The 140,590-nt window shown below is 53.8% G+C and overlaps 3 protein-coding genes across 3 annotated transcripts; 2 read left to right on the forward strand and 1 right to left on the reverse strand.

Moving 5' to 3' along the window:
• The first annotated feature begins 235 nt into the window (after nt 1-235).
• Nucleotides 236-23,183, forward strand: GLTP (glycolipid transfer protein). Its single transcript, XM_068563542.1, has 5 exons — nt 236-434; nt 16,130-16,188; nt 17,168-17,301; nt 20,085-20,235; nt 22,056-23,183. The coding sequence occupies exons 1-5, from the start codon at nt 332-334 to the stop codon at nt 22,236-22,238; spliced, it is 630 nt and encodes a 209-aa protein (XP_068419643.1). The 5' UTR covers nt 236-331; the 3' UTR covers nt 22,239-23,183.
• A 9,790-nt stretch (nt 23,184-32,973) lies between these two features.
• Nucleotides 32,974-70,073, forward strand: TRPV4 (transient receptor potential cation channel subfamily V member 4). Its single transcript, XM_068562728.1, has 16 exons — nt 32,974-33,061; nt 47,215-47,631; nt 50,724-50,896; nt 55,299-55,451; nt 56,171-56,311; nt 56,968-57,266; nt 58,747-58,926; nt 60,209-60,367; nt 60,739-60,831; nt 60,974-61,047; nt 61,757-61,922; nt 62,162-62,228; nt 65,382-65,698; nt 67,092-67,219; nt 68,822-68,943; nt 69,416-70,073. Exons 2-16 carry the CDS (start codon nt 47,246-47,248, stop codon nt 69,571-69,573), a joined length of 2,616 nt encoding a protein of 871 aa, XP_068418829.1. The 5' UTR covers nt 32,974-33,061; nt 47,215-47,245; the 3' UTR covers nt 69,574-70,073.
• A 10,692-nt stretch (nt 70,074-80,765) lies between these two features.
• Nucleotides 80,766-136,222, reverse strand: FAM222A (family with sequence similarity 222 member A). Its single transcript, XM_068563592.1, has 3 exons — nt 136,092-136,222; nt 107,546-107,677; nt 80,766-82,048 (listed from the first exon to the last, which is right to left on the reverse strand). The coding sequence occupies exons 2-3, from the start codon at nt 107,625-107,627 to the stop codon at nt 80,766-80,768; spliced, it is 1,365 nt and encodes a 454-aa protein (XP_068419693.1). The 5' UTR covers nt 107,628-107,677; nt 136,092-136,222.
• Nucleotides 136,223-140,590: the final 4,368 nt, after the last annotated feature.

Consider the following 140,590-nt stretch of genomic DNA (forward strand, 5'->3'; position numbering starts at 1 on the left):
ATCCACGAGTCGGAGCGCTTTCGCGCCCGGCGGGCTAGCCCCGCCCCTCGGCCAATGGTGACGCTGAGGTCCGCGGCCGTGGGCGAGGATTGGGCGCGGGCGGACAGGCGGACGGGCGGGGCGGGGCGTCCGGCAGCTTAGGCGCTCTGCCTGCGGGCGGCGCTGAGTGCTCGTCTACGCGGGCGCGGCGCGGGCGGAAGTGGCGACGCTGGCGTCCCTTGAGCCTGCGGCGGGCGGCAGTGACGGCCCCGGCGCTGACGGCGGCGGCCCGGGGGGCGGCGTGGACGCCCGCGGCGCCGGCTGGGGCATCACCAAGGGCCTCGACCCCGAAATGGCGCTGCTGGCGGAGCACCTGCTGAAGCCGCTGCCCGCGGACAAGCAGATCGAGACGGGGCCCTTCCTGGAGGCGGTGTCCCACCTGCCGCCCTTCTTCGGTGAGCCGGGGTGAAGAGGGGAGCTGGCCCGCAGCCCTGACCCAGAGCGCACCCGCATCCTTCTCCCGAGCACCCCTCAACTAGACACCGCAAATCCTAATTCCCCACGCACCCGAGATCCCCTTTTTCTCCAAGCACCCCAAATCTTCCCTATCCCGGCCCGCTCCCAAATCCTCTTTCCCCCGAACATGTCACATCCTTCATCTCTTCCCAGACATCCCCAAATCCTCCATCTCCCTCAGACTCTCCCAACCCTCTGTCTCCCCAGACACCTCACATGCCAACGTGTCCTTCAGGTGCTCGCGGTTCTCCACCCCCTTGTGCACCCCAGTCGTCCATCTCCCCACAAACACCCCCACTCTTCCAAATCCCCAATCCTCCATCTCCCCGAAAACATCTCTCACCCTATCATCCCCCTCTTCCCTTTCAGAGTGGCTCTCAACTCCCTCCCTTAAAATGAATCCCCCCCCCCATTTCATAAACCCCCTCTGTTCTGTAAATTCTCCCAGCCTCTCCCTCATGGGACCTTGTGAACACTTCTTTCCTTAGAATTCCCTCATTCCAGATCAGAGACACCACCCACCATCCCCACTCCAAGGGCAGGAAGCCTGGCAGGGTGAGGAGGGTCCTTTTGGAGACGGAGTCGCAAAACTCTGAGGCCCCTTCCTAGGGAGAACCACCTAAAGCTTTCCGCCATTTAGAACAGGGGTCAGGACAGGGGGGCTGCTATGTGGGGTGACATCAGACATGGAGTGCTTGGGATGGGGTCCAAAAGAAAAAGACCTCTCCTTCATATGTCATGCCCTGGGAGGTCATAGGAGCACTGAGCCGGTTGCAGACCTTCCTTTCTCCCATCCCTCAGCCCAGCCCACACCCTGGATGGAAAATGGGAAACAGAAGACAGTACCATCGGCCCCTGCCCCGTTGCTTTGCTGGTCCTGAGTAAAGGGTGAAACCTGAGCTGTGCTTTTTCCTCTTCTATGTGGGCTTGCCCAGCGCCCCGCCCTGCTGTTTCATTTGGTGGCCTTGCAGGAAGAGACCAGTCCGGAGGGCAGAGTCTAGCCGAAACCTGCAAACTGACAGAACCTTGACACTGACCTGGACTGAAGGGAAGTGGCACCCGGGGCAGTCACTCCCTTTCCCCCCGAGTGGGTGACCAGGGCTCACGGTGGGCAGTAGTCCCTGAAGTGCCGTGGGCTCTGAGGTGGTTGTGACTACGTGGAGTCGTGTGCATGCTCTCCTCCTCCACCTCTTGAGCCTCAGTATCCCCATCTGTGAAATGGGCATGCTGATCTCCTAGGCTAGCGGCAAAGAGTAAATGAGGTGGTGTGTGTAAAGTTCTGAGGCCTTAAGTGCCAAATAGATCTTAGCTGTTGGCAGGGGGAGGTGTGTGGTTGTTATACAAGTTCCTGGATTCAGTTTTGGTTCCTTCATAGAGTGGATGATTGATTAATGAGTAGTATTTGAGTGAGTGCCATTGGCTGGTTTGTACGATTCTCAGACCTGGCTGTTTTACATCCACTGTTACATCCCTGGTACCCAGAACAGTGCCTGGCACACAGTAGGTGCTCAGTCAGAACTTGTTAAATGTATAAAACATTCTTATTTTCTGTATCTCAGTGTTGAGATAACACTGACTCTCCAGGCAGGAGCTTGGGAGCTATCTGGTTTGAGCATTGAGGAGTTGTTGATTTTTGTGACAGGTTTTTCCCCCCTCCTTGGTTCTATGAGCATTTGCCCTGAACAAGGATTCAGAATCTGTTTAAGCTAGTCGTTCTCAACTGAGGGTGGTTTCGCCTCCTCAGGGGACATCTGGCAATATCTAGAGACATTTTTGGTTGTCACAACCTGGGGGGGGCGGGGTGGTGAGGGGCACGGGGAGGTGCTACTGGCACCTAGTGGGTAGAAGCCAGGGGTGCTGCAAAACATCCTCCAGTGCACAGCACAGCCCTCACCACAAAGAAATGATCCAGCCCCAGATGTTAGCTGGATCTCAAGGTGGAGAAACCCCGAGTTAAGCTCTGTGGCCCTTTCCTCCCTCATCTTCAGCAAGGTTGCCCATCAGTTCTGCATTTGGGGGCTCCTTCATTTGATGCGATTATCGGGCCGGTTTTAGAGGAAGGGGGTGGTGGCGGCTGGAGCTGGCGGTGATCTGGTGCCCCGGCTGGAGAGCACCGCCTCCTCCTTTCCCTGATCTCAAAAGACCCTTGTCTTTGCTGCGAGCCTGGTGCTGTGGGCCGTCACATCTGTTGACAGAAGCACCATTTATACAGAGGCCTCAGTGGGTTGGCCCACAGAGGATAATTCTTAGCACTATTAAAAAAAAGTGATAATCCATTTATTTATTTATTTATTTATTTATGGCTGTGTTGGGTCTTCGTTTCTGCGCGAGGGCTTTCTCCAGTTGCGGCAAGCGGGGGCCCCTCTTCATCGCGGTGCGCGGGCCTCTCACTATCGCGGCCTCTCTTGTTGCGGAGCACAGGCTCCAGACGCGCAGGCTCAGTAGTTGTGGCTTACGGGCCTAATTGCTCCGCGGCATGTGGGATCTTCCCAGACCAGGGCTCGAACCCGTGTCCCCTGCACTGGCGGGCAGACTCTCAACCACTGCGCCACCGGGGAAGCCCCCGTGATGATCCATTTTGAAGCATTAGGCTCTTCTTGGGGGAGACTTCCTCCTGAGGGTTTAAGCTTTAGGAGGACGCTCCCACCAGTGGCTTTTCTCTGGCACTCAGGGGTCGATGGAGATCCGCCGTCAGCTCTGACACACGGGCTTTGTCTAGGTCTTGGGAACGTCTGGTCCCCTGGATGATCTGGGTGGCGTGTTTCTGGAATGGAGCAGGCCTGGGATTATGGACACAAGAAGTCTGAAAGGCATTCGGTGCCAGTTTCCTCCAAATCAGGGTTTCTCCACCGTGACACTGCTGACATTTGGGGCTGGGCCATTCTTTGGGGTGGGGGTCTGTCCTGTGCTTTGTAAGACGTTTAGTGGCATCTCTGACCTCTCTCTACCAGATGCCAGTAGCACCCCATCTCCCCAAGTTGTAACAACCAAAAATATCTGCAGGGAGACCGAGTTACCCTTGGTTGAGAGCTACCGCTCTTGATATAAACAGGGCAGAGGGCTGAAAGCTGTGTTTTTAAAAAGTATTTTAATTCTGCAAGGAAGATCTGTTTCTCAAAGGAAAATTGAGCAAGAAGAAATGATAAATTAAAAATCTCCCTGCCATTTATTGAGCATTTACTGTGTGCTAAGCATTCTATGTAGATTAATTCACTTAATTCTCTCACAACCTTTTGAGTCAGAGTTTGTTGTTGTTGTTATTGTTATTTAAGAGAGAATCAATGCTGACATTTCAGAGTATTTTCATTCCAGACCCATTTATATCTTTATCTATGTTTAAGGGGAAATGTATAAGCTGCTTTTTTACACCCAACAATATAGCATAACCACCTTTACCCATCAGTCAGCATTTTTCATAGCTGCCTAGAACTTCATTGTTTGAATGTGGCCATAATTTATTTAACCAATCCCCTGCTGTTGGACATTTACATTGCTTCCTTTTTTTTTTTTTTTTTTTTTTGCTCTCGTAAATTGTGCTACAGTGAACATTCTTGTATATATTTCTTTGCATACTTCTTTGGTTATTTCTAATTTTTAGAAGGGAAATTGCTGGGTCGAAGGATGTGAAGGCTTTTAACCTGTTAGCACAACCCCATTTCTTAAACCATCGTCGGTGGTGGTTTGGGACAGAATTGGTTGGGCTTGATGAATGCTGATTCTTTGGGCTGCAGGTCAGATGTAGCTCAGAACGTCTGCATCCTGGGCTAACACTTCCATATCTCCAGCCTGAGTCTCCCGAGCTGTATAGGTTTTGCTATGTCCACTTAGAGGTCAGCCCTTTGTCCATCTTCTTTCTCTACCTTGACCCAGTAATTGGATCTCACCTCTGACTGATCAGTTTGCAGCTGACTTCTGTGAGGCCCTGCCCTCTCATCTTTTATGGTCAATTATTGCAGCTGTTCTAGAGCATTTGCAATTGGAGGATGGGGGGGTGGAGGGAGGGGGAGGGAGAGGCTTAATCATTTAGTCTGGCCATTCCCTGCCTAGAAGCCTCAGTGGCTCCCTGTTACCCCGCCTTGATATCTGTGCTGTAGCCTTTCTGAATGGCTTGCAGCCCCACAGAGGGTACCATGCCATCATCTGCCTCTGGCACTTTACCCGTGTCAGTTTCTCTGCCTGGGGTACCACTCCTCTCTGGCCCACCACCTTCCTTTCACCTGGCTGGGTTCCACTTATCCTTAAGGAATCAGCTTAGGGGTCACCTCATCCGGAAAATCTTGCCTGACTCCCATGGAATCTACCCCATTCTGACACTTTGAGTTATTTCAGTGCCGAGCACTTGGCGAGCTAGTGATGTTTGTCGAGTGAATGCTTTTGGCTCCATTCCCACTTTTCTGGGTTCTTCTAAAAGTGTTTTGCTTTCTTCTCTCTTTCTAAGTTAAAATATGGGATCAAATTAAGATACATAACTCATATCCTGTACCCACGGCAGACGTTAATAATCAATCATGATGCTGTTTTTTGTCCCTTTAAGTCTAAACACAGCCTCGGCCACTCCGAGGTCCATTAGAATTGATGCATGAGGTGACACCTGTTTGCTCTCACTGTTTAGGGAGCAACCAAAGATGCAGGAGCTGAAAGTAATGATTTCTACCTCTTGGTTCTTGAGATCCAGATTCCAGGGGTGATTTTACTTCCTTCAGGCTTCTTAGCTTAATTAAATGGATGTCCATAGAATTGAGCCTTACAGATATCTGACACTCACGAAACAGTCCTAGAGTAGCCCCAGAAAGAGTGGTTTTGCATCACTTTTGTTCAATGCTAGCTCTATTTGGCGGGGGGTTGGGGGGGGGGAATGGCAGCCCAGAGCCACAGAATTATCTTGTTTTACAGCCAAAGAAACCAAGGCCAGAAAGGTTAGGTGACTTGCCCAAGGTCACACAGCCAGCAATTGACCACAGAGCCAGACTAGAACTCAGGCCTCTGGACTCCTTATGCAGTGCTTTTGCTGTTGTGCCTGCCTGCTTTCCTGGCTTCCTGTCTGGTCAGTGGAGCCAGCCTGTTTGGCCACCGAAGTCCTGGAGCTCTGCTGGCTCCACTGTGGCTTATCCAAGACACTGGGAACCCCAGACCAGCTATGCAGGTTTCCTTGGAGCTGCGTGCCTCATAATCATCTTGCCAAGCTGGGACCATATCTCTTGCCTATTTGAACGCAGATTTGATGGCCGGGGCATGGAAGTCATCCAGTGGGGAGGCCCCAGACAGCTCAGTTTTTCCTTTAATTGGGACACTGAGTTAACTGCCTGGGGACCAGCCTCACCCACACCCCTTGGCCTCTAAGAAGTTGTTCTTACCATTGCAACAAGCACCTTTCAGGACTTGGGACCACAAGTTTTTTGGTATTTGTTTTTTAAGTTGATACAAATATATGTTTATTTTTGGTTTTGTATAGAATATCCCAAGAAAGAGAAACAAGAAACTGTATTAACCCTCGTCCAGTAGCAGGTTAGTTATCATTTTGGTTGAGTGTCTGTTGAGAGCTGGATGCTGTAGGAACCGGAAGTAGACCGCTTCTAGGAGGAAGAAACAATGTACTTTGCGGAGGGCGGTGGATAAGTCACTTTCAGCAATGGGTTTTGCAATTTTGAACCGGCCTGCAGACTCCTCTCATCCATTGGAAGTGTGTTTGCAAGTAGTGAGTGAGGATTCATTAGCCTTGAGGAGCACCTACTGCGTGCTGGTGAGACATACTCATGAGCTCACCTGGCCCAAGTTAGAGCCAAGTAACACCTGTATAGAGGGCTGCCGCTGGCCCTGTTGTCTTATCCCGTCCGTCTGTATAACAGCCCATGAGCTGGCTGCTTTGGAGGCTTAGAGGGAAGAAGTTGCTTTGAACCTGGGTCTATTGTCCACTGAAGTCCATGAATCGAAGTCTCTAGATAGATGGATATTGGCATCAAGCAGCCAGCCTGAGCTTGAGTGCTGGTTCCATGGTGCCCCAGCTGTGTGCCCATGCCCTAGTGCTTCCCCTCTCTGAGCCTGCAGACCCAACTGTACAAGGGGGAAGCTGGGCCTCCCAGGAGGGCCGATGGAGGCGGCCTCCCCCAAATGATGTTGGCACCCAATGCCCAGAATCACTCCATCTTTTTGCACAGGTGGGACAGACATCCTCAGACCTTTAGAATCTGCACTTCTTGCCACACAGCCCTTGGGAAACAAGGTTCTTGCAAAAAGAAGCTGCCTCTGGCTCTTGGTGACCAGCTGCCAGGGCTTGGGGCCAGCTGAGCTGCCTGACTACTGAAGCAATTCTCACTTATAACATCCAAAGGCCAGTGCAGAGCATGGACAAATGGTGCCCACCTGCTCTGTTCCCCCAGTGATAAGGATGAAATCCTCTTGATCCTCTGGGTTCAGAAAAGTCTAGCCCTGAGGTCAGGGACGGAGGTCTGGCCTCTGCTCCTGGAGGGAAGAAGATGGAGAAGAAAGAGGGAAAAGACCCGAACGTCCACTCTGTCACCTGCTAGCTCATCCAGCCCCCGTTTCATTCCTCATCTGTGGGGTGTCTGTCGCATAGGGCTTCTTGGAGGAACAGTGCCCCATTGTGAATCGCCTCCCAGGCCCCAGCAATGTGCCTGGCAGAGCGTAGGTGCCCAGCCAACATGGGACTTGAAAGGGAATGGAAAGAATGTGTGACAAAGGGCTTTGTAAAATATAATGCATGACCCCATCATAGCTAGCGTAAGCCCTGTTTTGAGAGACTCCCACGTGCCAAGCATCGAACTAGCCGATATCTCATTTCCAGTCCTTATCATGACCTTATGAATTAGGAGGAATTCGTGCCATTTTACAGAAGAGGAGGCCAAGGTTCAGAGTGGTGAAGGGATTTGACCAGGTCACACAGCTAGTAAGGGCTTTGTAGGGGGCCAGCCCTGCCACAAGTCTTCCAGAGCAGAAAGGTCCTTTTTGAGCTGTTTGTCAGGGAGGGGAAATGATAGGAAGTAAGTTCCCATCTGGCAGTGTGCTTATTTCAATGAGCTTATTAGAATGGAAATGTAGGTTGCATTGTTTCAGTTTTAAAATGGCCTGGATGGATGTTAACTCCTTGTGTTACATTCTTACAGAGTTACTTGTAACAGGGTTTTTTGTTTTTTTTAAAATTGTTACAGTGTTAACTGTATCTGAGCTTTTAAAAGTCATTACAACGGATCAGCCCTCTCCACGGTCCTATAAAACCTCTGCTTTCTGTCCCTGCAGTTGCGCAGCCAGCTCACACTTCCCCTGGCTCAGAAATGATTTACTTTCTGCACTGCTGTTCCCCCGAGTTCCTTTCTCCACTCCCTTCTGAGATCTCAGACATTAATGGTCAGGAATACATGGTCCTTATTTTATAACTGAAGGGCTCCTGTTAATTTTACCCATATCAATCAACTGATAACACCTTCTTTCTCTACCTCTCTCTCCTCCCTCCCTTCCTCTCTTTCTCTTTTGTTTTCTTAATCATTGGAATCACTCTTTTCTGGACTTCTTCTCTAAAGAATGATGATATAATGTATAATAATAGTTATTATAATCATAAAGAATGCTTTTTTAAAAATTTAGCCAGAAACTATGAGGTGAGGCCTGTTATTAGCCTCATTTTACAAATGCGGAAACTGCGGCTCAGAGAGTTTAACTAAATTCTCCCAGGCCACACAGCAAGTAAGAGAAATCATTTTCCCATCTGCATTCCCAATTGAAGGCTGGTTTTTGCCAAAGGGGTCAATTTTGGATAAAGAGAGTTGGCATGTTATGGGGGTGATTTTTAAAAGCATCATTTTGTAAACATTCTTTTCTCTTAGATATTAGGATAGTAGAATTTAGAATGGGAACTAGTTTTAGAAAGGTGGGCATTCTCAGGGCTCTTATGCTTCAAAATAGGCCTTATTGCAGACTGAGCCATCTCACACACACACACACACACACACCACATACCCGTGGATTAATAAATGATTCATCTCCATCAGCAGTAATTTGAGTGCCTCCCATTATGATCCTTGTAACCCAGGGTCTGTAAAGTTAATCTGCCCCATGTGTTTAACAACAAAACCTTACTATCCAGCTATTGAAAAAAAAAAAAAATTGAATTTGAAATAGAACCTCCCCAAACCAGGCTCCTAGAGTCATGACACAGGTACCCTCTTCTTCCTTTTTCAAATAAGTATTTATGGGTTGGGTCTGGTATTCCCACACTGAATCACACAGGCTGAAAGTGAAGCTGTGCGTCTTAAAAATGGAATGCTTTTTGTTCTTGAAGGAAAACTATTACTGAGATGAAATGAGAGGGCGGGCCAGGGCGGGGGCGATTCTGTCACTTTCTTGCCTAATGTTGGGAACATCACCTGTGGGAAGATATGGTTGTCTGAAGAGGCAGACGTTGAGGGGCAGCTTGGATGGAAATTTCCATATATGTGCTGGGGGCTTGCTCAGAGCATGATGGCAGGTGCTTTCCAACTACACTGAGGCCAGAAAAAGAGGAAGTGAATGTGATTCTGTGTGGCATATGGTGACTGCTGGCTTACGGGGAATTCTGCTGTCTGGGCAATCTCAACCATCTGAACTATGACAGAGACCCGGGCAGAACTGTCACAGAGGTCATGCACAGAATGCTTGCTTGGTGCCTGTTTCCTCTTATTTTGCAGGCAATGGTGACAAAGTTGGCTATTTGTTTTCCAAGTATCTAGCAGAATCAAAGCACTGCAGAGAAAACAAGAGGAGTTTTTAAAAAACTACACAAAGCTGTCCTAAATCCCTGAAAACATACCATGTAGAGCCATTTAGAGAAGAGTTGAGGGGGCCTGTGATGTCACTGGGTCACACCTTTATCATAATTCCTGGTTTTGATGATGGCCCGGTTTAGAAAACTGCAAATGGCTTGCTGTACAAAAGCAGGGACATTTGAGTTACATTTTGAGAAGTTCCATCCAGAATGGCTGAATGTGAAAGTTGGTACATTCATGAAATTTTGTAGATGGAAAATATTTCACTGCTTTATTTTCTTTTTATTATTGAGATTAAATGTCTTTTCCTTTCTTCTTTTAATTGTCCATTTTTCTATAAGGTCGTTGTTGTTTTTTCTTATCGATTTGTTCGAGCTCTTTACATATTAGGGATGATAGTCTTTGGTCTATGGTATTTGTTACACAGGTCATCCCCTCCCCCAATCAGTTTGCTCTTTGGCTTAGATTGGTGATGGGATTTCCCCCCACCCTGACCCCATCCCATATAGAAGGTTTCTGGGTTTTGTAATCAGACTTACTGGTCTTTTCCTTATGCCTTTTGGGTTGAGTAGCATGCTTAGAAAAGTCTTCTAAACAGAAGGGGCCATTTGCCAACGTGTTCCAGGTAACCAAGGCTTGACTGTGTTTGGAATCCGTGCCCATTAGAGTTGGTTCCATGAAGTGAGATGGTGAAATTGTACCTGATTTTTCTTTTGTTTTTGAGACAACTTCCTTTCACCCTGGAGGTAAGACGATGAATGAGAAAAGCGACCGAGTGCCGCCCCCCCACCCCCCCCCCCCCCCGCCCTTCCCTTCTGGCAGGTTCTGGGTGTCATTCTAAAGAGCCTGTTGGCTGACAACAATGAAAAACAAGTTTGGGTTAACTGCAAAACAGGTATAACAAGAAAGGTAATAATTTTGAGGCAGGGCTGCATTCTGTAGGAAAGGTAAAGCTGGATAACCCTCCAGAAGCATGTCGCGTCGTATCCAGAGCAGTGGCCAGTTTGAGTTTCAAGGCTTAGGCCACGGTGTGCTTGGGGGTTAAAATCATTTCAGGGTTTTCCCGTCAGAGTCCTTTCGCTTTTGTTGAGTTCACACACACAGATAGAAACGTTCTAGAAAGAAAGGCTAGAGGGAGTGGTGGCACCAGCCTTGGCTAATTGTGTCTGCGTGCCTGACTCTCGCCGTGTGACCCTGGGCCAGTCACTTGGCTCTTCTGGGCCTGGCGGCCTCGGGCTGCGCCAAAGCAAACATAAACCCAGAGCCTTCCATGAGGCGTGTTGAAGCTGGCTTCAGCTTACCTGGAGCGCCTCCTGTTTGTCCAGCACTTCAGGGCTCTGGAAAGGGAGGGGCCTGAGCCCAGCGTGGTTCAGGCACTTGTCCAGACACCAGAGCTGAGAGCCGAACCCAGGACCGGGGCTCTGGAGCGCAACCGTGCTCCTCCCCTGATCACAGGCGGCCCACCCCCAGATGCTGCCAGCCCGACTCCTGTGTGCCCATCTGCGTGTACACAGTGATGCCTTTCCTGCCGGCAATCGCCCCCTCGCCCCGGCCCCATGCAGCGGGGAAGTGGATTCTGGGGTCGGTCGGCCTCACCACCTCCCTCTGCTGGGGTCCATCTCCCAGCCCTCGACTCTCCCCTCTCTTGCTTCTGCTCTACAACTGGCTCCAGAAGTCCATCCAGACCCCACATCCTACCCTACAGTAGAGCAGAAGCTGTGTCCCTGCATGGTAGCCACGACGCACAAGAACAGCTGCCTTGGGGCCCGGCTCCTGCCAACCACGGCAGCCTCATGACCCGAGTGACACGCTGTTGGGAAAAGGCGAAACAAAAAGCCTTTCTCCCCGCCATCGCGGGGTGGGGCGGGCACTCAGAACCATAAAAGAGCCCTTTCTAGAGCCAGGGAAGCTGAATAACATTCTGTGCATGTCTAAAATGCATGCCCAGTGACCTGAGTCGCTGGGAAAAGCTAGGAAGCCACCCACGCGTGGTTGATGATGATCTGTCGCCAAGCCCTGGTTCCACATCTCCAACGTGGGATGGCTTTACTCGAACATCAGCCGGCAGTGGGAATCAAATCACGGCCAGGCTCAGGGCCCTCACTTGGCACATATGGCGCCTGCCCCATCACAGCAACTCCACAGGGGTGGTCCCTTTCCAGGCGGGGAAACTGAGGCCAAAGCCCCTTTCCATAGCCTCTGCCTTGTTAGTCGCGTGCGTCCTTAGACCCGGTGCATTGGGTCAATCTTCACTACAAGAAAGTGGCTAGAAGAAGAACCTGGCAGGAAATGTGCCTCTAGATTCACGTTTCCTATTATCTGCCCCCTCGTTCATGCTGGGGTCCAGCTCCATGCCAGGTGCGGGGGGGCACAGAGGGGGACTGAGACCCCCTGGTCTCTGCCCTCTCTGACCTCAAGTCCATGGCAGGGATGGGTGGAAAACAGAGTTACACGTGGAACCACAATCACGGTAGCAGTGCAGTGGACTTGGAGAAAAAGTGGAAGGAAGAAGTATGACTTTTATGAGCAGAAAAAAGTGTCTGACATTCTTGTTCTTTTTTTTTTTTTTTTTTTGGCTGTGCCGCACGGCATGTGGGATCTTAGTTCCCCCACCAGGGATTGAACCCGTGCCCCTGCAGTGGAAGCACAGAATCTTAACTGCTGGACCACCAGGGAAGTCCCAAGTCTGACATTCTTTTCCAACTTTATATATGAAAAATTTAAAACATACAGCAGCCCTGTTTGGGAAAAGCATCTTAGGAACTTGTGTAGAAATCAGCGATTTTTAGAAGACGGCTGCTGTCATCTGCCGATGCTGGCTTTCAGCTGCGACATTTCTAGCCTCCAGCCAACCCTGCTCACTTCAGACCGGCCCCCACAATCTGAATTGGCTCTGGCCAGTCCATCCTGTTACTGAAGGCAGTGGTTTGTGTATACTGACAGACTCCCTCGGTTTGTCTCAAGTCTGAAGTCAAGGGGAGATTCTGTCAGCAACCAAAGACCTCTGTTCAGTCCTGAATGGTGGGGCAGGTTTGTCTTCCAATTCCAGGGCTTGTTCCTGTACTTGGTGATCCTAAGGGTATAGTCATACCCCTTCGATTGTCTAGTTGGTGAATATATGGTGCAGTGTTAAATACATCGCAGCCTTAAAGCTGTTTGCCCATTTTGTCTTTAAAAATCTGAACAAATGGCTAGCAAACTCTTGGTGAAATTTAAATGTTAATAAAATAGTAGTATACCCATAAAAAAAATAAATAAATAAAAAATAAAACGTACAGCAAAATTGAAAGAATTTTACGGTGAATATTCATGAATCTGATACCTGTCTATCCACCTCTCCATCCATCCATCCATCCACCTCATGTCTTTGGACAACATACATTTTGAAAGATGTGGAGGTGAAGCCATTGGCCATTCCTTCGGAAGGGTTTTTTTTTTTTTTTTGGGCTGCGCTAGGTCTTCGTTGCTGCGTGCTGGCTTTCTCTAGTTGCGGCGAGTGGGGGCTACTCTTCGTTGCGGTGCACGGGCTTCTCATTGTGGTGGCTTCTCTTGTTGCACAGCACGGGCTCTCGGCGCGCTGGCTTCAGTAGTTGCGGCGCGTGGGCTCAGTAGTTGTGGCTCGAGGGCTCTAGAGCGCAGCCTCAGTAGTTGTGGTGCGCGGACTTAGCTGCTCTACGGCATCTGGGATCTTCCCAGGCCAGGGATCAAACCCGTGTCCCCTGTCTTGGCAGGCGGATTCTTAACCACTGCGCCACCAGGGAAGCCCCCCTTTGGAAGGGTTTCGCCAGTCCCTATGCTCCCCATCCCTGGCACCTGCCCGGCTCCTGCGAGGCTCGAAATTGGTGACCCTTGGTTGCACAGTCAAGAGGGGAAGAGTCTCCAGTGGTGGAGAGTCCTGGCTGTCTTGCATTATTATTTTTTTTTTAAAGGAGGTTTCTTTTTATTTATTTATTTTTTGGCCACGCCGCTCGGCATGCGGGATCTTTGTTCCCCGACCAGGGATTGAGCCCTTACCCTGAGCAGGGAAAGCGCTGAGTCCTAACCACTGGACCGCCAGGAATTTCCTGCATTCTTATTTTAAGTCTGGAATGCGTTGTCCTTTGGGGGAGTCAGTGGTAAATGTCCCAGGAGAGAACATGTTGCAGGGCTAGCAAATTGCACAGCCTCCCAGGTTGGCCTTGCAGGATGAGGTCAGCGATACATCAGGGAAGATGAAAGGGTGGGTGGAATCATTACCTCATTAATGCCCTTGGCAGGTCCACCTGGGAGTCCAGAGCGCCCGGGATCAGGTGGGACAGGCAGCCTGCATCCCCCCACCCAGCACCTCGGCACAGCTCCTGTGGCCACCCCGGGGGAGGTCCAGCGTAGCCCCGTGGAGGGAGATGTGCCCCCACAGGCGTGAGAGAGGCCGGTAGCTGAGAGCGGTGGGCTCACCTCTCGGCCCGAGGGTTCTGTGCCCGGGAGCCTGCAGCAGGGCAAGGCAGCCGCCCCGGGCCCCATGAGGGCCTCAGTCGGGAAGCAGGAGAGTAGAGGTGGCAGGGGACACAGGCCCAGTGTTCCCACTCAGCGGAGGTCCTGAAGGACCTGGTGCCTTCCGAGCCTGGGTGACATTTGCTGGACCGTGGAGCCTGGCGCTGGTCACGCTACAAAGTCATAAAGATGGTCACAGTTCATGCACTGAGGGTTCCTGTGCTGGCCACTCTGCTAAATGCGTTCAGCGCGTGCATTTTAATCCCCACGTCAACCCTATGAAATAAGTACCACTGCTGCCCCGTTTGACATGTGAGGAAACTGAGGCACGGGAGACTTGCTCAACTGGATTCAAACCCAGGGTGTCTGGATTTCTACCCGACCTTCTTCTTTCCGTTGGGTTTTGGGGTATTTCATTTATAACGTCCAATGCTGTTTCCCCAATGCACCTTTTTTGTAACGGCTGCGATTAGAATGTTCCAGATGGCCGGCCAGGTGTGCTGGGTCACCTTGGGTGGAATTCAGCCCACAGGTGTCCCTCCCCCAGTCCTCCGCCCCTATGCGATCAGTTGGCACGAGCACCGAGGCCCCAGCCTGGCCAGCGGACAAGGGGGAGCTGGCGCTGGTGTTTCCCCGCCGTGGGTTTGGTACCCACTTGTGGCCTGCTTGGGCATCTTTGCCCCCTGGGCTCTGTATCGAGGACGGTGAGAGGTGTTGGGGAAGCACAGCTGTCTTCAGGCTCTGAGGTGAAGTCCTTGTTGAGTCTGCTCAGGAGAGAACCGGCCCTTCCCCATGTGTTTCCTCCTTGCCCAGCCCTTAGCAGGGAGCTCTGACCCGTGGGCTGTCTCTGGTCCCCTTGACAGCCTGCTGGGGGATCACAGAGGAGGGAAAGGAGGAGAGACAGTCCACAGTCAGCTCACATTTCCCATGGAGTCCTGAGTTCCAGGCACTGCCAGTTTCTAGGTCCACATTTCATCAACTCAAAGGTGCCACCTATTTTAAAATGCTCTGTTGTTTTATGAACCACCAAGACAGGAAAAACGCCTCCAATTAAGAACATTCCGATTCCAGAGGTGAACAAAATATGTGTCTTGGAAGTGGGTTGTTTCACATCATCCTCACAGCTGCTCTGATCGGTTCTGTTGGCCCATTTGCTAGATGGGAAAGCTGAGGCTCAGAGAGCAGAAGGGACATGACCAAGCCCACACTGCCAGTGTGTGCAGAGCGGGTATGGAGCCCCAGTTCATCGAGCTCTGTTAAGTGACCAGAGTCCCACTCCTGGTGGGTTCTCCTGGGCTCTTATAAAGAGTCTCAGAACGGTGGGGCCTCTGGGTCGCCAGCTCACTTTTTCCTTAGAAGCTGGTGAATGAGGCGGGTAGGATGAATTGGGAGATTGGAATTGACATATATACACTATGGGTACTATGTATAAAATAGATAACTAATGAGAACCTACTGTATAGCACAGGGAACTCTACTCAGTGCTCTGTGGTGACCTAAATGGGAAGGAAATCCGAAAAAGAGGGGATATGTGTATACGTATAGCTGATTCACGTTGCTGTACAGTAGAAACTAACACAACATTGTAAAGCAGCTATACTCCAATAAAAATTTAAAAAAAAAAGAAAAAAGAAGCTGGTGAACGAGCTCTTCTTCCAGCTCATAAGATTCCTCGAGCTGCCTCCTGGCCAGCTGGTTCATTAGTGGCCTCCGCCTTGTCAGCCAAGATGGTTTCTTAGAGTATTAGTTTTGCAAGATACTCTACACTGTGCTGTCCAGTTTGGTAGCCACTGGCCACATGTGGCTATTTAAATTTAAATGAATGAAAGTTAAATCAAATTACAAATTCAGTTCCTCGATCACACTCACCACATTTCAAGTGCTCAATAGCCACATGTGGCCCATGTTAGACGGTGCAAATATAGAACATTTTGTCTTAGGAAGAGAGGGTGCTGTGGACAAAACGGTTTGCCCCCTAGATAGTCCAGTTGTATTTTTTTTTTAGTATTTATTTATTTATTTGGCTGCGCCAGGTCTTAGTTGCGGCATGCGGCCTCTTTTAGTTGCGGCACGTGGGTTCTTAGTTGCAGCGTGTGGGATCTAGTTCCCCGACCAGGCATCAAACCCAGGCCCCCTGCATTGGGAGTGCGGAGTCTTAACCACTGGACCACCAGGGAAGTCCTAGTCCAGGTATATTTTAAAGGCTCTGACAAGTCCTGCAGTAAGAAACTGGTCTCACTCAGAGCCCAGCACTCCAAATTGCCCATGAACCATTTTAACACTTAGCAAACAGCTCTGCCTTTCCTTAAACACACCAAGTGACCGCCCCTCCTGTCCCCATGGCCCATGGAGGTCCTGAATATCACCCTCGTTGGGAATCTAAATCTCTCTTCTTATTTTGTCCCCAGATTGCCTCGGCTCCCCAGTGTTTACTCCCATCAAGCTGGACATAAGTGGCAACATCACAGTACGTACTTGGCCCTGCAGCCCCGGTACCCAGATCAGGACTCTGTAATCCAGCCCCGTCACCAGTGCCCTGCTCCCTGCCGCAAGTTCCCCGGGCCGAGGAACAGGAAGGAGATGTGGAAATGGGCCTGGCCCCCAGCTTCTCTGACTTGGGGCTCCAGGTTCTTGGTCCTCTTTGTGGTCATGCCATCTGGTCATAGCCAAACTAGGACCACAGTCTGGAGGGTTGACCTGAGAAGGAACCTACTGGTTCTTGTATTCACTCTACCAAACAAAAAATAAACTCCAGGGTCCACCGGTGCACTGACCCTGCCCTTCCCTTCCCCAATCCTGAGAGCTCCAGACGGCATCCCCCAGCCACTGACCCTCCCCCCATGAGGATCCACTCTGAGGCTGGGTCTGTGTCATTATCCCCATTTTATAGACGAGGAAGCTGAGGCTCAGAGCTGCTGAGGGGCTCATAGCACGGAAGTGGCAGAGGTGGAATTCACATCCAAACTGCCTGGCTCCAACTCAGGAGCCTTCTTCCTGGACATCTCAGAATCCTAAGAACCTATTTCCATTTGTCCACAAAAGCGAAACTTCAGATGCTTGGGGTTTGAGGCGCTGTCAGTAGTGGTTGGAGAACGTGGACTCTGGGGCCTGGCCAGTGCTGGAACCCGCTCGCACCTGCACCAGCTATGTGACCTTGAGCACGTCATTTCCCCTCTCTGAGCCTCAGTTTCCTCATCTGCAAATTGGAATTATGACAGCAGCATCAGGGTTGCCGTGAGGATCAAATGAGGCTGTGCCCATAAAGTACTTCGCAAGTCCTGTAAATGCGAACAGTCATGGTTATTGTCATGACAAGCCCCGCTGCAGGTCCTGGCGCTGGGGGGCAGGAGAGCGAGGCTCTGGCGGGGCGCTCCTCCACCCAGCACGCGGCAGCCGTCTATGGGGGCAGCCTTCCTAAGGGGGAAACCCTGTGTGCTCCGTTTCAGAAAATCAAAGCTGTGTATGACAACAACCCGGCCAAGTTCCGGACCCTGCAGAACATCCTGGAGGTGGAGAAGGAAATGTATGGAGCCGAGTGGCCCAAAGTGGGGGCCACGCTGGCGCTGATGTGGCTGAAGAGGTGATGGGCTTGGGTGGCTGGGTGTGTGTGGCTGGTGGGCCCGGAGGCCTGCTCTGCAGAGGAGGGACGGCCAACCCCGCCACTGCCCCACGGTGTCTGCTCTGATGGGGCAGGACGGGCACTTCCTGTCTTTCACATAGGCGCTCTTCTTGTGTAAAGCTAGTTAGTGACAGAGAAAAAGCACCCTGGGGGCCAAGGCCAGCCTGATGGTGACGCTTCCTTGCTTGTTCCAGCCCCACCAGAGGCATAGCAAGCCGGCAGGTACTCTGGCCGTTGTGCTAAGCTGTTTAGACACCCAATCGCATTTCATGTGCTGTGAGTTAGGTGTGGTTATCCCCATCTCCCAGAGGAGGCCACTGGGGCTTCTGGTGGCCAAATCACATGCCCAGGGCACAGGGGCAGTGCTGGGACTGAGTGGCTGAGCACAGTTGTGCAGGTTGTACACTGCACAAAGATGTTCCGTCTAGGGCCGGTCACATCACACACGTGGTAGATTTGTATATTATGACAGCTTCTTGACAGAAATACAGCATCTGGAGGACAAAGAACTCTAATTTGCACAAAATTCATCCTGTGGCCTGGGGGCAGGGTACCCCGATATGGGATATGAACTCAGACAGTCTTACCCCAGAGTTGACAGTGCTTGTAACCGTGATACATATTGTCCTCATAGCACATATTTGGAGCCGCATACAATTGTTCCATCTGACAGATGAAGCCATTGAGGCTCAGAGAGGCCAGGCAGCTTGCTTGCTGAGATCACGCTGCTCTCTACCAGCTCCAGAATTCTCCTTTAGCTGTGCAAACTGCACAGTCCCTGGCAACAGCTGTGAAGCCAGGGACCCATTCTCTGCCCCACGGATGTTCCCAATGTTGCCCTTTCTCTGGGGCCTGGAGTCAGGAGCCAGGAAAGGCGCTCTTCCCCTGTCTCTCTCTCCATTCCCTGAAGCTACCCCACCCCCACCCCCATGCACTTCTTTGGTGAAACAGAACAGGAAGAATCTGCTCCCTGGAGGGTGTGGCCTGCGTGGGCATCAAGGGGTAAATGGGCTATAATTAACAACCTTATGGCCTATTTTATGACTCGCCCCCACTGAGCTACCTACTCTTGTCTGTCAACAAGAGAATCACTGACCTGGAATAAGGAAAGCCCCTGGGTCTATCCATTGGCAGGTTCCGTAGCTTTCTCAGGAAGAGCAAGCCAGAGAGTGACGTTCAGATCAGTTAGATTGTTTGTGTCCAGATCAGACATGGGCAGAGCCAGGTGACTGGGAGAGCACATGCCGGTGGATGTCAACAAATCGAGCACATAATAAGCACCTGCTGTGTGCTGTGCATGGTGCCGGGTGCATGGGATGATGCTTGGAGAGGCATGGTCCCTCTTAGGGTATCACAGCCTGGGCAAGGGGTCAGGCTGGTGGGCAGATCCTGACAGCTGGATGTCAGACCCTGGAGCAGAGAGAAATCAGGGAGTGCTTCCCGGAGGAGGATCGCCAAGCAGGGTCTCCAAGACTGAACAGGAGGGCTCCAAGAGGAAGAGGCCTTGCAGAGGCCTTGGGAGGGCAGGAGAGGCACAGCATATCTGCCCCTCCAGGAAGATCTGGTCTAGCCAGGGCCCGGGATGCAAGGCAGGAGCAGGGAAAGATGAGATGGGATTGGACAAGGATGAGTTCCAGCCTCCTCAGGGGTGCTAGGGAGCCACTGAGGGGCATGAAGCCCATTGGCAACAGGGTAAGATGGGGCTTGAGAAGGAATTGTCCCAGCTGCTGGTTAGAGGGGGATCATTTGGGCTGGGAGAGGCAGGGGCTCAGGAGAGGTGGTCAGCCAGGGCAGGGCTGGGACTGGACCCTGAGCTCGTTTCCACACCCCAGGCTGATCCCCAATGGTTGAGGGTTGTGATCCAAGCATGGAGGATATCCCTTCACCTCATAGGTGATAAAGCTTAACTTTTATTCCTTTAGTCCTCGGGCCCAGAACTCTTGCCCCTAAGAACCCCCCAACCTGAATCCTACCGCCCTGCAGGGAGGGAGCAGAGGACCCCAGCTGGGGAGTGAGACAGGCTGGGTTCACATCCCGTCCTTTGATTGAGCTTTTGGGGTACCTCTGTGTTCCCTTCTGTGAAGTGGGCAGATCATGCTGAACTTAATCTCCCAGGGCTGAGGGGAGCAGATGAAATGATGTGGATTAAAGGGCTAGTACTGATCTGATTTTCAACTTGGTCACCCTGCCGTGACCCACACCCTTCTTCTGGCTCTTGAAGCATCATTCTACCCCAGAGGAAGGGCTCAAGTGGCCATTGGAGGATGCAGACGGTGGCTCAGGCAGTGATGGAGGCGGGGAACCCACAGGGTCAAACTCGCCTGTGTTCTCAGCGTGTCCCTGGTGTATGGTCCCTGAGCCCTTTGAGGACCAGAGCTGTAGCTTCAACCCTGCACTGACTGGCTTCATTCCTCAAGCACTGATGGCCATGTGGCCATGGAAATAGGCAAGACAGGCCTAGACCCTCCCCTCATAGACCTTACAGCCCAACAGGGACTGGCCCCAGGCCTGGTATAGACGAGGTACTTGGGACACGTGACGTGAGCCGGGGAGTCACGTTACACGGAAGCTGTTGTAGACACATGACAGTAGAGGAATCATCACCCCCTTTGGGGTGTCCATCCCCCCCGGCTCACTGTAGGAGGTTAATACAGAGCACATCCGGGTCTCCGCGTGCGGCGCTGGTGGGTGGTGCCGACGGGGGCGTGCAGGGCGCTGAAGCGCCGGCTCCCTTCCGGCTGCAGAGGCCTGCGCTTCATCCAGGTGTTCCTCCAGAGCATCTGCGACGGCGAGCGGGATGAGAACCACCCCAACCTCGTCCGCGTCAACGCCACCAAGGCCTACGAGATGGCCCTCAAGAAGTACCACGGCTGGATCGTGCAGAAGATCTTCCAGGTGAGCCGCCCCGCAGGCCCGGAAGGACCACCGGCTCGCGGGGCCCGCCCTCTGCCCCGCGCCCTGGAGCTGCGGTCCCCGCCCCTCTCCCACCCCGGCTCAGGAAGGGCTCCCCTGTCCATCTGGGGTGAGGCTGGTGCTCCGAAGGACCCCTGCCGCGTGGCGGGCATTTTCCTAGATGCTCCGTGGTGGTTCTGATGAGGGGCCTGATCGGGAGGCCATGGGAGGAACCAGGGCAGAGACTGAGGCCGTCAGGTTGATGGTGGGCTGGCCTCACTGGCCCCTTGGATTCAGCTGGGACCCTCGCTCTGGGGTGGGGAGGGGAGGAAGGGCCTCTGTGCCCACGGGGGCGTCTGCTGAAAGAACATTGGCCCACGAGGCCCTTGGTGACTTGTGTTGGGGTGATGATGGCCACAGGCCTTCAGCACCAGCCCGGCTTTGGGAGAGGTCCACTGGGGAGGTGTGGAGAGCCCTCGGGGTGCCCTGTACGCTGTCGTGGCTGCCCTTCCTCCTGAAGCTCCCACCACCCGCTGTTCCTCACTCCCGTGAGAACCGGCATCTGAGGGCTGGTCTCTGTCCCACGTGGCACAGGTCGAGGGTAGGCTGGGTCGGGAATCTGCTGGATCCAGGCAGGAAATAGGGCCACATCTGGGCTATCTGCCCTGGCAGGGCTGGGGACAGTGCTCATCCTGGGTGGGTGCCGCAAGAGTCCTGTCCCCCACCACCCCCGGCAGAGCATTGCCCCCCCTCCCCCGTGAAGGCCTCACGACCACCACCTCAGTAATAACCATGTGTCCTGGATGCCTGGCCTGGCGGGCTGCCCGTGGAGGGTGACCCTCACAAATGCACCGAGAGGTGCTGTCCTTGCCTCCGTTTCACAGATGAGGAAACTGACGCCCAGAGACGTTTAGGATCTTGCTAGAGGTCACACAGTAAGAGAAATGGGCAGCTGGGATTCTACCTCCTGAGCCTCGGTATCCTCATCTTGCAGATGGGTATAAAATAGGGCCTGCCTCACAGTCTCATTGTGAAGAGTCAGCGTGTTACTCTGTATAAAATGCTTGGCATGTGGTTTACACTCAGCAAATTGAAGCTATTTCTGTTTTGATTCCTAATGATAACGTTATTATTTGTAATTTCCTCACCTTCTCAAAAGGCTTGTAGCCTAAGCTTTTTATCCGGTTGCATCCTTTTCCTTCTGGCTCTGAAATTCTGTGTATGTCTGGTTCTCTGGACTTTTCAAGTTGTCAGGGAAGCCCTGAAATTTAGGGAAGTATCACCCCCTGAAGGACAAAAGAGGAACAGCACAGATCAGCCGTCCTTTCCCCGGCTCAGAAAGGTGGGGTCTCAGGAGGAAGCTGTTTACTTTCTCCAGGGCAGGGAGCGCCGGGGTAAGAGGCTCATCCACACCGAGCACCTGCTGTGTGCCTGGTGCTGTGCTGAGCACTTTGCATGACCTCCTTAATCCTCACAAAGGCAGCCCGATTGGGTGGGTGTCATTATTATCCCCATTTACAGGTAAGGAAACTGAGGCTCAGAGAGGCTAAGTAACTTGCTCAAGGCTCACCGCTAGTCAGCGGCACAAGCTGGAATTTGAACCCAGGTCTGTCTGTCCCCAGAGCTTCCTGCTGTCTCTCACCGGGGTAGAAGGGGACACACATCCCCCTTGGCCTTTCCCGTCCAGCACCACGAATAGCACAGACCCCTGCCCAGCACGGGCCTCTGGGGAGTCCCCTCCCAGAACCCCGACGGGCCTGGCCCGGTGGCTCAGGGTCTCCACCTCCGCTAACACTGCGCACCCCCCTCTCACCCGTCTCAAGGCAGCACTGTACGCGGCCCCCTATAAGTCCGACCTCCTCAAAGCACTCTCCAAGGGCCAGAACGTGACGGAAGAGGAATGCCTGGAGAAGACCCGCCTCTTCCTGGTCAACTACACGGCCACCATCGACGTCATCTACGAGATGTACACCAAGATGAATGCCGAGCTCAACTACAAGGTGTAGGCCAGACCCTCAGCGGGCACCCCGGGCCGCATGCCCCTGACCACAGCCCCCCGCAGGAACAGGCAAACCCGAATCACTGTGAATCCAGCCGGCCGGCCACCCCCAGCCTGAGGCGCCCCCCAGAGCAGCCCAGAGACGGACCAGGGTCTGCAGGGGACCGGCCCTGCTCTTTTAAAAGTCACTTTTGGGGTCTATCCTCCTGGAGCAATAAATAACGATCTCACTTCCGAATTTCGTGACAGCACAGACTGACTTTATGCCTTCATTTCAGTGTGATAAAAATTGATTAATGTTTCTAATAAATCAAGTCCTCGGGTTTTTTTGGTTTCCCACCACCACCCCGTGCGGAGCGTGACTCTGGGGGAACCGGTGTCAGACTCCTCACTTTAAAAATAGGCGCGTGTCCTGAGGATCTGGCTGAGTGATGTTTGGGGTATTTTAAGGACCATGAGGGGGTTTGATCTGAAATTACACAGGGCCCCTATTGTGGGATTTTTTTTAAACAAACTGGCGTGTGTTCTCCGTGGTTTGCACAGCCCAACCTCACAGCACTGTCATTAGAGCCTGCTCTTTCTTACTGTCTTTTGCTAGACAGTGTTTTTATAGCTGAAACCAACCAGCAAGCCTTTGATGACCAAGGGGAGGGTTATTTTAAAGCTATCAGGCACAAATAATTGACCATAGATGACTGTATTTGCATTCTTCTCCATAATTATCTTCTTCAGGGACAGCTTTTCCAACCTAAGAAACTACCTACCATGTGTATTCTTTCAAGGGGAAGAGGATGAACCCAAGAACACGCCTTGCTGCCTTAACTGTCCTTCCTGGCGCTAAAAAGAGCTGTATTTTTGAAAGTGTTGGGGCAAACAGAGCAACCCCCAAAGAACTGATATGTGTTAAAAACCCAGTGAGGAACGATTGGTGATTTTTATGTGGAAACTAAATAATCCTTAATAAATAAATATCTATTTTGGAATCACATTGGTGTGCTGTTTTGGTTCTTGATTCTTTTTTTTTTTCCCCGTTCTTTCTGGATCAGAGGTTACAACTGGGGATAAGCCAAGGACCTGTTTTCTGGCCTCCAGGTCCTATTTCTGGTTTAAAAAAATAGAACTGGTTGCCACATTGAGAAACTGGGGACATGTCACAGAAAAAGCTTGATTTCTGGCTTCTTTTGAAAAATCAGACTGCCTGTCAGGAGCTGAGAGATGACTGCCCCCTTGGCTGGATGGGAGGAGTGGGTGGATATATTTTCCACTTTGCCTCAGTCCCCACCAATCCCTGTTGCCTCCGCAACCCTGTGACCATTGGTTATTTGAGCTTTATTGTGGGCTGATGCTTTTTCTGTTACTAGGGTTAAATGTAGAAGGAAATATTTTACTTCATTCCTGCTCCTACAGAACTGATAGTCTAGTGGGCAAGATGGACCAGTAAATCACCAGTGATGATATAGAGTGGTCAGTGCCCAGAGGGAGCCTGGGGCTACAGGTTGGGGGGGCCACATCCTGGGATGACACTGAACCTCGATGGAAGCGTTGGGGTTGGGAGGATCCCAGTAGAGGAGGAGAAGGAGGGGACACTGCAAATCATAGGCAATGTCCTGATGGCTTGACCCAGAGCAGGCTGTGTGTGTATGAGACATCATGCCACTGAGGGATTTGAATTTGACCCTGAAAATTATGGAACGCCTTCAAGGGTCTCGCGCACAGTCAGTTGGATATCCAGTTCGGAAGGCTCCCTCTGATGTGGCCAAGTGTTGGACGCCTGAACTAAGTTTTTTGCTGTCTCTGATTTTATTATATTTTCTAAGGTTGCTGATAGTAGGAATGCCACTGATCTTTCTAAACTCTAACTGCTTTTTAGGATTTTTCCCTTTGGATATAAAATTCTGCCAACAAAATTGTAAAATTCTGTGTATTCCTTTTTAAAAAGAGCTTTTCTTCATGTTTTCAACGTAATACAGTGAGACCGGGAAGGCAGTTTCTTTGTGGAAGGTCAGAATATTCCCAGGAGAGCCTCTTTCAGTCCTGGTACCTGCCTGGCCCCAGGAGCCCTTTGGGTTTTTGACCCCAGAAACAAAGCCAGCAGTGCATCTATGCCTTCTCATTTCATCCTTGTCAAAGTGGGACTGAGTTCTGCCCGGGGCAGGGAGGAAGGAACACATTGAGCACCAGCTGTATACCAGGCCCTGCACAAGTGCTTCATATGCGTCATTTCACAAGCGCCCTGACATGTGGGCATCAGGAGCACCATTTATCAGATGAAGAAACTGAACCCCCCAGGGGTTCAAGAGGACTCGGCTAGGGTGATCCTGCCAGGACTGGGGGCACTGGGAGCTCACATCTGACTCCATATCTCCCCCCAGTCATGCCCACTCCGGTGCCAGCGGACAGAGTGAGCCCGCCTTCCAGCACACATCCTGCCAGGACACTCCCACTGTGGGAAGCCCCGGATGTAACCCAGGTTAACCTGATGGTCCACAGAAACCTGAGCGAGCCCAAAAGTTTGACAACGGCTGACTCTTCACTCGTTGCTGCATTCAGTTAAACCTCATAAGCAATAGTTCAAATCCGTCTTAATACATCTCTATTACAGACAAGGAACTGAAGCTCACTTCTCCATAAAAAAGCCTCTGTTTCCTTTTCTGTACCACGGGGGTCTTGCTAATACCCATCTCACAGGTTGTGAGGCTTAAATTAAATGTTACTATTTGTAGGGAATTTCCTGGTGGTCCAGTATTTAGGACTCTAAGCTCTCACTGCCGAGGACCCAGGTTCAATCCTGGTCCGGGAACTAAGATGCTACAAGCTGTGTGGCATGGCCAAAAAAAAAGAAAGAAAGAAAAAAAAAAGGAAAAAAGTTACTATTTGTAAAGCAATTAGAAGTGTCTGCAACGTAGTAAGCTGTCTTCGTAAGTGTTAAATAAAACTGCATGGCTATTTTTGGTATGTGATGAAGGGCGTATGGCAATGTATCGAGTGTTGGAGTCCTGGCTCTGTTATTTATCAGCTGAGTGACCTTGGACAAATCGCTTCACCTCTCTGAGTCTCAGTTTCCTCATCCGTACAATGGGGATACTAACAGTTCCTAGCTCACTGAGAGTCAATGAAACTGCCCAGGCAGGCGCTTGGCTGCTAATCGTTCAGTGTTGATCCAATGATCATCATTTACAGAAGCTTAATAGGAGGACGGAGGAGGATTCCATTCCCTGGGTTTAGTTGGCTCGTTGATGGCTTCCTTTGGTTCATGCCGTTGCATCTTCGGGCAGCGCGCCCCACCGCCCTTGCGCCTGCGCGCTGACCTCCTGCAGGTCCCACGGGTTCCGGTAGGTGGCGCTGTTAGCACCGCGCCGCTGCGACAGAGCTGGGAGTCCCCGCCTGTCCGCACCTCCCGAACAGCAGCCAGAGCCCAAGGTGTGTGCCTTGCCTCGCTAACGTGTTCGGGGTGGTTTCCAAGGGCTACGTGAGGAGCCCTATTTGAACACTGTTGGAAAAGTTTGAAGCCTCTTAAGTGGGTGCTTTGGGATTCTGACTTCACGTCAGCCGCTGGTCAAAGGCATGTCCTATTACTTCTGCTACTACTACTAGTACTACTACTACTGCTGCTGCTGCTGCTACTACAGTTGCTACTACTACCACTAGCACCATCACCATCATCATCACCTCACAATTTTTGGGTTCAAGCCCAGGTTCTATAACTTTGTAGCTGTGTGATCCAGGGAAGTCAATTCACCCCTCTGAGCCTCAGTTTCCGCATCGCTAAAATGGGACAGGAACTCCTCTACCTTGCAGGATTACATAAGATAATGTGTGTAAAATGCCTGCCACAGAAAATGTTCAATAATTGGCATTTATTAATATTTTTATTATGATGCTATGGCCTGCCAGGGGCTCCTGAGGGGCAACCCGACCCCTAATGCAGTTAAACTGTAGCATGTTCACTTCTTGTTTTGAAAGATACGGCAGGGTGCACGGCAACACATCCACAGGAACACCCCAGAAAAGGTCGTGCAATATGGCCGGGATTCCTCGCTCTGCCCTAATCTGCTGTGTGACTCTGAGCAAGTGCCTTCTCCCCTCTGGGCCTCAGTTTCCCCATCTATAAAGTCAGGAGATTGGACAGTTCAAAGCTCCTTTCTAGCTCTGTCAATCTACAGTGGCCTGTCGCTGGATCCAGTCCCTGGTTTGTATTCGTAATTCCAGGGAAATCAACACTCCACCCACAAGTGGGCACTCCGGTTTCTCCCTGTGACATCTAATGGGACCACATGTGCAAAGCACTTAGCACAGGGCCTGGCACCTAGAGGGTGCGTGATAAAGGGCAGCTATGATGATGATGATAGCAATCAGCTCTCCACCTAGCCCAGAGAGGAGTGTCTGGAAGGCAAGTCATTCAACTCCTGTTTGCTGAACACCTACTATATGGGAGCCCCGAGTCAGATAAGGCTGCACCCTTCAAGGGGCTCACGGTCCACGGGAAGAGATTTAGATGGGGGAGGGCAGGGAGAGCCCCTCTGAGGAGGTGACATTTGAGCTGAGATCTGAAGAGGGAGAAAGAGCAGACCAAGAAAAGAAGCCGGCTACAGCTGATGCAAAGGCCTTGAGGCAGGAGAGAAAACACCATGTTCTAAGGACAGAGAGAGGCCAAAGTGTCTGGAGCCTGGTGATCGAGGGGGGAGGACAGTGAGGGAGGAAACCTAGCGATGCTGAGGCCAGTGTGAGTTTGGTTTTTATTTTAGAGCAAGGGAAGTCATAAGCCTCTGTGAGTAGAGGGTGACAAAGCCAATTCTCAGTTTAAAAAGCTGTTAGCTAGGATCTTAACGGGTCCCGGCTGCTCCCTCCCCTGCCCCAACCTCTGCCTCTTCCTGGCTGGGAGAATTGAGCCTTCATCACCTATGTGCTGGTGGGCAGGGGTGGAGGAGTGGCGGGGGAGGGAGTCCCAGACCTCTGTGAAAGTCATGGACCTCTCAGGAACGTGCTCATTCACCACCCCCCTCACAATTTCGGTCACCATCCCAGGGGCCTCCACGCGTCCCCAGTAGCCCACCCAGGGGCCCCAGCTGGGAAACCTGGAATTACTCAAACCCCACTGGCGCCAAGGCTCCCCGCCCTCTCTAGGCCATAGCTCCAGATGAAGGCTAATTCCAAAATGCCCGTGGCCAGCTGTGGCTTGGCCACACCCACAGGCCACCAGGCCTGCTGCCCAGCAGCGGACTGGAATCACGGCCAGTGGCTGAGGGCTGCGGGTGGCTGTTCCCATGGCAACGGATGTCTGAGGGGAAGGGCTTCCTCCCCACCTGGCCTCAGGTTTCTGCCCCAGGGAGAATTCCAGAAGAACCTAATGGTCTCTGGGACAAAGCCAGCTCTTTGTAGGACCGAGGTGAACAAACCAGCTGAGTGTCCCCAGCCTCTTGGTATCCTGTCTCTGTGGCTTCTAGGTAAATGTGGGGGGATGTGATCTCATGGGGGGCCTGCTGTCCATTGGGGCAGCCCCCCAGAGGAAGACCATCAGACCCCACACCCTCCTGGCTCTGTGACCTTGGGCAGGTTCCTTCACCTCTCTGAGTGTGTTCCTCTCCTGTAGCTGGGAGGGATTGGTGAGGATCAAGCCCTATGCAGTGCCTGGCACACAGCAGGTGCTGCATACATGCACATAGGCCAGCCCTGGTACTCCCCCACCCTCGTCCCCAATTGTTTCTTCTCCACATCACGACTTGAGCCCTTCCCTGGCACTCAGAGAAAAAGCCAGAAGACCAACCAGAATTCTCAACCCCTACAACCCCGTGTTCCCCGATCTCACCCAGGTGGATGTGAGCAGGGCTTCCCATGTCAGAGGTGAGGGGACTAAGGCACAGGGGGCAGTGCCAAGTGGCTGCTAGAGGGGCTGGAGAGTGTCGTTTGAATTCAGACGGTCCTGGGTTCAGATCCTGACTGCATCACCAGCAGGTACCTCAGGCAAAGGGCTTTCACTGTATGGAGGCTCAGTTTGTCTATCTGTGAAAAGGGCTGGAGAAACCCACCCCTCTGAGGTGTATTGGGAGGAGGGACTGAGATGGCCAGGGTCTGCAGGAATCCAGCCCCACGTGGTGGTTTTGGCTGCATCCCTAACTCTGAGGAGCACTTCAGGCCCCCAGGAACCTAGACACCAACTCTTGGCCTAAGCCAAGCCCTGGAGCTACAAGGACACCAGCAGGGCTAAGGGGGTGCCCAGGGGAGAGAAGGAGGGGAGAGGGCAGAGGCAGAACAGCATGGGGTGTGGGAACAGAGAGGAAGGAAGTTTCTGCCTGGGAGTGTAGGGGAGAGCCATGCCAGTGATGCCTGCTGCCTGCTGGACTCAGTAGTTCTCATCTGTAAAATGGAGACACTAATGCCAACCTCACAAGATGCGGGAAGGAAGAAGTGTAAGGGAGAGTGTAGGGTAAACATAAGAGCGCTCAGAAGGGGATGTTGGTCTTGGTGGGGGAAGCACGGTGCCCACACAGGACTAGTTACTGAGCGTTACTATGTCCTGGCATTGCCCGGCCCTCATGAGCATGATCGTGTTTACTCTTCCCAGGTAGGGGAAGGGGTAGGGACAGTTGCTATCCCCATGTTATAGACAAAGAAGTAAAGCTCAGAGAAGCAAGGTCACCTGCCTGAGGTCACACAGCTTAGAAATACAGTACAGCCACTCCCAGGTACTTTGGACTCCAGAGACCACATTCTTCTTCTTCTTTTTTTTTTTAATCTTTTGTAACAGCTCTATTGAAATACAATTCACATACCATGCAATGCACTCACTTGAAGTGAACTATTCAATGGTTTTTAGTATATTCACAGATAGATGCAATTCTTACCACAGTCAATTTTAGAACATTTTCGTCATCCTAAAAAGAAACCCCATACCCTTTAGCCATCACTGCTCCAAGCCTCTGCAGCCCCTTGCAAACACTAGTCTACTTTCTTTCTTTTTTCTGTTTCTTTGGGATGCGTTGGGTCTTCGTTGAGGTGTGCGGGCTTCAGTAGTTGCGGTACTTGGGCTCTAGAGCGCAGGCTCAGTAGTTGCGGCACGTGGGCTTGGTTGCTCCGCGGCATGTGGGATCTTCCTGGACCAGGGATCGAACCCGTGTCCCCTACATTGGCAGGCAGATTCTTAACCACTGCGCCACCAGGGAAGTCCCTAGTCTACTCTCTGTCTCTATGGATTTGCCTCTCCTGGACATTTCATATAAATGGAATCATACAATATATGGTCTTTGATGTCTGGCTTTTTTCACTCAGTATAATGTCTTCAAGGTCCATCCACTTTGTATCAGGCGTGAACACTTCATTCTTTTTTTTTTTTTTTTTTTTTTGGCGGCACCACGTGGCTTGCGGGGTCTTAGTTCCCTGACCAGGGGTCGAACCTGGGCCCTCAGCAGTGGAAGAGTCCTAACCACTGCACCACCAGGGAATTACTTCTTTCTTTTTATTGTCAAATAATATTCCACAGTATAGATATACCACATTTCATTTATCCGTTCATCATTTGAGTTGTTTCTATTTTGACTAGTATGAATAGTGCTGCTGTGAACACCTGTATACAAGTATTTTTGGTATTCATATGTTTTCATTTCTCTTGGCTGTATCCCTAGGAGTGGACTTGCTGGGTCATATGGTAACTCTGTATTTAACTTTTTGAGGAACTGCCAAACTTTTCCACAGTGGCTGCACCATTTTACATTCCTACCAGCAGTGTATGAGGGTCCCAGCTTCTCCACATCTTTGCTAACACATATTATGATCTGTCTTTTTGAGACCGTATTCTCATTGACTTTGCTATACTAGAATCTGCCCAGCTTGGGTTCAAATGCTGCCAGCTGTAGGATCTCAGACACGTGGGCTCTCTGTGTCCTTTTGTAGGAAATGGCATAGGAACCCCTCCCTTCCGGGCTGTCAGGAGGTGAAGTGGCAGCATGAGGGCTATGCTAACTGTAAAGTCAGGTGCATATGTCTTGTTTTTATAACCGGGGGTTGGGGCAGATGTACCAGGTATAAAGTCCCTGAGATGTGGACCCATCTGGCTCCCGATCTCTCCCCAGTGCCTGGCACTGATTCTGGCATACAGTAGGCGCTTACTAAGTGTAGACCCTCGATGCTGCCGAGGAACCTCCCTTAGTGGAAGTGGCCGTGCCCCTGCTAGGGACTCTGGGACCCATGTGGGACAAGGTGCTGGGCCTGCCTATAGCCTCTATGGGACTCTCTGCCCGTTTTAAGGGCTTTGAAAATTTTTCCTTCCCTAAGAGGAAAAGTTCCTTCTGTTGAGAGTCTCTCGTTCTTCCAAGGCAGAGGCTGGAGAGTTTCACCAGAGACAAAAAACAGTGAAATAATGGCAGTCACATTCTAGCAGTGGCCCTTGTTCATATTTAGTCAAACCACCGAGTGTTTGCTGGGTGCCCCGAGCACCTCACTTTCTCTTCCCACTCCCCCCTTTCCTGCAAGGCAGGCCTGCACGCTTTCAATCAGCCAGTATTTTTTCCCCAGTTTTTCTTTTATTGCGGTAAAATACACATAACAAAATTTGCCATCTTAAGCCATTTGTAAGTGTACAGTTCAGTGGCTCAAAGAACACTCACATTGTTGTGCAACCATCACCACCATCCATCTCCAGAACTCTTGTCATCTTGCAAAACTGAAAGTTTGTACCCATTAAACTGTAACTCTATTCCCCCCTTCCTCCAGCTCAATCAACCAGTATTTTTTTTTAAATAATTTTTAAAAATAATTTATTTGGCTGCGCCAGGTCTTAGTTGTGGCGCGCAAGATCTTCGTTGCGGCGTGACAGATATTTAGTTGCGGCATGCAGGATCTTTTAGTTGCAGCATGCGGTATCTTTAGTTGCAGCATGCATGTGGGATCTAGTTCCCTGACCAGGGATCGAACCCGGGCCCCCTGCATTGGGAGCACGGAGTCTTAACCACTGGACCACCAGGGAAGTCTCAATCAAACAGTATTTTAAAAGCATCTACTAAGTGCCAAGGGGCTGGTCCTGCAGCTGCAAATGAGACAGACGTGGTCCTTGCCTTGTGGGAACTGATACCCATTTTTCATATGAGAAGACTGAGGCACTGAGAGGGAGAGGCTCTTGCTCACAGCTCCCACCTCATCAGTGGCAAAACAGAGTTTGAACCCACGGCTGGCATAGGGGCCAAGATCCAGCTTCTTGGCCCAAGATGAGTCACTTTTTTGCCTGGGGCCTCAGTTGCCCCGTCCATGAAATTGGGTTCAGGAGGGAGTTGGGTTAACCATACGGATGCTGAGGGCTCACGCCTCTTCCCCCTAACTTTGGAGAAGAGCAGACACCCTCCCCGACCCTGTCTTCTCTCGTCCCCTCCATCACCTTCCTACTAACCTGAATTATCCCTGTCATTTTCTTTCCATTTGAGAAGGGTCTTTCTGCAGAAATGGGCTCCAGACTAGTTATGCCCATGACTCCTCTGCTTCCCAACCTGGCCCAGCCCCAGCCCCAGCCCAGAAGGCCCCCAACAGATGGGCTTTCCATCAGGGAAGTATGAGGGGCCCCCTGTTTACATTCCTCACTGCCAGATAGCTGCCTGTCTGCTCTGTTTAAGATCCTGGAAACCCAGAGTAAAAAGTTTCTCTTCCCCATCCCCTCATGGAGGGAGCTTTGGAGAGGCCACACTACCTTCCAAGCCTCAGTTTCCCATCTGTAAAATGGGCACAGCAATCCCTACCTCATAGCCTGGTGGGAGGAAGGTTTACATGACACCCCCCCACCCCACCCCTTGCTCAGCGAGTTCATTATTAAGGTTTCTTTTTGGTAAATGTTTCACACTGGTGGTTTGAATTTTATTTTAATTTTTGGTCTGTTCGTTTTGGCCACAAGGCATGCAGGATTTTAGTTCCCTGACCAGGGACCGAACCCATGCCCTCTGCAGAGGAAGCACGGGGTCTTAACCGCTGGACCACCAGGGAAGTCCTCAAACTGGTGGTTTGAACACATCACTTCCATTAAGGTTCTCTGTCTCCAGTGATTCTCAAATTCCACTTTCTAGCTGCCGAACCGACACCCCATGGTGTAGTAGAATAGTAGAACTATTTCTACTTGCAAGCTCAGGAGGGAGGACGTACCCCACTGTCTTCCCAGTGGGAGAGTTAGCGCAGTTTAGTAAAAACAATAACGATAAAAAGGGCTAAGAATGCTCCTTGAGCTCTGCACAGACCTGGTGCTCCCCGCATCTTCACTGTGTTGTGAGGTGGGGACATATCTGCACCGCGCTCTACAGAGGGGACACTGAAGCACAGAGAAGGGACCAGCTGTTCAGTTAGTGAGTCACAGAGCTAGGGCTTGGGCTCAGGGAGTCTGGCTCGAGGCTTCCAATCAGTCCCAGCAGAAGTGAGCTGCCCGTCCCATGGAGGTATTCAAGTGTCTAGGGTAGAAGGTGTGTCTGGGTGGTGGGGCTTACCTTCGCCACCTGTTAAAAAAAAAGCACTCGTTGATCTCCTACTCAGTGCCAGGCTCCGTGCTAGGCGCTGGGTAGAGGTGAAGTTAAGAGGAGCTCACATTGATTTAGTCCTGGACCTGCACTGTCTGTAACACAGGTGTCTCCCATCCTGGACGTGGAGATACCTGGGGCCCGGGACCTGCCGCAGACCTGTCTCTGAATTGTCTGCTGAATGAATGAACGAGCGAAAGCGGGGAGGAATCAGCGAGATGCCCATTAACAGATGAGGAAGGAGTCCCAGGCTGGCGAGGTCAGCAGCCCATGATCTCAGGATTCCAGCCAGAGCCCCCTCCACGGAGCGCCTGCCCCTCTACCAGGGATCATGACGCCCACTTTCCAGGTGAGAAAACTGAGGGCCCGCCTCTACGCCCCGCAGGGGAGCCGATCCCGGGTGCGGGGTAGGCTCGGTGCCACCGCTGCAGGGCGGGCGGGGTGGGCGGGGTGCACTCCGCGGGCGGCGCGCGAGGTGGAACCTGAGCCCGGGGAGGAGGGACGCGGCGGCGGCGGCGGCCGGCCGGCGGGCGGGCGGGAGCTGGGCCGGCTGCCGGGATTCAGGAAGCGCCGCGCTCCCGGCCGCCGGCGCCGAGCCCTCCCGGAGGTGAGTGGGGCCTGGAACTTCGGGGCGGGGACCCTGGCAGGGACGGCCCAGCCGAGGACCTCGCGCGCCCCCGGGCACATCTTGGAAGCTGCGGAGTGGTGGCCTGGAGCGCGGGAGGCGCGGGACCCGCGGGGGGCCCTTGGGCTGGGCACCACCTCTCTGGGCTTCGGTTTTGTTACCTGCGAAGAGGGCGCCAACGTGGGCTCCGGGGATGCAGGCCCAGGTCCCCCAATATCCAAGCCCAGGAAGCAAACACAGAAGGCCCTGCAGCCCACCCCGGAGTCACCTCCTTTTTGGAGGGCTTGGAAGAGGGAGTTGGGGTGCTGAGGTTTGCCCCCCACCTCTGGGAGGGAATTGGGAGCCTGGAACTTCCAAAGGCCACTTCTTAGTTACTGAGTCCCAGAGGGATGGCTCTTTCCCCGCAAGAGGCAGGAAAATCTTTAACCTCCCCTCCAGGTCTGCCCTGGAGACTCCTAGGAGGTCTCTGAGGACAGGGAGAGACTCCCCACCCTCCCCGCATGGGTGGCCGTTCCAACCACAGGCACCCCTGCCTGGCCCAGCCACAGCGGGTTTCTCCATCTGTCTTCCCCATTTTGCAGATGAGGAAACTGAGGCTCAGGTCGGGGATGTAGCCAAGTGGAATTTAAACCCAGGGCTGTCCGGCTCCAACGTCCTCCCTGCCTGGTGCCCAAGGGGTGTCTTGGAAGTTACCCAGGAGGGGGTGGGCTTATGGCTGCTGAGTGTCTACAACAAGGGCTTCTGCTGGGAGGGGGGGTAGGGGCGTGGTGTCGTGTGTGAGCTTTGATCTGGGACGCTAAGACCCACTGGAGGGTTTAAGCTTTGCCACTTTATCTCTGGGGCGGGGACAGCGGGGTGAAGAGGTGGCCTCTTCTGAGAGGTCAGGTACGAGGGTTGGCCAAGGTCATCTGTGAGGTTAAAAGTGGGGCTTGTGTGGGCCCGAACCCTCACTCTGCCACCCCACTACTGTGTGACCCTGGGCTGCTCCCTCAGCTGCCTGAGGGACAGAGAGCTCATCTGGAAAATGGGGGTTGGCTGAGGGTGACCCCCGGGGCTGGGGTGAGGACAGTGGACGTGTGAGGGGGTCCCACGCCGTGCCTGGAGCCCCAGCTGTTACTATGCTCGTGCTGTTGTTGCCCCAACGTCTTCTTAATGGAAGGGGGTGAGAAAGGTGATTGGCCATTTCCGCATTTCTCTACATCATACTGTTTGAAAAATAGTGGGAACCAGAAAGGCTAGGGGCCCCTATTCCCACCTTCATTGATCAATCAGAGCGGGGAGGGGGGTCCCAAGACAAATGGCAAATGGCGGTCATGGGCCAGTCAGGTTCACGTTTGTGAAAGCAGGGTGGGGTCATTCCGAAGTGGAGTTTTCCGAGGTTTAGGGAACGGGCACCTGAGGAAAAAGCGTGCAAGAGAGCCCCAGTGAAGATGCCTGGGATTCCCCAAGCTAAATCCAGACCAGATGCCTTATATCCGGGCCGGGCCTGTGGACACCCCTCCCACCTCATCAGGTGTGAGCTGGGCTTCAGCCATTTCCTTTGTCCATCGAACCCTCCGGGAAAGCCATCCTATGCCAGCCCTGGGCTGGGCACTGAGGCACCTCAGACCCAGCCTAGCCCCAGCCCGAGGGGCGTGAACTGAGCGGTCCAAGAGAGCCGGTGAGATGGGAGGAAGGGCTGCCCCTCTCCCATGGCTGCCTCCCTGACCCTGGGGTTGCCCCTCATGCCAGCTGTGGCTTCCAGCAGGAGCACCCACACCAGACCTGAGGGCGCCCAGCAAGGGAGCACTGTGCTGGATGCCGGGAAGGGTGTCCTGCCCGTGAATGGGGGCCAGGAGAGCGCGCTGGGGGTGGCACTGTGATGATCCAGTACCCGGGACGGCTTGATCAAGGTGGCACTTGAGCCTCACCTGGAGGAATAAATGCAGATGTTGGGCAAAAAGGTTTTTGGGTAAAGACCTGACTTCTACCAGTCAGCAGGTGGTAAAACTAGGGTTTGGAGAGCTGAGACATTGTCCCCTTTGTCTGGAGTGTGTGACATGAACAGGAAGGACAGGGGATCAGACAGGCAGGGGCTGGGTCAGACCTAGAAACCCTACAAGTCCAGGCTGGGAGGGACATGCCGGATGTGTGGTCTGGAAAGGTCCGCAGAGTGGGGACCAGGCGGGGAGGCCGGTCCCCAGGCAGGGGAAGTCCTCCAGGCCAGAGGTGTGAGGCCCCAGGTAGGGACTGACAGGGGCGGCTGGAAGGTGTAGGAGGGAGAGAACCACGCAAGCCTTGGCCTCGCTGCACCTGGCACGTGGTGCTCAATAAATCACTGTTGCACGGTTGAGTGACCGAAAACATCGTTTTGAGAGGGCCGGAGTCCTTTGAGGTCCTTCGTGTGTTCCCAGGAGGGAGGGGGCCACGTGGAGCAGGCGGCTGTACCCCTCCCAGGCCCCCGGCCTGCTGTCTGCCTCAGTTTCTCCCATTTGACTCCGGGAAAGACACTCCAGGCCCCTCCCCAATTCATGGGGACCCAGGGACTAGCTCCTCTTCTTGTCACACACACGATCTGGGGAGCCAAGGGAACATTTCATGCCAGCAAGCCCTCTGGAATGCTCTGCGTCACCAAGTTGGGGCGGAATTCACCTGTTAAAGATTAATTCAGATCTCTTGAGATGCTTGTGGTCCTGGGCCCCGCAGCTGCCGCTCTGAACTCTGGGTGCAAGATTCTTTCTGGCTTTAGCCAAGCGTGGGCTGCATTAGTGGTCATTACGATGGTTGCGAACATTTATTGAGCACTTACTCTGTGCGAGGCACTGAGCCCAACACTCAGTACATTTGGATGCAAAGCTAGGATTGTACCCATTTTTGAGGGGGAGGAACTGAGGTCACGGTGGTGAAGTTGCTTGCCCAGCTGGGAAGGGCCGGAGCTGGGATCTGAACTCCATTTATCTGATTCTGAAATCCATGCCCTTAACTTCCAAAGTGGCCTGTCTCCATTTGTCTGGATCTGGGGTCATGGGAAGATAGTCTGCAGTTTAGAGATAAGAACCTGAATTGTTCAGACAGGCCTGGGTTTAAATCCGAGGCCTGCTGCCTTCTCACCAGGGGAGCTCGGGCAAGTCACCTCATCTTTCTGAGCCTCAGTTTCCTCATCTGTCAAATGAGGCTGTCAACCCCCTCTTTGCAAGGACAGTCCAAGGCACACAGATGGGGCTCTGAGCATTATCTTCTTCCTCATCCTGTCCCCTGGCCTGTGCCAGGGTGCATTTTCCTCCAGCTCATCTCTCTGAGAACCCCTCTGTGCCAGGAAAGCAGGTGGAAGGTAGCAGGGGCAGAGCTAGACTTGCATTTGGACAAGGGGTGCTGCCTTTTCAGCTACAAAGTATTTACGGGCATTGACTGAGCTCCAGGACCGTCAGAGTTTCCTGATTTCCTAACGTAATGCTTAAAAACAGGGCCAGAGCCTGGCCAGCTGGTTCAGATCCCAGCTCTCAGTAAGTTCCCTTACTCCTTGGGCCTCAGTTTCCTCATCTGTAAAATAGGATAATGTTAGTGCTTGCTTCGTGGGGTGGTTGTGGACAGTCTCCAGAGCAACACGGACTGTTCAATGTGTAACCAGTGTCTATTGCCTGACAGTCACCTTGATGGTGTCACGGCATCACCCCCACTGGCGGTGGGCAGGGCAGGAATACTGAGTCCCATTTTACAGCTGAGGAAACTGAGGCTCAGAGAGAGAAGTAATTTGCCTAGGGATTCCCCGCTGGCTTATGGAAGAGCTGGACCTGAAAGCCAGATCCCAGTGACTCTGGACGACTTGGGTCCCTGAAAACTCAGTGGGTGGCTCAGCTTCCTTCCTGGAAGGCCACTGGACTCTCCCCTCTTGGAGTCTGACCCACCTCTGTTCACATCCCAGCTCGGCCACTTGCTGCGGTGTTCCTGGGGCTGCCACCCGGGGTTTGCTGGAGGTCAGAGCTCTGCCAGTTGGGGAGATTTGGGTTATTCTGGCTGCCACTCCTGCCCCGGCCTGGACTCCCCCTGCCTTGGGTGCCCTTGGGTCCCGCTGAGCTGTCACCCTGGCCGAGCAGGAATGAGGAAGGGAGGCCAGGCCCTCACTTTCACTGTGACTCTGACTTCCTTCCCACCTCTGAGCCCCTTCCTGGTCATCGGCTTCCCCTTTCTGCTCCGAGCCCTGCGCACTGCAGGCTGTGTGACCTCAAGCAGGTCACCCCGCGTCTCTGAGCATGTTTCCTCAATTGTGAGGGATGGTCACAGACAGCACACCAGGGGCATAGGAGGCCCTCACAGGTCTGCTCCAGGTGAGGTCAGAGGGTGGGAAAGCCTACGGAAGGAGGTGGTGGCGTGGCGGGGCAGACAGGAGGGCCATTGACCAAACGGGAATACGCTTATTTTTCTTGGGTGGTGAGTAACAGCCGCCCCTCCTGCCCCCGCCCTTGCCTGCCGCCACACAAAGGGCTCCTCAGTCTCACTGGACGCCTGTTTTTCCCTGAGGGTGGAGTGGCCTGGCTTCCACCGGCTGACCTGGAGGGCTGACCACCTTCTGGGACAGCTCGTCAAGGGTATATATGGGGGGGCTACTTCCAACGTGTGTCCCCGATGGGCTCCACAGGCTCAGGGGGGACCCCGGTGGGCAAGGGGCCAACTGACCTCAGACAGGGACCGGTTTTGCCCGGTTCACTCCTGTCCCTGTGTCCCTTGGCAGAGAGGAGGGGGCTGAGGAATACCTGTGGACAGAGTGAATGGTAAAGGAAGGAAGGAATGCGTGATTGAACAGATGAATCAGCAAGGCGGGGGCATCAGGAGAACCCTGCCTGCTCAGATTCAGACTCGGGTTTGAGCGAGTGTCCTGGCCTCTCTGAGCCTCAGTTTCCTCATCTGCAAAATGGACTCATGATAGCTGCCGCCCTCATGGGGGGACATTGAACCTCATAGGTCAGAGAACCCAGCATGCAGTAGGTGCTCAATAAATTATGTTAAAGGATGGGAGGGAGAAAGTTAGCTAGCTGGGTAGAGGTTCAGCTGTGGAGATCTGTCTGCCCTGTGGAGAATGACTTAGCTGTTTTGTCATTCCTTTCACTTATATCCATGCGTTCATTCATTCGTTTGTTCATTCATTCAGCAAGTATATCTTGGATAGATACTATGTGCCAGGCCCTGTCCTAGGCAGTGGGGACTCAGTGGTGACTGGAACAGAAGAGGTCCCTGCCCTCCTGGACCTTGTGTCTGCGTTCCCATCATTGGGGGGCTGCACTTTATGAGGCTCTGACACCCACAATGACCATGCAACCCAGCAGTGGGTGCTGTGATTAGTTCGCTTTTAGAAATGAGGAAACTGAGGCTCAGAGAGCTCAAATAATCTGCCTGGGGTCACACAGCTACTAAGTGGCAAAGCCACAATGGAAACTCCAAGTCTTTTTGTGTCGGCTTGCCCCGTGACTTCCAAGGGGCGTGGCATTTAGAAGGATGACCCCAGGGAGAGGGCTTCATAGACCCTGAAGGGATGAATTCAAATGGGCTTAAAAGCAGATGGTTGGAATCCTAGCCACATTCCCTTCCTGGTGAGTTGTGACCTCAGCTGGGTCTCTTGGCCTCGCCGAGCCTCAGTTTGCTCATCTGTGAAATGGGGATGAGAAGTAAACGCGAGAGTGCTCAACACATGATGGGTGTTGGATAAATGTCAGCCCCTCCCCTCCATTCTCCCCAGACGTGGTTTATTCATCTGACAATGGAGACGATGATATCTAACTTCTAGAGTTATTTTTTGGATTAAAAGAGATAGAAGATGCTGTGTGACATGTACCAATGGGAGGGCAGGCACTGCTAATGTGGGATTTCAGGCCTTACTCTCAGCCATAATTCCAAGCAGTTAGCCAGAGACACAGCCTACTGTTGGCATAGGCTGGTGGTGAGGCCGGCTGGGGCAGAGAGAGGATCTCAAACTGGTTTTCTGCTGCCTGGGGCTCCCTTCCCGGCTCCTGCCCGACCCATTCACTCCACGGGTGTCTGCTCTCTTCTCTGACTTGGTCACCTCGGGACTTTTGCACGTGGGTATGAGGTGGAGGGGTGTGTGTAGGTATGGGTGGGTGGGTATCCTGTCTCCTCTGGACCTCAGTCTCCCAGCTAGGAAGTGGGGCCGTGATGGAAGAGAGATGGAAACGAGGAGGGGAGAAAACCCTTTCAGAAGGCCAGGTCTTCGCGTAGAGTCACAAGTCCTGGGTCGCGTCTCCCCAGCTGTAAATTGAGGGAATATTAACAATGAAAAGGCAGCTGCCTTTTGTTAACATTTACTATGTACCAGGCGCTGTCTTAAACTCTTGAATTATCAACTCAATCAGTTATCTTCCATTATCATTCAATCCTCACAACAGCCTTTTGGTGTAAGAGCTACCATTTTATTTTTTAATTCAAAGCATGAATGTAGAGTCCAACCAATAACTATAAAGCAAATATGGGTTCACCCCTCCCAGGTGGCAGTAATTGTTTACCCCATTGTACAGATGAGGAAACTGAGGCCCAGAGAGAGATGACTTGCTCCCGGTCGCCCTGCCAGGAAGTGGCAGGTGGGGAAGAGGATATAGGTTGGGTAGTTTCTGAGGCCACAGAATCCTCTCTGGGGGGGGGCTCTCTGTGGCTGTGACTGTCCTCCAGGAGAGGGGCTGGGCTAGGGAGAAGGGGCCTCCGTCTTCCTAGCTGGATCTGGGTAGCATCATGCTCTGAGCAGGGCTGAGTTAGAGGGTGGAATCCAGGGCTGTGCTCTGATGGAAGGGGGCGAGGCAAGGGAAGAAGGAGCCGGAGCCTCCTGGGACAGGGACTTCATGTCCTTGAGCCCCTGCTGTGCGCCAGCCCCTGTGCTGGACCCTTTATGAGCGTCTAACCTCACGACGTTCCCTTGTTGCACCGAGGAAACTGAAGCTTCGGGAGGGGAAGTGACTTGTCTGAGGTCACCAAGCTGGGAAGTGTTATTGAGATGTAATTCACATGCAACTCACCCTTTCAACCTGTACAATTTAGTGGCTTTGTAGAGCGTTCAGAGTTATGCAGACATCACCACTGTCTAGTTTCAGTGCCTTTTCATCACCCCCAAAATGAACCCCCTACCCATTAGCCGTCACTGTCCCCCCCACTCCCCCCAGCCCCTGGCAACCACTCATCTGCTTTCTGTTTCTATGGATGTGCCTATTCTGGACATTTCATGTAAATGGGATCCTATCACATGTGGCCTTCTGTGTTGTTCAGCGTGTGCTCTTAAACCATTCAGCCACACTGCCTCCTGGTGGCTCCCACCCTGGGGCCGGGGACCTTGGAAGCAAATGCGTGCCCGTGAGAGCTCAGAGGGGTATTTGTGTGCACTGTTGGAATCCCTCCGGCCAAGGACTTGCAGAATGACCAAGTAACTGCCGTGGTCACATTGACCTTGCCCTCTGTGGGGCCCAGTGAGTCACCCCAGCCCTGCCCCGCCTGGGCACCCTCCTGGGTGGGGGGACCCGACAGGACACTGGGGCTCTGTCAGCCCTGGTCAGGCAGCCACTGTGCAGCAAACAGGAAGCGGGCTGGACCGAGACCTGCTAGGTAAATACAGGCTGTCTGGGGAAGGTGCCCGGCATGGCGTGATGCCCCCTGTTGCTGCCGCCCGCCAGGGCCCAGGGAGCCTCGGGCAGCCTGGCAGGCAGTGGGTTTTGCCTGGCCAAGGGGCTGAGCTCCCAGTGGCAGCTGCTCTGAGGTGGCTGCCAGAGTCCCAGGCTCTGGGCCCAGCCACTCCGCCCTCCCTGGCTATCATACCTTCCTTGGTCCTCGGTCTGTCTGTTCATCCATCTTCTAATAATGATGATGCAATGATACTGATGATGCTGACAGCAGCCATCGTTTACTGGGTGTGTGCTCTCTGCTGGGTGCTATCTCATTTAACCCTCTCAACAATCCGGAGATAGGTGCTATGATCATCACCATTTACAGGTGAGGAAACAGAGGCACAGAAAAGCCAGTGACTTGCCCAGGGTCACACAACTGGTGAGTGGGCAGTTTGCCTCTGGGGCCCCTGGTCCCCACCACTCACCCTGAACCATTCTTCTTCCACCCCCATCTTCCACCCTTTTCTTCTCGAGTCTCCTGGTCCTTGTAAAGTATGCACTGAAGGCATAGGTCCTGGGGCCACGTGGATCCTAGACCCGCTTCTGCCTCTAAGGAGCTGGGCAACCCTGTAAGAGTGACTCCACCTCTCTGAGCCTCAGTTTCCTCACCTGGAAGGTGGGGGGTTGGACAGAGCGGGTGTTTTCTCTTGGCACCAGCAAACCTTGGCACCCATCCCCATCCTCCTCCCCACCTCCCCATCCGCCCACCCACTCACCCATCTTTTCTTCCTTCCTACCTTTCTTCTCTGACGCCTCAGGCTGCACCGTTCCTCAGTGCCCCCTGCTCTTTCCCAGCTTCATACCCTTGACCTTGCTGTCTCCTCTGCTCTTGTATCCCATTCCATTTGTCAAGCCCTCCTCCTTGCAGCCTCTCCCTGTGCCTGTCAAGTTTAGTGCTGCTTCCTCCCGCCTTCCTCCTTCCAGAACTTCAGGGGACCTTGCCTTGCAGTGTAAGACTTTACTGATGCCTCGGCACGATGCTGAATGCTGGGGAGACAGCAGACACAAAATAGTCCCTCCTTCATGGAACTCAAAATTCTAGAGGAGAAGGGAGAAGATGAATAAAAGAATGATATAAGTAAAGGTCAAAGTCTAATCATGAGAAGCGCTATAAAGAGGGGCACAATTTGCTCTAAGAGTGAACACAAGGGAGCCAGTTTAGACTGGGGGCTGCCAGGAGGGCTTTTCAGAGGAAGTGCTGGTTGAGATGACACTCAAAGAAAGGGTTAGTGGAGGAAGTGCATGCCAGGCAGAGGGGACAGCCCAGGCAGAGGGGACAGCCCAGGCAAAGGCCTGGAGGGGGAAAGCCATCTGCCTTCCCGCCTAGACTGTGAATTCCCTGAGCTTCCACTCCTGTTTGCCCTGCAAGCAGGTGGCACTCAGCAGATGGAGTGCACTGATCCCAGCTCCCTGGAATTCCTCCCCCTGGGATGGAGCAGCCCCTGCACGCCTAAACTTGCCCCCAGATTTAAGCAGCTTTCCTTGGTCACGGAATCAGGAGGATGGGATTTGACATTACGTGCCAGGGTTTCCATGAGATCAGGCAAAGCCACGGGGTAACGGTGAGGATGGGTCCCTTCTTCTACCCTCTGCGTGGGGACAGGGGGATGGAGCAAGAGACTTCCACCCCACCCCTGCCGAATCCGGGATTCTCAGAAGGCACCTGCCATTCACGTAGTCTTGCGGTTTACTGTTTACTGAGGGCTTACTCTGTGCCAGGTGCTTGACTCAATTCATATAATCCTCACGATGACCCAGTTAAGTTCCTCAAGGAAAGGTGAGGCAAGCGAGCCTCGGAGAGGCTAAGTAACTCTCTCAAGCTCATCCAGCTGATGAGCGGTGAGTCTGGGAGCCAACCCCCTGATCTGTCTGACATCAAAATGCAAGTTCTTTCCATGCCCCCTTAGCTCCTACCAGGTGCCCCCTCCTTAGGGGGGAGGGATTGTGGGTTTGGCTGCTCTGACTGAGTCCGCAGGGCCATCAGAGCAGAATGCATGACCTTCAGCCATGTTTCTGGAGAGCCTGGAGTCTGACCCAGGCAGAGAGGACGGCTTGGGGACCCTGGCTCAGCACTGTATCTCCTCACCCCACCCGGGACCCCTGCACCCCTGAACTCGGCCACTCCCGAGCCCTTCTGGTCTAACCAGCTCTTAACCACCAGACATGCCTCAGCTTCTTGCTTTGTCTAGCTGTTTCTTCTGTTTTCCCACCAGGTCAGCTCCAGCAGGGCAGGAGTTCTTTGTCTTGCTCACATCTGTGTCCCCAAGACCTGGCACACAATAGGCGCTCAATACACATTTGTTGAGTAAATACATAGGTGAATGGTTTCCAGTCCTGCTCCTTGACGCTGAAAACAAAAACATTTGAAATCTGCTGCGTTAAATGAACACAGCGGTCACACAGTGTGTGGGGATGTCCACGCTCTGCGTAAATGTCCTTCGCTGAGCCCCAGACATGCTCCTGGTGCCAGCTGGGTGCTACCCGCTGCAGAGGCATTCCCAGGGGCTCACAGCAGGCACGCCCGCGTGTGCCTGATCACATGGGGAGAGACAGGAAGAAACCGACACGATATTTACACACAGAGGAGATGAAGGAGGACTCAGCCTCTCTCCTGCCCTGTACCCCTCCTTCCCTCTAAATCTGGCATGGGTTTGGAATGTGTAATAACAGCCTACAGGGCAAATTAGAACCGGGAGTGAACTCTATCCTCAACCACAGAGAACAGGGCAGTGTTTGGGGTGGGGATGGCCACAGAGCAGGCTGTGTGTGTGTGTGTGTGTGTGTGTGTGTGTGTGTGTGCATGTGCACGCACGTGCGTGTACACGGGTATATGTGTGTGGACGTGCACGGTGGTGTCTGTACACACTTGGGTTGTGTGGTGTGGAAGGAGTCCAAGGTTCGGAGTCCAGAGGCCTTCTTCAAGGCCATTCACTCTCTGTGTGGCAACTCAGAGTCAGTTTCCTCAGCTGTAAAATGGGAGCAGTAGCCCAGCTTTGCTCACCAGGCTCTGGCCGATTAACCAAGGGAGAGGCTGGGAGGGCTTAGTGAATGTTAGCCTGGGCCGTGAATGCCAGGCTGTAGTACTACCACCTGTGTGTGCCCGGCAGGTGCGGTGGCGAGGAGGACAGGTAAACTGGGACCGTATCATAATGACGATGATGATTAAAGTATTTGTCAAGTGCTTATTAGGTGCCCAAGAGACACCTGACTTGCCCATTACGGCAGCTCTACGGGATAGAAGCCGTTTTGCAACCCTCATTTTATAGGTAGGGAAACCAAGGCTCAGAGAGATTAGCATGAGCTGATAGTAATAACCCTTACCTCCCAGGGCTGTTGTGCACCTTGAACAAGATATTCTAAGGGTCTGGTGTGGCGCCTGGCTCCCAGGCCATGCCTTCAGCTGAGGGGTTAGGGTAGCCCAGGCTCCGCAGCCAACTGCCAGGATTTGAATCCTGGTTCTGTTGCTAACCTGCTGGGTGGCCTCAGGCAAGTCACTTAACCTCTCTGAGCCTCAGTTTCCTTATCTGTGAAAGGGGAATTATAGCAGTACCTACCTCCAGGGCAGGATTTCTCAACCTCAGCACTATTGACTTTTTGGGCTGGGTCGTTCCTTGTGGTGGGGACTGTCCTTTGCATTGTAGGATGTCTGGCACTATCCCTGGCCTTGACGCACTAGATGCCAGTAGCTCTCTCTCCTCTGCGCAGTGTGACAACCAAACATGTCTTCAGACGTTGCCGAGTGTCCCTGGGGAGCAGAAGGGCCCCCGGCTGAGAACTGCTGGTCTAAGGTTGCAGTGAGGACCGGATGAGAGTGCGTGTATGAAGCACTTGGGCCCTTCAGAGCCACATAATCACGATGATGATGGGAGTTTAGTTCAAAATTACTACTTCACCGTAATTAATATGCTCATATTGATCTCTGTGTGTCTTGTCAAGGCTACAAGCAGTGCGTGAGTGACTGAGGGGGGATTTGAACCTGGGGCTGGCTGACTGCAGACCCCCTGTTGTGGAGTCCCCAGAAACCCTGGATGCCATCTGAGTTGAGATTTCTTAGGGCAGGGGGTGCAGGCGTGGCGGGGGTTTGAGCAGCTGCCTCCTCTGGCCCCCCCTAAGGCGGGGGCTGTCCTGCCCCCATGGGGCCCTGGGACGGGGTGCAGTAATAAGGAGGGTGTTGACAGCAGAAGCACGTGCCCAATGCCTCCTCTTCCCCTGACCCTGGGTCCCCACTGAGGTGAACAGGACTGTGCCAGGGGAAGTCTAATCTTCCCCCTCAATGCCTGCACCCCAGTGGACACCCTCCCTGCCTCCACGTACCCCCATTCCTGCATCACTAAGCCCAGACTCGTGTGGCAGCCACTAGGGGTCTCCCTTTCCCACCTGGCAGGTGAATAGGAACTAATGTCTCCTGAAGTCGTACTAAGTGCTGGCATCAAGTGGGTGCTTCAAACTCCTGAGGGCACTGGTGTTTCCCAAGAGCTTTAGGAGGAGGTGTGGTTACCCTGGTTTTACAGGTGGGGAAGCTGAGGCCCAGAGAGAGGAAGTGATTTGTCCAGGATCACACAGCTGCTAATTAACCAGGGCCAAGATAGGAACCGGGTATATCTGATTTCAACAACTGTGCTCCTAACCCTTACCTACTCCTTTGATTATAATCATTGACAGGCCCCAGTTTAATCCCAGGGTTGACACTGGACGTGCCTGATCTCATTTACTTCTTCCTGCAAACGTATGAAAAAAGCTACTACTATTGTACCCATTTTACAAATGAGGAAACTGAGGCTCAGGTAGCTAAAGTCACTTTCTCAAGGTCATGCTGCACATAAATAGCAGAGCTGGGGTTAGAACCCAGGCCTGGAAGCCTCTAAAATCTAGGCTCTCCCTACCCTCTGGTGCCTAGAAGGGGGTCTGTCCCCGGCAGGAGCTCTGACCCTCCGTGTGCCCTGCTGCGCCTGCCTAGAGAGGCCTCTTGCAGTGCCCTAGCCTTCCCTCCTGGCAGCCACAAAACAAACAAGGTGGGAACCAATCTTTATTTGTTTTTCTGCTAATGTGTGGGGAGGGAGAGCTATAGAAAAGAGGGCTTTCCAGACATTTTCCTGCAGCCCAGGTGGGATGGTAGGAGTTCCAGGAAACTCGCCCTTGGTGTCCAGCCCTCCCAGTGGCGTGCTGCAGAGGGCAGGGGGCTGACAGCCAGCAGGGCCTTGCCCCTCCCTTGCCCTTCTCCTGGCTAAAAGTTGGGCCTGGGAGCCAGAGAGAGCTGGGTTCAAGTCCAACTCTTCTCCTTACAAGCTGTGTGACTTCCCCTCTTAAAGCTCCATTTTCCTCATCTGACAAATGGGAACAAATAATACCTTTGTCATCAGGTCGTGTGTCCATGTGGCACCCTTCTAGGTGTCAGGGACACAGCAGTGAACGAGACAGATGCATTCCCTATCTTCTGGTGCTCACAGCTCAGGAATTAACTAATCTCATGAACAAATGGTCGGGGAGGGCTTCCCAGAGGAATGGACATGAGCTGGGATCGCAGGTGGGCAGGAGTTAACCAGGCAAAGAGGGGAGGGAAGGGGTCGGCACTTGGCACTGGGGAGCAGCGTTTGAGCACTGTGGGAAGTTAACTAAATTCTCGGAACCTTGGTTTCCTGTTCTGTGAAATGGGGTCATAATGATGGTACTGGGAAATTGAGGGCTACTGACTCCCACAGTGGGTTCATGAGTATTTCTGAGCACCTAGTGTCCCTGAAGCATAGATTTGATGGTTATGTTTTAGTAGGTGCTTACAGTGTGGCAGGCACGGCACTGGCCACTGGAACACGTGCTCTCTGCTTCAGCATCCGCATTTCACAGGTGAGGAAACCGAGGCTGTGAACCATCCACTTTCGCATCACATGGTTGCTAAATGTGGAGCTTGGAACTTGAACCCTGCTCTGGGGGCCCCGAAGCTGGCTTGGTTGGCCAGGAGTAAGCCCCAGGCTCCAGATCTGGGGACCCAGTGTGACTCTGACGCCCTTTCTCCTCCAGCTAACGTCCAGGGTAGCTGGACCCGAGGCAGACTCATGTTTCCAGGTCCCTGAAAGAGGCTCTGTTGCAGCTCCTGCCGGGGGCTGGCGGCCAACCACATCTGGGAGTGGCCACCCTGAACCCCTGTCATTACAACGGTGGCTTTGAAGAAGCTGGCAGCAGTGCTGTTTGCCCACGTGGGAGGGGGCTTCCTGGAGCCGGCCTGACTCCCCTCCTGTTCCCTTGCAGGCCGAGCAGTGCAGACGGGTCCAGGGGCAGCATGGCGGATCCCAGTGAAGGCCCCCGCGTGGGGCCTGGGGAGGTAGCCGAGCCCCCCGGGGATGAGAGTGGCATCCCCGGCGGGGAGGCCTTCCCCCTCTCTTCGCTGGCCAACCTGTTCGAGGGGGAGGACGGCTCCCCGTCACCCTCTCCGGCCGATAGTGGTCGCCCCGCCGGCCCAGGCGATGGGCGACCAAACCTGCGCATGAAGTTCCAGGGCGCCTTCCGCAAGGGGGTGCCCAACCCCATCGACCTGCTGGAGTCCACCTTGTATGAGTCCTCGGTGGTGCCTGGGCCCAAGAAGGCGCCCATGGACTCGCTCTTTGACTATGGCACCTATCGTCAGCACCCCAGTGACAACAAGCGGTGGAGGAGGAAGGTCATAGAGTGAGTATTGCTGGCTGCCTGGCCGAGGGTCTCCTCTGTATTGAATCCATCCATCCATCCATCCATCCATCCATCCATCCATCCATCCATCCATCCATCCATCCATCCATTCACCCATCCATCCATCCTTCTATCCATTCATTCATTTGTCTACCTATTCACTCATCCATCCATCCACCTATCTGTCCACCTTTCTGTATACTTGTCTATCCATTCATCTGTCTGTCCACTTATCCATCCATCTGTGTATCCATCCATTATCTACTCATTCATTCATCCAGCTACCTATCTTTCCACCTAGCCATCCACTTGTCCAGTCCGTCCATCCATCCATCATCTACTCATTCAAATATCTATCTACCCATCTATCCATCTGTCATCTATCTGGCCAGTCATCCACTCATACAACAAACCTTCCATTTATCCACCATATACTTACCCAAAATCCATCCATTCTCCCATCTACTCACTGTTTCTGTTCATCCAGCCAGTCAGCTATCAAACTATTCATAATTCATTCATTCATTTCATTTCCATGTCTTTCTTTTGTTCTCTCTTTCTCTTTCCCTCTCTTTCTCTGTCGTCAGCTACCCATCTTCCCATCTGCCCATCCACTTGTCCCGTTCATCTGTCCATCATCACTCATTCAAATGTCTATCGACCCATCTATTCATCTGCTATCTCTCTGCCCAGCGATCCACCCATGAAAACCTCTCTCAGGCCTCTGTGTGTGTCTGGAGGACAGTCTTGAAGTCTGCAGATGTCCTGTTGTCACCTGGTCCTCCTCTGTTCCCCCTTGCTGATCACAGACTCATTTATGCCCTTGGATGAAGCCCACTCACCTCCTCAGCCCTTGCTTTGTTTCCTTTATTTATTCACTGAGCCACCGATTTGTTCAGTGACTGTTTCTGGAGCATCCACCACATGCCAGGTAGGGCGGTTGGCCCTGGGGCTCCAGGGGTGAGTCAGACCAGATGTTACCCCTACTCAGCTCAGACACTGAGTAGCTGTCACTGGTACCTTCAGTTTGGAGGGCAAGACAGGTAATAAGCAAGTGATTAGACAATTCACTTTGGGGGAGGTGCTGAGGTGGGAGAGGGGAGCTGATACAGGAAAGGTAGTCCAGGAGGGCTTCCTGGAGTAGCCGACATTTAAGCCCAACGCTAAGGGGTGAAAAAGGGCAGCCACACAGCGGGGGGGGGGGGGGTGGTGGTGGGAGGAAGGTATTCCAGGTAGAGGGAAGTGCATGTACAGGGGCCCAAGGCTACAGAGGCTCAATGTATCCAAGAAATGGGGCCTCGCAGTCCACATGCTGTACTGGACAAATTGCATCACCTCCACTCAGAGGTGGAAACAGGCCCAGGGCAGCAAAGTGCCCTGGTGTCCCATCCCTCCAAGGTCCCATTGGAAGCTGGTGGGCTCCCTGTCTCCCTTTCCCCTCCCTCAGATCCCCTCCTTCAAGCCCTCATCCCCACCATTACCCCAGACAGCCAGGGCTAACGGCTTTGGGGGTGCTGCAGAGGAGTTGGGAGGGGGCTAAGCGGCTGAGGTCTTCAGAGACCCCGAAGGCTGCCTCGGTGAGGACTGGGGGCGAGGGTGTTATTTCATTTCATTTTTTGGCTCAAAGGTCACAGTTCAGGAGCAGATAAAATGGGGGCTGCCCTAGCCTGTGTGCCCCCGTCGTCAGGAAGCACCTCTTCCCCCTTCCCTGGCCCCCCATCACTGGAGGCGCTGCCCTGGGGTGTAAAATCTGGGGCCCGGGCAGAGGAAGGAGGGAGAGCGGCTGTCCACTCCCCCTGGTGAGCCGCTGGCTTTCTCTGCCCTGAAGCCCCTGCCTCAGTGTCCCTTCCCCCTCTGGCCCCGCCACCTCTGTCGTGGTTCACTCTCTGCTCCCCTACAGCCCCTCTTCTCCCTCCCCATCTCCGCCTCTTTCTCTTCTCCATCCTGTCTTCATTTCACAGATTGTTCTTCGCCCTCGTACGTCCCGGGAACTGGGTGTGTGAGGACACGACGCAGGGCATCCCTGCCCTCATGGTGCCACTGGGCCACTGCTGCTCCAGCTCTTTGTCTCTCAAAACCTAGCACACAGTAGGTGCCCAATGAATGTTTATTGAATGACTGAATGAACGTGTGTTTTTTCCCTTGTTTCTTTCTCCATCGCTTCCTCTCCCCCAGCCCTCTCCATCTTGTTCTATCTCCACCTGCCTCTGTAGCTCGGCATTTCTCCCACACATACAGACTCTGGACACACAGTAGGCACTAAATAATAACAGGAATATCAGCTAACATTTATTGGGTGTTTACTTTGGTGGGGCCTGGACTAAGCACCTATGTGCATGGCCTCATTTGTCTCAAATGTTTGTTGAATGAATAAATCAAGGAGTGAATGATTGAATAAAAGATAGAGTTGCTTTATCTTTTAGTCTGGTGTTCCTCCTTTATTTTCTTACTATCTTTGTCTCTTCCAGTCTCTGGATTCTTAAGTACTTAGTAAATGACAAATGGATGGATGGAGGGTGGGTGGATGGGTGGGTGTGTGGATGGGTGGATGGATGGATGGAAGACTGGATGGGTGGGTGGGTGGGTGTGTGCGTGGATGGATGGATGGATGGATAGGTGGATGGATGGGTGGATTGATGGGTGAATGGATGGGTGGATGGATGGATGGATGGATGGATGGATGGATGGATGGATAGGTAGATGGATGGATAGATGAATGGATGGGTGGGTGGGTGGGTGGATGGATGGATGGATGGATGGATGGATGGATGGATGGATGGATGGATGGATGAATGGATGGGTGGGTGGATGGATGGATGGATGGATGGATGGATGGGTGGGTGGATGGGTGGGTGGGTGGGTGGGTGGGCTGTGTGTTTCTTTCTGTCTCCAACCAACACACAGTAGGTACCAGGTAGAGTCTATTGGGATAAAACATTCCTTTGTGTCTCCAGATGTCTTTCTCCTCTCAGTCTGGTCCCTCCCTAGGGCTCCAGCTGCCCCCACCCCCCAATCCCTGGGCCCCTAAGGCTAGAGACTGTGGGGTGGGCAGAGGATGAGCCCTCCTATCACCCGGCTTCCTCCCCCTTCAGGAAGCAGCCACAGAGCCCCAAAGCTCCCACACCCCAGCCGCCTCCCATACTCAAAGTCTTCAACCGGCCTATCCTCTTTGACATCGTGTCTCGGGGCTCCACCGCTGACCTGGACGGGCTGCTCCCCTTCTTGCTGACCCACGAGAAGCGGCTGACTGACGAGGAGTTCCGGGGTAAGCCACCCAGGAATAGCAGGTGGGCCAGCTGGGGGTTGGGGGAGGCCTGGCATTGGGGGCCCCCTTTCCCCTCAGCATTTTCCCTTGGGTTAGTGGGCTGCACTAGCCAGGAAGAGCACTGGACAGGGAGCCTGGTCCTGTGTGTCCTTTACCATATTACTTAACCTCTCTGCGCCTTTGCTGCCTTTCTTTGTTCATTCATTCAGCCTTCATTTATGAAAAGATTAGTGTCATAGGTGAGCAGAGTCTACCCACCTGGATTCAGATCCCACCATTACCACTTAAGGGACGTGTGGCCTCTCTGGGTCTCAGTTTCCTCATCTGTACCCTGGGGAATAATAATAGCATAGTCCTGGCCTCTGAGGACAGAGAATTCCATAGTGCCAAGCACAAGGCAGCTGGGGCCCCAGGAGCTCCTGCCCCCTCTGAGGGGAGCTCTGGAGTGGGGAGCAGGGCATTCCTGCTTCTGCTTTGAGGCTCTGCCCCCCTCCCCGCCCAGCTTTCCGGCTCCCCGCTATAGGCTGGAGCCCAGTCACCATTTCCCTGGGACTTACTCAGCCCAGACAGCTCACTCTCCAGCCTCGTCCAGGCTCAGAACACCCACCTCGGGGCACTAGCTCCCTCCGCTACCCCAGGGCTTCCCTGCAAATCGGGGAAGGTGGCCTGTGAGCCTCTCCATCCAAGTCAGCCACCTGCTATGTGCCGGGTGCCAGGTGAGCTGTAATTAACTGGCCTAGTGACCCCACAAATCCATATAAAATGTCGAGAATTGTGGCACCTGCTAGGAAGGAGGGCCTGTCTCGGGTGGGCCGGCCATGGTAACAGCTCGGGACCGATGAAGCTTCAGGGAGATCAGGGGCCATTTTTGGAGACTTTAGGTACTTCAAGTAAATTAAGTGCGAAAGTAGGCTGACCGGGTCTGCAGTATATTTTTCACATATACCTTTATCAGCCAGATTCTTTGAACACCAAAACGATACGATGCTGTATCATTGTGTCCATCAGAAGAGAATTACCGGACTTATAAAAAATATTCATTCATGGTGCCCAGCCAGGTGGTGTGGCCTCGTTTGGGGCACGAGCTTAGAGTTGCGGAGAGGGTCTCTGTGATGGTGTGAATCTCATTTGGAGATAACCCACATTTAAGCCCCGGCCAAATGGCCCCACCTGGCCCCCCAAGTTCACCTGGCAAAAGTGGGGAGCTTTGGGGCGGAGTGAACCCCTGTGAGATGGGGATCATGGTGCCTGTGCTTCGGTGGACAGAGCAGCGCCAGGCTGGGCTTGCCAAGGCTTCTGGCTTCTCCTGAGTTCAGGACTGAGCTGAAAGGGGGCTCTAAGCCTAGGCTGGGAACCCCCAGGCCAGTGTGTCTGCATGAGGGTGGGTGGGGGACCCTAAGATAGGCTGGGAGAGGGCCCTGAAATTGTACAGAATAATGCATCTGTAGAAGGGGCTTTACCGTGAGGCCCATTAATTAGACTTCAGGCCCCCTGCTTGCTCTGGCCCCTTGTAGCCCTGGACCTAATCTGGATCTTGTAATTGTGTGTTCGCTTTCATTAACAGGATCCCCAAATTGTGTAAGTCTCAGGCTCCACAAAACCTGGATTTGCCCCTGTGGGTTTTTCTAGTCAGAGGCTCGTGAGCTCATTGATTCTTAGGGGAGTCAGTGACCGGCCCTCCCCTCCGCCCACACATAACCTCGAACTTGGCAGTTAACTTAGGGCCCTTGGCTCCAGCCTCCCCTCATCCCCACCGTGGGCAGAGCCACTTCGCCACCTGCTGGTGGAGTCCATAACTGCAACCCCTCCCCATTTCTGGGTAGCCGCCGTTCTTGGTGTTTTATACCAGGACCCAGGCTGTCAGCCCCGGACCCTGCTACAGCCTGGGCCTGGGGGTGTGGAAGTCCAAATCCAGGGTCTAGTTCCACATCCCACACAAACCACTTGAGTTCCTGTGGTTTGGAATTCCCTGCAGTGCCCAGCTTGCCCCTTCACTGAATGTGTATTAATTCAACAAGTGGTTATTGGGCACCTACCAAGTGTCAGGCTCTGTGCTGGTGTGGGGCAAAAGTGGTGAGTGAAGCAGATATGACCTTGTCCTCAAGTTGCTCTCAGTCTTGAGGGTGAGACCAACTTGATCAAGCAATCACAGAAATAAATACACAATTACAAACTGTAATGTGTGTCCACAAGAGGCTGTATTGGACAATTTGACCTAATCAGGAAAATCTGGGAGAACTTCCGGGAGGAGGTGACACGAGCTGAGTCTGAATGAACTGCAGTTAGCCAGGTAAAAAGAGGTGGAGGAGAGATTAGAGAGGAGGTGAAAGAACAGCATGTGCAAAGGCCCTGTGGCTAACCATGACCAGAGTTGGACTCAGTCGCTATGTGGAAAGTGGATTAAAGGATGTCCAGAGAGGCTGGTGGAAACCAGGAATGTGAGAGAAATGGTGGCTGGGCCAGGTTGGCGGCAGTGGAGATGGAGCGTGGTGGAGGGGTTGGAGAAATAGGTAAAATTTGTGGGACTTGCTGGGGGGAGGTGGATGTGGGGAGAAGGGAGGACAAAGATAAGAGTGACACAAAAGTTTTGGCTGGCTGGGGACACCATCATCTACGAAGGGGACACATGTAGACTGGCTTGGGGTTTGGGGAAGGAAAGATGACGAGGTCAGCATGGAGAATCATGAGTTGCCTGACAATTAGAAAACGGACTGATTGAGTGTGGGTGTGTCTGGACAGAATCCCCAGGGGCCTCGGCCAGCATTTGGGGTCCCCTCCCCCTTATGCAGATGGGGAACTGGAGTCCGTTATCATTCAGTACATAGTTACCTGGTGTCGACTCTGGACTGGGCCCCAGGGGTGTAGCGAAAAGTAGCCAGAACGAGGCTTGTCCGAGCAACCTCACTCCTAGGAGCGGTGGGACAGAAATTCAGGTCTCTGCATTTTCCCCACTTCCCAGCACCTAAGGAGAGGCTCTAAAGCATTTCTCGTGGAGTAATAACTGCAGCAGTATTACTTATTGAAGACTCCTATCTGCCTGGCTCTGGGCTCATCAACAAATACCTATTAGCTCACGATTTCCCTTTTATATATATATAAATTTATTTATTTATGGCTGCGTTGGGTCTTTGTTGCTGTGCGCGGGCTTTCTCTAGTTGCGGCGAGCAGGGGCTATTCTTCGTTGCGGTGCGCGGGCTTCTCATTGCGGTGGCTTCGCTTGTTGCGGAGTGTGGGCTCTAGGCGCGTGGGCTTCAGTAGTTGTGGCTCGCGGGCTCAACAGTTGTGGCTCGCCTGCTCTAGAGTGCAGGCTCAGTAGTTGTGGCGCACGGGCTTAGTTGCTCCGTGGCATGTGGGATCTTCCCGGGCCAAGGATCGAACCCATGTCTCCTGCATTGGCAAGCAGATTCTTAACCTCTGCGCCACCAGGGAAGTCCCACAATTTCCCTTTGTAACCTCAATTTAGCTAGACAAAAACTGAAGCAGAAAAGGTCACACAGAAATCAGGAGCAAAGCCCAATTCGAGCCCCCAAAGACCTGGCTCCAGAGTGGGCCCCTCAGCCCACACCTGCCTCTCCCATTCCTCATCCCTTTCCTGATCCCCTTCCTGCATCTGGCCGTTTTGCCCCCTGCCTGATTCACAGGGGAGTTCTCTTTTCATTGACTTGCTCTTTTAAAGATATAAATCAACTGATGTCACCATAAAAATTAATACAAAGGAAAGAAAATTGCAAAGGGACAGTAAGCGTTAGTGGGAGGTGTCAAGGACCCATTAGGACAAAACGAAGACTGACTGCACAGGAGAGATTTGACAAGCGGATGAAACCTTGCACACTTGGGTTTTTACTGTTATTATTGCTGCATCTGCAGAAGCCCCAAAATCCTCTAAGGTAATTTCACGTTCTCTATGGCTCACGACCTCCACTTTGGGGAACGCCACACTCCCTCTGCTCCCCTCTATGGGCACTAGTGTAATCGCTTCATGGGAAAAGGATCTATGTGCAAATAGGCAGGCAAAGACTGCCTCCTGGGTCTGCTTTTAGAGGTTCACAGTCCTCATTAACAGATTAAAGGTTCTGAGAAGTCCTGTAGTGAAGAAATACGGTTGGCTTTGTTTAACCCAGCATTCCCCCTTTTTATTAGATTTTTTAAAAATTCTCTCCAAATATGCTTTGGTAAACACCAACCTCTCTACAGGCTGCAGCTTCCCACGTTTTAAAAAACTTCTGCTCCTCTGAGTTTATTTGACCTTCTCAGTACCGTGGGGAGCAGATAGGGAACAGGCTCGGAGAGGAGGACCGACACGGCCAGGACCTCTGGCTCCCTGCCCAGTGCCCTGTCCCCAGCTGCCCAGCAGTTTGGGCCACGGGCCGAGCGCCCCTCTCCTGCACGTCTCTCCTCACAGAGCCATCCACGGGGAAGACCTGCCTGCCCAAAGCCCTGCTGAATCTGAGCAACGGCCGCAACGACACAATCCCTGTGCTTCTGGACATCGCTGAGCGCACGGGCAACATGCGCGAGTTCATCAACTCGCCCTTCCGGGACATCTACTACCGAGGTGAGGCCCTGGGCCGGGTGGGGGTGGGGGGCACCGTCTTCACTTGTCCAACCATGCCCCCAACTGAGAGCTTCAGTCTGGGCCCCAAGTGCCAGCACGTCCCCAGGAACCAACTGTTAAATGAATGAATGAACGGACGAAAGAACAATAACTACCCCTTCCAACTTTGATATTTTGAGTTTCAGAATCAGAGGTTCCAAGGTTCTCAGATGCAATGAGCCAAAGGGGCCATGAACTTGGAAATCTGGACCCAAGATGCTCAGGTTCTGGGTACTCTGAGGCTTTGTTGTAATAGTTCTATGAGCCAACAGCTCAGAAAGGCACAGGTGTCACCAGTGCCAGCTCCCTGGGTCTAAATTCTGAGATCTATGAATCCAGCTTGACCTTTCAGATTACTGGATATGCAGATTCAAAGGCTGTGAATTTTATATCCCACATTCTGTGAGACCATGATGCCGTTGTTTCCTCTAGGATGAAAGCCTCTTATGAGTCTGAAAAGTTCCCACATTAGGGACCCTCCAAGTTGGATATCCCTTGAGCCTAAGATTCTGCTTGCATGATGCAGCAGATCTGGGACCTCGGGCATCAGAGACTCCACATCCGGGAATGTCTGAAGGTCTATTTGCTGCCCTCGGGTGGATTTCTCCCTTTTGCACCCCAGTGCCTCCCACGACTGGTCGGGTCTCTGCCCCCGGTGACTGTCCCCCACCCCATCCCAGGCCAGACCGCCCTGCACATCGCCATCGAGCGCCGCTGCAAACACTATGTGGAGCTCCTGGTGGCCCAAGGTGCCGATGTTCACGCCCAGGCCCGGGGACGCTTCTTCCAGCCCAAGGATGAGGGAGGCTACTTCTACTTTGGTGAGGAGGGGCCCGGTGGGGCCTGGGGCCCACGGGGGAGAGGCTGGGGGCGGGGGGTCTATGGTGGTGCTGGCAGCCCTGACCCCTCTCCAAACAGCCAGGGCTGCGCTGGCCAGGGGCCCAGACAGCACCCAGTACACAGGCCGCCTTGCTGGTCTTGGTCACTGAGGTCTTGTCTTTGAGGAGTAGAGCATCACCACACTGCCCCGAGCCTCAGCTTCCCCATCTCTACAGTGGGGATCGTGATGGGATCCGAGGGCTGTGATGGGCTGTCCCCGCCCCTTAGCACTCGCACCCTCCAGTCTGACTTAAGCTGGGACTGATGGTCGCATTGCAGGGCCCAAATTCCATCACCGCCATGGGTCCCTGTTGGACCCATGAAAGATTTTAAATTCCACCCCTGCTCAAAGGCACATGTTATTTGGGGTTCAGGCACAAAGTCCCTTAAAGAATCCCTCACAGCCTCCAAGTCACACGACCCCCCCCCGCCCCCCCCCAAATAGCTGCCTCCGTCTACCCGGGGGCATCGCCTCCAGACACGTGCAGTCGGCCGGGGCTCGTCCACGTTGACCGTGGGCACTGCGTCCATTGTCACGGCGTCTGCCCCTGAGTGTCCGCCCCCGGGGCCCCGTCACTGACCGCCCCCCCACCCACAGGCGAGCTGCCCCTGTCGCTGGCGGCCTGCACCAACCAGCCCCACATCGTCAACTACCTGACAGAGAACCCGCACAAGAAGGCGGACATGCGGCGCCAAGACTCCCGTGGCAACACAGTGCTTCACGCGCTGGTGGCCATCGCGGACAACACTCGCGAGAACACCAAGTTCGTCACCAAGATGTACGACCTGCTGCTGCTCAAGTGTGCCCGCCTCTTCCCCGACAGCAACCTGGAGGCCGTGCTCAACAACGACGGCCTCTCGCCCCTCATGATGGCCGCCAAGACGGGCAAGATCGGGGTGAGTGCAGGGCCGGGGGCACACACCCATTCTTGCCCCTCCATTCACAAACACACACACACACACACAGGGGAGGGACTGCTGCTGGCATGCATTATTATTAATATGCCACCCACCTCCCATCCTGCCAACCCCAGTGTGCAGATGTCCCAGCTCAAGAACCTGCTATGGCTCCCTATTGTCCAGCCAAGCTATTCAACCTCATCCCAGAGCCTCTCTGCTCCTCCCACCCCACTGGATGCTCACTGCCCCATTCCCACCAGCCAGGGCAAGCCACTGACAGAGAACTGAGTCCCAGAGCTGCAGCCCTGCAGTACTCCCCTCTACTCCATGGCAGGGGTCCTGGCTCAGCCTCTAACCTGCTGAGTGGCTGTGTGCCAGTTGCTTCCCTCTCTGGCCTCACAGCACAGGGCCTAGAGCAGGATTTCTCAGCTTGGGCACTACTGACATTTAGGTTTGGATGTTCTGGAGTGTGGGGCTGCTCTGTGTCATTGTGGGATGTTTAGCTGCATCCCTGGCCTCGACCCACTAGATGCCAGTAGTACCCCCCACCGATTGTGACAACCCCAAATGTCTCCAGACATTGCCAAATTGTCCCCTGGTGGGGGGCACCCATCGCCCTGATTGAGAACCAAATCTGGGGTTCTCTAGAGTCAGGAGCACCTGGGTCCAAGGCCAGGCTCTACCTCTTCCCAGCATGTCACCTCAGGCATCTCACCTCTCTGTGCCTCAGTTTCCTCATCTGTAAAATGGGGCTAACAATAGTACCCCGTGGCATAGTGTTCTGACAACTCAATGAGGTGATCCACTTAACGCTGTTAATAAAGATCCTGGGATGGGTAATAAGTGCTCAATAATCGGTAAGGGTTATTATTCCTCTATTAAAAATATAGCAAAAAATTACTAAAATCACAATTATACCAGAGTCCTGAGGCGGTAGAAAAGGCCTAGGTTTAAAACCTGTCTTTGCCTATGGGGCTCTGTGGCCTGGGGGGACTCCCACCTGGATCTGTTCCCCAGTTCCCCTGTGTGTAAGCCAGAGATAGTAGGAGTAGCAATAAGAAGGACCGAATGGGATAATTATTACTAGATTTAACTGATCAATAAGATTGATTAATTGCTGTTTTAATTATGTAAAGAAGATACTCATGACAACTCAGGTTTTTAAGGCTGACCTGGGTTCAGTCTGGCTTCAGTGGGCTGTGTGGCCTCAGGGGACATCCTTCTTTTCTCTGAGCCTCTGTTTGCTCATCTGTCAACCAGGATGGTAAGGGTAGGAATTAAACAAGATGATGTGAGGAAAGGGTCCAGCATACAGCAGGTGCTCAGTAAATATTTTACCCTTCCCTCCATCCTGCTCTCTGGGGAGGTGCTATTTGATGGGCTGGCCCAGCTCCCAGGGTCCCTCCAATGTGTGTGGCCCAGCAGCAGTGCTCCCCGCCCCCCAGAGGACCCCCTGACCCTCCCTCCTCCCATGCAGATCTTTCAGCACATCATCCGTCGGGAGGTGACAGACGAGGACACCAGGCATCTGTCCCGCAAGTTCAAGGACTGGGCCTACGGGCCAGTGTATTCCTCACTCTATGACCTCTCCTCCCTGGACACGTGTGGGGAAGAGGCCTCTGTGCTGGAGATCCTGGTGTACAACAGCAAGATCGAGGTAGGCATCAGGGCAGGAGATGGGACCCAGTGAAGGAGGGGCCCAAAGTGGTGGGTCTGTGAACTGGATGCAGAAGAAGAGGCCACTAAGTGCCAGAACAGCATCTGGCACTGGGGGGCAATGGGAGGTTGTAAGGGTCGGGCTTCAGGGGCAAGCAGGACTGGTTCAGGATCCTGGCTCTGTAACTTATGTGCTGTATGACTCGGGACAAACGACCCAACCTCTCTGAGTTGCAGCTTCCTCTTTTGTACCGTGTGGATAAAGATAGAGCATTTCCCACTGGGTTGCTGGGAGGACCAAATGAACAGCCTGGCGCAGGGTAAACATTAGGTGTCAGCTATTATCATTAGCATTTGTTATATGAAGTTTTTAAAAGCTCTTTTTTTTGACTTAGGAATATTTTATGAACATCGTTCTGCACCATTAAATATTCTTCTGCAATATCATTGCTGCATGGAAATGTACCACATTCTAATGAACCATTCCTCTATTCATGGTCATTTGGGTTTGTTTCTGCACTTAACTATCAGGAATAACACTGCAGTGACATCTTTGTGACTACATAATTGCACAAATCCTTGATGATAAAGAGACTCAAGTCATTAAAGGGACAGGATGCTGTACAAATGGGGCAGAAAGTGCTGGGTCCTGGATGCAGGTCTCCCTTCTAGCCCCGGCTCTGTGAGCCTGGACAGATGCCTTTCCCCTACCAGAGCTCACTTCCCTCATCTTTGAAATTAGTGATCAACTTGATTTAGATTGGGGATGGTGGGAAGTTTAGCATCTCTGCTGCAAACTCTGATTGATTGGTAGTGTCTGCCCAGGGAACTGTATAGAGAACTATTGTGTGGGACTTGATGTCTGTCCTGGGTTCAGAATTGGAAAATTGTGGTGAGTCAAGTATTTATTATCCTTGGGCTAAATTTCCAAGTCCCACTTCCTGAATCAGAATTTCTGAGGTTGAAACCCAGGGATTTATATTTTTAACAAGCTCCATAGGTGATTTTGCTGCCAGCGGCTTGGCACCATCCACAGGTTGGAGTTTGGGGACCACAAGAATAGATATTCTTTAGGGATCTTTCTAGCTCTGGGTTCTATGAGTCTAGAACAGGCTGGAAAGGTAAGTTGGGGCAGAATTGGGCAGAGCCTCGAATGCTGAGCCCAGAAGTTTGGGTGTCGTTGAAGAATGAATTAGGAGGAAAAAGTGCTCCCAGGGCAGAGGGTGGGGGAAGGCGTACTGGAGTCAGCCTGTCTAGCCCCCTGACCACCCCGCCTTCCACAGAACCGCCACGAGATGCTGGCCGTGGAACCCATCAATGAACTACTTCGGGACAAGTGGCGAAAGTTTGGGGCCGTTTCCTTCTACATCAACGTGGCCTCCTATCTGTGCGCCATGGTCATCTTTACCCTCACCACCTACTACCAGCCGCTGGAGGGCACTGTGAGTGACCGCGAGCCAGGCAGAAGCTGGGGCACAGCGGGGTCCCCCGTGGGAGGGACTGGAGAAGGCTTAGGGATGGATAGGGGGAATTCCCTGGCGGTCCAGTGGTTAAGACTCCATGCTCTCACTGCTGAGGGCCTGGGTTCAGTAAATCCCTGGTTGGGGGAACTAAGATCCCACTAGCTGTGTGGTGCAGCCGAAAAAAAAAAAAAAAGAAACGGATGGGGAGGTGCCTACCCCTCACCCAGGGGGAAGAGGGTGAGGGAGGAGGCGCCACAGGACATAGGTGTTCGGGGCATTGGGGAACATATGGATCTGGGACCAGATGTTGGTGGGGCTGGGGGAGGACTTGCATGCTCCCTGCCCCCCAGCCGCCATACCCTTACCTCACCACGGTGGACTACCTGAGGCTGGCCGGCGAGATCATCACGCTCTTCACCGGGGTCCTGTTCTTTTTCACCAACGTGAGTGCTTGGCCTCCCCCCTCATCCCCCCGCCCACCCTGCCCGTCCCCCTCCTCTCCCTCCACCTCTTTTAGCTCCATTCTCCTCCCCTCCGCACTTCTGTTGGCTCCACCTCTCTCACATGTCCCCTCCCTTCCTCCAGATCAAAGACTTGTTCATGAAGAAATGCCCTGGAGTGAATTCTCTCTTCGTCGATGGCTCCTTCCAACTACTCTAGTGAGTAGAGGTCCCTGGGGTGGCAGCTTCTGGGTGAGGAAGGTGGGGTTGGGAGGGACATCATCCAGGTTTGGTGGTGGGATGGGGGCTGACTCTGTTAGGAGTGAATTCACCCAGCCTGATCAGGACAAGGCCAGTGTCAAGCAAAAGGGTCTTCTGGTTAAAGCAAGATTCTGGTTGCTAAAGAGTTATCACCATATACGCCATGGATAGAAATAATTTAACCTCTTATGCTTGTGATTAATCGCTAATGTCTGCCAGGAGTGCCCATGTTAAGAATCTTGAGGCTGTGTCTGTGTTTAGTGGGAAAGAGTGCGGGGATTGATTAATGATGTCTGCCTAGGGCACAGGATGTGTTGTTACGTGTGTGTTACTTCTTTTCCCTTTTCCTTAGAGTTAGAGAACAATGAAAATTCACTTAGCCACAAAATCGCCACTGAACACCACTGAATCTTTCTCTACCAATTCCAAAGGACATCACTTTGGGTTCTGGTAGGGCCTCAGGGCCATTACACACGTATCAGTTGCCAATTAATTGAGCGTTCTGGTTAACAGGATGCTGGGGAACCCAGTGAATCCACATGGTTTCTCTTCCGGGTGTCATTGGACTGTCCTACTACCTAGAGGGCTTGAGGGCATGCCTCCCCCTCCAGGGCCTCATTCTCCCCTCTCCCCTTTGGCCCCTCTTGTGATCTCTGCTGCCCTGTAGCTTCATCTACTCTGTGCTGGTGATAGTCTCGGCAGCCCTCTACCTGGCGGGGATTGAGGCCTACCTGGCCGTCATGGTCTTTGCCTTGGTCCTGGGCTGGATGAACGCCCTTTACTTCACCCGTGGGCTGAAGCTGACGGGGACCTATAGCATCATGATCCAGAAGGTATGGGGTGGGGGGGTTCCCTCTGGACTTGCATGTCCTCGGAGGAAGCCACACACACCACATATGTACAGACAGTGCTGGCGGCCTTGAGGCTGTGGGGCGCTGTGGGGGCAGTGGGCAGGGCCGGGACATCGGAGAGGGACAGAGTGGAGCTGGAGAGAAGATTTGGGATGAGGTGTTGGGAAAGCGAGAAACCACGTGTCTCATCTTTGCCTCCATATTCCCGCCGGGGTCTTTAGATCCTCTTCAAAGATCTTTTCCGCTTCCTGCTGGTCTACTTGCTCTTCATGATTGGCTACGCTTCAGGTGAGCTCCGGGTGCCCAGGTGGGCCTGGCGGGGGTGGTACCGGGACTGGAGCGGCCACCACAATGTGTGGAGGAAAATGACCAGCGTTTGTAGAGTTCTCATTGTGTGCCTGGCACTGGGCTAAGTCCTTTCCCATTCCTGCCTCATTTAATCCTCCCAACAAGTCTGTAAGAGAAATGCCTTTCTTATCACCTTTTACAGATAAGGAAACCGAGGCTTAGAAAGGTTAAATAATGTGCCCAAGTTCAAAAGCTAGGGAATGGTAAAACTGGTGTCTTAGCTATTGTTGCAAAAGAAGCCACCCAAAACTTAGTGGCTTAAAACAACCACCACTGATGATTACGTTCAAGTCTGTGGCCCAGCTGGGTGGTTGTGCCGACCTGGGCCAGGTTTGGCTAATCTTGATGGGCTCCTGTGTCTGTGCTCAGCTGGCGGGTTGGCTGCTGGCTGACTGGTGTAGCTAGGGGGTGGCCTCTGTTGGGGGTGACTTCGCTGTCTTCCCCAGGGTCACTCATCTCCAGCCGGCTAGCTTGGACTTGGTCCCATGGTGGTCTGAGGGTTCCCAGAATGTGAGCAGAAGTGTTCAAGGTCACTGCCTGGCACAGCATCAATTCTGCTTCACCCTATTGGCCAGAGCAAGTCTTAAAGCCAGCCTTGATTCAAGGAGTGGGGAAATAGACTCTACCCTCTTGGTGGGAGGAGCTACAAAGCCACATTGAAGGGGTGTGGTTACAGGGGAGGGTGCCTTTTAATCATTCATCTACCAGCCCAGGTCTTTCTTTTTTTTTTTTTTTTTTAATTAATTAATTTTATTTATTTATTTTTGGCTGCGTAGGGTCTTCGTTGCTGTGCGCGGGCTTTCTCTAGTTGTGGTGAGCGGGGGCTACTCTTTTGTTGCGGTGCGCGGGCTTCTCACTGCGGTGGCTTCTCTTGTTGCGGAGCACGGGCTCTAGGCGCCACGGGCTTCAGTAGTTGTGGCACGTGGGCTCAGTAGTTGTGGCTCTCAGGCTCTAGAGCGCAGGCTCAGTAGTTGTGACGCACGGGCTTAGTTGCTCCGTGGCACGTGGGATCTTCCCGGACCAGGGCTCGAACCTGTGTCCCCTGCATTGGCAGGCAGATTCTTAACCACTGCGCCACCAGGGAAGCCCTTTTTTTTAAAAAATAAATTTATTTATTTTATTTTTGGCTGCGTTGGGTCTTCGTTGCTGCGCGCGGGCTTTCTCTAGTTGTTGCGAGCGGGGGCCGCTCTTCGCTGCGGTGCGCGGGCTTCTCACTGCGGTGGCCTCTCTTGTTGCGGAGCATGGGGTCTAGGTGTGCAGGCTTCAGTAGTTGTGGCTCGCAGGCTCAGTAGTTGTGGCGCATGGGCTTAGTTGCTCCGCAGCATGTGGGATCCTCCCGGACCAGGGCTCGAACCCGTGTCCCTGCATTGGCAGGTGGATTCTTAACCACTGCGCCACCAGGGAAGCCCCAGCCCAGGTCTTTCTTAAGGCTCAGCACTGGCTCCCTCTAATAGGCTTTCTCCTTGATGACCTGATGCTGTGGGACCTCAGTGGCACAGACCATGGGGGAAGGACCAGGGATGGGGAAACTAATCAAGCTGTTGGGCTGGTTGCCAAGGGGTGGGTGATCTGCCATCCAATGCCCAGTATCCAAAAGGGAGTGGCCAACTCAGGCTTCACCAGGCCACATTCACATCTGAGGAGGTTGGTCTAGGAACCAGCACTGGCAGCAGGAATCTGATGATGGTGATATTTTAACCCAGATGGTGCCAAGGCTCTGTGTGGATTATTTTGGAGAAGGAGAACTGTGGCCTTAGCTTAGCTGGGGAGAGAAGGACAGGGTCCAACTGCCCCTACCAGGAGTAGGACTGGAAAGAACTAGACAGATTGTCAAGGGTTCTCCAGTGGTTTGAAAGTCATATCAAGAGTCCAGCCGTACCACAGTCCTAAATATAGAAACTGAGGCAGAAACCTAGGGGTTAAAGTAGCAACTTAGTGGTCAGCTTGGTCCCAGGGCTTCTCCTGCTAGGGAACACTAGATCTGCATTCTGAGGCTGACATATCCCAAACATGGTACATGTGCTGCTGTTTCCCACTATTGTGCCCATGACAGACATTGCTAATGGATCACAGAATCCTTCTCAACACATATTTCAGCAGTCGCTACAGAATTGAATAGCATTAGTATATGAGTTGGAACCTGCTTACTGTAATCCCAGGTTGAAGGCATGGTGACCGTCTATGCCCCACTGACTGAAGGGGCTCAGCCCCCTCATGCTCCCTGCTGTGAATGGTGTAGGAGCAGATGCAGATGTTGGTGCTAAACTGTGTTGAGAAGGACTCTGAAGCTTCGTCTGGGTTTAGTGGGAAGGGATGAACACCACGATCAGTTTGAGATGTCTGGAGCGGGTGAGGGCCTTAGTGAGAACGGCTTCTTCCACCCTTCCTCTCTGAGATGCCGTGAGCTGGGAAACAGGAGCATGCGAGAGAGTCTGCCCCCAGAATGCTGGCATTCCAGGCTCCCAAGACCTCTAAGAACAATAGGCTCGATGAGGTTTTTCTTAGCCTTGGCACTGCTGACATTTGGGATCAGATAATTCCCTGTGGTGGGAACTGTCCGGTGCACGGTGGGATGCTGAGCAGCATTGCTGGTCTTCTTTTTTTTTTTTTTTTAATTTTTTTGGCCATGCCGCATGGCACGCGGTATCTTAGTTCCCTGACCAGGGATCGAACCCACGCCCCCTGCGGTGGACGTGCGGAGTCTTAACCACTGGACCACCAGAGAAGTCCCAGCATCCCTAATCTTTACCCACTAGGTGCCACTAGTGCTCCCCCCTCCAGCTGTGACAACCAAAAATGTCTCTAGACCTACCAAAGGTGCCCTGGGGGAAAAATGACTCCTGGTTGAGAACCACTGGACTAGGTCCTGGGAGCCTCTTCCTTGTTAACAAGAGTTTGTGGACAGAGCAAAGGCTTTGCATGCAGGAGGGCCCAGATGTGACTGCTGGCTTGGCTTCCACGCTCAGTAACCTTGGGCCAGCGCTATCCCCTAACCAGGCCTCAGCGTTCCCCTCCATCAAATGGGAAGGGTCCTCCCCACTTCTCAGCCAGCGTCCTCACCCTCGGTGAACATCACCGCCGTCCCTCCCACAGCCCTGGTCTCCCTCCTGAACCCGTGTGCCAACATGAAGATGTGCAGCGAGGACCACACCAACTGCACAGTGCCCACGTACCCCTCGTGCCGTGACAGCGAGACCTTCAGCACCTTCCTCCTGGACCTCTTCAAGCTGACCATCGGCATGGGCGACCTGGAGATGCTGAGCAGCACCAAGTACCCCGTGGTCTTCATCATCCTGCTCGTCACCTACATCATCCTCACGTTCGTGCTGCTCCTCAACATGCTCATCGCCCTCATGGGGGAGACGGTGGGCCAGGTGTCCAAGGAGAGCAAGCACATCTGGAAGCTGCAGGTGAGGCCCCAGGGCTCCCATCCCCACCCTGCCCGCCACTCTTCTCCTTCTGAGATGGGCCCACCTGACCCGCCTCACCTCCTCGGCCTTGTGCTCTGGGCGAGCCGCACCATCTCATTCTGCCTCCACTGCCCCGTCTGTAAAATGGGCACCGAAGACTGCCATCTGTTCCCCAGAGCCGCCTAACGCATTTCCAGGTGGCTTCTTGCCTGACCACTAGCAGTGGGCTCAGATTCCCTCGTGGTCCGGTTTGTGGTATACAGTCAGCTTCACGCGGCTCCGCTGAGTGAGCTCTGTCGGCACAGGAAATGCTCAAAGAGCATCACATTTCACATTTCAGTGAGGGTTCTGCAGTGAGCACGGGGGGCAGCTTCCGTGCCCCACCCTGGCCCAAGAGACAAGGCTGTCATGCGTACAGGCCACCCCAGAGCCGGGAAGCGTCAGCAGTCCCGTCAGAGGGGCTTTTACCAGCCCAGGGGGAGCTTCCAGGTTCCCCACCTGCCCCCCGCCAAGCAGATGTGGTTGGATGTAGATGCGGGCCTCATGGGTGCTGGGGAGCTGCTGCCTTTGCTTCCCACAGGTTGCCGTGCAGTCCTAGACAGCAGAGGCCCTGGAGGTGGGGGTCACAGCCCACCTGGGTGCATGCAGTTCAAGAACTGGGGTTCCCAATAAATTCAGTGTCTCTGCAAGGCCCGGGAACGCAGCGTCCACATTTACCATCACGTGGTACATTTCCAGGAAAAGGCGCAGTGAGAAAAAACTCCAAGGTCCTCCTCCCAGGTCTGGGTCTCAGGGAACCATCTGGACCTGCTCTTAACCTTTATCCATACCGCTTACTTCCCTGGGCCTCAGTTTCCCCACTGAGTATAACTCATAAGATGCCACTGGCAGCCTATGGACTGGATTTGACCAGCCCAGATTTATTTTTTTCCTGCATCACCATATTTTTTTTTTTATTAGTGCAAAACTTTTAAATTAAGAGATGTCATAGAAGAATCCAGATTTCTGGCCTTTCTTGAAAGGTTGGAAGCCTGGCAAGGTGAGCTCACATTCCTGCCTGGCAGCGCTCAGATAGATGAGAGGTGGCTGCTTCCTTTACACGGGGTGGGGGACCTGCACCCCCTGGTCTGCCCCAGTCCCCACCCCTCCCTGGGGATGCCCAGCACCGAGGGGACACATGGTGTCCTGGGTCACAGGATGTTGATCCTTCTTCATTCATTTTCTTCTGCCAGGCCCCTGTGGGTATTTGAGTTTTTAATCCAGAGGCAGTGGGAGCTGGGAAGCCTAGTTCTTTGCCCAGACTGGCCCATTGAATCATTCCTGCCTTGAGAGCAGTTAGGCGAGGCTGGGGGCGGCTCACCCATGCCTGCCCGCCCTCCCTCCCTCCCCGCAGTGGGCCACCACCATCCTGGACATCGAGCGCTCCTTCCCTGTGTTCCTGAGGAAGGCCTTCCGCTCCGGCGAGATGGTGACCGTGGGCAAGAGCTCGGACGGCACTCCAGACCGCAGGTGGTGCTTCAGGTGAGGCCGGGTGAGTGGGCAGGGCAGGACCACTGGGCCTCCTTACGTTTTCTACCCATTGCCACTTCCCGAGCCACTGAGGCCCCCATGGGCCCAACCAGAACTCAGTTCCACCGGCTGATCTTGAGCCAGTTGATTTAGTTCTCAGCCTTGGTTTCTTCATCTGTGAAATGGGGACAATGATAGCATCACTCCCTCAGCCATCTGTGTGGATTAGACGGGTTGGCATGTGAGATGTGCGCGGCCAGCACCTGACGCACGTTGGGACAGACTCCCCCCCCCCCGCCCCCCCATTGCAACCAGTGTTACTGCTCTGTCCTTTGCTGGAGGAAGCGGACTCAGAGGCGGGTTCTCATCACAGGGCACCACCCTCTGTCGGCGAACCAATGGGGTGGGTTTCAGCTCTCCGGCTGAAAGGGGGAATCTGAGCTATCAGCAGCTTCCAGGGCTTGGGATGTTACCCAGATGCACAGGGAACGCCAGCTTCTTAGGGGAACCCCTGGGTGAATCTTTTCTTTTAAGGGGACTCTGTAATGTGGTTGCCAGCACAGAGCGTAAGCATCATGTTTGGAGTCAGGCAAAGTCAGTTTCCGCTATGATAGCCCCCACCTCACAGGCCAGCTAGTCAGTCCTGTTCAATTTGAATTTGAAGTTCAAGCCCCGACTGTGATTTATCAGCTTTGTAACCTTGGATGAATAGTTCAAGCCTCAGTTTCCTCATCTGTAAAATGGGAACAGAGAATGTATCTTCCTTGCTGGGTCCTGACCCATAGGAAAAAATGCTCAAAAAATGGAAACTGAATGAAAATAACTTAAAAATAATTTTAGAAAGGAAAAATTATCTTGAGCCCATTTGGGCCCAAAAGGGTATAACCTGACTTTAGGAGGGTGTCTCAATAATAAGAGTGAGAATATCAAGAAGGAGGGTGTCCATCTTCAGATGAATGGATATATACCCGTACACATAAGGTCTTTCCACACAATGGAATATTATTCAGCCATAAAAAGGAATGCAGTACTGATCCAGGCTACATTGTGGATAAAACTTGAAAACATGATGCTAAGTGAAAGCAGCCAGACACAAAGGCCACATGCTGAATGATTCTACTTACATGAAATGTCCAGAATAGTTAAATTCATAGAGAAAGAAAGTAGAACAGAGGTTACCAGGGGCTGGTGGGAAGGGGAATGGGGAGTTATTGCTTAATGGGTACAGAATTTCTGTTTGGGGTGATGAAAATGTTTTGGAAATAAATAGGGGTGATGGTTGCACAATCTTAGGAATGTATTTAATGCCATTGAATTGTACACTCAAAAGTGGTTGAGGGGGACTTCCCCGGCGGTCCAGTGGTGAAGACTCCGTGCTTTTACTGCCAGGACAGACACCTGGCAGGGAAACTAAGATCTTGCAAGCTGCGTGGAGCAGCCAAAAAAAAAAAAAAAGTGGTTGAAATGGCAAATTTTATGTTATATATATTTTATCAGAAAAAAAAAAAGGAGGGTATGCTGGGAGGCTGGAACAGGGATGCCGCCTGGGGGTGGGGAAGGGGTGCTGTCTCTGGGGGGCTCCCCTTCACCCTCCCTCTGCTGTGGCCCCACCAGGGTGGACGAGGTAAACTGGTCTCACTGGAACCAGAACTTGGGCATCATTAACGAGGACCCCGGCAAGAACGAGAACTACCAGTATTACGGCTTCTCGCACACCGTGGGCCGCCTCCGGAGGGGTGAGTAGAGGGTGGAGTGGAGGGGTGGGGGACATTCAGGGGTGCAGAGGGGGAGCCCTGGTCCTCCTCATCACTGGTTTGTTTTGAGCAGTCCTGTTCCTTTTCTGGGACTCAGTGTTCACATCTGTAGAATGGAAGGGTCCGATGGGCTGGCCACTGGGCTTCCTCCGCTGCTTGTGAAGGCCTGGGGCCCCTCCGTTCCACTCAGCTGAGTGCATGAGATGCAGTGGAGAGGTCATGGGCACTCAGGCCTCCTGACCCAGGCTTGAATTCTTATTCTTTCATTTACTCCTGTGTGTTCCTGGGCGGACTCTGTGACCTCTCTGAGCCCCACTTTCCACCTCTATAAAACAGGGATAATATACCTCCCCCTTTAGATCACTGTGGAGTGCCCGGTACACAGAAGGTGCTCAATATATGCATGTGCACTCTCCGCCAACCCTCACCCTTCCCTCCGCCGCGCTCACTACAGATCGTTGGTCCTCGGTGGTGCCCCGCGTGGTGGAGCTGAACAAGAACTCGAACCCGGACGAGGTGGTGGTGCCTCTGGACAACGTGGGGAACCCCAGCTGTGATGGCCACCAGAAGAGTTATCCCCCCAGGTGGAGGACTGACGACGCCCCCCTCTAGGGGCTGCCGGCAGGAGTAGGGTCCCCTGCACCGCCCATTTCTAGTCCACCCGCATTTCGGCGGCGCCTCCTGGGGTGTCCCCCGCACCCTCCTTCGACCCCCAGAGGTGAGGGGCAGGTGGAGATGCCAGGGGGGCCCCAGGACCCTCTGGTCCCCAGGCTCCTGCCTCCAGCCCCACCTCCCCACCCGGGCACGGGGCCCCTGGCCGCCTGTCTCACTCCCATGGAGTCACATAAGCAACACCAGTCTCTCTGCCCACCGGGGCTCAGACCCTGGCCTCTCCATTTATTTATTTGCTCCGTTCTCAGGAAAGTGGCACGACCTCCGCCCCCAACTGGAGCCTGGCAGAGGCCTCAGGCCCCCGTCCCAGGTGCACTGCCGCCGGCTAAGCCCCCGGCCCCGCCCCACGCCCTGGCGGCACAGGCCACCCTGGGCTGAAGCGGGGTGGCTTTGCTGAAGGGCCGGGCCCTCGGGGTGGGGCTGCGCCTTCTGTATGTTCTCTAGGGGATTGTTGGTGCTCAATAAATGTTCACTGATTGTGGAGGCGGTGGGGAAGACGGTAACAGGCACGGGGATGACAGCACAGAGATGGACGAGCTAAGAGATGCTCGCGTCGGGGGGATGGGGCGGTGGGGATGAGAACAGAACGAGGGTTAGTAGTAACGACCAAGGTGATGTTTAGGGTGATGGTTGGTGGGGGCTGGACGGGGGTGGTGGCCTGAGAGATGGAGGTGAGAGTGGAGTGTGATGGGAAGGTAGAGACAAAGGGAGTGAGGAGAGGAGGAGTGCTGGCGGAGGGATAGTGATGCTGGGGGAGATAGTAAATCTATCGAAATGCTGGGAGGGGGTAATGACACTGGTGGGGGAGACTAATGCTAGTGGGGAGATTGTGAAGCTCATCATGGGGTAGTGATGCTGGTGGGGGGACACTGATGTGCTGGTGGGTAGGAAAGCTGCTGGGAGAGGGCAGAGCAGAGGCGGACATGACAGGCACAGAGATGGGTGAGCCATCCAGTGTCAGCAGCGGGGTGATGGTGAGGATGAGAGCGGCCTTAGTAAGGACAGTGGTGGTGACTGGAGCCGTGAGAGTGCTTGTGGATGGGACCGCGTGCTGTCGGGGCTGTGAATGTGAGCTGGAGTTGAAGGCCGACCTGCTTCCCTTCTGAGGGCAGCCATTCTTCCCAGGGTCACACCCCGCTGCTGATCAAGCCCCCAGGGCAGCTCCAAGCCTCTGGGCATGAGGAGGGGCCCCCAAAATACCCCATCCTGCTGCTCCACGCTGAAGTGGAGGAATCTGCAGCCAGCTGAAGTTTCCCTCTGACCTCCCAGGTTCCTGGTCCCGGCTTGGACTAGGTCTTACTTCCTCTCTGAAGCTTCAGTTGAGAAGAGCTTGGGTCTCTGAGGACCTGGCCAAGGGCAGCTGCAGTGGGAGACGCACAGGGCGTGGGGTCTATAGACCCGAGTTCACACCCTCAGCCCAAACTGTGGCAATGGGTCACTTTACTTTGGGCCTCCATGTCCCCGTCTGTCAGAAGGATGTCATATAGTCTGTTCAGCTATATGAGAATGAAGGGGAGACTCATTGTATTACCGCTGAGGGTGGCTGAGGGGCGCCAACCTTCCCACAGACGCATTCTTTCCATCTCCCTCTACGTTGCTGATGGGCAGGGGCTGATGGGCTCTCCTCGTGATCCAGGGATGACCCAGCTTCTCCCAGGGTTACTTGCTTCCTCATTCCACCATTCTCAATGGAGGTCCCAAGAGCCACTCTGATTGGACGGACTTGGGTCACATGTCATGCCTGAGCCAATCCTGTGCTGGGGGATGGGATGCCCTCCGGCTGAGCCAAGCCTTCTGGGTAACCGTGGGTAGGACCTAAACGCTGATCCTCAGTGTCCTCATCTGTAAAATGGGGCACAGCTTTTGTGAAGGTCAGGTGATTCCCTGGGCTTTTCAAAGAAGAGAGGATTGTGGTTGTGGTGTTTGGGGCAGCAAGTCAGAAAACTTACACTGGCTTGAAGAAAAGAATATTTATTGTCTCGGCAGGAAGTCCCAAGTTAGGGAGGGCAGTAAGGCTGGTTAATTCAGTCTCTGTGATTCATTAAGGGTTCTGCCAGCTCATTTATCCCTTCAAACATTTATCAGGCACTGTGCTAGGCACTACCCACCAGATGTGCTGCCTTTTTCCTCACACAGGCCTCCATCAAAGAAACAAGATGGCGCCACTGTTTCAGGAATCACATCCAGATTCGGCAGCATCCAGAGGAAGAAGGAGAAATGGTTCTTCCTGTGTCTCTTTTTATGAGGGAGGAAACCTTTCCCTGAAGTCCCCCAGCCAACCTCCCCTCTTGTATTATTGGCCAGAATTGTGTCATGTGTCCCATGCTTCAGCCAATCAGCAGGCTGGAAGCAGCAGTTGTCCTAAAGCAGCAGAAGGCAATATGGAGAAAGGTAGTTTCCCCAGCCAGGTCTCGGTTCTGTGGGAAAGGAGGATGGGGAAACCAGTATTGCCTAGGCAGCCAGTAACATCTGCGACAATCCTTCTCGCAGATGCCCACCCTCTACCCCATCTGGGCAACATTGTCATGGAAAACGGCTCTGACTTATTCTGGGGCTATAAAGAGGTCATTTCTCTAGGGGGTTTTGTGATGGGCTGGCCCACAAAATCAAAACACCCTCTCAACTCAAAGAGACTCCATAAATTATTGAGGTGAATGTTTAATTCATTCATTTTTAAAAAAATAACGAAATAATTGTAGGCTATGAATTTTCCTCTGAGAACATTTTCAGCTAAATACATAGTAACTTTTTCAACTGTGATTTTCTAAATATTTGGTGGTTTGGGTGTTGATATTCTATAACTCAAAAGCTGTTTAGGGGGAACTTAAAATATTTTCAGGCCATTGAGATTTTGTTTGTTCCTGTAAGATCTGAAAGATGACCTTTCCCAATGTCCTTCAAAATATAGGGCGTGTACTGGTGGTATGTCAAAATATTTTCAGGGGACACATTGGACATAGAATCACTTAGAGGAAAGCGTCCCTCCTGATTAGGACATGGTCTCAGTTTGATGTTTCTGGGATTTTGATACCTTCCTAACACTCACTAATCTCTCTTTAATGGAGAAAAACCTGAGGCTCAGAATCTCTGAAAGGCAGAGCTAGAACCAGGGATGATGTTAGCTTCTCCCGGACTACAGGGACTGAGGATGGGGAGGGGGAGTTCCCGAGGAAAGTTGGAGTGTTGATACCTGTGCTAGACTGCTTCAGTGGCCCTGACTCTTCCCTTTAGCCATTCCTTTGCAGTACAACTTTGTCTTTCGACTGTGGGCAAAGCATAAGTTTGCATCCCTGGGCTTAACCACGTGACTTGTTTTAACCAGTGGGATGTTAGCAGACGTGCCGGCGCCAGCACCCAGGCGGAGGATGAGAGAACGTGGAATAGAGCTATGTCATCCCAGGCAAGGCTCACAGAGATCAGAGGGACCCCACAGATGCGGGACCAAAAACATTTTTTTTGTATGTCATTGAGTTTTGTGATTTTTTTTCAAGTGCAGGCATCAATCTTGTGGCAATAGCTAATGAATACAGACAATAGAAGAAAGAGTAACTAGAATCTGGTGAGGCCAAAAAGAAACAAAAAACAAAAACCGAAAAACTGAATGTTCACTGCACTCCATGTTATAAATGGGGAAACGGAGGCTCAGAGAGGGGAAGACACTTGCCCAGGGCAGCTGGCTGGTAAGTGGTGGAGGTGGGATTTGAACCCAGGCATTCTGCCCTCAGACCCCATCCTGGAGAGAAAACACTCTGACCCCTGAGGGGTGAGAGGTGGTGAGGCCAGATCGCTTCTGCAGTGGGGTAAGGCCCTGGCTGTTGCCCGCCACTTCTGCTGAGCCCTGGAGACTGTCAGTTTGAACATACCCCTAACTTTATTCCAACAAGGATTTCTTATTATGTGCGTGTATGTGTATTTAATAATGTTAAAGCACTTGTATGTCATATGTGACAGCAGGGTTTTTTTCATCCCAACTTTAAAGCGCTACTGGGAAATAATTAGTGCTACCAGAGGCAAAAACAATGGGACCCCATCAGAAAAGACAGTCTCAGAAACTCTTGGATCTTAATTGAACAATTACCTCTTATGCCTATGAATAGTTCATTATTACATGCCCTGTTATTATTAGCTGTTATTATTGTTTTAGATGAATGCTGGGGATTTTTTTTTTTTAATCAAAAGTCATTTTCAACCATACTGTTCATCTCCTCCTGGCGTTCGCACGCTTCTGACATTTCCGAATGTAATAATTTCGTAGTTGGCAGTCAGTCTCCACACCTTGCCTGGATAACGGTGTATTCTGATCACTCTGGTTGTTTGGACGCGGTGGTTAAATACTCCAGGCCTCTGTTTATACTGCTATTAATTTTTGACTCCCTGGCAAAAGCATTTGCATGAGAATCGAGCACTACCCGTCTTTTATTTTTTAGGAATCTGAAGTCATGGGGGACAATGGGGAAATCCTTGTTCATCCCAAGCTTTTGAGACAGAAACAAAAGGAGGTGGTGGTGATGGAACCAGAGGACAGGGTAGAAGGGGCATTGGGCAGTGGAGACCCCAGCCCCAGGGATGGAGGGCGGGAGGCTGGGTCAGGAGAGGCCAGGCTGGGAGTCTTGTGTTTTTGGAGGGAAGCACAAAAAGGAGAGAACAAATGAACACACATAAGGCACCTGCCCTGTGTTAGGCGCTGTGCCCAGTGTTTGGCATTCATATCTCAGGAACCATGTGTGGGACCTCATGGACTGGTGTGGATGCCTCTCCAAAAGTCATGACTCTCTTCCTTATTCACAGCACCTCATTTTGTTCAGAGTTCTCCACTCTGCTCTACAGTCATGGCCTTTTGCCGGGCCAACCACTGTGACTCTATTTCCCTTACTAGGTATTGGTATAGGAATAGCCATGTGAACCGGTTCTGGACCATGAGACAAAAGGGGAAGTCTGCCAAAGGAGGAAGAATTCTGGGGAGAAAAAGAGAAATATAAAAAACACTGTCTTCTCTTTTGCTGGGCACTGTCAGGTCTGGATGTGATGCCCAAAACTGCAGCAGCCGTTTTGTGACCATGAAAGGGCTTGGTGGAACAGAAAGATGAAAAGGACATGGGTCCTTGATGACACCACTGTGCTATTGAATTAACGAACCCTGGAGCTACCCTACCATAGGGTTTCTTATGATTGTTTGAGATAATCAATTTTTTTTCCTCATTTATACCAATGAGTCAGGGTTTCCTGTTACCCTGCCAAAATCATGAAGATACAAGAACAAATTTTTCTGCCTATTTTACAGATGAAGAAAGTGAGATCCAATGAAGTAAAGGCATTTGCTTAAGTACACACAGCCTGGATGTGGTGGACTCAGGATTTGAATCCTCTGGCTTAGAAGGAGACCCCTGCTGGGGGGGTAGCAGGATTTTTTTTCTTTCTTTCTTTTTTATTTTTTTTAAGCGATTTGGCCTTTCCACAGCACGGGGACATTCTGTTTTTCTATAGCAACAGGCTGCTGTGATGGCTTCTAACAGGTGAAGATGGGACAGGTTGGGTGGAGCTGGGACTCAAACCCAGGTCCCCATATCCCAGCTCAGAGTCTTCTCAGCATCTCAAGGTGCACAGTGACATCAGAGACTCCCCCCTCTATCTCAGCCCCCCTCAGGTGGTCGTGGAGATTGGCCACCAGGGGCTGCTGTAGTCACACCCAGGAGCCTCCTCGGAGGAGGCCTTAGGGAAACTTGGAACCTGGGGACGTGGTCGGGAGGAGCGCCTAGAGTGAGCTCCCCATTAAGTGAGGCTGACGCTACAAGACTGAGGAAACCCTGCCACTGCCACTCCCGCAAGGAGAAAAAGGAGTCTATATCTGCCTCTGGAAAGTCTAGGACCTAGTTGCTGTGTGCTCTCAGGCAAGTTGCCTCCCTTCTCTGAACCTCACTTTTTTAATTTTCAAAATGGAGGATCATCCCCAGTTCTCAAATGAGGGCTTTCTTTCTCTCCCTGGTGGTCTTTCCCTTCTTTTGGGCCTAGCTCTACACAGTGGACAAAGACCAATTAGGACGTGAGGCCCAACGACTCAGGTCAGGGTTGGATTCCAGTTCTGGCTCTGCAGCAAACTCATTAGGAGTCTTTGTGTTGCAATTGGGGAAACTGAGGCCCAGTGAGGAGAAAGGACTTAGTTTCCCCAATTGCAACACAAGAGTTAGGACTCAGTATTTCCTGAAGTCCCATTTGTTCCTTGGGATGCTAACAGATAGAAACAAAAACTTAGCTGATCGGAAAAAAGTTAGGGAAATGCTGGGTTAAAGCTGGAAGGGTATCTTGCCTGCAGGACTTTTCAGAGCCTTTAATATGCTAATGTGATTTGTGCATCTCCAAGGTGGTGGGGGGAGGGGGACATAGGCATCTATTTCTCAAACTCTTTTAACCTAGAAACCCACTTTCCAAGGTGAAAATCAGCCAGACTAGGTGAAGACAGAAATAATACATCTACAGAACAGGATCTGTACTGCCTAGCGGATATGACTACCGGTCTCCTCTGTTCAACACCACATGGTACGTGTATTGTAATATTAGGTTCACTTTACATTTGAGACATAGGTGGCTCAAAGAGGGGCAATCACTTGCCAAAGGCCACATGCTGGTGGGCGGCAGCCTCAGGACTGGAACCTTTGGGCCCCGCTGCTCTGGGGGTGGGTCCCACTCACAGGACCAATTTGCCCTGTCATCCTCGTCACACATCACCTGATGCCATCCCAGTCCTTCAAAGGCCTCCACTCCCTTTGACAGAGGCTCAGAGAACTGGAACCAAGGCTCAGAGAGGCCATACAAGTCACCCAGGGTCACACATGGAGTCTACGAGGACACTGAGGCCAGTTTTTCCTGACTCCTCCCCTCCTCCTGCCACTCTTTAGTGAGCTGGTGATGGTGATGATTTAAACAAAAAACCTTTTGACCACCGGGTTTGCCCGCCCCCCTGGCTGGGCCCCCTTCCAATGGCCAGCGAAGGGGGCCCTGTGGCGGCCGTGTGGGCCCTTTAAGAGCACCCGGGACGCGCGGGCGCAGGCGCAGTACAGCGCATGGGGAAACCCAGGCGCACGTGGAGTCTCAGATGCAGCTCAGAGCTGAGCGGTGCGGGTTCGGGTTCGAAGTCGCTGCTTGGAGGCAAGGCAGGGGTCGAAATGGGAGCGGGATCTAAAGGCTGGGATGAGTCAGGAAAACACGGAGCCACCCTGAAAAGGTGAGTGTTCCCCACGTGGATTCCCTCCACTCAAATGTTTGTCGAAGCCCTGCCTCCAGTCTGATGCCTCTGGAAGATGGGGTGATGTTCTAATTGTTGTTATGACCGGAAGTGGTAGTAGTGGACGCGGTTCTGGGCCAGCCACACGTGGTTACCGTATTGGACAGCTCAGCTCTAACTGGGGGTGAACCCAAGACAGCTACACGGAGAAGAGGCTCCTAGCGTCCTTATGAAGAGAAAGGCTTGCACCTCGGGTGGGGGGAGGGGGCTGGATCGGCTGGCAGCAGCTCCCCTCTCCCTCGTTCACCCAACATGAAGTCCCAGCAGCGCGGGGTGCGGCAACTGAGGCCGGACCTGCGTTCTGGAGCCAAGTAGGCCATATTTGGGGGTCGGTGGTAGTTTTAGTCGCTGCATAGCACAGCAGTTAAGAGCTTAGACTCTGAATCAGAGGGCTGGTGTTCTACCCGAGCTGCTTCGCTGAGCTCCATCCTCAGCTGTGTGCCTTTAGGCAAAGTGATTGCCCTTCTCTGGGCCTCATCTGTGACGTGGCGGTGTGCACCCATTATCAGGCACACCTGAACAGTTGTGAGGCCTAAATACCATTTAGCGCTGAGCCTGGTAGCCAATCTGCCTACAGTAACTGGGCTGTCTGTAATTGTCGTAATGATAATATCGCTGACACCTGTGCTGCTCCTCCAATGTGGTATAAAGGGCAGGGGTGCCTCATGCCAGAATGACGAGGCTGGAGGGCCCTTTGACATCAGTTAGCTCAGCTCCCAGGGAGAAGAAACCTGGCCAAGGCACCCAGGGAGCCAGTGCTAGGACAGAGCTAGAACCCCAGCTGGGTCCTGGGGCCATGCCCCGACTGGCTGTGCTCCGTGCCTGCACTTGCCCCGCTTGCAGACCCACCCTGCAGAGGGTAAGATTTTTCCCAGGATAGGGGGCGGGTCCTCACCCCCGGTGTGAGGAACCTGACCTGCAGGGTGGCTCCCATCTCTGTCCTCTCTCCTGATGCCCCAGTGTGGGCGGGCCTGGTGGTGGGCCCAGGACGTGGGGACCTGGGCTACCTAGAATTGGTGCTGGTAGCCCCTTAGAACAGCCGAGCCACAGGCTGCCACCCAGCCGTAAACCTGGCTGTAGACCCTGCTGCTCTGCTCTGCGCCCCTCCCAAGTACCCGCACTGTGCTGTAGTCTCCTTGAATCCCATCTCTGGTTCTGGCGCTGCCCCCTGTGGGGATGGACCTGTTCCGGGTCACTCAAAGTACCATTGGTAGGATTTGCACCTAGGGCTAGCTCACTCCAGGGGCAGGGTTGCCCTGGGCACTGCGATGCCCCCAGGCGTACTTCAGTGATGGATGAGGGTGGAGTGTCGAGGCAGCCTGGCCCAGGGCGTGGGGCTTGATGCCGGAACCTGGCTCCCTCTTACCATCCTTGTGGCTGTTTCTCAGATTCTCTGCGTCATCTGTAAAGTGGGGATGCTTTTATTACATACCCGAGAAGGCTGTCATGAGACTCAATTATGTGTGGTCAGAAAAGCACTGTGTCAGCTACCGTTTACATCCTATTTGTGATAACTCCCAGTGGCCTTTCACGCAGCTCTGACTTCCCTAGCTTGTCTCCCAGCAGGACCCCTGCTCCTGCTCTCCAGGGCCTGGGTGGTGTGTTTGGTTCATTGACCCAGCTCAGAAGGGCCTGGGTCCTGCCCTGGACACAGCCTCTTCCTCTCGGAGCCTCCGTGTGCTGCCAGGCTCGGGGGTCTGGCCTTAGGGAGGTGGATGTCTGCACTGCAAGGTCACATCCAGGGTGTCCTCTCTGTCCCTCTTCTGCCCTGAACCTGCCATGCCAGGCATCCAGACAGGGCTCCATGCATGAGAGGGGAGGCCTGAATCAGACTGGGGACTCCCCCTGTTCAGACATTGGGCCAACAAGCCAGGGGAGAAGGTGGGGACAGGATGTGAGGAAGAGTCTGTGCTTTGCTGCTTGAACTACAAGTTTCCACAGACTTGCTGTGTGACCTCAGGCAGATCGCTTCACATCTCTGAGCCGCTTCTTCCTTGCAAGCAGTGGTGAGGCTCCAAAGAGCTGCCGTGTATAGGAAAATGGCCAGCACACAGTAAGTGCCTGATAAATGCTGAGCATCCCGGAGCAGGGATGGTCTCCTGGACATCCCCAGGCACCAGGGCACGGGGTGGGTGTGTGCTGGGGCTGGCCAGGGAGATGGCCACTGCTCAGCCACTTTGGTCTGTCCCCAGCCACTCTGCCTCCAGGGAAGCATGGATGGTGCCAGGCACAGAGGAAGAGCTGGAAAGGAATTTAGTGATGCAGGGGAACACCAGCCCCAGGAACACCTCTGTACCCCTCAGGGAATGAGCCAGAGCGGCCCGGGCTCAGTTCTGTCTCGGCTGCTCTAGGACCGATCACTGACCCAACTGAGTGGCTGACACGTAAACAGTGTCCACTTTGAAAGAGCTGGAGAAGTAAATGAAACATTGCATACAAAGTGGCCCAGCAGAGGAGGGGCCAGGAGGCTCCTGGCCTGCTTCCGAGGGCTCCAAGCCCAGTCAGCAGGGGAGGAGACAGCCCGTTTTACTCCTAAGGGGAGGAAGGAAGAACGAACAAAAACAAGAGCTACAAAACATCCCACAGCTGAGACACCATCTGTGTTTTCCTTTTTTTTTTTTCTTTCTCTTCGTTTTTAAAACAATATAGTGCAGACCGCACTTCTCACAGTAGAATATAATGGTCAATTTTAGTATAAAAAAAAAACATTCTCAGAGATTTGTAAATGCACTTAGTGCTTGAACAGGCCTTGGAGAGAGATACAGTACCGCTTCCGGAGTGCCAGAGGGGCCAGGACTTGGGGAAATCGGGCCCTGGAGACTTAATGGGGGGACCCCCTGCCTACCTTATACCCCGGAATGGTGTGGGGCAGGCCTTGGAGGGTGGCTTGCAGGAAAAGAGTTGGATTGGATCTCCCAATTAAAACCAGCAGGTTGCCCCCACACTGGCTCCTAGGAGAACCCCTGAAGGAGGCGGGGTCTGGTCCCTCTGACATTGTTAGCCCCTATGGCGCCTTTGTGCACATAGGTAAATGGTGCCCCTTCCTCAAGATTCAGAAAATTGCTGTAATAAATATACAAGTCTAGGATGCAAATGGTGTCTCCTCAGATGAGTTGCCCTTGTGCAGTACACAGCCTGCACAACTGTGCCCAGAAGCCCTGTAAGATGTACTGAAGGGAAGGGAGAAGGTAGTCCAGGGCTTGGAGAATGGAGATGGGATTCTGTGTTGGGAAGGAATGGTGGGGAGGGGAAGAGAGTCTAGAAGAGGAGGAACAGGGGGACCTGTAGTCCCCGGAGCCTGTATTAGAGTGGTCTTCGCCTGGAGAGGGCAGTGAGGGCGCTGTGGACTCGATGACTTCCTCTAGGCCCCCTCTGCTCTTTTTCCAGGAGATTGGGGAGCTCGTGGAGGGAGGAGCTGTCTAAGCCCCAGGGGCCACTCTGATCCCACCCCGACTCTAGACCCTAACGTTTCCTTCTGCATCCCACTGTGGTCTGACCCCCCTCTCCTGGAGAGCCGGAAAGAACCACTCCTGTTTTAAGTGGTTTCTCTCTCCCTGCCTCTGCCAGCTTGGCTGGAGGAAGGCGTGGACGTCGGCAGCTGCCCCTGGCCCTCCGCGTGTCCTGGGGCAGCTGATGGTGGGGAGGGGCCTTGGTGAGTGAGGTCACCTTGCCGCTCCCCGTCGGCAGCAGCCGGCAGCAGCCGGCAGCAGCCGGCCTGGCTTCCCTGTCGGCATCAATGGGCACTCGGACGCAGGGCGGGGCTGGCGCCCCCGCCCCGTGTGCTGCCCACCCTGTTCTGCGGCCTGCCTCCCCCCGGGGCGCCCTGTCCGTCTGTGCATCTACCAGGCAGGCCTTATCTGTAGACGGGCAAGCGGATGTGGGCGTGCTGGTGGTCGAGCAGCCGGGGCACAGCCACCGTCTCGTAGCCCTTGCCCAGCATCTGCTCCTTGATACATGGGGGCCGGATGTCGTTGATGAGATACTCCAGTGACTGCAGGCTGCTGCTCAGCACGGCCGTGTTGCACACGCTCTTGCTGGGCAGGCCTGAGAGGGTCTCCGCCGGCGGCCCCGCCAGCTCCCGGGCCACCCCCGGCCCCAGCTCGGTCACGGCCACTGCCGCGGCTGCCGGATTGTAGCAGTCGCTGGTGGGGGTCACCAGCACGCTGTTCCAGGGGGCGGCGAAGTACTGGCCCACGGTGAAGCTGGTGGGCAGCCCCACGCCGCAGTTGACGGGCGACCCGCCGGCCCGCTCGTATACCCGCCCCCCACAGGCCTCGGGGGACTTGCTGGCCACTGTGCCGCCGCTGTAGGCCCGCAGTGGCTGGGGCGGCGGCGGTGGCGGCTTCTGCGGCCACAGCAGGTAATCCAGGCCCCCGTCTGCGTACCCTGTGGGCTTGGTGGCCCCAGCCAACGTCAAGGCTGGTGTGCTTCCCTGGCCCAGCTCGGCGCCCTTCCGGCAGTCGGGCGGGCCGGCAGTGGCCGGGTAGGCCAGGCTGGGGAAGCTGGGCACCGGGCCATGCTTGGCTGGGCTGGGGTGGGGAACGGCCACGGCCTGGCAGGCGGCGGGCGCAGCGCCTTGGGCCTGGCACTGCTGGTTGAGCTGGTAGAGGATGCTGTGGATGGAGGGCAGGTTGGAAGGTGGCAGGGGCAGGCCGCGGCCGGGCAGGGGGATGACGGAGGCGGCGGTGGCCGCGGCCGCGGGCAGGCCGGGTGGCGGGGCGGGCGCCTCGGGCGGCTTGGGGTAGGCCAGGGGCCCCAGAGTGCTGGGTGCCGGGTAGGGCGCGATGCCCACCTGCACGGCGGCCGGCGACAGCTTGGTCCGCTTGCCCTCGGCGCTCTTGAGCACGCTTTTGGTGAGCCCGGGGGGCGCAGCCACGCCGGAGGAGGAGACGGCGGCCTTGACGACGGCGAGCAGGCCCTGGTAGCCGGCCGTATGCGGCGGGTAGGGGCTGTAGCGCTGGCCACTGGTGTCGTAGCCGTTGACGGTGCGGCTGAGGTGCTTGTGCTGGGGCACGCGGATGTTGGTGGGGAAGATCTTGATGGAGAGTGGGCTGTTGGCCACCTTCTCGGCGTAGGCGTCCAGCTCGGCCGGGCTCGGGTAGCGGGAGGAATGCATGGGGCTGGCCACCGTCTCACCTGTGGGGACACGGGAGGGGAGGAAGCACAGGTCAGAGCCGACCCTGCGACCCGGGGAGGCCCGGAGGCCGCGCCCCACCACTGTCCCTGGAAGGACTCGCCAGCCACCCCTCCCTCGCTTTTTCCATCCAGTCACTTGCTCCTTCATTCATTCTTTCTAAATCGTTAAGCTTCGGATCGAACTGTAAAGTACGTAAAGGAAACTGCATACATCACAAGCTTGCTGCACTTTCACAAACAGAACACACTCGTGTGACACCTAGGTCAAGGGAGAGGCCTGTGCCAGTCCCCAGAGGGCCCCCTGCGCCCCCTCCTAGTCAGTACCCACACCAAGGGAACGGCTCTCCTGGCTCCTAACGGCGTGGGCTCGTGGTGCCTGGGCTCGGCACAGGTGAGCTGGGATCCCGCAGTGCACGCTCGTTTGCACTGTCGGGTCTCCGCCACTTAAGGTTATGTTTCGAGGTTCATCCGGGCGGCCATGGGCGCGGCGGTCCGTTCATTCTCATGGCCGTGTGAGGTTTGAGTGTGACGACATCACAGTTTACGCATCCTTCCCACTGCTGATGGCATTTGGGTCATTTCTGGTTTGGGGCTGATACAAATAGTGTGACAGCCCCTGGGGTACGTCTTCAGTGAGTCCTGCTGGGCATAGGCCCAGGAGCAGAACTGCTGGGACAAAGGAGAGACGAGAATGCTCAGCTTCAGTAGAGAATGCCCAACAACTTGCCGAAGGGACTGTGCCAGCTGTGCTCCCCGCCCCACCCCGCCCAGCACGGGAGTTACGGGGGCTCCAAACCCTCCACTCCACCTGCCCGGTACTGTCGGTCATTGTATTGGGTTGGCCAAAAAGTTCGTTCGGGTTTCCCTGGGCCATCTTGTGGAAAACCGGAACGAACTTTTTGGCCAACCCCAGTACCACCACCCTGGCGGGTGTTCGTTCCTTCCGCCCCTTTACTTGTCCTCTCGGCGCCTCATCTGTAGAATGGGGTGATGACGACCCGTGGATGGTTCAGTGCGTTGCTACATGGGCCTGGCGCTGGGCAAGTTGCCGCAGTTGGCTTTCATCCTGGTGCTCACCAGGCAGCCGGGAAGGAGGGGTTTTGCCCCCGCTGGCTGCCCATCCCCTCCCCAAGTCTGCCTGTCACCCGCAAGGCCTGTGTGGTGGCCACTGCCTTTTTTTGTGAGCCGTCAGCACGTCAGCTGAAGGGTGTACTTTGTTTATTTTATTTATTTATATTTATTTATTTTTTTGGCCACGCTGCACAGCTTGTGATATCTTAGCTCCCTGACCAGGGATTGAACCCAGGCCCTCGGCGGTGAAAGCGTGGAGTCCTAACCACTGGACCGCCAGGGAACTCCCTGAAGGGTGTACTTTGTGTGACAGGCTGACTGTCCCCACTGTCAGTGGGCACAACTGGGCCCTGCTGTGGGGGAGGCGGGTTGCCGGTGGGCAGACCCCCTTCTCCCATCCAAAGCCCCTCCCTGGTCCTAAGACATTCCTCAGTGCCACCCAGGAACCCCTCTGGGGCGGGGAGTGGAGCAGGAGGCCTGCGTGAGGCAGATGGAAAGACCCTGGGCTTTGGAGCTGGCTGCCTAGGTGGAGTCCTGCCTGGTTGCAGGGCTGTGTGGCCCTGGGCAAGTTGTTGGCCTGGCCGAGCCTCAGTTTCCCCACCTGTGGAATGGGGATAAGGACTGTGGCAGATCTGCAGGGCGGCCTCAAGGAATGTCTGTGCCAAGGGGCCGAGCAGGGGGTGAGACAAACAGTAGGTGATGGGAGATCGTGACCTGGCTGGGCCCTTGGGTGAGGAGGACCCTACAAGGTCTCATGGTGCACTGCCTTCCTCTCGGCCCTGTGGGCACCCCTGGGACCCAACAGTGACTCCTGTGGGGGTGTGGGGGGGTGGTCACCACTCTGAGCCTCAGTTTCCTCATCTAAAATGGGGTTATACCGCTGCTAACACTGCCTCCCAGGATGGCTGTGAGGCTTTCATGAGTCGTGCGGTGGAGCGTTAGCAGAAGTGGGTCTCTCTAAGTGTGTTCAGACCCTTCCCATCTGCCTGGCACAAGGGTCTTCCCGGGAGAGGAAGGGGTAGGGCTTGTGCATGGGTGGGCCTGGCATTGTGGCTGGGACACAGTGCAGACCCCACCGCCTTCCTTAGGCCTTCCCACCACATCCCCTCCTTCCCGAGCCTCACCCCTGACTCCCTTGTGGACTTAGAGCCAATCTGAGCAAAATGCATGCCGTGACGGGGGAGCCTCACCCCCAGGGCTTCAGAGGCAGCTTTCTGGAAGAAAGAGCATCCCTGCTAAAGGCAATGGTGAAAGGAGCGAGGAGGGAGGAGAGAAACATATTTCAGCAGAAGAAACCGCACAGGCAAAGGTCCAGAGTTGAGGAAGCCTGTCCCAGTGGGAACTATAAACCAGAATAAAAGCAGAAGCCCAGAGCAGGCATGCAGGGGAGGAAAGACCACGACAGGCAGCTCAGGATGGTGTCGGGCCAGAGCAGGCCCTCTTCGCTGTGGGGCAGTGGTTCTCAATGGTTCTGTCCCCAGGGCACACTGTTGACATCCGCAGACGAGTTCGGTTGTCATAGCTTGCAGAGAGGGTTCTACGGCAGCTAGTGGGTACGGGTCAGGGATGCGGCTAAACATCCTGCGATGCACAGGACAAAGACCTGTCAGGCCCCTGGCGTCTGCACTGCTGTGTCGGGAGCCCTCGCCCAAGGCATCGGCGGCTGTGGAAGGTTCCAAGCAGGTGAGGGGCAGGGCAGGCCTACGTTAGGAAGACCATTCTCCTCTGCCCTGAGGTGCAGGGATGTGGTCTGACCTGGGCAGGACAGTGGGGAGGGAAGAGGCTGGTGGCATCGAGTACCCCAAGGAGGCTGGGGCAGTGCCACTCCATCCGTGTGGCCTAACCTGGGCCAGGTGGGTGGAGCTGACCCCAGGCCCCCCATCCTGACCCTGCCTGGGGCAGCCCCCCTCCTAAGTGGCCTAAAATAAACTCGGTGTGGAGAATGGAAATGTCACCTTGGCCAACGGGGGAATCTTTCTCCGAGATTGGATTTAAACTACATTATACAAGCAATTTCATGGGCACTTAGCGCCGCTCGGAGAGTCCCGCAAAAAAGGGACCAGCTCTTCATTTACCAGCCATAAATCAGCAGTTGCTATAATGAGCACAAAAATGTCACTTTTATGCAATTTTACAGATGAACAAAACTGGTGAAATTAACTGTGGTAACCTACTATAGTCAGCAAAAGCGGCTGCCGGGGGAAAAAAATTATATCTGTATGTATTTTTGTTCCTCTTAAACTCTCTTCCCAAGCAAGTTTCTGCCATTGTGGTGTGAAAACTCATTTGTCCTCACCATTATACTTTCATTTGGAGTTTATCTTGAGTATCCAATGAGCCACCAACTGTGAAAATGATTAAATCTACAAAATCTATCTAATGGATGGAATAAATTAGGTGTTTAAAACCTTAAGAAGAAAAAAAAAAGAAGAGCAATGCCTGTTACTAGTTTCCATTCATTGAAAGAAGGGGCCCATCTGGCCCCACTGCTGGTCAACAGGGCCCAGCCAGGGTGGGTTGGTCCCTCCAGTTTGTTGGAGCCGACGGCGGTGCTGTGACACAGAGGCTGTCCTTCGGTGAGCGCTTCGTATACGTGAGGCCCCGTGCCTACAGCTTTTATCCATGCCTCTTGTTTGGAGCACCTGACAGCTCCGAGGCGGGAGGTGGTCCCATTTTACAGATAAGGAAGCAGACAAGTTGTGACATTTGGCAGGCGGCCTCCAAGATCTGTCCCTGACCCCAGTGCTTCTCACCTCCTGGTGTTCACGCCCTTCCACTCCACACGGGGCTGACCTGTGTGACCTGTAAGATACCGTGGAAGTGAAGGAGTGTGACTTCCAGGGCAGGGTCGCGAAAGGCTCTGTGGCCTCCTCCCCTCTTGGATCACTTGCTCTGGGGAAGCAGCTGCCTGTGAGGATGCCGGAGCAGCCAAGGGGGAGGCCCCCATAGAGGGCCACATGCGCCTTCTCGGAGGCAGGTCTTCCAGCCCTGGTCGAGCCTCCAGAGGACCGCAGCCCCTGCCGACATTTGCCTGCAGCCTCACGAGAGGCACGGAGCAGAGCTACTGGCTAGGTGGCTCCTGAGCTCCTGATCCACGGAAGCCGTGAGAGACGGTACATGATCACTGATGCTTTAAGCCACTAAGTTTTGGAGCAACTTGCTACACAGCAGTAGATAACTCATCCAGGCCCCCATTTTACAGAGGAGGAAATGGAAGCTTCCCGAGAATACACAGCCGGGGAGGGGCTGAGCTGGGATTTGCCTTCCATGTCATCGTCACGTCGCCTGCACCCCAAGGCAGGCCCCAGCTGAAGCCAGGACACTCAGGAGGCGGACAGTCCTGAGGAGGGACTATAGAGTCAGCCCGGAGGCTCAGAGAGGCAGGAAGTGACCCATCAGAGGACACACGGCCGGGCAGCTCTCACGGCTGCCCTCGGCTCCCAGAGACTGCCGGCTGGCGGCCCTCGGCAGGCCTCCCCTGGACACGTGCTTATCTCTGGGTGGGCGTGGACCAGGGTCACCCTGTTCCAAACCTGGCTTGATTGCTGCACCCCTGTGAGCCTTTGCATCTGCGGCCTCTACTGTCTACCTTGTTCCTGAAGGGCTTTCTCCTGAGCCACCCCGGGGGCCTCAACCCCAGCCTTGTCCACCAGCGTACAGTGGCCATGGCTTGGCGGGGGGGGTCTCTGGCCACTCGGGCCAGGCTGGGCCCCCGAGTCCGTCTGGGCGAAGGCTCCTGACCCTCCCCTGGAGGTGGGCGCCACCACCAGTGTTCAGTGCAGTTGCACAGCCCCATTTTGGCAAATGTCATGACACAAAAAAGGCCTTACATGAAGGAACCAGCCAAGCCAGCTGTTTGTGGCGGGCTTCTACGCAGTGGCAAGGATGGGGGGCAGCGCTCACGGGGTTGATGGGCAGAGGAGGGGACCCATGGCCCTATGGGCCCCCTGGGGAGCCCCAGGGCCCACCTTCCCTGGTTCCCCGAGTTGGCCAGGGCACCCCCAGCTAAGGTTCGGCACCACGGCAGATTCTGACTGCCCTGGGCTTGTCCTGCTGCCCCAGCAGACTGGGCTCCCTGAGCTGGCTTGTTCAGTGCTGTCCCCACTGCCCACAGGACACGGAGCAGGAACTCAGGAAGGTCGCGCTGAAGGAATGACGAGGCTGTGGCTAGAAGGACCCGTCCAGCCTGGGAGCCCCTGTTCACCGCCAGTCACAACACTTGGGAGAGTTGGTCCTGGGAGGAACTAAGCCAGAGACAGCCCCATGGAGAGACGCCTCTCCCGCAAGCCCGCATCCCCCGGGTGTCTCCTGAGCCCTCCCACGTGCAGGCACCGTCCTGGGCTTGGAGACAAGCAGCGGTCAAAGCAAACCGAAGTCCCCGCCCTCTCGGAGCTGACGTCTAGTCGGGGGAGACAGACAATAACGTGTAACGCGTCCGGCAGCGACAGGCCCCGTGAACAAGGAGAGAGGTGTCGTAGTTTATGTCCACAGTTCTTTGGCGCTCCTCCCACAAATAGCGGAGGCTAATTTTCCTTTACTTAAACATGAACTAACTAAGCAACTCGATTCTACTGAATAGAACGCGGCAGAAGTGGCGCTGGTGACTATCATGGCTCAGTCCTGAAGGCGCATGGCTGCCTCCTGGAGCTCCAGGTGGGTCTGTCTCTCAGGAGGTCCATCCCTGGAGTCATGTCCATCCCCGCCATCAGGTTCTGGGAAGCCCAGGCCACGTGGAGAGGCCATGTGTGGGTGTTTCAGCCAACAGCCGGCACCCACCACCCGATGTGTGAGGGAGCAGGCCTTCGGAAGACTCCAGCCCCGGCCCGGGTCTTCCAGCAAGGCCCCCTCCCCCAACCCTGTGCCCAGCGACATCACGGAGCAGAGACACCGCCCCATGGTGCCCTGTCTCTAGTCCTGAGCATACGACAGAGCTGTGTGAGGCCGCTGAGCATTGGGGTGATTTGTTACACAGCCGTAGTCATCGGGACAGCAGGGCGTGGGGGACGGAGAGGGATGGGATGGAAGGGCGCCTCGTTTGGACACAGCAGTCAGCGGAGAGCCTTCTCTGATAAAGCAGCTCTTCAGGACCGCGGAAGGAGGTGCGGGAGTGAGCCGCGTGGACGTCTGCTGGGAGAGTGGTCCCGGCAGCAGAGGCTGAGGGGAGTGGACGGGTGCCCCGGCGCCTGGCGCAGCGGGGCTGGCGGGGGAAGGTCATAGGAGATGGACCAGAGAGGCAGGGGGCGCACAGAGCAAACGGGCTGGGCCTTGGGGCCATTGAGAGGACCTGGGCTTTGCTCCACGGGGGAGGGTTGGGAGCAGAGGAGGGACATGACCTGATGTGGGTTTTAATGGTACCCCTAAGGCTACTGGGGGGGAAACAGGAAGAAGTCATCCCGGGAGCAGCCTGACTGTCCCTATGAGACAGGGCACCCAGGAGGCCCCCGGCAGAAACATACCTCGCTGGGCACTAACGCTTAGGGTGTTGGAAGGCTCTGACGATGCTGGGAAGCGGGTACAGTACAGGGATGCGGCAAGAGGTCACAGAGGGGGCTGTCTGTCTTCCTCCTTCCCTCTCGAACCAAGACTTGAAGGAAAAAAGCCCTGGATGCCAACAGGGGCTGGCCTGGGAAGGAGGCATTTTATTTCTTCTCTGTGCTTTTCTGTAATTGCCGGTGGCCAGCTACACCTGAGTATTGCTTTAGGGTGGGGGAGAGGCACAGGCTCGCATTCCTCCCACGGTACTGCCTTTGATGCCTGCTTCAAAGCGTCCTCCACTGCCCTTGGCCTTGAGCAGCCTGAGGCTCCCCAGCTCCCCAGGTCATAGGGCAGCGTCTGCTCATGGGCAGAGCACAGAGGGTGGTCGGCAGCCTTTTGAGAAGGAATCACGGTCAGATCCCAGCTCTGCCACACACTGGCTGTGTGGCCCTAGGCAGGCCGCTGCCCTCTCTGAGCCTCGGTTTTCTCTTGTGTAAAATGGGGATGATACTGCTGTTGCCGACCTTCGAGAGTTTTTGTGAGCACTGGAAAGGGTGCCTGCCTTCAGTGGGTGCCAAGGTTGTTGGTGATGAATTCACTAAAGCCCCTTCACCGCCTTCAGGCCCCCAGCTGCCTTGCCTTTCTCTGTAAAACCCTCCCGTGAGCCCCCCATTTGCGTGAAGTCTTAGCTGCTCAGGGTGGCATTCAGGCCACCTGGACTTGACCTCCCTCTGCAGCCCCCCCTCCCCACAGGCCCCTGGAGGCCTGCACGGTGTCCCCGGGCCTCCTGTACACGCTGACCGCCCCCCTCTGTTGAGTGCCACCTCTGGGCCCGGCATCGCCCCAAACACCCGGGCCTCGCCCCTCTGCCAGCCCCGTGGAGGCCCCGGGAGGTGGGCCCTGGGTTCCAGAAGAGGAGGGTAGGCATTCAAGGGACAGGACATCAGTGAGGGTTGCAGACGAAAATCCCTGCTTGGTTTACTGACTGCTGGCAGACAGATGGGCTGCCAAGGAGCCAGAGCCCAGGTAGGGCAGGGACGGAGGTGGGCGGGGAAGGCGTGCCCTGCCCCGAGGTGTTCTCTTCTGTTTTTTTTTAATATTTTTTGGCCGCGCGCGGCATGTGGGATCTTACTTCCCTGACCAGGCACTGAACCCGCGCCCCCTCTGCATTAGAAGTGCAGAGTCTTAACCACTGGACCCCCAGGGAAGTCCCCAGAGGTGTTCTCTTTTGAAACAGTGTTCAGACACCAGCAGGACACACCACACACCTGGTGGGCAGGTTGTGGCTCGTGGGCTGCCAGTTTGAGACCTCTGGTGGCAGAGAAACAATTTGTGAGCCAGGATTTGAGCCCCGGGCATCTGTGCCCTGGGCATCTGTGCCCTGGGCCCCTGCTCTCAATCACTGGGCACCGTGGACACCATGGCTGGACCGGTTCTCTCAGGTTGATGCCGATGGCCTGGACACCCTGCTCGTCTAGTCTGTGTCCGTCTGTCTCCCCCGCCCCACACCCCGAGGAGAAGTGCCCCATCTCTGGGTCCCCCCCAGTACCTGATCTGGAAGGGTGAACCTGGGGCGGGGTGGAATTGTCCACGCAGTGCCCAGCACGCAGTAGGTGCCTGAATTATGTGCCGAGAGGATGAAGAAGAGGTGTTGCTTACACCCCCTGGTCTGCTGGCTCTGACCCTCCTGGTCTCAGCCGAGACACGCCCCCCCGCCCCCATCCGGGCAGCCTTCCCTGCCTGCCCCCCAGCACTCCCCTGCTGTAGCTGTTGGCGTGTCTCCTGGGCTGGATTTGGAGTTGTTTGAGGGCAGGCCTTGCTCCTTCTCAGCACCCTGATGCCTAAAAGAATGTGTGGAACCATGGCAGGTGCCCGGGGAGCATTGCATGAATGACGGTGCGGGGTCTAGCGAATCTCCCCCCATGAACTGGGCTGCCCCTGCCCCCTGCCCACCTGCCGTGGCCCCTGTGAAAGCCTTGTCGGGAATGTGAAAGGCTGCCTGGCTGGCTGGCGGTGCAGGCGAGCCGTCGCTGCCGTTAAATTAACGTTATGGGCCTTTTACAGGTGTGTTAAATAGACGCAGTTATTAACGAGTACATTAAGCTAATTAAAAGCAGCCCTTTGAGTGGGATTTAATGTTGCTCCAGGGAGACAGGAGAGCGGGCCTCGGTGGCACCCTGCCTTCCGGAAGCTGGAGGGGGAGCATGGGTGGAGGGGTGAGAGCGGGGAGAGGTGAGCGGCTCGGATTCCGACTGGAGGCAGGCCATGGCCTTTTGACGCCCAGCTCAGCCACTTGCTGGGGGTGACCTGGGGCAGCCGCTGGACGTGAGCCTCGGTTTCCCATCTGTAAGGGGCTGAAGGGGTGGGCGCCTCAGGCGTTGCCGAAGTCAGCGTGATACTCTGTACGGGCGGGCATGTGGTACCTGCCCATCAGGGGGCAGGTGGAGGTGGGAGGGGTGGCCAGGGCAGGACGCCAGCCCAGGATTCCTGCTCGCACGCCCCGGGCTTCTCTGTGCTGCCCCGGCAGCAGCCCCAGGTGCTCCCAGGCACCTACCAGCCAGACGCCAGTCCCTGTGCGGCTGAGTGCAGCTTCCTGCTGGGCCACTGGACGTCCCCACCAACCCCGGCCCCGGCGAAGTTATTCCCTTGGTGGACCTCAGACTTTCTGACTGTAAAATGGAGCTATTGGTAACTAGCTTTCCTAGAGGAGGGGTGGGAGAATGAAAGGTGTGCCGGGCACCGGAGCACAGCAGGTGTTTGGTGAATATGCCATTTCCTTCTCATGCTGTCACAGATTTTGCCTATCACCTCCTCCCTAAGGCTCAGGAAGTGGACATGATCTGTGTTGAAACGGGGCTGGGGTGGGGTGTCCAGGACAGGAGGGGTGGGCCCCAGCCCACCGGGAGGAGCAGCCCGTATCTGCATTCCCCTTTGCTGCCGACACTCTGCCCTGGGAGGTGGCAGCCTTCTGAATGCTCAATTAACGTGACACTAATTAGCTGGTGGCACCAGCAGAATCCCTAATGAGGCTGCCCCGGAGGGGGGGCAGGGGAAGGCGCTGGGCCGGGGCAGACGCAGCTGTTCTCTGGCCTCTGCTGGGAGGGAGGCAGGGAGGGGCAGGGCGGCGGCCAGCCACCCCGACCTGCCCCCAGCCCACTGCCCCGGTGGCAGCCCCAGGGCCTTGGAGGTCAGGCCCGGGTGTCACTCCAGGTGCCCCAGCTACCAGCTGGGGGACCTCAGAGGGGAGTGACCCCAGCTCGCTGGCTTCCACTTCTCCTAAGGGGACGGAGTGAGGATTAAATGAGAGGATGCGTGTCAGAAGGCCTGGTACGTAGTGGTGCTCAGAGAAGGCTGGCTGCCTGCCTTCTAGCTCTTTCTGTGCCAGAGCAGGCAGTACAAGGTAGTGGTGGTCATTGGGCGCCGCACAAAGGGTCCTCTCATTCTCTAAGCATGTTGTGTGTACACATGTCCAAGCTCACACACATGCTCAGCTGCCTAGGGTCACACATGTGAGCCACGTGTGCCCAGATATTCAGGGATGTCCTGCACATGCAGAGGCTGGCAGGTGCTCGCAGGCGCACGTACCCGTGTCTACATCCTCCTTCCCCACCTCTGGAGCCCCAGCTGGAGCCCTGCGGTGGCCAAGGTGTCCCTCCCTGTAGGCAGGTCTGGGAGTACTTCAGTCCCTCCCCAGTCTGACTTTCCTGCCCCTCAGTTTCCCTGACCTGCTCCCTGACTGGGCTCGGTCTTTGGGAGCCCACCCCTCACTCTCTCCCAGGACCCAGCAATGCCCATGCCCCGCCCTGGGCTTTGCCTGTGTTCCCGTCTCACCCTGCTGCATTGGCCGTGATGCATGTGGGATCTCAGTTCCCCGACCAGGGATTGAACCTGCGCCCCCTGCAGTGGAAGCTCGGAGTCTTAACCACCGGACCACCAGGGAAGTCCCTGTCCCTCTGTCTTCGTGGCGGCTGTCTTTGCCCTTTGGAACTGCTGCCTCATCTCTCCCTCCTTTTGGCCATTTTCCTACTCCTGTCTGTCTCCATCCACATCCATGCTGGTCTGACCCCCCATCCCTTCCCTCCCCCCTCCAGTCTCTGTCTCCAATCCTTAGTCTCACCCCCTCCCACCCACTACTGGCTCCCTGCCCCTCCCCGTTGCTGTCTTTCTGCCACCACATCGTGGCTCTCTATTCTGGATACTGGTCCGTTGTAAGTGCTGAAGACTTCCTCTCTCAATTTGGGGGCTCATCTTGACTTTTTTTTGGGTGTATTTTGCTGAGTTTTAAATTTTACCGTGGTCCAACCTGTCTCTTCACTTGTGCTTTTTTTCCCTCTCAGTTTGCAAATCCTTCCTATCCTGAGGATGATGTTCTCTGTCATTTTCTTCAAAGAAGAAATCTATCTGTTTTCCATGGTTTTTTGGTCTGCCTAGAATTCCTGTTGATGTATGGTGTTGAGTAAGGCTCCAATGTCATTTACTCCATATGGATAACCAGTTGTCCCAGCACTGCATATTCATCCCCAGTGATCTGCAAGACCCACTTCATCCTAGATGGAGCTGGATAGTGCGTGGATCCATTTCTAGATGCTCTGCTCCATCCCCTGGTCCCCTCTTTCCCTTTGTTAGTCCCATGGTTTCAGCCTTAAGCCATGGCAGTACTGGCCCTTATACTTTTTTTTTTAATTATTATTTATTTGGCTGAGTTGGGTCTTAGTTGCGGCACACGGGATCTTTCGTAGTGGCGCGTGGGCTCAGTGGTTGTGGTGCGTGGGCTTAGTTGTTCGGTGGCGTGTGGGATCTTAGTTGCCCGAACAGGGATCGTCCCCTGCGTTGGAAGGCGGATTCTTAGCCACTGGACCACCAAGGAAGTCCCTGGTCCTTATACTTCTTTGTCAAAAGCACCTTGGCCATTCTTGGCCCTTGGTTCTTTCCTTATCAACTTCCACGTCAGGTTTTCAAGTTATACACAGGATGGCCAGGATGTAGGGATTGGATTGAAGTTTTTCCATATTGAATCTCTCTCCATGCACAGGACATATGTCTAAGTTTGTTCTGGTCTTTAAAAACTGTCATTATATAAACTTAAATTTTTCTCCATAGAGGTTATTTACCTCTTTTATCAATTTATTTTAGGTTCCTTAATAAATTGTAATAGTATCATAACTTAGATAAAATGGACAATTCCTACATAGACACAAACTACCAAAACTGACTTAAGAAGAAATAGAAAATCTGAATAGACCTATAGCAAATAAAGAGATTAAATTAGTGATCAAAACATTTACCCACAAAGAAAAGCCCAGGCCTAGAAGGCTTCACTGTTGAACTCTATAGAACATTTAAAGAAGAATTAATGCCAATTATTCCACAAACTCTTCTAAAAAAGAGACTAGGAGGGAACACTTGCAAACTAATTCTGTGAGGCCAGTATTACCCTAATGTCAAAACCAGACAAAGACGCCACAAAATAACTATAGACTAATACGAATATGTACTTGGTCCTCCATATCCACAGGTTATGTATGCATCCATGGATTCAACCAACTGAGGACCAAAAATTCCAAAAAGCAAAACTTGAATTTGCTGTGCACCAGCAACTATTTTCATAGCATTTACATCATATTTACAACTACCGACATATCATTTGCATTATATTTACAACTATTTACATAGTATTTACATTGTACTAGGTATAACTAATCTAGAGATGATCTAAAGTATATGCAGGGGAATTCCCTGGTGGTCCAGTGGTTAGGACCCCACGCTTTCACTGCCGAGGGCCAGGGTTCAATCCCTGGTCGGGGAACTAAGATCCCACAGGCCACGCAGTGTGGCCAAAAAAAGAAAAAAGTATATGCATAGATTATACTCAAATACTATGTCATTTTATGTATCAATATAAGAGATGTGAACATCTGTGGATTTTTGTATCCATCTCCGGGGGGCGGGGAGGAGTCTTGGAGCCAATCTCCCATGGATACCATGACTGTACATGCAAAAATCAACAAAATACTAGCAAACTTAATCCAGTAATATATAAAAGGCATTATATACCATGACCAAGTGGGACTTATCCCAGGAATGCAAAGTTGGCTTAACATCCAAAACTCAATTAATGTAATACACCATATAGATAGAATAAAGGACAACTACCACATGATCATCTCAGTGGATGCAAAAAAGCATCTGATGTAATCTAAGGTACCTTCATGATAAAATATTCAACAAACTAGGATAGAAGGGAACTTCCTCAACCTGAGAAAGAGTATTTAGGAAAAATCCACAGATTATGTCACATTTAATGGTAAAAGACCAAATGCTTTCCCTCAAAAGTCAGGAATAAGATTGCCACTTCTATTCAACATTGTACTAAAGATTCTAGCCAGGGCGATTAGACAAGAAAAAGATAAAAGTCATTCACATAAAAAGCAAGAAGTAAAACTATCTCTTTTCATAGATGACATAATCTTGCACATAGAAAATCATGTGAGGGCTTACCTGGTGGCTCAGTGGTTAAGAATCCGCCTGCCAATGCAGGGGAAACGGGTTCACGCCCTGGTCCAGGAAGATCCCACATGCCGCGGAGCAACTAAGCCTGTGTGCCACAACTACTAAGCCTGTGCTCTAGAGCCTGCAAGCCACAACTACTGAGCCCACGTGCCACAACTACTGAAGCCCACGCGCCTACAGTCCGTGCTCTGCAGCAAGAGAAGTCACTGCAACGAGAAGCCCGTGCACCGCAACGAAGACCTGATGCAGCCAAAAATAAATAAATAGATATAAATAAGTTTATAAAAAAAAGAAAATCCTATGAAATTCACTAAGAAAACTATTAGAATAAACAAGTTCAGTGGGGCTTCCCTGGTGGCGCAGTGGTTGAGAGTCTGCCTGCCAATGCGGGGGACACGGGTTCGAGCCCTGGTCTGGGAAGATCCCACATGCCGTGGAGCAACTGGGCCCGTGAGCCACAACTACTGAGCCTGCGCGTCTGGAGCCTGTGCTCTGCAACAGGAGAGGCCGCGACAGTGAGAGGCCCGTGCACCGCGATGAAGAGTGGCCCCCGCTTGCCGCAGCTGGAGAAAGCCCTCCCACAGAAACAAAGACCCAACACAGCCAAAAAATAAATAAATAAATAATAATAAATAAATAAATAAATAAAATTAAAAAAAAAAAAAAAAAAACAAGTTCAGCAAGTTTGCAGAATCAATATACAGAAATCAACTGTATTTCTATACATGCACAATGAACGGTCCAAAACAAAATTAAGAAAATGACTGCATTTACAAGAGCATCAAAAAATAAAACTTAGAAGTAAATTTAACAAAAGAGCAAAAGTTATAATCTGAAAAAAATTTTTTTGAAAGAAATTAAAGAAGATTTAAATAAATGGAAAGACATCAGACATTCATGGATTAGAAGACTTAATATCAAGATGATAATATTCCCTAAACTGGTGTACAGATCCAACACAGTCCCTGTCAAGATCCCAGATGGCTTCTTTGCAGAAATTCACAAGCTGATCCTAAAATTCATGGGACCCAGAAGACCCAATACAATCTTGAACAACAACAAAGTTGGAGGATTCACAATTTCTGATTTCATGACTTACTAACAAAGCTACAGTAATCATGACAGTGTGGTACTGGGATAAGGAAAAACACGTAGATCCAAAGATTTGAGAATCCAGAAATAAGCCCTCACATTTATGGTAAACTGATTTTTGCCGAGGGAGCCAAACGATTCAATAGGGAAAGATTGGTTTCTTCAACAAATGGTGCTGGAACAAGATATCCACATGCAAAAGAATGAAGTTGGACCTTTCTTCACACCATACACAAAAGTTAACTCAAAATGGATCACAGGCCTAAAAGTAAGAGCTAAAATTAGAAAACTCTTAGGCAAAAACATAGGAGTAAATTTTCCTCCTTAACGTAGGGTTAAGCAAAGCCTTTTTAGATACAACACCAAAAGCACAAGTGACAAAAGAAATTTTTACTTCATCAAAGTTAAAACCTTTTGTACTTCAAAGGACACCATGAAGACAGTGAAAAAGGCAACCCTAGAATGGGAGAAAATATTTGTGAATCATGAATCTGATAAGGAACTTGTATCTAGAATATATAAAGAACGTTTACAACTTAATAAAAAGACCGCCCGATTTAAAAATGGGCAAAAGAGCAGAACAGACATTTCTTCAAAGAAGATATACAAAGGCCTGTATGCACATAAAAAGATGCTCAACATCCTTAGCCATTAGGGAAATGCAAATCAAAACTACAGTGATACCACTTCATATGCACTAGGATGGCTGGAATCAAAAAGATGACAAGTTTTGGTAAGATGTGGAGACAATGGAACCCTCATACACTGCTGGTGGGAATGTCAAATGGCGCAACTGCTTTGGAAACCAATTTGGCAGGTCCTCAAAAAAGTAAGCATACAATTACCATGTGACCCAGCAACTCCACTCCTAGGTGCATATGCAAGGGAAATGAAAACATACGCCCACGCTGAAAATTATATACAAATGTTCATAGCATTATTCATAGTTGCCAAAAATGTGGAGATGACCCAAATGTCCATCAGTTGATACGCAGATAAACAAAACATGGCATATCCACACAATGGAATATTATTCGGCACTAATAAGGATGAAGTACTGCTGCATGCTACAACATGGATGAACCTTGAAAACATTAAATTAAAAAAGCCATACATAAAAGGTCACATATGATTGCATTTATATGAAATATCCAAAGTGGGTAAATCTAGAGCTACAGATAGTAGTTTAGTGGCTGCCTAGGGCTGTGAGGGGGCTGAGGGGTAGCTGGGCAGTGACTGCTATTGGCTATGGGGTTTCTTTTGGGGGTGTGGAGAAAATGGTCTGGAAGTTGATAATTGGTGATGGTTGGACAACTGTGAATTTATGCTAAAAAGTATTCACTAGTATACTTTTTTTTTTTAAAGCAAGTTGTTTTTTTTTTTAAAATTTTTATTTATTTATTTATGGCTGTGTTGGGTCTTCGTTCCTGTGCGAGGGCTTTCTCTAGTTGCGGCAAGCGGGGGCCACTCTTCATCGCGGTGCGCGGGCCTCTCACTATCGCGGCCTCTCTGGTTGCGGAGCACAGGCTCCAGACGCGCAGCCTCAGTAATTGTGGCCCACGGGCCCAGCTGCTCCGCGGCATGTGGGATCCTCCCAGACCAGGGCTCGAACCCGTGTCCCCTGCACTGGCAGGCAGATTCTCAACCACTGCGCCACCAGGGAAGCCCCACTAGTATATTTTTAATGGGTGAGTTGTAGAGTCCCTGTTACCATACACGTACAACTGTCCCCACCCCCAACTGTAATAGTATCTTTTTGTAATACGTATTTCCCAACTCTTTGTTATAGATACAGAGCTGGCAAACTACCACCTGCAGGCCAAATGGGGTGTGCAACCTGCTTTTGTAAATAAAATTTTATTGGAACCCAGCCATGCACACTCATTTCTGTGTGTCTGTGGCAGTTTTTGCACCACAATGCCGCAGAGCTGAGTAGTTACAATAGACACTGTACGGCCTGCGAGGCCGAAAATATCGGCTCTTTACAGAAGTTTGCCCACTTCTGCTGTAGAGGAATGAAATCGCATTTGTATGTTGATATTCTTTTTTTTTTTAATTTTTTTCTATTATTCCGCTTTTATTTTTTAAAAACTTTGTTGAAATGTAGTTGATTTACAATGTTGTGTTAGTTTCAGGTGTACAGCAAAGTGATTCAGTTACGTGTGTGTGTATATATATATACATATATATTCTCTTTTAGATCCTTTTCTATTATAGGTTATTACAAGATATTGAGTATAGTTCCCTGTGCTATACAGTAGCTCCTTGTTGGTTATCTACTTTATGTATTGTATGTTGATGTTCTGTCTGCAAATCTTGCTGAATTCTTGTTCTCTTGAGGTTTCTATGCAGACAGTCTGACTTCTTTCTAATCCTTTAAACTTGTTATTTATTATCCCCTGTCTTACTGAGATGGCCACGACCTCTGTACAGTGTGGGAAGGCAGAGATTTGGGTCTCTGTCCTCCTCTGATTTTATCAACCCTTGGGTTGGTTTGTGGTGGATTGTGGTTGTATCCTCCGTAATAGAAGAAGGAAGTTGCCTGCCGTCCTAGTTTGCTAAGAGCTTATTTTTATTCATTCAATCATAAAAGGAGGCTAACTCCATCCGGGCCTGTCCTGGCCGTCACCTCTGAGCGTCTCTCCACTCCGGGGCTCGGTTCCGAGGCGGGGGGTGGCCCTGGACCATCCCTCCGTCCCCGGGGCTGTGCTCAGCAACAGCTCTGTAATTGAATCTGCTGTGCGGCCAGCGGCGGGTTTTTAATTTTATTGGAATTTTAAATTGCTTTGTTTCTTCCTTATTTTATTAGTGTTAGTGGAAGCAGCTGCACCTGCAGGAATGCTTGTGGGGCTATGGCCCGCAGGGACAACGGCGCCAGCCTTTGGGATTGGGGGTGTTGGGCAGGAGTCAGGTGAGGAGGGGTGGGCGTTGGGGAGAAGCTCCATCTGTGAAGATGCGAGGGATGGGCTGGGGACCCTCTTATCCCTTTGTGGGTATGGGTGTGGGGAAAGGGGTCCTGCCCTCTGGGGGAGATGGGGCCAGGTAAAGGGTTTGAGTCTGCTGCCAGGCCCTGGGGATTCTCTCCTTTTCTTCTTATTCCCACGTCACAGCGGAGGAAAGGAAGGCCTAGAGAGGGCCAGTCTCTCATTTGCCCAAGACCACACATACATCCCATTCAGGGCACAGCCAGGATTTGACCCCCCAGGCCATCTGGTCTCAAAGCCTGTGCCCTGGGGGCTCCTGGGGAGGAGGGCAGGGCAGTCACTCAATCCTCATCTTCAGAGGAGCAGCCTGAGGCACAGAGAGGCTGCGTCCCTCACCCGGGGTCCGGCAGAGCGAGGCTGGACGCTCACACCGGGCTCCTGGGGCAGCTGCCACGGCCCCTCCCTCCCTGGATGACAGGTCCCTGAGTCTACCCCTGCACCAGCTGAGCCCCCATGGTGCCTCTCTGCCTGGCCCGTACTTTTAGCGGCGTGTGACTCAAAGTTTATGTATCAAAACCATGATGAGAAAGTCAAATATTTATTAGGGGCACGGTCCTGAGCAGCTGAGAAGAACAGGCTTCTGTCCCAGGGGTGGGTGGGTCCTGTTTGGGACCCAGGGACTCTACCCAGCTGGGAGTAGCCCAAGATCTTAGGCCTGAGGTAGGGAAGGGGGATGGACTTTCCCTCCCGCCACATCTTTTTCCCTTTCTTTTTCTCCAGGTCACTTTCTCCGGTTAGCTGGAACAGGCTACAGCAGCCAGCCGCCTGGGCTCCTGGACACGTGGCTGCCCGCGCCCCCGGCTCCTCCACCTGCCTGACCTCAGGTCCTAGAGAGGTAAACTGCAGCCATTTCTGGTTCACTGGCTACGTTCTGGGCGCTTGTGGAGGTCAGTCCTCGTGCAGCCCAGTGTAGTCAGGCCGCTCTGATCCCATTTCACGGGAAGAAGAGGGAGGAGGGCTCAGACCAGGCCACGTCTTCTCCCCACCGGGTTTTTGACATTATCATCACAGATGGTCAGAGCTGGATGGCTTCTTAAGTCCATCTGATCTGACCCCTTGCTTTACAGAAGGGAGAATGCGGGCCCCAGGAGGCCAATTGACTCATCCAAGGTCACGCTACATGTGGCCCAGTCAAGACCTTTCTCCCTTAGTGAGAAACAGCACAGCCCGAGGTCTGGTCACGAAGCTCAGGGCCAGCCCTTCCTGTCTCGGTTCTGCCTGGGGGCCACAGGGACAAGAGGGTCAGCCTAGGCCTGAATGCCCGGGAGTCTTGTCCAGGCCTTGACCAGGCAGCAGGGCACCAAATTCAGTTTGCTTATCTCCCTTCCTGCCTCCATCTCTCCTGTGCTCTTCAGTTACGGGCAGAGTCAGTGTCTTTTCCAATAAGTGCAAAGATGTCAAAGGGTCTGAGTGGGCAGGGGAAGCAGGACATCCTTGGTGGCCCTCCACATTCTCTAGTTCCGGCCTTGGAGCAGGAAGGAAGGACTGGCCCAGGTCATTGTGCCCAGCCCTTATCTCCAGCCAGCTGGCAGCAGAGGGCAAGGCAGGGGACAGTGGCAATCAGAGGTTAAAATGCACAGATCCTTTAAACCAGCAAGCCCATCCTGGAAGAATTTTTTGCACAGATAGATATACGTACGTGTACGAAGCTGATGTTCATTACAGCACCGTTCAGAATAGCAAGAGACTAGAAACAACCTAAACGTCCATCAACAGGGAGATGGTTAAAACATTATATTCATCTGTACAATGGAATACGAGGGTACTCTTTCTGTCAGGTGAGGAATAATCTCCAAGACACATCGGTAAGAAAAAAGGCAAGGAGCTGAGAAGTATGTCGGGGTGCAAATGTTTACATAAAAGGTATTTACTGCCCCTCCTACGTGCATGCATTTTTCAGGAGGGTATTTAAGAAACTGCTAATGCTGGTTTCCTCTGGGAAGGAGAGTTATTTTTCACTGTAAATCCTTATGCCTTCTGAATTATGTGCCACGGACAATCTATTCAGTGGAGTATCTAATTTTATAAAAGAGAACGTGTTCTCCCTGGAGGCCATGTAAAGGAGGGAAGGGGGCTGTGCATGAAAAACATTTTTCCTTGAAACCGAAGGCCCTTCCAGATTATCTGTCATTGTTCTATTTTTGATGAGGCAGACATGTATTCTGTAAACCCCTATCTCTGAAAGAACACCATCAGAGGACCTTCAGTTCTGAGGCTGTTGATATAACATCTTAGGTCCCCCTTGTCTTTCTGCAAATACCCTCCAGAGGCAAGTAATCAAAATTGAACCAGCACAGGACCTAATCAAAATATATAAGAAAAGGGAAGGAAAGGCAAAATATAAGTAATGGTTGGCAAAAAAACACTTCCCATCAGAAAAATGTGGCCACAGAAGAGATGAAGATTATGGCCAAATATTTCATTGTGAAGGAAACAATGTAGTAAGCAACTGTTTCCATAAAGCAGAAATGCAAAGAGTAGGAGGAAAAAACTTATCATAAAAGGAGAAATGGAATGAGCACAGGGAGAAAAAAAAGAAGTCATAGAAAACAGGATGAAAAGTGATCAAAATGAAAGGGAAATAGGGAGTCAGAAAGGCATAATTAGAAGAGGGTACATAGGGAAGATGGGCAAAAGACAGCCAATCTGTGCTTAACTAGAGTCCCCAAAAGAAGGAAAGTGAAATAATACAAGCCTGGGATCTGCCTGTCGAAAGGCACAGACTGTTCCAGGAGAAACAGACTCTGAAGGGTCAACCCCAAGACACAGGCTAGTAAAGTAATGGCATGAAAGATGTGGAAAGATGAAAATGAAATGTAAAGGAGGAGGGCTCAGGCTTCAACTTCTCCATGGCAACATTCAACATTAGAAAAGAACAGAACAAGGTCTACAAAAATCCTCAAGGAAACAAAGTGACCCAGGAATTATTTTTTTGCTCATTCAAGTAGAAAGTCGACAGACCATCCTGAATGTGCGGGAATTCCAGGAGTGTTGTTCACGGGAGGCCTTAAGCCACAGACTAGAGGGCAACTTCAGATGGTGGAAAAATAAGGCAAAAGAACTGGTGATGAGCATGGACCCTGTTTATCTAGGAGACTGAGATGGATAGAACTGTGGGAGTGTGGTGATGTAACCAGATGTTAACATCACAAGCCCTAGGAGTAAAATAATGGTATCACTAAGAAGAGAGGGGATGGGGAAAGAGGGGAACAGTAGTATAAGTACACAGGTGTCCTCATTTGTAATAGCTGGTATCAAAAGATATTTAAAGCTGATGTCAGTTAATAGAGGTTTAAAAGGATGAAGTGAACGCTGAGAAAGTGCTGTAGGGAGAAAAAGGAAATACACTAATTTCATCATTTTGTTCATTTTAGGGTAGATGGAATAGATGCTGTTACAAAGAGACAAAAAATTAGGGGATTATTTAATGCTACACCACTAGAACAAGAACACCAGCCTTCCCTATGATTAGTAGGTACACAAAGCAGAGCACTTAGATCACATAGGGAAAGACTTTTCAAAGCAATTAAAACAAAGCACAGCATGACTGAACTAATACCAGACATCTGTTATATCAATAAATGTAAATGGGCTAAACTCTATTAACATTTTTTTAAAAGGCATTCAGATTGGATCACAAAGCTTAATTCAACTCTATATTATATGAGTCACATCTAAACAAAGTAATTCAGAAAGGTTGAAATAAAAGGACTGGCAAAGGTTTCAAGAAAAACGTGAATTAAAAAAGCATCTTAATAGGCAGTTACCATCTTAATAGATAAGATTGAATCCAGGCCAAAAAGTATTAAATACAGCCGAGAAGGATGCAATTCACCATGGAGATTTAAGGTACTAATACCTGTGCATTAAATTCCATTGCATCTTGGATACACAAGACCTAACTAATGTAATTAGCAGGGTAGATATAACTGGTTAACACCAAACTCTGAATCCCGGAAACAAAGCCACCTCTTTTCAAATTCCCATAAAAAGTCACAAAACTCACAAAAATCACCAGAGATTATATCACAAAGAAAACTTCACCGAAGTCCAAAAAAGTAGAAATCATAGATAGCATTCTCTGATTATAATGCAATAGAACTAGAAATAACAAAACACAAAGGCACCTACTACCTGGGCGGATAGATGGAACTCAAATGAGCCTGAAGCCAAAGAAGAAGAAATCAAAGCCAAAGTTATAAAGTTATCTAGAAAATACTGATAATAAAAATACATGCTAGAACCTACAGGATACAGCTAAAGCAGTGCTGAGAGAATTCACAGCCTTAATTTTCCTTTTTTTCTTGTTTAGCAGTATAAAGATTTAAGCCTCTCAAGAAATTTTTTAAAAAGGAAAGCAGGAGGAAGATTTTAATAAAGATAAATGCATAAATTAATGAATTAGGAACCAGAAAAGGGTAATTACTATAAATGGATCCTGAAGATGGTTCTTTGGGAAAGAGGGGTAGATAACCTCATTAGCTAACTAACCTAATCAAGAAAATGCGGAGGGGAGCACACACAAAATATACAATATAAGAAACAAGGGTAAAGTAATCATTTAAAAGAATTTATTTTGTGCAACCTCATGCAAATAAATCCAAAAACCTGGATAAAATGGGTACGTTTCTAGAGAAACCTAATTTACCAAACTCATTCAAGAACAATTAGATCAATCATTACAGAAGAAATAGAGAACATTATCTCAGAGTTACCCAGCTCTCCATCTCCCAAATAAATACACTAGCCCAGACTGCTTCATGAAGGATCAAACAATCTTTAAAGAACAGATAATCCATTTCTACTTAAGCTGTTATAAAGCACAGAGGAAGAAGGAAAGCCTCCATTGTCTTTATGAAGCAAATGTAACACTGATAGCAAAACCCAACAAAAACTGTTCCAAAAAAAGAAAACTAAAGACTGTTCTCACTGATGAAATTGAGGCAAAACTCCTAAACAAAATATAAAATCCAATTCTATGGTATGTTATAATGTAACATTTATCATGACCAAGTGGGAACCAACCAGGAATGCAAGGATGGTTCAATATAAAGAAATCTGTATCATTATTCATATTAACAGAACAAAGAAAAAACCCATATGATCAGTTTCACAGACATCGAAAAGTCATTTGGTAAAGTTCAGATTCCATTCTTGATTTTTAAAATTCTCAACTAAATAGGAATAGATGGACACTTATTTAACCTGATAAAATATCTGCCCCTAAACCAGCATTCTGTGTAATGAGGAAATCCTAGAAGCTTCTCAAGGGCAAAGACAAAGCAAGAATGTCTACTGTCACCACTATTATTTTTCACTGTTCCAGGGATAGTAGACAACACTATTAAATAAGACAAAGAAATCAAGGTATAAGACTTGCAAGGGGCTTCCCTGGTGGTGCAGTGGTTAAGAATCCGCCTGCCAATGCAGGGGACACGGGTTCGAGCCCTGGTCCAGGAAGATCCCACATGCCGCGGAGCAACTAAGCCCGTGCGCCACAACCACTGAGCCTGCACTCTAGAGCCCGTAAGCCACAGCTGCCGAGCCCGCGTGCCACAACTACTGAAGCCCACACGCCTACAGCCCATGCTCTGCAATGGGAGAAGCCACCGCAAGGGGAAGCCCGCGTACCGCAACAAAGAGTAGCCCCCGCTCGCCGCAACTAGAGAGAGCCCACGTGCAGCAACGGAGACCCAAAGCAGCCAAAAATAAAAATAAATAAATTTATCCAAAAAAAAAAAAAAAATTAACTTTCCAGAGGAAGGAAACTTTAAAAATGTGTAAGATCTAAATGAAGAAAATACTAAAACATTCCTGAGGGACACAAAAGAGAGTCTGAACAAACAGAAAGGTATAGATCATGTTATTGGAGGGAAAGACATCATCATAAAAATGTCATTTCTTCCTAATTTATAAATTGCATGCAATCCCAGTAAAAACCCAGACAGGATTTTGTTCTTACCTAGATAAGTTGATTCTACAGTCCAGACAGAGAACTAATGGAACAGCCAAGGAATTTCTGCATAAGAGGATGGTGAATAACAAGCAAGAAGCACCAGCAAATATTAAAATGTTTTATACACATGCTTACCGCATGGATGAACCTTGAAAACACTATGCAGAGGGAAAGAAGCCAGTCACAAAAGGCCACATACTGTATAAGTCCCTTCCTAGGAAGGTCCAAAATAGGGGAATCTACAGAGAAGGGAGGAGCCAGGGGGATGAGGGAGTGGGTAAGGGATTTCTTCTGAGGTGATAAAAATGCTCTAAAATGAACTGTGGTGACGGATGCAAAGTTCTGTAAATACACTAAAACCACTGAACGGTACACTTCAAATGGGTGGATTGTATGGTACGTGAATAATATCTCAATAAAGCCATTAAAAATGTTTAAACGTGTTATAATGCTACAATAATGAAAACAGTATTGCACTGATATTTGAATACACTTGCATCCATACCCCGCACTTTGCACCAGATATAAATTATCAAATAATCAAAGATCGTATATTTTAAAAATTAAACCAGAGAAGAACTAGAAGAATCCCTGGGGACACCTTTTGTTTGTTTGTTCTTTTAAATAATCTCAGCATGAGAAAGTACATTCTAAGTATGACACAAATCCAAAGGCCATAAAAGGAAATACTGACAAATTTTAGTTCACCAAAAAACTACTCCATGGCAGAATCAAAGACAAATGACAATTTGGGGGAAACATCTGCAATTCATATGACAGACAGAAGTCTAATTCCATCATATACAAAGAGCTCCTAGAAATCAATAAGGACAAAACCCAATGAGAAAAATAGATCAAGAAGATGAATAGATAAAGTCAGTCAAACCACATCCATCAAAATTACAAATGCACAATACCTTCGACCCAGTATTTCTTCTTGTAGAAATTTATGCTGTAGTTTTATTCACACCTTTGTGACACATACACCGTGACAGAGTTTGTTGCTGCATTGCTTGTAATGGCAACAGGTTGGGTATGGTTCTTCTTAGGGGACCGGTCAAATAAATTATGGATCATCCGTGCTATGAAAAACTATATGGCAAAAGAATGAGGACGCTCCTTAGAGGCTGACATATAGGATATACTGCTAAGTGAAAAAGTGAGGGGTAGGACAGTGGATAAAATATGTACATACACACATATTTGCTGGGATGTGCATAAAACGTCTCCTGAGAGGACACACAACAGCGGGGAGAGGACGAGTTTTATCTCTATACCCCTTTATTCCTTTTGAATACTGGACCACGTGAGTATATTACCATGTCTGAAGATAAAATACATATTAAAAAAGCAAAAAGCAACAACGTAAACACTATGGTAAATGGCAACCGCTCCTGCACTATTGGACAGAGGCAATAGGAAAGGGTGGGGACTGTGGTGAACTGGAGATGGGTGTCCCCTTTAAAGAGGCAATAGTTACATTCTAACCCATAGCTACAGGACAGGAACACAGGCTTATGTTACCAGATCCTCTGATTTGTGTTCAAGACACACTACATCCAGATTTTTATACAAATCTCCCCATTTTTAAATGTGTCTAAATACTTGGGAAAAATAAAAACCCAAACAACCTATGGTGGTTAAAAATAATCAGATCAGAGGGTTTGGGAGCCCTGTCCTGGATGGTAAAGGAGGACAGACCCTTGGAGGTTACCAAGTCCGGCTCCCTAATGGCCCAGAGAGGGAAAAGACATGCCCAAGATCACCCAGCAATTCAGTCCCCAAGCTGGGATCCCATTCAGGACTACAGTGAACTTTTGAACAACGTGGTGGTTAATTCAGGCATAACTTACAGTTGGCCCCGCATATCCTCGGTTCCTCCATATCTGCGGATTCAACCAACCACGGACCCTGTAGTACTGTACTATTCACTACTGAAGAAGATCCACCTATAAGTGGACCTGCACAGTTCAAACCTACATTGTTCAAGGGCCGGCTGTGTTTGCTTCCCCGTTATCCTCTCTGCTGATGCAGAGGGAGACAGACAGGACACACGGTCAGGTCACAGAAGAAGTGCTGGGGTCGGGGCCATGGTGCTGGTAGTGGTCAGAGAAGGCTGCTGGGGAGAAGGTCACGCCCAGTGGCAGTCAGCCAGACCAGGGGAGTGGGAAGGGACCCCAGGGAGGCAGCACAGACGGGGCAAAGGCCTGGGAGAACACGGACGGTCCAAAGCAGGGTGGTGGTGGGCAGGTGTGCCGGAGCGTGGACGGCTTTCCCAGCCTGGGAGCTGCCCTGCGAGGGCCCGAGGTGGGGAAAGCTTGGTGTGTCCAGGAGAGAGGCAGCCCCGTGGACTCGGGGTGGGCAGAGGAAGGGGCGGGGCTAGGGCCACAAGGAGGGCGTGTCACTCACACTTGCGGAGCTCCAGGCTCTTGGTCGGGCAGGCCAGGTGTTGGCCAGGGGCGTTCTGGGTCCTCTGCAGGCAGGCCAGCATGGCTGAACGGGGGGCCCGCGGCGGGGGGGACACGCTCTGCGGCAGGGTCCCTGTGAGGAGGGAGAGGAGGCGCGCTGGTCACTGGGGCTGCTCTGTGCCCACCTCCCCCCTCCCCACCCAGCCCTGCTCACTGTGTGGGCCGCCTCCTCCAGTGGGCTTCCCGACGCCCCCAGGCCTGCTCAGACCCTCACCCCCTCCGTGTTCCCCCAGCAGGCCGTCCTTCCAGGGGTGGTGGCCTCCAGCTCTCCTGTAACCGCCCACCAGCAAATCCGTACCAGCCTCCCCGCCCCTCACCTTCAGCTCTGAGCTCATCAAGGGCAAAGACCCCATCTGGTCATCTTGGGAACCAACATGGACGGGTGCCCGGGAACGGCCAGTGGGCGAATGGGTGTCCCCACTTATTCAGGTGTTGGTCTGCCCTCACCCCCGGCCTGGAGACTTCTCACAGTGCCCCTGGAGGGGAGATGCCCGGGATGGTGTCCCCCGGAGAACCAGAGGTGACCTGTGCTGAGCCCTGAGCCCAGGCCCCGAGGGCCACCAGGGCCCCCTGACCGAGTTCCCTACCCCGAACGGAAAGGGCGGGGCCACCCAGGGCAGCTCTGCCAGGCTGGGGCGAGGCCCCCCGTGGGCAGCAGCTCAGATGTGGCTCCAGACAGGTCCACGTGTGCTCACGCACCCAGATTCACACAGAAATGAGCATTTTTATCTTCACAGAACCCACTTTCCGGAGAACCCAGAGCCCCCGAGGGGCAGGGTGACACAGCCTGCCCTGGATGGATGGGGAGAGGGTGGGAGGTCTCCTGCCAGGGTCAGGGTAAGGAGAAGGCGGGCTCAACCCTGGACACTGCTGATGTCCACCCAGCCTGGGCGCCCCATGCCCACCCCCTCCCGCTCCCACGCCACCGCCACTGCCAAGGCCTGAGCCACCAAGCTGGGCTGGTTTGAAAACAGAAGAAAGTGGAGGGGAGGGTGTGTTGAAGGGGAAGAAAGAGAAGTTATTTAACACTAAACAGGTGTCTGGAGCCCTAAATTCTGCCGCTTTCTTCTAATAATGAAGTATTCACGAGGAAAAGCCTTTTTTCACTACTTTCTTAAGATACTAATTTCACAACAAGCTCCTTGTTACGGCGCAATTATTCCGATCTTGTATTTCCCCGAGACGGGTGCGGCCTCCTGTCTGTCCTGGACTCCCGGTAAATGAAAGACAATCACGTACCCACCTTTCATTATGCTCTATTTCACTTTCAGCAAAGGTAGCCTGAAAGAAATGATTTACTCTGAAAGGGACTTTTATTCCAGTTTCAAAACCAATTTTCTCCTATTACTGTCTCAGAAAAAAAAAAAAGAGAGAGAGAAAGTGGGGGGGTGGATGGGGGAGGGTCGGTGGTTCTCATGCGCCACCCCGCCCAGTCGCCAGCCTTAACGCAGCGATGCAATGAAAGATCTGGTATCCACTTCCTGGCTTTGATTTCTGGTAATTTTAAAATATGCCATTACAATCAGGCAGAAATTATACAGTTTAAAAAGGGAATGAAGTAGGGCTATTGCAGGGATGAAAGCCCTTGACTGCGGGAACGAGGCGCCGCTCCCTGGGGACGCGGGCAGCGGGAGCGGGCCATGCTGGGGCCCTTTGGGACACACCCGCACACATGGGGGCAGCCGGCCCCCCTGGACACCCGGGGACACGTGCACATGCTGCCCGCCATGCTGGGCATCCACACGCATCCCGGACGTGCTCGCTGCATGCGTTTTCCTGCAGGTGGGCACACCCTGTCACACCCTCGGCCACCCCGACTGACACGCTCCCCTGGCACCTCTCAGCACACGCGGGAGGTGCACGGACACGCACAATCACGTGCCCACCTGGAAGGTAAGAGGCCTGTGGTGACCCTGGCAGCCCGGCCCCTCGCCCCTACTCCAGCCCAGAGCAGCGGCCACTTCTTGCTGCTCTGATGCAGGGGTTAGGGGACAAAGGGGATAGCTGGAAAAGGCCAGCCAGCTGTAGGGCCCAAGCAAGCCCTCTCCCTCCACAGATGGGGAAACCCAGGCCAGAGGGAGGCAGCACCCTCCCCGGGGCCACCCAGCAGACAGTGACTGGGTCAACCTGCCCCCTCTCCAATGGGCTACACTGCTTCCCACAGGCTGGGGCAGCGCTGGGCTGGGAAGGAGGGAGGCCAGCCTCCTGGCACACCGAGGAAACCTGGGCTGGAAGCCTGGAAGCCAAGCCCAGCCCCACTTTGGGAGGTCCTCCCCACCTCTGGCCTTTCACCAGGTGCTGGGGGCCCAGAAGCCCAGCCCCTCTCCAGCGCCCCCCCTCCCCAGGGGCCATGCACCCCAGCATGCTTTTCTGTTGAAAAGGGCAGGCTGGGACTGCAGTGCTAATCGGGTGAGGGGTAGGCTGCCTGTTCTGGGGCCTCTCTAGACCCCATCAGCTGCCCTCCCAGCAGGGCTCTGGTTTCCGAGTGCTCGGATGCTGGACGACCGGGCAGCTCTGGGAGCTGAGGTCACGTGGCCCAGCTCAGGGGGCCACAGAGGATTCCCCAGAGGGGACGGTATCCACGTGAAAGCCTCAGCTCAGCTTTTCTGGTGCAGCCACCTGGATCATTTCATCTCTCGCCTCTGGAGGACCAGCAGCCTAAGAGGCTGTCTTCACTTGGAGAGGAGCAATTTCTCTCTCTACACCCCCAATCCCCCCAACCCCCTGCCCATTCTCCCAGGAGCCCTGTGCCTGCTGCTGGGGCGGGGGGACGGGTGCAGCATGGGACATGGGCAGGGGCCAGTTCAGTATCATCCACATCATCTACAAACAAGACAGACAAAACAGAGCCCTCTTTTTGGCCATAAAAATTCTCTCTGGTCCCAGAGTAGAGCCTAACCTCCTTTACCTGGCCCTCAAGGCCACTATGACCTGTCCTCCCCACCTCCCACCCCCATCTCTCCTAGCTCCCTCCTAGCGCTCCCTCCAGCCTGGCAGCCTCCCACCTCCAAACCTTTGCCTGTGCTGGTCCCTCTGCCTACAGAACCGCCACCTGATCCATTTTAACTCAGACTCTGGCTCCCCTCCTCTGGGCATCCCCCCTCACAGCCCTAATCACACAGAGTTGTAATTGCCAATTTTCATGTCTGTCTTTCTCCACTGGACTGTGAGTTTCTCAGGGGCAAGGACCGTGTCTTATTTGTCTCTTTCTCCCCAGTGTCTGGCAAAGAGTAATCACTTAATAAATAGGTGTTGAATGAATGGCTAAATTAATGAATCAGTTATTGTCAGATGAAGTGATGGAGGCCCAGAGAAGCCAAGCGTCGTGCACAAGGTCACACAGCAAGCTTGGAGACAGGACTGCAGCAGGTGCCTAAAACACTCATGATCTTCCCATGACCCACCCCCCCCCCCCGCCCCCCGCTTGGCATCATCCCATCTGCAGAAAGCCAGCCCCTCAGAGCCCCCGCCCCAACTCATTACTCCCCCAGCCAGGGACCATCCTGGGAGCGCTGCACATTCTGAAACCCTATCAGCAAATCGGGCTGTTTATAAGCCCAAGGTCTTTAGTGACTTTAATAATAAAAAAGGGGGGGAGGGGGGAAATGTCGCAAGCCTCAATGATTAGAATGCTTTGGCACCGTCCCTGACATGGGGGCTGATAAGACGCCTTATCTCGGAAGCACCCCTAGGAAAAGGTCCCCTCCACCAGATAACGCCCCCAGCTGTCGATATGCCCTTTCATAGCTGAGGATTTAGATAAAGAAAATGTGACAGGGGAGGGGAAAGAAAGGAAGGAACTTTCCAAGTCCGAGGAGGAACTGAGTCTGTGCTGCTCGCCTCGGCAGAACAATGCATAGCAGAAGGATGTCTAAAGGCTGTCTTTATTTTTATTAAAAGAACAGGGAATTGGGGCCTTTGGCCCTGCCCGCCTTTTGTCATCTCTCCCAGCCTGTCCGGCTGCAGAGGGTGTAGGGGAGCCACACCTGCCACCCCCCACGCTGCCAGTGGGAACAGGGAGCTTGAAAATTACAATACGCATGTTAGTGCTAGTAACAGCAGCGCACATTTACTGAATGCTCCCTCTGTGCCACGCCCCATGTGCATCCTGTCTGTTATATCTCACAGCATCCTCCTAGCAGCTGCTGTGGTGGGTTCTGTTTTTAGCCCCATTTCACAGATTAGGAAATGGTCACAGAGAGCAGAAGTAATCTGCCCAAGGTCACACAGCTTTTAGGTGGCAGAGCCCCAGGGTGTCAACACGGCTCCACACTGTACGGCCTCCAGCCCTGACTCCAGAAGCAAAGTCCTGCTTCTCCCCGGTGCCCAAGTCTTTGGTTCTACTCCGGGAGGGGCTGGGGTCACAGAGAGGGAGATGAGAGGAGGGAGAGGAGGAAGAGGGGCTCTCAGGAGTCCACCTACTCATCCCATGAACATTCATGGAGGACAACGTGAGAGGCCTGCGTGAGCAGAACAGTACAGAGGTGGCTAAAGCAAGGCCCTGCCTCCAGGAGGGAACTGTTTCGAGGCAGCTGTCATTTACCCAGCCATTCATTCACTCATTCATTCATTCAGGCAGCAAACACTCCCTGAGCATCTTTTGGGGGCCAGCCCCGTGCCATATGCTGTGAGTATGGAAATCGGTGAGAACATCCTGCCAAAACAGAATATCCAACCGGAAGCGACTGCCTACTCCCAAGGCCAGCCTGTTCAAAGTGGACTTCCCTGGCCTCTCCCTCCGGCCTCCAATATTTCTCTGAAGTGGCAGGTGGGCAGGACTTTCCCCCATGTATCCTGTAGGTCAGCAGTCTGCCCCTCACCAGGCTGGGCTGGCCCTGGAGCCCGTGGAATGCAGGGACGTACTTGGGCTCCACAGCAGGAGGCTGTGACCCTGTGAAGGCCACGAGCGGTGCCGCTGCCAGCCCCTGTCCTTCCCTCCTCCCTGGAGCTCCCTACTCTGGCCTCTATGGCTCCACTCAAGGCCAAAGACCCGCTGTGGCTTGGAGGAGAAGGTCATGTGAGGCCTTCCCGGCGTCCAATGGGACTAGGAGTTCACAGTACAGGGCCAGCCCCGGAGGCCTCAGGGTTGCACCTGCCAGGCAGGGGCCAAGCACCAGGGTTCTGATTGGCTGAGTGACCTTAAGGAAGCGACAGCCCTTCTCTGAGTCTCAGTTTCCCTTGCTGAACCCTGACGGGCAGTGGCCCAGCCGATCGTAGGAGGGCCTTTGAGCCTTTGAGGGGATGTTACCATGTGGTTTTCAAACACAATCCAGTGCACTAGCTGTGTGCAAGACACAGGGCTGAGCCCACACAGGGCGGGTTCCAGATGTAGTCTGTTCTTGAAGGATTTGGAATGTTGAGTCAGGAAGCTGGTAAAACCCAGCATGTTAAGTGCTGAGTGGACAGTCAGGGCTCTGAGTTCCCTAAAAATAGGCGAAGGAGAAGCCTGCTATTCCCAGGGCCTCACAACCTTCACGGGGAGGGGGCAGGAGTCTCCCCCCCTCCGCCCCCCAGTTCTCACCTCCATCCCCAGTGCTGCACTTGCAGCCTTGCTCTTCTTCGCCCTGTCCTGGCCCCAGAGCCTGCCCCCAAATGCAGGGAAGAATTTGAAGTAGAGGCAGAAGGCCGAGGGCCTGGGGAGGGGAATGAGCATTGGATTGAGAGCCTGGAAGAGCTGGGTCGGATCCTGGCTGTGTGGCCCTGAGTACCAGCTCCCTTCTCTGGATGGGTCCCCACCACCATGAGCCAGGCCACCACAAAGCCTCAGAAAGCTCAGTGCCCCCTAAACCACAAGGGGCAGGCTTTGCCTGCCCTTGGCCAGGACAGAAGGGTGGAGGGGCCCTTGCCTGAGAGTGCCATAGGGAACCTGGGTGCACAACCCTTCCCCAAGGACGGGCAGATCCACTGTCTGTCTGTCTGTCTTTCACTCCTGTCTCTATGGCTGTCGCTCACTCCATCTGCCTTCCTATCCTGGCGCTTCCCTTCTTCCTCCCTGCTGTCTCCTTTCTCACTCCCTTCCTGACCCCACTCTCCCCTACCCCTTCCCCCTCCACCCGCCCCAACTCTCTCTGCAAGGCAGCCAGAGTAGAAGCCCTCCCCCACCCCCTCCTGCCGCTCCCTCCCCCATTCCTGTTCCAAGCCCGAGCCTGAGGCCTTCCAGGGGACCCTGTTAATAATTAAATGTTAATCTAAAAAGCAATTTGAGCTGCGGCTAGGCAGATCTGGTTAGAGATTACATTAGCATGGAGGAGGCAAGGGTAATTTTCTTTAACCCCTCTCCTGATCTCTCAAGCCCGGGAATCTTCAAGTCACGCTGGCACTGCTGATTAAACTGGCGCAGGGCTTGGCTGTGGATAAAGGGGCCTGTGAAAAGTGATTATTTCCCACTGCCATTTGGGCTGCAGCACCAGAAAGGGGAGTCTCACTTTCTTTTTTTTAAGGTTGGGGTAGGGGGAGGGCACTGGCCCCTTCCAGAGGAGGCCTCATCTACTGCCAAGTATTACCGCTGCGTCCATCCCCACCCCCAGAGGCCGGAGGTCTCTCTAAAATGCACATCTGGCCACTGAGCATAGCCTGGCTGCCTCTGTTGCTAGGACAGAGATGCCGGCCTCCTGCCTGGGGGACAGCACCCCTCCACTTAATCCTCACGCATAGTTTCTAGCACCTTGTCTGGGCCCTACCCTGGGCAGACCACTGGAGCCACAGATGCTGGTGGCTCTGGGCTGCAGGGGAGGCCGAAGAGTGAACCACCAGCCACGAGTTCTGGATGGCGGGCAGCAGAGTCCAGAGGCGGGCATCCCTCAAGACATGCCTCTCACCTGCACACTTGCAGGCCTTTGCCCATGCAGTCCCTTCTGCTTGAAGCCCTTGAAATTCTACTCAGCATTCACCTGAAGCCCAGGCTCCTCAAAGGCTTCTTGGAGACACACGAGATGCCTGATAAATGTTTGATGAATAACTGGAGTGCCCCGAGCGGCTCTCCCCGATCCCTCCTCCATGGGTTCACGGTGCCACGACCAGTGCTTGTGAACAGTAGGCCCTCAGGAAACCCTCTCATGAAGGAAGGATGGGCGAGAGGCTGGCCCAGGGAGCTAGGGCAAGGCGGGATTAGGAAGTATCCGACTGGGACACAGGGCTGCGGGCTGGGGCGTGCGGCGGTCCCCAGGCCCTTCAGCACCATGGCCAGCTCCCAGCACAGGCACCCTGGAAAGAGGGGCGGGGTGGAGCCTGGGAGCCTAATGATGTCAGTCGCCATGGGAACTACCTTGCCGTTATCTGCCCTGGGCAGCGCTCCAACCTTCAGAGATGACTACGTGACAAATTAAGCACCTACTATGTGCCAGGTCCTGTGCTAGATGCTGAGGCAGATGCCAGGAGAGGGGTGTGTGCGTCAGAAGCGCAATTACAAGGCAGGGTGACAAGTGTACCCTTGATGGAGCCACCCTACCTAGCTTGGGGGCTGTCAAGACAAAGGGACAGCCCCACTGCCTCATAAGGAGGGTGACAGTATTGTGTCCCAGGCTTCAGAGCTAGATGCCTGAGCTTTGTCTCTTAACTAAATCCCAGCTTTATCCATTAAGTCTGGCCTTGGGCAAACGCCTCCATCTCTCTGAGCCTCAGTTTCCTCGTCTGAAAAAGGGGTTAATTCCTTACCACAGCTCAGTACAAACAAAGTGCTAGGGTCACAGTAGTAACTCCCTAAGTGGTAGCCGTTACTAGTATCATTTATGATTATTATCAACAGGTAAGTAGGAAACAGCCAAGTGAACAAGGCAAGGGGGAGGGGGTCCCAAGCAGAGAACTACACAGACAAGCTTATGGAGACCTGAAAGAAATCAGTGAGTGTGGAGAACCTGAAGCAGCTCTGGGTTGCCGGAGAAGACCGAGAGCATCCCGTCCTGGCCGGGCAGGGCCACCAGGACAGAGGGGACAGCGGCAGGGTCCCCCAAACCTCAAGGTGGGGAGAGCCGCTCTCTGTGGCCACGTGCTGGGTCAGGGCAAGGAGAGGCTAAGAGCAGGTGCTGGGTGCATGGGTAGGTGGGGGGCTCACAAAGGCTCAAAAGCCGCCCCCTCAGTGATGGGGTGAGATGGGCAGTCACTGCCACCAGCAGCAGGCCTGGCTGCTCTATCCCAGAGGCCCCCTCCACAGTACCTAGGGAGTGAATGCGGGGCTCATTCGCATGAAAATGAACCTTCGGGAAGCCCTGGCTGGAGAGCAAAGCCCCCACATCTCAGAACCCCTTGGCCAGTTTCCCTGAGAGCCTTCTTCTCTGAGAGCCAGCCCCCAAGGGGGGAAGTCTGGGGCGGGGTCCCATCCTACAAGTCATTTGTTCCTCTCCTAGTTCTGGCCTTGGCTCTTGAATGACAAAGTGGCAGTCACCTCCCAGCAAAGGGGTGGGGCGTGCGGTGAAGCCGGAATCAATACCAAAGTCATCAGTGCTGTGATGCTACTACAGTGGGGGCCGGGGGAACCCAGCAGAAAGGCCCCAACCCAGTATTTCTGGAGGGGGGCATGGACCCTTCCCAGAGGAGCAACATGGTACCAGATGACTCCAGGGATAACGGGTCTGGAAGAAGAAACACTGTGCGCAAAGGGCATAGGTAAGATGCACTGTAGAGCCAGGAAGGGCTGGATGCGCCCAGCCCTCCTCCCGCCTACTCCAGGTCCCTACAGCCGCAGTTCAGCGTTAACCCAGCAACGGAGAAGGAGAAAATCTAATACTCAGAGCAATAATAGGAGCTCGTTTTTATTTTTAGTGTTCCCCATGGGCTCAGCACTTTACAGACATCACCTCATTTAACCCACCCCAGGCCTGGGAGAAGGAGAGAGATGATCACCACGGTGTGTGTACCCGTGAGGAAACAGAGGCCCGAGGAGGGGGAGGGGCTGGAAGAGGTGGGCCTGGGCCAGACGAGCATGAGGTTTAGACCCTGGGGGGAGGGGAAGAATGGTGGAAGATTGGGCCCTGGCAGAAACGGCCAGGAGTGCTTAGGAGAGAAAAGCCTAGGTGGGGGTGGCCGGTGAGGGCTAGTCTTTAAATCAAGGATCAACAGATGCTTCTGGGGGTCAGGCTGGGGCAGAAATCAGTAGAGCCTTCCAGGCAGGGGTGGGGGAACAGGACAGGACACGTGGGACCAATAAGAGCACAAACATAAAAGCATTAACCCCTGAGAGGCAAACCCCACTTCTGTGTGGGCCAGGTCTCCCCATTCTGCCCTTGCTGTGAGCGAGGCCGGGGATGCAGTGTCCCTAAGCCCTTCTCTGGTAGGGGAGCTCCCTCTGTGTCATCTGGCCACAGGGCGCCATGATTTTAGTGCTGGGGTGCAGGGGCCAGACCACCTGGTTCAAACCCCAGCTGGGCCAGAGCCTTCCCTACCTCTGGGGAGTTTGATTTTTCCTCTTTGTGCTTCTCTGCATTTACAATTTTTCTATGGTAAATACGCCATCATTTCTGTTTTCTTAAAAATAACTTTTTGGAAGGGATTTCAACCACTGACCACCTGGACACAAAGCTGGGGTGCTGTAAATTCACTGACTTGACAGGGAGACAGCGGCCAAGGAGGGTAGAGGTGGGTGGGGAGAGAGACAGGAGGAGGGGAAGGCATCGAAATCCAGGAGTGGAGAGACAGACAGATGGAAGCATATCGGGTCTAGCCCAGCTTCCAGCAGGTCCTGTGGACCACTCTTCTACAACAGGTCCCTGCTCCCACCATGCGCCCCATCACCTACAGGCCTCCACTCAGGCCCCTTCACTCCACACTGCACCCTGCAGGGGCCAGGCTGAGCTTTCCTATGTGGAACTCACTGCCTTCCCCACTCAAAACTCCCCCGCTGGCCTCCAAGGCATTTCTAACAATATCCTCTGCGGCCCTGCGCGTACCCCTTCCTCACTCCTTGCCCACTCTGTCACTCTCCCCTGGTGCACCTGGTCCTCTCACCGGCCGACCCTGGTCTCACCCCAGGGCTTCTGCAATTACAGTTTTGTCTCTACCTAAATACTCTGGATCCAGTGCTCTCCCATAGAAATATAATGTCATTATAAATTTTCTAGTACCCACAGGGGGAATTATGTTTAATAATATATTTTATTTAATCCAATATATCCAAAATAGTATTACTTCAACATGGAATCAGTATTCAAAAATTACTAATGCGGTATTTTATGACCTTTTTTCCATAGTAACTTTTTGAAATCTGGGGTGGATTTCACACGTAGAAGACATCTCAGTTCAGATGGGGCGGCACTCTCTGTGCCAGCTCCGTCCCCTCATTCACACCTCAACTCAAACATCACCTCCGCCAAGAGGCCCTCCTTGATCACTCTGTCTAAGCTGGCAACCCTCTGCCCTGGCCACTATCCTGTCACCACTGTAGTTCCTTCACTGTCATTACCACTTTGAAATGATCTTATTGAGGAATGGTTTAGCATCTACCTCCTGTACTGGAGCACTGACTCTGCTGTGTTTGCACACTGGGGCACACAGTAGGTGCTCAGGGTGAGCAGGTGGTAGGGGGTGGCGGTGGCAGCCTGGGGCCCTCATCTGCCTGCCTCATTCCAAATTCTACTCTCAGCGACGAGAGGCAGAGGCCTGTGTGTGTGCGCACATGTGGGGGGGGACGTGCACACACACACGCACACATAAAGACCCCCCCCACCTCCCCCTGCTTCTGAAAAGCGGGCCCAGAAGATGGGCCTCCTTTCAAAATCAGCCCGGCGCAGAAAAACGGCTGTGACAGCACAAAGCCGAGATTGAATCAGCGACGGGGCCGATTGCCTGGTGACGGTTACAAATGATCTGATGTGGAAAAGACGGGATCAGATGTGTGCAGAACAACGGCTGCTCCGGCCCCTACACGCCAGACAATGGGCTGCTGGGCGGGCAGGCGAGCGGGCAGGTGGCTCCAGAAGCCCAGGCCGGAACGTGCCGATCGGTGCAGGGCCCAGGAGAGACTTGGCCGTGTCCCTGCACCGACTCACGTGAGGTCTGCTTGACCAGGATGGTCATTCATGCCACGCAAGACCAGACCCTCCCCAAGTGCCCTACACCTGGGAAGGAGGGCCCCAGTGTGCGACCAAGTCCCCAGCTCTGGGCAGCTGGATGATGGCCAAATTTTTCATGATCAGACTTGTCATTTCCAAACACTTGAGGAGAAATATTACTTTTGTCATGGGGGAGGAAAAAGAACTTTCTCCCTACTTCTTGTACCCCACTGGCCCCCGGCTTCTGCTCTCAGAGCCAGGAGCCATGCCCCCTCCACACACAGCCACCGAAGCGGCGCCCACCTACCCCCAAGGGGCGGGGCAGGGCAGGGGTTTGAACCTCTGAGGGTGGAACTCCGTGGCTCTCAACCACCTCGTACTGAATGTCGTCCCACCTTGACCCTCTCCACAGCCCCCTGGGAGGAGGCTGGGTCCAGAAAGACTGCCTGGCTTGCCCAGGGGTGCACAGCCAGGAGGCGGCCGAGCCTGGGGCCTCACAGACCCAGCTCTAGTCTTCCCACTCTGAGGCCAGGCACAAAGCAGATGCTCAATAAATCCGCACTGAACAGAGGATACACTGGGGCCTTTCTTTCCCGACCACTCCTTGCATGCCCGGGGCTCACAGCTCTCCTCTCCGGTCATCTGCCCTGGCCCCTGGGGTCTCTCCCCTCCTTGTTTCACTGCACAGTTTACGACTTCAATCCAACAAACCCCTCTGCACGTCTGGAACACCTGGGCCCCCAGAGAACCGAGCGGGTGTTTGTCAGCGCAGGTGGGTGAGTGGCACATCGGATGGGAGGCCACGCGAGCCCCATCCCAAGCTGTGTCCTGGAGGCGTGAGGGCTGGGAATCCTCTGGAAGAGGAGGAGGGCCGCTTCCTCACAGGTCTGAGCAAGGGGCTGCTTCAGCTGGCAGCGACCACATGCTGGAGCCACGTCCCAACCTTGAGCCCATCCTGAGAGGTGCGGGCACAGCCATGCCTCCCATGCTCCCGGGGGACAGAGGACAAGGGTTTGTCTGAGGCCAGCTGGTGGGGTGGGGGCATGAAGCTGGGTCTGCTGGACTCTCAGGCCTGTGGCAGGGCCATGCCAAGGGAGGGCTGGGATTCCAAGTGGGCACCCAATGTCCCACCAGCCACCCCTGGGGTGGGCACTGGGTCACCACCCTCAGGGGGCCACCATGGCCCTGAGTGGTGGGCGTGACTGTAGACCGAGGCTGATGCCAAATAACCTGAGGCCAATGAAGTTAACCCTCTACCACCACCACCAGGACGGCGTCCTGCTGGTCCTCACCGTCCAGACCTGCTAGACACTGCCCCCTTCACCCCTGACCGGTGGCATCCAGGAAGGGCCAAACGGCACCGCGGCTAAAGCGCAAACCCAGAACTGCTGTGTTTGAACCCCAGCCCTGCCACTTACCAGTGGGACTCTCTTGAGTCTGAGTTCCTTGGGGCCTCAGTTTCTCCGTCTGAAAAATGGAGCTAGAAACCTCCCCTCCCTCACCCAGTTGTGGTGAGGACTAAGCCGGGTGACCAAGTACTGTCACTCGATCGGGGACAGAGGCTACTCTGTTGCCCTCTTAGCAACTTCAAATCCACTGCCCACTAGGTGCCCACCGTGCTGGCAATGTCCACCCACAGCTTTCACCGTCACGGACCAGAGACGAACGCAAGGGGCTTGCAGAGGTGAAGGGATTTGTCTGTGGTCCTGCAGGGCAGGGGGAGGGGGCTGGGGAGGCGTCCTCAGCCCTGGCCTGGGGACCCTTGAGCCCCAAGATCTTAAGCCCCAAGTCCTTCCAGCACAGTTTCTCCTTCAACTCCCAGGGACAAGCCCCAGAGATGCCCAGGTGGGGGTGGGAGCGAGGGGATGGCTCCATTCACAGAGCCTTGCCTGAGCACCGGCTGTGCGCCAGGCTGTGGGGACCTGAAGAAGAATCAGACACAGCAGGGAGGATCCGGCGCACGCCCAGCAATCCCACCCCCGGGTCAGACGGAGCTTCGCGGGAGCCCAGAGAAGAGGGCTCATTCCCAGGACGAGCGGCTTCCTGGCAGAGAGGGCCCCTGAGCCCCTTGACTGCGTGCTCCAGGGGCAAGGGCAGCACCTGGCTCGGAGCCCAAAGGCCCCCAACAGGGGCTCCTCTGACGAGCCAGGCCTTGGAGGGCCAACTAAACGGTGTGGGGCTGGGAGGGACCCCTCCCCGTGGGCAGGTGCCAGAGGTAGTACTTTGCAGTCATTCACCTACCAAATCTCCTAACCTCCCTGCGGAAGGGACCATTATTATCCCAGTCTTCCAGGAGGAGAAACTGAGGCACAGAGAGGGCCAAGTCACTTGCCCAAAGCCATCCAGTGAGGGACTGACGGATCAGGGATCTGAACTCATCTCCACGTGGCTCTGCGATCCTGACCACCACACCCACACAGCCCTCGGAACGAGACAGCGCGCCGGGGAGGGGTGGGCAAGGACTCCAGGGCTGATCACTCTAGCTTCAAACCCCAGCTCTTCCTCTCCAGCTGTGCAGCCTTGGGCAGGTCAACTAACCTCTGCGTGCTTCAGCTTCCCCATCTGAAGAAAGGGGTTCAGATCAGTGAGGCTGAATTTTGGCATACGACGAATTTCACGCGTTTATTAAATTGGAAAAGAAAAGAAAAAAGTGAAGAACGTGAAAGCCGGTGGACTTAAGACAGTGCCCAGCCAGGTGTGGGGACAGTCAGGTCGCTGGGCCTAGGGCACATTTTGGCCCTGGGCCGTGGGCTCAGCCTGGCCCGGCCCAGCCCTGCCAGGTGGGTGCCAGGCCTGGGGAGGGGTGGCAGCGGTGTCTCCCAGCCTCGCCAGGGCATGCGCCAGCACGTGCGTGTGCGCGGCTGTGTGTGTTGCTGCAGCAGTTTCTATGCAAACATGTTAATTTGTTTTCATTTTGTGTTTTTTTTTTCTCTCGCAGGATAATTGGGTGAGTTTGAAGTCTTGGCGAGGCTGCTGATTATAGCTATTTGGGTGGTGCCCTCGTGGGGCTCGGGCCCTGCCTCCTGCCTCTGGCAGTGAAGGCGGTGGCTGCGGGTGCCTTCAGGGGTGCGTGGAGCTGCCGCTGGGTTCTGGGGACTCTTGTTGGCCGGGGATGGGGATGGGGAAGGCAAGACATCCTGGGAGCCCCATCATTCCCGCCACCCAGATAACACCACATCAGTGAAGGGTACAAATCCTGCCCACAAACATCTTTTCTGTGCTCTGTTTGTTGAAGTAAAAAGAAATTGTGACATGGCTGCCAATATTGAAAAGAAAAGAACTAAAATTCCATCTAAAATTCTCATTGTCTGGTTTCTCTTGAAAACAAACTAAAGCTGGCAGCTCTGGAGCCCACGTTCCCACGAGGCCCAGTGGCAGCTGGCTTTGTTCATTGTGTCACCTGGTTGGCCCCTGTGGGCACCTGAATTTTCCACCCGGGAGCAGGGCACAGGCTTTGGGGTCGGATGGTCCAAGGCTCCAACAGAGGCTCCACCCGCAGAAGCTGTGTGACCTCAGCCGGCATCTGCCTTCCTGAGCCTCCTGTCTCATCCGTAAACCCCTGCCTCGCCCTGGGAGGATTAAACCGAGATGGCCGAGCTTTCAGGAGCATAGTAAGGGCTTGGAAGTGTTCGCTCCCTTGGGTGGAGGAGGGAGAGCTGGGGTGGGACCTGCCTGCTCCTTGGATGTCCTGCACTTGACCCCATCCCCAGACATGCAGCCATGTCACTGATCTGTTTGTATCTGTTTCTTCCACTAGGCTAGGCAGGGACCTGGTCCTGATGGCCAGGGCTGCATCTTTGTTTAGACTTCACTGAAAGCCTACCACACGCCACACTGTGGACGGAGAGTTTGGAGAAAGAGGCTTGGGGCTGTGGCACTGGTGAGCAGGGTATAGGCCCAGAGGAGGGACTTGGAGCCCTTTAGGGAAGAGGAGAGTTGGAGTCACCCCTGAAGAGAAGGCATGAGTGTGCCCGCATGAGCGTGGGGTGGGGAAGGCACTCCCGGTGGGAGCCCCGGCCTGAGCAAAGGCACAGAGCAGGGAACGACCTGGTGGGTGCAGGCTGGTCCCGGGTTGCTGGACTATGCCATGGGAAGCCAAGTGGCCTTTGGGGGCTTCCTGTGGGTGGTTCTGGGCCTCCCACAGGGCTGAGCTCACAGACGGGACTTGGTCAGTGGCTGCAGGCCAGGTGGGGGTCAGAAAAACACTAAGAGCTGGGCTTTCTGGGAAGCTACCTTCCCTGTGTTCCTGGGCTCCTTAGGGCCCTGGGACCCCTGACAAGCCACTTCAGCTATCTGAGACTCAGTCTGCTTACCTGCAAAATGGGGCTATGGCAGGGACCCAGTGAGCCAATCCCTGCCATGTGCTTGTGCTCCTAAGAGTTACCCTCACATCCCTGCCACCCACCCACTGCCTTGTCCTCTCACCTCTCCCAGGAGGTGGCAGGGGTGCCGGGAAACCCCAGGCCACGTTTGTGCAGCCTGAGTACGTGCAGGCACTGAGCTCAGCACATTACCTGCCCCCTGGCCCAGCATCCCTGATGCTCCCAGGGGTGGATTCTATTTCATTCTCATTTTTAAGCCAAGGTGATCAAAGCTCAGAGAAGGTTTAATGGGTAGGGCAGCCCTCAACAGGTCCTGGGCTTGGTCTCCACTAAAGCTGCAGCTGCTAGCCCAGAGCCTGGCCAGGACGGAGGGATGGAATGGACGCCTGGTACCCTGTTGCCCAGGCAACAGAGACAGCCAGCAGCCTTCCTCAGGCCACCCCGGCAACTGAGGCGGCACCTCAAATTGCAAGCTCTGGGTCCAGGCCCAAAAGGCAACTCCATGGGAAGAAAAGGCTTTGAAGTCGGCCAAATCCTGGCCCCAGGACCAGCTGTGTGACTATGACAAGTGGCCTGTCCTGAGCCTCAGTGTCTTCACCTGTAAGTGGGACTATTGCCCTTGACCTGCAGGGTTGGTGGAGTGTCTGGCCCAGTGCTGGCACACAGTAGGCCCACGGCAGACCAGGTTAATGGCTGCCCTTGGCTCCTCTAGCAGCTGGGGCCCCCAGAAAACAAGAGGCAGGCAAATAATGGTGGAAGGAGGTGTCAGGGAGAAGATGACAGGCTCCCTGGCCAGTCCCTTGGGGATGGCGGCAGGCCTCTGTGGAGGACTCAGGCCTCCCCGGTCACACAGGGTGGCAGCTGGCAGCACCCCCTCCCCCACTGAGCACCACACAAAGGGGCCTCTATTCCTGCTCTGAGCATTTGTCCCTGGCCGGCTGGGCTGCACCGCCTCTCCCCACTCCACTGGCTGCCCCGCCTGGCCCAAGCCTGCCCAAGCCTACACAAAGGCTGGTGTGTCCCTGCCGAGCCAGCCTGGCCTCAGAAGACCCCATCCACAGAGAGCTAGAGAGCTCAAAAGGGTCCTGGGGAGGGTTCGTAGAGTTGGCCAGGCCTCACATCCAGGCCACTGATGGGGAGGCAGCTGGAAAGGCATAAGAAGGGCTTTGGAGTGGCTGAACCTGAATCTGGCTCCAGCTTCCCCACCTCCTAGCTCTGCAGCCCTAGATCAGTTTGGACCTCAGTTTTCTCATCTGTACAATGGAGGCAATGATGACAACCTGCCCAACTTTCTGGGCAGTGGAGGGTTTGGTTAGGTACGCGGGCCTGGCGTGCAGTTAGCACCCAGCGCCTCCGAGGCAGATTAGAGGCAACTGGGTGAGGGGGCGGCAGGCAGCATCCCCCTATAGACCACTCCCCTCACTACCTCCATCCAGCAAGGTCCACGTGTGTTGGTGCTGTCCCTCAGGCCTGGGCCTGAGCCCCTTACTGCCCCTGGCCCATCTGCAGGCAGTGGGATGACAGCAGCTACTGTTTATGAAAACACCCACTGTGTGCTGGGACTTTTAGCTCCATCATCTCCTTCTGACCCTACAGCTACCCTGGGAGGGCACAGCAGGATGGGCTCTGCAGTCCAGCAATCCTGGCTCCACCACTTCTGGCTGTGAGACTCTGGGCCTCGCACTCCCTGTTGCTACTAAGAAGAGCAGCCCGCCCTCAAAGGGTCCATGTAACAACTAAATGAGAAAAAGCCTACTTCATGCCTGCAGCCCAGAGCTTGGCCCCAGCCAGCTTGAAATCCTGACCTACTGGGCTATGACCCCCAACTCACAGGTGGGGAAACTGAGGCCCGGCTGGCAAGTGGCACAGGGCCTGGCATGCAGGGGGAGGGCAATAAACCTGATGGATCATTCTAGGAGATGGGATTCAAAGCCAAAGTCTGGTGGACACTGAGCCCCTCTTTTCTCCTTGAGGATTTTGCAGACGTATTTTAGGCGGCTTTTTTTTTTTTTTTTTTTTTTTTCTTGTTTCACAGTCATCCTCAGCCTGTGAAGGGTGTGGCTGGAGACCCGGGCCGGGCGCCTGACCCATCTCCCTGGCTGACCCCCAGGAGCCCTCACCCTGTCAACACAAAGTCCCCCTTTCTCCCTTCCATGGGCGCGGGGCGGCCAAGTGAACAGCAGAATCCCAAGTAATTAAGCCGGCGTGCACCATCCGGGCGCCCGGGAACACTGTGGAGTTTCCCTTTTATGTTTATAGCAATTGTATGAAAATGTGCAACACGGAGCGGCACCAGCTGACAAATGAGACGAAACAGACAGGATTCCAGGCCGGCTTTTTTCCGGCCCTGATTGGCATTAATTGTGAGCGTTTACAAAGCACAACTCGGCGCCTGACATTTGCTTCAAGCGAACGTTTCCTTCTAATAGTTTTAATGATTACAACGGGAGCTGGTGATCACTGCCAGGTGGGGAATGGGCTGCCTGGTGTCTGGCCTGGGCTCCTGCCAGGGGCCTGGCTGGCCTGTGCTTGCCCGGGTCCCAAGGGTCCCCTTTCCCCCGCTACCTGTTGCAGGAGGGCTGCCCCAAGTACCGGGCCTCAGGCACCAGGACCCCAGCATGTGGCCTGGAGCTGCCAGTTTATGAAGTTGATGGGGAAACCCACTGGCACAGGGATCCTGGTGCAGACCTGGGGGAGCTGGAGGGCAGGGGAGGAGGGAGGAGCAGCACACTTGGCTGGCCTGGCTCTGAGGCTGGAGGGGCTGAGTCTCCTCAGTTTACAAGGGACTAGGAAGGACCCCACAAACGCTGCCTGCTGTTTCCTTGCCGTGTGACCTGGGCTGAATCCCTTCCCCACTCTGGGCCTAACCTTCCTCACCTACAATGTGAGGGTCAGGAATATGGTCAGACCAGAGTTCCGGTCCCAACTCGGGCCTCTTTCCAGCTGCATGACCTTGGGAGAGGCCCTGGCTCTCTCTGGGCCTCAGTTTTCCCCATCAGTAGAATGGAACTCATAATCCCCCCAGTCTGCAGAGTGGTTTCTAGACTCCAATAGAAAGGGTGTAAAAACCCTGAGTTTCTGGCTGGCCTGGAGCCTGTGTCTCATTCCCTCCCCAGAGAGTCCTCCAAATACTTCACTCACTCATGCATGCATTCATTCACTGACTTATTCAAGCAATAAACATCGAATGTCCTGATTAGGAACCTGGGAAGACAGCAGTGAACAAAGACCTTCACTTGGGGAAGAGATATGACAGATAACAGAGGCTTTTCACATGCAGTTTCGCATCCACTTCTTATCCCCATTTTACAGAGGAAAAAACTGAGGCATGGAGGGGAAAAAACAACAGTCTGACATCCCCCAGCTGGGATGAGGTGGTGCGGCAACAGAACCCTAGCAGGCTGCCGCAGAGGTGAGTGCTCTCAGATGACCAGCCCACTCAGCCCTTCCTGAGGTCCCAAGGAGTGCTGACCCCATGGACAGGGCTCATCTGCCCAGCCGGGCTGGGCACCATGCCAGGTGGCCAGGACCAATGGGAAGAGCGGAGTCTGTGAGGCCTGGGCAGCTTGGGGGAAATGAATTCCTGGGGCTGCATTTCCTGGGCTAGAAATGGAAGAAGAGGCGCCTCGTCCGGGAGCCCCACTCATGCCCACATTTGCATCAACACTGCACAGTGCCCATTCCATGCCAAGAAAGAACAGCAGATACTTGGACAGCTCCATGGCACGTGCAAAGGCCCGGAGCCCAGAGAAAACCCAGTGGGTTCAGGAACTTCTGGCAGTTTGCTGAGGCCAAGAAAGCCTCCTCTCAGCAGTCAGGCCCCATGGGGCCTGCTCACCCCTGCCCCACCTAGCCCCCTGACTTTGCCGGGCCCACACTAAAGGAAGCCCCCAGGGTGGATCCCAGCTCCATGCTTGGCTCCAGCCAGAAAAACCCTGGCAAATGTTTCTTTTGGAGTCAGTTTGGGGGATGGGGCAGGGAGAAACGTTTTTTCTTTTTTATGGGAATTTTTTTTTTCCCTTTTGCATATGGTGGCACAGATGGGCCCATGATCCATAAAAACTGTTTGCAATTAAACTCCCACTTTGCATGGCTGGATTTGTCAGTTGTGTGAGCCACAAGCACGGGGCTCCACACCGACGGGGAGATGGGACTTGGGGCGGGACGGGCGGGGGCCCACGAACCTGCTCTGGGCTTGTGGCCCAAGATGATGGTGTGCTGAGACAGCCATGCCAGCTCCCTCTCTGGGCATCCCCCAGCCCTCGCCAGGAGTCGGAGTGTGGCCAGGCAGCTGGGGTGGGGCTTGGCAGGGCTCCCCTGCCCAGCGGAGACTTGGCCAGTGCTGGGTGCCCCGGCTGTGTGGGTAATGAGGGTGGAGAGGGGGGAGGTAATCACCACTCAGCCCCTGCCAGAGACTGGGGCTGGGACCCAGGACAGGCAGGAGGGTGGTCGGGCAGCACGAGCCATAATGGGGGTCTAGCGGGCAGAGTGCAACGCCAGGTTCAAGGCTGAGGAGCCAGAACCTCTGGCCCAGTTGGCAGAAAGGATATCAGGTGGTGCCAGGAAGAGCTGCCAAGGGCCAGAACTGGCTCCTTCCTCATCCCCAGGGGAACTGGCAAAGCCTCTTTGTACCTCTTGGAAGCAGGTAGGGAAATCGAGGCAGTCACTAAGAATATCTCAAGGGCCTGGGCTTCCCCTTGCCACACAAAGGGACCCTCTGCATTTGGAGCCATTTCCAAGGGCTTCCAAAGTGGAGGTGAGGGGCCTGCACCCCTTCCACTAGTCCTGGCCTCAAAATGCCACCCCAGCTGCCGCGCTGGCATGCCTGCTTAATTTGGGTTAATAAATGCATCATTTGGCTTTGGGAAATCCCGCATTCACTAATAATTGTTCCCCAATGAAAAGAAATAAGGCCCCGATACCCTCTTTCCCCCCACCCCCTCCAAGCTGGGAAAGAAAAGTCATAAAAATAGCTTGTTATCTCACCTATTGAGGCCCCGACTGGATGTTACTGCTAATTGGGTATAACATCCTTGTCTTGTTCTCTTAGAAGCTAAATCAAGAAAGCGCCGCTGCTGTGAACTAATTATATCTCCGGCCTGCAGCCTGCAGCTTGTCTCTCCCTTTATTGAGTTAAAAAATGGTCACGAACCTTCATCTTTTATCCCCACCAAGCGCTGGGTCCAGGCTGCCTGCCACGCCTGGTGGTGAGGAGAGCGGACAGCCCTGTGGGAAGGTCTAGGAGGGCTTTGGGGACACGCAGCAGGGTTGGGGAGGGCGGGAAGTCCCTGCCCCAGGTACCTGCCTGGTTCCCTCCCCCAGCCCTCACCCCCAGGCCTGGTGTTCAACTTTTCCTGGAGAGAGAGACTCTGGCCTCTCTCCTCCTTGCAGCTGGGCCCACGGGGACACCAGGAGCATTTCAGCCCGGCAGGCATTTTCATTCATTGATTCATTCAACAAATATTTCTTGGATGCCTACCTACTATGTGCCAGGCAAAGGTTCTAGGCTAAAGCCTCCAGTAGACCAGAGGTAGCCCCAAGCACCAGCTGACCTCACCTTGGGTTCATGGAGGCGCTGAATAAATACACTTAGACAGGATTGGATCATTCCTCTGCTCCAAGGTCTGCCATAGTTCCCTACTATGGGAGGGCAAAGTCTAAATGCCAAGACCACCACAGTCTCCTCCACAGCCCTGTCCCCTCCCACATTCCAGCCACATCCAGCCATACACCGGTCCCTCAACCTAAACACTCTTGCCTGTGGCCTCTGAGCTGCTTCGCATGCTGTTCCCTTCACCTAAAAGGACCCCCTTCCCTTTCCCAGAAGGCCCAGCTCTGTCTGCCAGAAGTCCACCAGCCTTTAAGGCCTTGGCCTTTAATGACACCTCCTCCAGGAAGGCTGCCCGGTCTGTCCCAGGCTGTGGACTTCAAGACCTGGATTTGAATGCCAGCTCAGCCACTCAGTAAGTATGTAACCCTGCTCTGCTTAATGGCTCTTAGCCTCAGTTTCCACATCTCTAAAATGGGTTAAGACTTCTTCCTAGGAGTGCTGAGAGGCACACTGCAGGTGCTCTGGGGAATGATGAATGAGAGGGTGCCCAGGAAGGACCTGGCTCTCAGGAAGAGCTCAGTAAATGCTATTATTATTATCCAGACTGAAAGCATCTGCAATCTGCTGACAGCACTCCATGCTGAGCATGTGATGGGCTGTGCAACTCTGGGAGTTGGAGGAAGGTAACAGACTCTCACACCTCAACAGTCTTCATGGCTGAAGAACAAACCCATATCCTCAGAGAAGATTCCCCAGAAATCCCTCGCTCTGGTACCCTGGTCCTCTGAACCGTACAGAGATGGGCTAAAGGGACCCCTGAGCTTATTGAGGCCAGGCAGGCAAGCAGGCTTCAGCACATAGGCCCCACTGATTGACTGGTGCCGCCTGCCCAGAGCCCTCCCTGGCAAGAACCCAAGGTCAGGGGAAGAACTCAGCAGGGGAAGAGGGCAGCAACTGACTGGCGATGTCTGCCAAGGGCACAGCAGTGTAAAGCAAGCCAGACCTGCCACGGATTTGCTATCCTTGACATCTTACAGAGGACACGGCTGAGGCCGGGCTAGAGTGGAGGGTGACTTGCTCAAGGTCGTGAGCTCATGAAAGCAACAGCTGGCCCAGAACTGGTCCCCTTAGCTCCTGCCCAAGGATCCTCCTGTGACAGCCCCACCCAGCCCAGCACCCTCACAGGCAGAGGACAGGCAAAACTTGTGTGGATAACAAAGGGGATTCTGTTGACCTGCCATGTGGCCCTGGGCTGAGCCTCAGTTTCACCATTTACACAACAGGGACAAAACCTTGCTGAGTCTCAGTTTCTCCATTTACACAACAGGGACAAAAACACCCTTCCCAGAACCACATGAGAATGTGGTTGCCAAAGCGGAAAGCTCTGTCTGGCACACAGCAGACACCAGCCGTGTCCTGTGATTCCCGTAATAGGTGAAGGTGTTTAGACAGAAGCCCCCAAAGCTAGCAATAGAAAGTGTCTCCTCCTCCAGGGAGCCCTCCCTGAATACTACAGCTGGAAGTAGTCATTTCCACCTCTGATTTCCTAGCGTGCTTTTGAAAGACTGGGGGCCCCAGAGGGCAGGGGCCATATCTGGCTTGTTCATTGCTGTCACCCCGCCTCTGGCACAGTGCCTGCACACTGTGAATTCCTATATTGTGGCGACCTACCCACTGTACTGTGATGGTGTGTCTAAAGCCTCACCACCTCTCAAGGCAACTGGGCTTGTTCATCTTTGCATCCCCAGCTCCTGGCAGGGAGCCTAGCACAGAGTGGTGAATCTCCCGGAATGAACGGATGAATAAAGAGCAAAAATAGCAGTTCCTGTTTACTGCCCGCTTGCTGTCAGTTCCTGCCAAGCCTCACAGCTGCCCTCCAAAGTGGACCTCTGACCCATCTGACAGATGAGGAGACTGAGGTCATGCAGATGCTGAGGGGCAAAGCCGAGCCCCCAGTTCAGGCCTGGGGACTGCAGGCCAGGAGGCTCTGCCACCTCTTCCTCTCCCAGTGCCAAGCTCAGGCCTGGACCCTGCGGGGCAGCTGCCCCTGCCTTGGCAGCGAATCCTGGAGCAGACAGCTGGTGGCTGGACCTCCCTCCTCCTCCTCCTCCTCCTCGGCCCCCTGCCCCACAGACTCTAGGTCAGTAAGTTCTGAGTCATTAAGTCCCCATCCTCAGGAGCCTGTTCACAGCCAGCCTCGGCCTTACCCCCTGACCTCCCAGGCCTTTGTCCCCTGTGCCCTCTGCACAATGGCAGGGGCTCCCAGGGCCCCAGACAGCTGCTGTGGCCGGGATGCTGGTTTGTTCTGAGGCCAGGATGACTGGCTGGGTCCTGGGCCTGAGCCCACCTAGCTCTGAAAGGCTCAGTCAAGCTCCCCCAAGCACTCCGCACACTCAAGCTCATCCCACCCACAAGCCTGTGAGAAAACTGCTATTACGCCCTTGAACAGATGAGGCAAGTGAGGCCCAGAGAGGCAAAGTGACTTGTCTGAGGACACACAGCCAGAGAGAATGCAGTCAAGGTTCATCCCAGTCTGCAACGCCGAAGCCCCTACAGAGGCTGCCAGACTGACCTACAGGCACCCAGATCATATTGCACCCCTCCCTGCCAGACACCTTCACTGGCTTCTGGCTGCTCTTCCCCTGGACAAGTCAGGTACTTAGCGCAGCACTCCTAGCTTAACTGCACATCCTCCTAGCTTAACTCCCTTTTACCTCCGCCCTCTTATAAGCTCCCCCTGCCCCTCTGGTCATGCCCCTGGGTTCTCAAGCTCCCTCCTAGTGACATCCCCATTCACTCCATACTGGGCAGATCCACCCAGTCCTCAGGGCCCAGAGCAAAAGCCTCCTCTGCAGGAAGCCCTCCACGACCAGTTGTAGTTTCCCCCTCCTCAGTGTCTCTCCTCCAGCCCTGCTCTGGCTCTGTCTGTAATTCGAGTCAGTTGCAGACTCATCTTACTCCCCATGGAGGCTGCAGGCCATCTGATTCCTTAGAGCTTTGCCACCCAGACAGTGGCCAGCAGGGTGCCCTCAACCCAGGCTGATGCCCGTTGTTTACCAAATGGAAACACAAAGGGGTGAGGGAGAGGGGAGCTGGAACCCATGCCTGCCCTTTCACCCTTCTCACTGCCCACGCTGCACCCCTATTTCTGGCCATCAACAGACCTCACACTTCTGCCCCTCCCTGGCTGTGTGACCTTGGGTAGTAATGTAATTTCTCTGTGCCCCTGTTTCCTCCCTGGTAAAATGGGGGTAGTAATAGCATCTGCATTTCTTAGGGCTATGACATAAACCCTGGGAGGTATCAGACAGGAATGATTACTATTATTATGTCTGTCTACACCCCACTCCAGTGGCCAGCGCATGAATTTAGGGTCAGAGAGACTTAGGTCCCGACCGACCACTTATTAGGTGTATAATTCTGGGCAGGTGGCTCGTCCCCAGGGCCTCTATTTTTCCCATCTCTAAAATGGTACTAACTCCGCCCCTAGGAATGCAACCCGCCCCCCCACCCACCCAGGCCTTTTGTTCCACGCACGCAGTAGGCATTGAGATATTTCTCAACTAACAAACCAACCAACGGCCCAGGTGGAAGGAATCCCTCCCCCTTCCAGCCTCCTCCCTCACCCCACCCCTCCAGCCTCCAGAATCCCCCTCCCCACCCCCAGCCCGTGCAGACTAAAATAGTCATTAGGCAGATTTCAAAAGATGTCAGTAGCTTATAATTATAGTCGACATCCTTCTGAGATAAAAGTGATTACCTTGGATGCAAATCACTTAGCAACCAATCAGGGCGGTGGGCGGCGCCCGCAGAGGTGACCGGCCAGCGCGCAGCCCTCCTCCCGAAGCCCGCCCCGCACAGGCAGAGAAAGCGCACAATAGCTCTTGACACGCAAATGGGTTAACACAATAAAGGCGGCTCCGGCCGCTGCCGGGGCAGAGCAGCAATCCCCGGCCCGCGGGAGGTAATAAGGCGGCCCTTTTGTGTGCGCCTCCCCGTTCTCACCCCCGCCCCCGAGCCCAGAGGAATCTCCGCCTGATTGAATTACGGTCCACGAATATGAGCTGCTCCGCTAGCTTCCTCAGGTTGGAGAGGGACTGGAAGGCGGAGGGCGCAGAAGGGAGACTGGGCAGGGGGGCCCCTGGCCAGGCCCCAGGCCCCCAAGGGCTCACATGGGAGCCACGTGTGCTCACCACGTGGGGTGCTCTGGGAAGGTGGGTGGGAGACACAGCACAGGCAGCTGGAAGGGTGGGGGGTCCCTGACCTGCCCTAGGGTCTTTGATCTTTGGCTCCAAGAGGGACTGGGAAAGCCATTCAAGGCCCTGTTCTGAGGATAAGGCTACCAGTGGCCATGAGAGTGTGCATTTATGGAGGGCTTATGGTATGCCATCGCCTGTGCTCAGCCCTCACTGAATCCCTAACATGAGGCTGGGCAGTGGATGCTATTATCTGCTCCTTCTCACAGATGAGGAAACTGAGGCTCAGAGAGGCAAAGCTACTCACCCAAGGTCACACAGCCAACAAGGTGGACCCACTCCACAGCCTGGCTCTTAATCACGAGCCACTGGGCGTTAAGAAACCCGGCCCAGTGCAGCCCCGGTCCAGAGCAACTGTGAAGCTCAGAAGGGATAGGGGGTGGGTGAGCTTATATGGAATTAGACCTGTGATAAGGATTACTGCGGGTGGAAGGTAGGGAGCTAACCTTGAGAGAGGAGACTGCTCAGAGATTTGAGAAGGTTTCCGCCCCACCCCCCCCCACCCCCGCCCCGGACTGGAAGGGATGTCCAGGGTCTCCGTCACTGTCAAGGGAGCCCTTACCGGATCCTCTCCCTGCTTAAATCTCTCCCATCACCTCAGCCTCCAGGACACACCCACCCCAGGGCCACCTCTTCCCCTCAACAGCACACTCCAGCACTCAGGCTTGCTACATGGCCACTCCCAATGCCCAGAACACCTTTCCACTCCCCTGCCTGTCAGGTCTCTATTTGTCCTTTCTGAGACTCACATGGTACCCCTGCTAATAGGGCCCTTCCTGACCCTCAGGCTGGGTTGGGAGCCAAAGTTGTCATTGCCCCATCAACATCCTTGATTTCCCCACCAGCTGAGTGCCAACCAAGAGGGTCCCCAGAATGGCTGAGGGCAGACTCACACCCCTCCCCGAGGTAAGCCCAGAGGGGCAGGTGACAAGGAGCCTAGGGCTAGCTCTCTTGACCCTTCCTGGCAGGCAGGTTTCATGCCATACCTTTCCTACCCCAGTACTGGAGAAAGGGGTGCTGGGGGTGAGGGGAACAGGCTGCCCACAAGGCCAGGACAGAAGCTGCTACTCTGCTCAACACTGTCCTGTAGGTAATGGGGAAGCAGGATTCAAACCCGGGTTTCAGTGTGGGAAGGCATCGCAGTGCCTCCATAGCAGATAGCCCCTGAGTCTTACAGGGACCCTTGTCCAACAAGTGGGGGTGCCTCCCTCCACCCATGGAAGGGGGTGGGAAGACCTGGGGACTCAGGAGCCAAGGCAGTTCAGAGCTGAACCTCTGCAGCTGCCTGGCTGAGCACCTGTAGCCTGTTGCGTCCTCTGTTTGAGCCTCAGTTTCCTCATCTGTAAAATGGGCCACAGCACATAAGCTACTCCAAAGAGTAACTGAGATCCTGTAAAATGCCTGGCACGTAGGGAGACGCCGGGTAAGCTGGCACTCCCTCCTGCTTGTCGCCTGGTGCTATTGCCAAGCCCAGGGAAGGGAACAGAAGGAATTGCCCAATTCTGACAGCCTCTCCCTCCGCCTTGGCTCTGGAAGTGTAAATACTCCACGGAGGACCTCCGACTGCCTGTGTTTGTGGATCTCTGGCGCACACTCTGAGTTTGTTTCTAAACTGGGAAGCTTCTAGAGGCAGCGCAAACAGCCCTTCTGCCCACCTCTCCCGCTTCTACCCCCATCTGCCGTTGCTCTGTCCTTGGAAGCCTGTGTGTTTAACGACACCATTTCAGCTGGAAATATCATCTCCCTGCCAAGCCCCCCCAAAGCAGCTCCACTGATACTTATCGACCTGTTAAATCTAGCTAGAGAGCCTGGCAGGAGAATGGGGGGGGGAAAAAAAGCTCACTACGTAGAGACTGGGGCCTGGCTTCTCATAATGACCCCCACGCACTCCCCTCTGCTGTCACCCCACCCCGCACCGCTTAAGCAATGACACAGTTCTCTAACCTTTTCCTAGAAATGTGATCACAGCAGTTTCACCCACATCCGACACCAGCAGCAACTGCTGGAAGGAACTTAGAAGAGGAATCAAAGAGCCAGCAGCAGAACGCTGCTCTGGGCCTTCACACGGAACAGGGCCAGGGCTGGGGTGTGGCGGGGAAGAGAGGGCTGCTGCCTGACCCCCATCAAAGCTGGCCCCTGGCAGGGGCACGCTTATTCAGACCTTGGCACTGATAGGCCTGACTTACCCTCCATTCACTTAACGAGCACCACACTGTGCTTGTCAGATCATCTTAAACACCAAGAGGAGAGTGGGGCAGTCAGGAGTTCAGGCTTGGCCAAGGCCCTGCCATCTTGGGGTCGAGCAGCAGGGGGAACCCCGGGACTGGAGGGGCAGCAAGCAGCAGCTCCCCTGCACCTTCCCGGGCTGGGGGTGGGTCACCCCTGTTTCCCTGAGCAGAAGTAGCCTGCTTTAAGGCTGGGGGTCCACATCACTCTGGGGACCCTGGGAACTCCAGCCTGCCGGCTGGGGTCCAGGGAGCTCTCCTCTGTAGCATCCCCTTCTGAAAGCACAAAGTTGCTCTGCTTGGGAGTCCTGCGCCCCCAGGCACTGCCAGGCTATATGGGCAAAGCTAAACACCTGTCTTTGGGGGAGGGGCATCAGCAGGGACAGCTGGCACTCCCTCCCTCCCCCACCCCATCGGGGCGCTAGGGATTTAGGTCAGAGGACTGCAGTTGGAGGTGGGGGAAGTCTGCTTTCGCCCCTCCACTACCCAAAGGCATCCAGCCTCGTCCCAGGTTACCACGACCCCGCCCCCTCCGGCCTTGGGTCAGGACAAGTCGCGTCGCCACGGCAACCGCAGCGACGTCAGAGGTCTGGCAGTGACGTCACGCCGTGACCCCACTGGGGAACTCATCGTCCCCGCGAGCTCCTTGTAGGAACGCGGCGGTAAGGTGAACCCGGCTACAGTCCAGCCTCAGAGGGCACAATCCTCAACGCAGCCACCTGCATGGTCGGGACACTACGTCCCCCTCTGAGCTAATGTCCCTTGAAGATTTCAGAGGCTACTCGGGAGAAGCCCAAGGTGTCCCATCCTGGGTGCTCCCCCAACCCCTCTAAGACGCGAGAACTCCCGGGGAATTTTCGGATGATTGAGCTGCTACCTTTGTCTGTTGGCTTTAGGGGTGGGGTGACCTTTCCTCTCCGGCATACGCCCCACCCAGGGCTCTGCCGGAGTCCTCACAACGAGCCCCCCCGTGTCCACTCCGGCCGACAGGCCGGTCTAGACAAGTTGTGCGCGGGGGGAAAGGGGCAGACAAGGGCCACTGCTGCTTCAGGATCCCCAAAAGCCCAGGACCTCTTTATTTCCAATCTGGCTGCCCCGACGCCAGAGGGTGCCCCCAGCTTCACCCCGGAACCCCGCCCCGCGGAACTCACCTAATCAGCCAGGCCGTCGAAGGGCACCAGGTCTCAGCGGCTACGACTCTCCGCTCGCCGGGTCGCAGCCATGCAGAGGTGGCAGAGGCGGCAGAGGCTGACTGAGGAAGCCCCCTTTGGGGGCCGATGCCTCTCTCCGGGTGGGAAGAGACGCTGTCGGTGTGGTCTATCCAGGCGCCGGCCCACGCCGTCCGAAGTCGGGGGTTGGGGTTCTGTCGGCTCAGCGGGGGTCGTGCCCGCCCGGGACCCGGGCCGCGCGGGCGCTCAGGCGGCGCATCCTCGCCGGGGGCCTGTGCTCACAGCGTCCGGCGGGCGGCGCTGCGCCTCCCCTCGGGGTCCTGCTCGGGGCTGCAGCTCCCCGGGGCGCCCTCTCTGCCCGCGCCAGGAGCCCGGCGACCACGGCTCCTCTCGCCGGCCCCAGCTGCAGCCTGTCTTTGTTGCTTCCTCTCGCTCGACCGCCCGCCCGTGGCTTGCAGCCCCCCGGTTCGCCCGAGGGTGGGGGGGTCGCCTTCTCCGAGGCTGCACGCACCTGCAGCGGCCCGACTCCTCGCCGGGCATGCACCGGCCCCCGCAGGTTGCAGAGAGAGGCGGCGAGAATGCACCGGCCCCTCCTCCTCCTGCTCGGAGCCCCGGGTGTGGGGGGAGGGGAAGCCGGAGAGCAGCGGCAGCCGCGGCGGCGGCAGCGGGCGGTGGAGGCTCGGGTGCAGCCCCGGGGGCCTCGGCGCCGCGAAATGGTCCGGGTGGCGCTGGGCGGATGTGAGGACGGCCCGGAGGATGATGCACTGGACGTTCGAGCTCTCGAGCTGCGGCAGTGGCGGCGCGCGCCGGGCTCTCACGCGCCCATGGCCCCGGGCGGCGCGTGGGGGCTCCCGGGGCCTCAGCCTCAAGCCGCCTGGCGCGCGCCGGCGCCTCGCCTCGCCTTGGGCCCGGGTGCCGCGCGCCGCGCCCCACAGGCGGCGTGCCCGGCTCTTCGCCTCCCCCGGGTGCCGCGCGCAGCCTCTCGGCGGAGCCGTCAGCCCTGCACTCCTGCCCGCTGCTTCGCTCCGGTCCGACTGACAGGCGCTAGCGCCCGCAGCCGCCGCCGCGTCTCGGCCCCCGCCTGCCCCCTGCGGTCTGGCCCAATCAGCGGCGGCCGAGAGGCGGTTACCAGGGTGACGCGGCGCCGCGTCCTGCGGGGGGCGGAGCCGGGGGCCGCCACGCGCGCTTTTCGCGGCAAAATTCAAAGGCCGGCAGGGCGGCTCTCCAACCTCCTCCCTCAAGCTGGGGCGAGGCGGAGCCTGCCTCGCGAGGACTGCAACTCCCGGCATGCAGCGCGCCGGCGCCGGTCGTAAGGGCCCCAACTGGGGGCGCAGGGCATGCTGGTACTTGTAGTCCCTTTGTCGGGAACGAGGGGTGGAAAAATCGGTATCATTTTATTGAGCAAGTATTTGGTAGCACAAGCTAGGTGCGTTGTCTGCATTGTTTCACTTAATTTTGGAAACATCCCAATGAGGAGTTTGTTAAAAATAATAAAAGTAATAAAAGAAGCTAACACATGTAACCAAGTATTGATACTTTACCTAAACCTCACACACAACCCTGAGAGATAGGTATTATCACCCTCATTTCTACACATGAGAAAACTGATATAGCAGGTACTATCATTATACTCCCAACTTATAGAGAAAATTGAGGCTAAGAGATGTGAAGTGACAGTCCAGAGTGTTTTGCCTCAATTCATATTGTTGGCAGTGATTGATTTTGGCATCACAGCTGAGATCTGTGGAGCGCTAACTATATAACCAGGCCTCATGCTCATTGTGAGTTTCACCTCACGGGATCCTCACCACACACGTGGGAGGTAGGCACTGGTACCCACCGCCCCAGCTTAAGGGATGGGGAAAATGAGGCACAGTATCACCTGGGGTTTTTGTTTTTGTTGTTTTGTTTTGTTTTGTTTGATACTTCATTGGAAGTTTATTTGCCCTGCTTTTTTCTTTGGGGTCCAAATTTTGACTCCATCAAACTATACGCACCTTGCCTTTTACTTTCTAAGCAGCTTAATAGGTTCTCATTTGTTCTGCCTGATAGCCCGCAGGTTGGCCCATTTAGCAGTCCCATTTTACAGCTGGAGAAATTGAGCCCTGGGAGGGACATTTCCCTCAGTTGCCATGTGTGCATCACACAGCAAGTTGGGGAGGCAGCTTTCCAGGAAAGATCTCAGGGTCCCTAAAGAAATGCAAAGCAGCAGCCAGAACTCCTCCCACCACACTCAGGCTGTGTCTGTGTGACCCTCACCCCCATCCCACCCCATACCCCCCAGTCCCACAAAACCTGGGCAGGATTCTAGCCCTGGCCTTGTGGCCTTGACATTTATCTTCATGGCTCTGTGCCTCAGTTTCTTGTCTGTGTATCATAATTCCTACCTTACAGGTTTGGTGTGGGGGCAGAGTGAGTTATTGCCTGGAAAGGACTCAGAACACAGTAAGTGCTCAATAAATGCCAGCTGTGGTCATTCAGATGTGGAGCGCTCTGGAGACCCTGGTGAATGTACCCAGTGGGAGGAGCTGATTATAGCTGGGCCTTAGCCTACTTCCAGGAGCCAACCCACACCTACCCAGAGCCTTGGAGAGACGCCGGCGGGGAAGCTCCAGCGCTGGCCCAAGTAGGCCACCCACTGCCTTATCTAGGACAGCAGCTGGCCCTGTTTCAGGCTGCCCGCCACACACCCCCCCCCCCCCTTCCCAGCATCTCCCTGTCTCGGTGCCCCACTCTATTTCTCCCCGCTGCCCCACCCAAACCCCCGGGGCGGGGTGGGGGTTGTGGTGGGGGAGGGGATTCACCTGGAAACGTGATCTGGCCACCAGCTGCTTCAGCTCCTGGGCCAGCCGCCAGAGTTGCCAGTGACGTCTGGTTGGGTTGTCCAGGCGACCTGCTGTGTGGACCTGGGCGTGAACAGGTGGGGAGAATGCTTGGTGGACCCAGGCCAGGTGCAAGGCGAGGGACAACGACAACCAAAAACCCTGGGAAGAAAGAGAGAGCAGAAAGGGAAGATGGCGGCGGGGAGCCACACCAGAGCCTTTGCAAAGTTTGGGATTTTTTCTGTCGTAGGTTACCATGACTTGACACCTACTATGTGCAAAAGCGCATGCTCAGTGCTATTTATATCACATATTTCTACCTCCTTTTACCCTCACAGCAACTCTGTGAGGTCTATTCCATTATTATCCACATCTTACAGCCAAGGAAGGCCATGCGACTTGCACAAGGTCACACGATGACAGACTGGGGTCCCAACCAGAGCCCCTGACCTTGATTTATTGTGCTCTGTGCCAGCCTCTCATTGACTGGGTGTGACCTTGAGGGCAAGTTTCTTCTCTCTGGACCTCAGTTTCCTCTGCTATAAAGGTTGGGGCTTATAACCCAGCCCTGCCAATCAGACTCTGGAGCTGGCACCCCATCTCTGTCTCAGTAGTTTCCAAAGATCCCCACATGATTCCAAAGTGCAGCCAAGGGGTTAGATGATCTCAAAAGGCCCCTCCATCTCTGAAGGTATGTGAGTCCATGATGTGCTAAATGGTAGCATTTCAGACAGCAGCAGGCTCGAAGGTAGCTACGTAGGGAACTCATCTTCCAGGTGCCCCTATACCCTTCCAGGCAGGTGGATGTCCCCACAGATGCTCAGCCTCGGACCTTCACTCATGCCCCATACACAAGCTCAGTGCTCCTGCCCCATACCGTTCCCCACAGCCCACATCCCTGAAGTCAGACCCTTGTACCATTGCCCCCTGGCCCCCCAACTCTCAGCCTTGACCCAGCCTTTCCTTGCTTTTGGTCGTGCCCAATAACTCTGCATGATGTGAATGGAGACAATGTCAAGATGGATTTGCCACGGTCCGTAGAACCAACAGGCAGGTCGGCCCCTGAACATTGTGTTGGCTCCAGCCAGGGGTCCAAGAGGCCCCAAGGGGGAAAGTGGACTGAGAGCACCTCATTCCTCATGTGCCCTGTAGGCCCCTTACACTTCAACCTTGTTAAAATACCTGTACATCCTCCCAGGTGTCTTCCTGGCCTCCAGGCCTTTGTCCAGGTTGTCCGCTCCATCTAAAATGTCCTCTTTTCCAGGTAGGTAGTTGATGCTTGCTCCTCCTTCAGATTTCAGTTAGGCTGCCACCTCCTCCAGGAAGCCTTCCCTGACTACTGCTCTCCAGGCTGGAGTGCTTCCCCTTTCATAGATGCACCCAGTCTGTGTTATAATGGCCCACTTTTTTGTCAGTCTTCCCCACCAACCTGAGGGCTCTGTGAGGTCAGGGGCTGCATTCAAACTGCTTTATCCCCAGCATGGGCCTGACATACGGTCAATGCTCAATAAAGGTTTGTTGAATTCATCTCTGAGTCAATGGATGAATGTGGCCCAGGTTTCTGTTTTGTTTTCTTGTAGAGGGGGAGCAGGGAGAGGAAGAGGGAGGGCAATCAGACAGGCTGGATTTGAATCCTAACTCTTCAGGTGACTAGCCATG

The sequence above is a fragment of the Eschrichtius robustus genome, chromosome 14, assembly GCF_028021215.1.
Source record: "Eschrichtius robustus isolate mEscRob2 chromosome 14, mEscRob2.pri, whole genome shotgun sequence".
Taxonomy (NCBI): domain Eukaryota; kingdom Metazoa; phylum Chordata; class Mammalia; order Artiodactyla; family Eschrichtiidae; genus Eschrichtius; species Eschrichtius robustus.

What these genes read in the sequence shown, in the direction of transcription:
- GLTP (XM_068563542.1), top strand. Translation starts at nt 332, where the DNA reads ATGGCGCTGCTGGCGGAGCACCTGCTGAAGCCGCTGCCCGCGGACAAG. An exon ending in CCACCTGCCGCCCTTCTTCG is followed by an intron (nt 435 to 16,129) that starts GTGAGCCGGGGT and finishes TTTTGTCCCCAG; the next exon opens with ATTGCCTCGGCTCCCCAGTG. An exon ending in GCGCTGATGTGGCTGAAGAG is followed by an intron (nt 17,302 to 20,084) that starts GTGATGGGCTTG and finishes TTCCGGCTGCAG; the next exon opens with AGGCCTGCGCTTCATCCAGG.
- TRPV4 (XM_068562728.1), top strand. Translation starts at nt 47,246, where the DNA reads ATGGCGGATCCCAGTGAAGGCCCCCGCGTGGGGCCTGGGGAGGTAGCC. An exon ending in GGCTCCTTCCAACTACTCTA is followed by an intron (nt 61,048 to 61,756) that starts GTGAGTAGAGGT and finishes GCTGCCCTGTAG; the next exon opens with CTTCATCTACTCTGTGCTGG. An exon ending in ATAGCATCATGATCCAGAAG is followed by an intron (nt 61,923 to 62,161) that starts GTATGGGGTGGG and finishes CGGGGTCTTTAG; the next exon opens with ATCCTCTTCAAAGATCTTTT.
- FAM222A (XM_068563592.1), bottom strand. Translation starts at nt 107,627, where the DNA reads ATGCTGGCCTGCCTGCAGAGGACCCAGAACGCCCCTGGCCAACACCTG. An exon ending in GAGCCTGGAGCTCCGCAAGT is followed by an intron (nt 82,049 to 107,545) that starts GTGAGTGACACG and finishes GTGTCCCCACAG; the next exon opens with GTGAGACGGTGGCCAGCCCC.